Source organism: Toxotes jaculatrix, chromosome 20 (assembly GCF_017976425.1).
Source record: "Toxotes jaculatrix isolate fToxJac2 chromosome 20, fToxJac2.pri, whole genome shotgun sequence".
Lineage (NCBI taxonomy): Eukaryota > Metazoa > Chordata > Actinopteri > Toxotidae > Toxotes > Toxotes jaculatrix.
Window position 1 is genome coordinate 5660528 of NC_054413.1, and position 116563 is coordinate 5777090.

The following is a 116563-nucleotide window of genomic DNA, read 5'->3' on the forward strand; positions in this document are numbered from 1 at the left end:
TTGCAGTCTTACATGTCCAGAAAATGGCCGTTTGCTGACACAAGCAGCTGGTTATTACGGAAGCAAGTTTGTACTTAACATGGGCATTTTTCTTTACAGATGCAGCACAAATATTCATGTTCAAATGAAATGTTCAGATCAAATGAGGTAGGATTCTTTTCTCCATATTTATTCAATTTTAAAACTACAGGAATACTGAGTTCTGTTTGCTTAGTGAAGGTTAGATGACATCCACTTCATTCACTGCTAATGGGGCAACTCAAGGCTGGACATCATCGGTGTGACTGACTGAAATACTGCGTCTTTAATTCCCATTTCTGGAGGGAGATGTTAATGCGCATGAACACTGACTGGTGGGTCCTTGGACAGCTTTTCTATTGAGGGTCGTTCCTCTTTAACATGTACAGTATGTCCTTCCACTTTTGATGTAAACTCTATGTGCCTTTAAACTCAACACTACAGCATTTATTACTATTACAGTGCTGTGAGACAGCTGGTAAACATAAGAGACACATCCTCTCACATTTAGTCCCAAAATGCCAACGTAAGTCAGCGTTCACATGTCACATTTCTGGTATTTTTGGTATGCAAGTCACAGCTCTGCAGCCAGGGTCATCAATCAAAGCTCAGGCACCAAGCCAGTCAATGTTAATGAACCAATTTACACAAGATTCCAAACAGTTTGTCCTTCAATAGCAACGTGTAAAGCTGCAAGTCATAATTATTTACATTATTAATAAACAATTTAATGCATAAAATGTCAGAAAATACAGGAAAAAATCCAATCTGAATCTTCCAGAGCATACGTTGGTATCTTCAAACTGCTTGTTTTGTCTGACAACCAATCCAAAACACAAAGATGTTCTACTTACAAAACAAAATCTCCCTTTAAAAAGAAGCAAAAATAATTTAGAAGTGTCAATCAAACTAATCAATGAATCCACCAATCACTTCAGCATCAAACATCCCAGCCATGTCCTACTGCTTAGTACAAATGAACATGCTTATACACTGTCCGAGATTCCAGAGATTCCTCGCTTTATATACTTTAAATGCATATAAATGTGTGTGTGGTTATCATGTGAGAAACTCTTCTACAGCCAAATACCAAAGTTAATTACATCAAGATTCGAATTTCTTTCGATATACATCTGTATCGTCTGTGCCTGTAAAGCCAGTACACAACTGCAACAGTCCTCTCCTCCTCCAAGACTTGGCCTCAGCAGCGTTCCCTCTTCTTGGCCTCCTGTGTGGAGGTCTATGTACATCACGCTGAGAGGAGGCTCCTTTGGGAGAATTAGTTCTAATCCAGCCAGTGCGTCCTGCTTTGATGAGGATTCGTTGTTACAATATAGCTCATAACAATGCTCTCCACTCACTCCCATGCACTAATGTCCCCTGCATGCAAAGAGAAAAAAGGCTGACCGGGCTACAGTATTTTTTACCTTTACATCAGTGCTCCATCTGAATGTGGAAGGAACAGCAGCTTGAAAAGTTGATTTGTGCACCCAAAAAAAAAAAAGGCTCATTAGAAAGACCTGTCATGAGATTACAGCGGTCAAGACTAAACTATACACCTAGATTTTAAAAGCATATGAGGTTAGCCAATGACATCATTCACCAGAGGGACCAATACTGTTAGATAACATCCACACATTTCTGTGAGCTCCACACTGCACTGCTCCAAATGGTCTCTGTCTGAGGCTCCATGAAGCACATAAGCCAAAAATGAACACTTATGTCAGATACCGATCTGAGGTACAGATCTGTAAGAAACAGTGAAGTTATAAGAAAGATGAGCACTAATGCACACCACCCACAAGCTACAACGGTTAGGAATTCGTAGCTTTAACAAAATGAAAATAGTACATATGTGGAATGAGATCTTTTTCATTCAGAAGATGAACTAACAGAATCAGTATTTATGTCCTTGGTGTCTGGAACTTGACAGTGCAGTCAGCCATTCCCATGGGAAACTGCCTGAAGCTACAGGCTAACGCAACTCATATTCACAATAAAAGGTTTTAACCACTTTTGAAAAATGTGCACAACAGCCCCAGCGTTTGTCATAGTGCATGTCCTTACACAGAGAGTGGAGAATTCAGGCTTCAGTTTGATGTTAAGTATTTGGTGACGTTGCGTCCGCAGCGCACACGTGTCTCATTTCTCAGCAACGTATTCCTAAACACTCTCACATGGCAAAATGTCTCACGCTGAAAACACTGTGCAGGCAAGAGGCTGGCAGCCAAACACAAACTCGTCACCGCAAATAAAAACACGCTGACAGCTCGGAGACAGAAACAGAGAATGCAAATGTACAAATGAGGCGGCGTACTCCCAAATTGGAAAGTGATGTCATGTGATAATAATGATGCTGTAAAATGAGACACAGACACAGAGAAAAGTCTTAACTGGCAAGCAGCTACAGTTTTGTCTTCAGGAGTATCAACTGCTTTAATCTATTCCAGCTTCCAACCCTGAAAAACACAGATTACATAACAGCAGACCTCCATGTATTCCTGGGCCTCTAAAGTATCTGAAAAGTATGTGTGCAGTCGCTGTGGTGAAGCAGTGGAGTTTGGCTCGGTCTAAGTTTGTCTGGAAAACACACAGATCTCTAAGATACACTCTAACATACACAACTTTTACTGCAAAAGAGCTCCAGCGAGGAGTAAAAGGTCTCACAAGACTTCAAGTATGATACAAGCTAAGAGCTGATGTAATCGCAGCAAAGCAGAAAATAAAAAATTCCTGTCCTCACTCGAGGAACTGAATCTGAACAGATCTTTGGATCTTTCCTCACTGCGACTCCACTGACGTGATTTTCATACCAAGAAGTGAACACTGTAAAAACACATGCACATCTACTTTGTCCAACAACTGCAACCTATGTCTCTCAAAAGACTGTCGACTGCTACGTCTCTTGTTGCTGTGTTTTATGTTCCTGTTTTCTCTAACATCAGATTTAGTGCTCAAACCTCCTCCTCATAATCTACAGAAGAATACTTCTGTTAGAAGAACTGGCTCTTAGCTCTGCGGCTGAAAGAACTTTGATAATCAATTAATTATTTAAGTCATTTGGTAAACAAAAATGAGGATTTGCTGCTTTTTCTCAGTTTTATACTCCACCATCTTTGCGTTTGGGACTGTGAGTCGGACAGAACATCTAAAGATGTCATCTTGAGCTCTGGAAAATAGCACTGGTCCTTCTTCACTATTTCCTAACATTTTGTCGACAAAGCAGTCGAATTCATCACCAGATTAATGGACAGGAAATCAATCATTAGATTCAGCCTGGCCTAGCAGTTGACTGCATTGTGAAACTTTTGAAACACATAATCAATGGCGAAGGGCTGTAAAACTGTGTGCACCACTTTGCAAAACACAAAGGCTCTCCAGGTGCTGCTGCTGATGACTTCATGCAGTAACCCTGGTTTTTGTGATTCGCAGGTGAAAAGATGTCAGGTTTTACACATATGGGTTAAAACCAGGGTCCTAACTACACATTGAAAAGTAGCCACAGAAGTGTGGTTTAAAATGGCAGCTATTTGTAACCATAACTGAAACTTTCACTTTTCACTCAAATCAAACCAGTGTTAACCCAAATGCCTACCTGTAAATGTCTATATTTACTAGGTATTGATCCTCTGCTGCAAAGCTCACTTTTAATGCCAAAATGACATCAGGGCACCTCCTCTGAACGTGGATTTGAAGTTTCACTGGACAAAACTCCAGCAGTGTGGATACACGTTGTCATGGAGGCTTGAACCCAGGTCAGCCAGTCACAGCTCACTTTCCCTGCTCAGTATATACACCGCCCTGCCCACCCAGAAAGTCCACACAATGAATCCACACTAATTCCATCTTTTGTGGTGGTCCTATGTCTCAGTGTGGCAATACCTCATATCTCAGACGTGCAGCTCCGCCACCTCTGCTAAAACCGCATTTTACTTTCCAGGAAAACACAAATGGAGTTTAGAGATATGTCTCCTTTTGTTGCACACAAACAAACTCACCATGTTGCACAACGCAGCCTATAAATTCAGCAGAATGTTACCTGATACTATCACAGATGCCTTTTATTATCTCTTGTCATGATGCAAACAACTGCACTATCATACTAACAGAAAAGACAGAACAATGCTTGAAGCAGCACCAGACTTTGGGGGTCCACAGAGAATAAAGGCTTGTAAAGTCCACAATATGAGCTTTAGCATTGAATATAAAGTAAGCATCTGTCAGTGTAATCAGCGGAAACAACAAAGGACTAACAGAAAATGTGCTTTAAACATCTCCAGCTCCAAACTCTGCAGTAATAGCAGGAGTTGGACAGACAATAGAAAAGCCAGACGAAAATAACACTTGTCCTGAGAACAATAGTTTGAGACAGGTTGTACCACCACATGCATTATATTCACATCAGATTAAACCTCTGCAAAGTCGTTTTGATTCCCACACTTACTATAACTTATTTAAATGAAGTTTTCATCAGACAGACAGATTGAAAGACAGAGAGATTTACTTTATAATATCATCAGGGCTCTTTATGCGTCTAATTTAACAATGAGTTCAAACAGATGATAAATGCAGTCGATAGAAAACACGTGAAGAGCTCTTACCGACTTGTTCAGGCTGGTTTTGTGGCAGCTTTATTGTTTTTATATTCCTTTTTTTCCCCCTTGATGATCAGTCGCGCGTCTCCCAGACACAAATCTCGACCTCATTCCATGTGCTCGCGACCAGGACCACGCGCTCAGGGGAGCGCTCGGGATACGGCGTGTGACGTCACGGCGAGACGGGAAAGCTGGTTGAAAAATCGGCGTCGGTAAATAAATAAGTAAATAAATAAAAATCAATAATGTTATAGGTATATATGAACATATACGATCTAATATATAATGGGGAGACTTAACCATATGTGGGACTTAGCAGGGACATTTAGTTATTGTTCTGTAGAACGTTTTTATTTGCTATTATTGATTATTTTCCAATAATATTCCCACAATGATTTAGATTTAAACGGTTTCAGTCTATAGTTGCTTGTGAAAACGGACATTTGGACTGTGTAATGTCTGCACAGGCAACTGCGCAAATTAATGTTTTTGCACCTGTTTTGTTTTCATACACCAAAAATAATAGTTGAATCTTTATCTGAGACATGAGGTGATTTGATTAGAATCAGAGACAGCTTAAATGGCGAGATATGTTTAATAGGAAGGTTACATCCCAAAAGAACATAAGCTTTACCTTTTATCTTTGTGTAATATTCTAGTGTTATCATAAATATAATACACACTTGGACTGTCAGGGGTCTGCACATGCAACTGATCACCGATGAATGCAGCTGCCAGCTGTAAACCAACCTGTTTCCCATTCATACATCCAAACATCCAAGTCTTTTTGTGAAAGTTGTTTACTTTAGTATCACTTATAGTGGATTTCCAGTAACATGCTCTCTCAACTTAGAAAGAGTTCTAGTGGCAGATTACATGCCTGGACACACAAACTGGGTATCCTTGTCTTACCTTGTCTTCTGTGTGACCACGCACTTGGACTGCATCCAAATCGCATCTTCAGGTGAAACTATTTGTTAATTTAGCCTCTAAAGCAAATCATGTTACCTTGAGTACTCAGTGTGAAACAGCCATCTTCATCTGAGCATCTGGGTCCATGTCATGTGCTGGACTTCATACAAATCATGCAATCATGATCCTGTTTTGTCTCCTTCCCCTTGTTGAACCCATACAATACCTCCCAGCGTGCACCCCCAGCGCATGTTATTGTATTGTCGTCTAATAGTGGAAGATGTGATGGGATATGTGAGTGTTTTTTGCAGTGCAAGAACAAGGACACAAATTCAAGAGGAAACATTTTTTTATATTTCAAAAAGAATCTATGAACATAATGGAAAAAACCAAACACTGGGTCTGAACATCCAGACAATTGAGATCCAAAAATACATTTTCTTAGGAAATATTTATATACAAAACATAAAAATTTATATTTTGGTTTGGGACCCCAAACGGGACAGTCCCATTTTTAATATTTTATTAATAAAAATAAACTTTTAAATATTTAATCCACCCATAACTTCTATTGAGGCAGTTTTAACATTGAAATCAAACAAGATTCCAAACAACTTAATCCATTTTGCATTTGCATGCAACAACAACTGTACACCCTAAGTCTTAAACTTGCATAAAAAACAAAAGGCCAAAAAGTCTGATTCAAACTTTAAGCGCGAGAGCCTTGCAGCTGTACCAGTCTCTGCTTTAAAAGTTCACTTTTCCTCCTCAGCTGCTCTTTGAGTGAGAGGAGTCTCTGTTCGTCTGACTGCATGCTGTAAATGCACTCTGTAGCCTTCTTCAGGATGACCACTTTGGCTGCCTTCTCGTTGTTGGCCACTTCGGGGATCTCGTCCCGCAGGGCAAAGAAGCTCAACTTGAGCTCGTTCCTCCTCTGGCGCTCCAGTACGTTATGAGTCCTTCTCTTGTCATAGTCCTCCGTGTCAGACGTCCGGGGGCTCAAACACTTGCGGTTGCTGCTGATCTGTTTGAGGACCCTGCTGTGGCCACCGCCCCCACCTCCGCTGCTGCTCTCCAGCTTCAGCCTCTTGACAGCCGGCTGCTCGTGCCTCATGGATGGATGGGCGGCGTAATTATGCTGGTGGGTGGAGACGTGGCACCTCTTCAGCACGAGCGGGCTGGGATGCCTGGTCTCCAGTGGGCTGGGGTCACACCGTTTAACCGCCTGTCTCTTCTCCACTGTGACCACATCGATCTCCTCCTCTTCCTCCTGGTCCTCCTCCTCATCATCGTCGTCTCCATCCTCATCTTCTGCAACACAGCACAAAAAGCAAAACAATCACACTCGTGCTTCAGCATCCAGGCTGCAGTCCCACTTTAAATGCATGCCACAGTAGGAAGAGGAGTGGGTAGAATCTCTGCAGTCCATTTCCCACTCCCCTTCCACATCAGTTGACTGCTTGACATGCACTCATGCCCTGTAGCTAATCTTACAGCAGCCCACAACATGACAGGGCAGCATGTCTCAGCCTCTTGCCTGGAAACCCAACTGCAAATCACATTAAATAAAACAAAGCTTCGCCTCTGTTAATCGTAACAGCGGCTGTCATGAAGCTCTACCTCATGAAAAGCCATTGCAAACTCAGCGGAGGAAAATTTCTAATTTCACAGAGGGGTGTGTGACTGCATGATGAGAACATGTTCACAACTCACCTGAGTCACTACAACTGCTGCTGCTGCTGCCGCTGTTTGGTGGCGTGTCCAGTCCCAAATCCTTAGTAGGCGGCGTCCCTGCGCTCTGCTTGGGCGTCTCTGCTATCGGATATGGGAAAACCACAGATGGATCAATGCACTCCGAGGCGGATGTGTTCAGGTCTTGCAGGTAGCTGCTGTTCAGCCTCCATGCCGCAGCACCGGCGGGCACCGAGCTGTCACCGGCCGCCGACTCCTTCCTCGCAGCGTGTAAGGAGGCGAGCCGCTCGGAGACCACCTTCTCCAGCTTGGCCGCGGCGGAGAAGCCGCTCCACATGCAGTCCTGGATGATGATGGACTTGAGGAAGGTCTGGGAGTAGTCGGCGTCGCAGATGATGCTCTGGTTGACCACGTCGTCGCCAAGGAACTCGGTCACCATCTCCAGCTGATCCGCCGTGGAGGGGAAGAGGCTTGACAGGGACGGCCGGCGGCTCGGGGAGAGGGGAGGGGTCGGCAGCAGTTCAAATTTCTTCCAGATGTCTTCGCTCGGTGCCGGAGGCTGAAGCTGCTGTGGGTAGAAATCCTCCTCCTCGTTGTCATAGTAGAAATACGGTTGAAGAGAGTCGTAATCATAGTCATAGTTTTTACTCGTTAAACTTGAATTCAGCGGCATGATGTGTCTGGTGTTTCTGTCCTTATTGTGAAGCTGGTTGGGGGGGAAAAAAATTAGTAATTAGTAGTTGTTCGTAAACGCTTGCAAGACAGAGAGCGACTGCTTGGCACTGATCCTGCCTGCAGAATTAAGAGTAAGCAACATGACATGGTCACTCCAAAACATCGACCCTCTTTGCACGCCTTGCATGCATGCACCAGTGCTGCAGCAGCAGCAGGTGCTCCACTGGGAAACCGATGGTAAATTATGAGTAAGAGGCGAAACCTCAAATTCACTGAACAGCTACTGTTGATAAACTAACACCTCTTCCACCAAACTGCGGTGGGAAAGTAACGCGAAAGCTCTGCGAACCCACTCCCTCCCTTACCTTTTAGATTTAAAATTGCTGGCCAAAGAAGACGGGGGAGGGAAATCGATCCAAAAAGCGCAAAAAAGAGCAGGAAAGTTATTCCAGTACGAAAGAACCATTAAATCCTTCGGCAGAGGCGTTGCGGTCGTTCTCAGTGAAGCTGTGTGAAGCATGCATGAGGAGCTGCAAAGGCTGCACCGGCGACCCTACGAGGACGACGCGCACTCTGTCAACAGCAGCGTGAGAATCACAGCTGAGACGGCAGCCGACTGCAATAAAAACCCCCTTCGCTGTATCCCTCCGCCGATTTTCCCGCGAAACGCTCGCCGGCCTTGAAAATGCAACACACCCTAATTTTATTCTCCGCTTTCTAAAGAAAAATAATTCTCACACCCCATAATGATTAACCCGCACTTGAACACGTGCATTTATCTGGGTATTAACTCACCGAGTGGTATATTTGTCTCTTTTAAATTTCACTTGGGGTCTATTTCTTTTAAAGCGAAGTGGGAGGGGTTATAGTAGAGTAGAGCTGCCATTGACTGGGGACAGGCGAAAAACACCAACACAAGTAGTAGTGACAGATAATTAGGTTGAATTATTTTACTACTTTCCCGCCAGAAATGTTGCTGAACAAACCTTGAAAAAAATTGGTAAGTGTAATGGTCTCAACGAAATTAGTCCACAAGTGAGATTTAGGATCTGAAAGTATATTGATTGTTCACCAAAAAAATAAAAATAAAAATAAAAAAAATTCTGCTTTTTTGTGATTGAATCTGCAGAAACACTATAAATAACACAAGTTGCCAGGCTTGTATAGTTTGTGCAGCAATTTCAGGATAACCCAATTGCAAAGCTCACACTCACAGGTGCAGCAGCAGCTCATCTCGCTCTGTCTGCAGGCTCTGACAGCGCCGACTTGGCTGAAACAGGTGATTTCAACAAGCAGACACACCAAACATCTGCAGTTTGAGAGCCATGGAGCTGTATGTTGACATGCACACACTAAGAAATAGTTGAACCACTCGTCCTGACCATGTAATGTGGCTCGGTTTTGAGGTTGGACACATTGGCACCAATTAACTACAGGAAGGAAGCAATTAAAGACATCAGATGGGTACCGCAGTTGGATGGAGATGCCCTCCTCTGCTGTAGTGGTGAAGTGGGTGGGGTGGCATTAAACGGGCTTGGAGCGCCCTCTGCTGTTCGAAGTGATCCGGGAGTGGACATCAGCCAGGGGGATGCAGGGGGTCGCATCATGAAGGTGAACACAATAACATAAACCACCGTGAACTGAGAGATTATTAGCTGAGATTACATTACAGAATCCGAAAGAGCGAGGCTGTAACACTATAAACGGCTCAGTAACAACAGAGTGCTGTGCAGTCGGTTAGTGGAGCTGTTTATTGGGGTTACTGGGTCACTTCATTAAAAAATGGAGTTCTGGAGAAGCATTAAATGACAAATATAGCAGCCACCAGTCTTCAGCCAGTGGGTTGTACTATTTATAATCAGCTAGAAAAAAAGGATTAATTCATTAGCGACGTATGATCCAGTGCAATTCTAAGTTAAAAGTTAATTTATTTAAAATGATCAGTTTCTATTTTGTTTTTGTTTTTTTTACTTTGTCAGAAATCTCACTACCTGAACAGATAAAACAATAACAGTGAGTTAAAGGAAATGTGCACATTTCTTTCCAAGTGTGTCTTAGATACAGTAAGTGTCCACAGCTTAAGGCTTCAGAGCAAAAGATAAACCAATACTTGGGTGAACAAATAGAGGAGAGCAAAGAGGAGACACAACAGGAGAGAAAAAGGAGATATAAATTTCACGAGTTTCTCTTGTTATCACTTTAACTCCGGAGGAAGTGAAGAAAATCCCCAAACTGAAATTCCACCCTCTCTCCTTTCCTCTGTGCTCATTCCTTCATCCCTTCTCCCCCTTCTCTCCTTTCCTCACTCTGGGATGCTGCATGGAGGATAGCGATCATAACCACAAGGGTCATGTGTTGTGGTCATTGTGTTTATCGGCTCTGGATGTTTCTTGTGTTACGGTGTTTCAGAGTGCCTGGAGACACAGAGGGAAGCTTTTAGACCGGATCTGGCATCATTTCCTCTGATAAGTGGAGACTGAAGGTGCTCAGGAGAGGTTTGATTGTGCTGGGTTTTTTTTTTTCTTCCTCAGTCAAACTGGTTCTCCCACCTCCAATTGACACAGTTTGTACAATAAAGTGCAGAGGTTCTATTTACAAAAACAGAAATTATTTTCCATTGAGGGCAGAGTTTTCCATTTAGTTTGGCTTTAGGAAATCAATATTAATAGCAAAAACATCTATTTACATAACACATCACATTAATACAAATTGCTGTATGCATTTATTTTCCAAGTATTTAAGCCAGCTATTTACAAAGATTTACTTTAGCCCGTTTGTTCTGTTATACTACTCTTTATCACAGCATTGCACCCAGTAACTGTACAGCAATTCGGCGTTTAAAGGACTGCTGGTTTCTTGAGATAACCTACAACCGCACTGTATCAAGCAAGGGTAACTCATAGAGCTTTACCTCAAGGCACAAAAGGTGTGTGTGTAAATAGAAATACAGCACAGAGCATTTAAAACAAAATGAAAGCAAAGATGTAGAAAGAAAATTAAACAGAGAAATGAAATAAAGAATAAGGAGTGGTGGATGAAAGTGAGAAGCTAAAGGGATTTGTGATGTGTGACTGTTTCCCTGAGTCTGGGGTGACGTCTTAACTACTGAACGCCCGCCGACTGGTGACTGGTGATGGTACATGTGATGGTGAATCATAGGTGTCCACCGTCTCTTGCCATAGAGTTATCTAAAGGAGCAAATGATACCAAAATCTCATTCAAACAGAAAGAAACACTCATCGCAATCACACAGGAAGCAACGAGTCACAGCCATGTTCAAACAAGAGCAAGAAACAAGAATCTATCAATAGTATTCTTACAGAAAGGAAAATATTGCTCCAATGAAAAATAAAAATCCCGACTTCCTCATTCACCCAGACAGGCATCCACAGCCGCTCACTACTAAAATCTGATCATTTTGTCCTTGTTAAAGAAGAAATACCAGAGGATTTTGTCTACTCTTTTCCACTGACCATACGGTTAGATGTATGACTGTTGAATTAGTCAGGAGGTAGACTATCACACTTTGGTTTCCTTCCTTTTGACTCAGTGGCTGCTTTTCTGTACTTCCCTAATTTCTGACCACAGATCCAACGTCCTGAGTCCTGTGGCCTTAAATGTGCAGCATATTCAGCACACACTGGCTGTACAAGCCCTGCTAGGGTCAGTATATTCCTTTCCTATGCCTCATCTAGTGCCTGTTACCATGATCCACAGGAGCCGATGCTGACATGAGCTTATAGTTTGCAGTTGTGGTAGAATGTAACTAAGTACATTTACTCAAGTACTGTACTTAAGTACAAATCGGAGGGACTTGTACTTTAATATTTTGTTTTCACGCCACTTTATGCTCCCACTCCACTTCTCACTCCGCTACATTAATGTTTCCTGCAAAAAAACCCACAAACATTTCATGGTTCATGTTTCTAAAACATGAGACTTTTGCTGTCTCCATCAGTCGTATGGCAGTGTCTGACAAACACGGACACACAACTGCGCTTAAATTCATTCATATAGAGAAAGACTAACACATCAGCAGACACATACAGAAAAAAATCGAGGGTGTGCTTCTACTCACACGGCCAGGAGACGATTCAGCATGATGCCTTGGAACGAGGCAGAAAATCAATAGTTGTTCAGCTTAGTTGGTGGGAGGAGGTTGCCAACTAAGCATTCAACAATGAGAGCATGGCAGATCTGTCAAACTGCTCAAGAGCTAATTGTGTCATTAATTATTGACAGTGACAACGTACAGTTATTGACACAGCCTGTAACAGCTGCATGCAGCCTAACCTGCAGCGTGTTTATAGTTACAGAGTGACAGCTTAGCATTTTGCACTTAAGATTTGTTTTGTGTCTTCGTGTGTGCCGAGAGGATTTCCTGCCAAAGACAAATCTAGTAAAATTAAAAAGGAAAGCCACTAGAGTTAAGTGCCGAATTCTTCCTCCACCCTCCATGTGCAGGAATCTAGCCAAATGTTTTATTGCTTTTATTAAATCCTTTAAAAATACACACGGTGCAGGTGCAGCAAGAAAATATGGCGTGGCCATATATCAACATATAAATTATATGTCCCTACATTGTGCAGCATGCCCCCATATTTCCAACCCCATTCCTGCTTGGCAGCACTTCATAACCACCTCACTCCACCCACACCGCCACCTCATACCCTATAACAACAAAATAAAATAAAGAATATCAAGATGATTACAAAGGAAAAGAGGAATTACATCATAAATAAATAAAAACCGATAGAAAAGCATTGTTACATATTCAAACAAGTAACGTAAGATAGCTCAGAAAACAATTCCTCCAACTGCCTGGTAAAGATACATAAATTATCTTATGCTATCCTGTAACAGTGTCATAGAAACACAATGCTCACTTGGCGTGGGACTCTTCAGAGCCCTGGTAAATTACAAAACCATCATATTCCCAATGTAACGAGAGGTGTCGTGTTCTTTTAATCTTTTAGTGTATGAAATACAGATATACATAATGATATGTGACTCATGCTCCTTTCCTTGATTTAATATCAATACTCTTGTGCAACCAGCAGCACTTGTAGCCACATCAGTAACGCATCAACAACAAAGTCCAAAAAAAAAAATTCACACTTTCGAAGTTTCTCAGTTCTCACACTTGACTGGCTGCAACTGTGGTGTGCAATGAAATGATCTGAGCACCTGGTGCACATTCAGTCGTCTTAACACTGTGGGAACAAGCACATAACACACCCTGTGGTTTCTCTGTTGAACAGTTCAAGTCTTGTCACTGTTACACGCTTGACATACGTGAGGTGGGATCATTTCTGCAGTTCCATGAATTTCTTCTTTTCAGAGAAAACTGGGCTAGCCAGTATTCCAAGTCAATTTCACCCAAAACAGACCACACCCGCAGCATGAGGATGTAAGTTACTGGTTGTTTATGGGGGCAACGGTTTTACTTGGGATTCAGGTGTTATCTGAGGAGAGGGACAGGTCATGGTTATGGTGAGGCAGGGCATTGCTTGTGTTGTAAATTGGTAGGAGGAGGATATCAGCTGTCGGATTTTTTGATCTTGCGTGTTTTTTTGTTTAGGGTCCACGATAGGAGCGAGAAGTCACAAGATAATGACCTTAAATCAAAAACCTGAAGGGGAGATGACGGTTAGAGGCAAATGATCATGAGGCAAAAAAAGGAAATGGGGAAGGAAGAGAGGGAATGTTCAGAGCGTCCATCATATCCAGAAGCTCTATCCTCCTGAATGTGGATTGTTTGAGTTGTTTTATTATGGCAATGTGTTCTGTATTAGTGAATCGGATGGTCCATATTCTGAAGAGAACATAAATCCGCTTTGTGGAACATGAGGAAGAACACCTGGAATGTGAGTAGGTGGTGATAACTTCTTATGACCTTGATTTCCAGTTGGGTCACCTGTAGCATCCAGTTTCTACAGATGGAGAAGTGCGTGATGAGTTTGAATGAATGGCTGTGCACAGGTTATTTACCCATATTAAAGCATTCTTTGTCAAACATCTGCTAGTTCCTCTCTCTGCAGTTCAGTACGTGACTAACATGCAATGACGTTTTCCTTCAGTGACAGCTCAGCTTCAGCTTCTTCATTTGATGCTAAATTTGTTCTTAATTTGAATATTTTGACAAAGTTGGAAAATTCTGTCTGTGGAGGGAGCAGCAGTGGAGTATTTAATTCCTGAAATGCAGCTCACCAGTGTATTTAACAGCCGGGTTTTTCACACTGTAAACCCCCACGCAAGTCTAAGTACAGATAGATGCAGTTTTTAGTCATGCCGGTAGAATGGCTCTACGAATGGCAATTTCAATTTACTGGTCGGTCTACCACTGCAGTGCAGACCAAAATGTTTCAACAACCATTGGATGAACTCAGAGGAAATTTTGTACAGATATTCACAGTGACCAAACAATGATTTCTCATGATTTGGGGTGATCCAATTTTCCTCTAATGTCACCAGCAGTTCAAATTTATGTTTTTGAGTAAAGTGTCTCAACAATTATTGGGTGAATTGCTGTGAAATTTGGTGAAGTCCCTTTCAGGATGAAATATAGCACCAGTGCGTCAAATTTTTATTTATCCAATACTCAGCTGCCATTTGTGCTTAGCACTAATAAGGGAAATCAAGTCTAACAAGCTACATTAAGATGAAAATGCATCAACATGTTAGTGCTGTCATTGTGAGTATGAGAGCATACTGCTTTTAGTGTTTATCTTAAAGCACCAGTGTACCTAAGTGCAGTCTCACAGAGCCACTAGCATGGCTGTAGACTCTTAGTATTGTTTGGGGACAGTTGCACTCTCGCTTGTGTTAGAAGACATCCAAGTTAACAATTTAACTTAACCCGTTTTAGCTGCCCTCCAGTGGTTCAACTTCTCATCCTGCTGCAGTGATGTACAGGTGTAGTTTGGGATCTGATGGTGTTAGTGCTGGGTGTGTTTACAGGTGCAACAAAGCACTTCTGACTACACAGTTGAAACTTTCAACCAGAGGGGGCAGTGCTCATGAATTAACTGCTTAAATCAGATAGAAATCTCTAACCACGACTTTAATGAGACTCTGAAAGGTCAGGGGTTAAGTTTTCAGACCCATTGGGACCCAGTGCATGGGTCATGTTTTCAGCTGTTCTAGTTATTCTTTTCTGTTGGATGTTTACTTAAGGTAGGAGAGTTACGGCCCTTTGCATAATTTGTGTGTGAAACTGGTTATTATTTTGACCAAGTTTATTTATCTATAGAGCTGAACCATAGATGGAGGTATCAAATGGACGTACCTGGCACAGGCCCAGGGGACCCTGACACAGAGACTTTATATAACGTTAACATTTCTTGCTTGTAAGTCAGAGAACTTGGTCAAAAATATCTCAGTTATGTTTTGATCCCAATCTGAGTCCTTTAATCCTTTTAAAATTTCAAACTCAAACTTATTTTTTAAGATATGTTTTTGTTAATTTTATTTCTAAAGGGCATAAAGAATGAAATCAATTTTATTTATTGGTATATTTAACAGAGATGGCACACATTAATAATAATTTCTGTAAATGTACCAGATCAGACATCCCATACATTTATTGAAATAATTTATAAAAATAAAGCATGCTTGGTTGTATCAGTAGTTGACAGCTGCTGGTCAGTGTCCATTACTTGTTAAACTGAATATGGTGGATGTATCCAAGAGAATGAAAATTGCCTCAGTTTGGGGAGTAGGTCTGAATCTGCTGCTGGCTCCCTGATTGACCACTAGAGGGCGCATCACATCTGAAAACCTGCATTGGATATAAAACTTAAATTTGACAATCACTTACAGAAACAATCATTTTTAATTTAATTTTTTGATAACTTTTTTTCACAGATTTGAAGTTTTTGAATATATCTGCAGTAAACATCACCTTTGGGAACTCCCATATAATCAGATTTGTTTTCCTGCAACCCATTTGTGCAAAGAAAGTCAAAGTTTATGAAATAACTTCCTTGCTCCTAGATTCCTAATCTCCTGCCGCTAAATGATATTCCCTCTAAATGTTTGGTGGACAAATGTGCACGGAGCACAGACTTCCTGGAGTCAGAGCACTGCAGAATTCCCAAAAATGTAATTATAATAAATGTTAAAAGCAAATAGGTGTTTAGATTAGTGGCATGAGAGCCTTTTGGTACCCTGAAAAGCCTTTTAGTCCTCTGCTAATGTGAACTCATAAAAAGATGGTTTCCTACACAAGGAAACGCCAATTAATCCAAACCACACAATAAAATAAATGTTGCAGGAAGGTTTAATAATCTGGGAAACTTGTAAACACTGTTTTCCAAGTCATGGAACATTGATAACAAAAGGAACACATTTGTGCCATTATTAGAGATCGTATCCAAAGTTGCCACCTCCTGCACATAGACACTTAAGCTCATTCATACAGGAGTACCTGAGCGCCACTCACTGATTTATAGTACACACAGTTGCATAAATACTCCACTAAACACACTTGTGGACTGTTTACTCAAAAAACTTGCTTGTAAAAGTTAATAATTTACTTTCAAGAAAAAACCACAAAGTCCTCTATTATTGGGAACCCTGGAAAACAGTTACCAGTAGAATTAATGAAATAATCCTGACATTATAGCGGAATTATATTGTAGCTTTAGGATTTAACCCACGAAGTGTACTCACAGGTACGGACTCCTCATTAAAAATCTGAGTTTAGTTACAGCTGCCAAGCAGTGGCATGTCTGGTAGTAAAATGCTGTGTTGACTGTTAAAATCACTACAGAACCTCCCTCAGGCAGCAGGCAGAAGCACAAACAACTTTGTGTTTTGACTGAACACTGCAGGTTTTACTCACAGTTCTTACACTGTGACAGTAGCACACTCCTGCAGCTCACATTAACTGTACAGAGTTGTACATTAAAATACTTAAACAAAGAAAACATGTGGAAGGGACCAAGACATCATAGAATAACACTGTTCTTTTCAATTCTGACATTAATAGCAACATAAAATAAGAAAAGCAGTTTGACCAAAAAGAATCTTAACTTGGCTGATACTTGAGCTAATATTAGTTTCATTTTTGCTAAACAACTGTTTCCGATTTTTTTAAAATCAACTTTTACTCCAACAAAAGTCACACAGTGTATGCGCAATTTGCAATGTATATGTACACCTTTAGCCTAGATCTTGTAATGCAGATGGACAAAATTACTTCATGCAACTATATTCGTCTGAGCTGACATTTTATCGCAGAATTTGGCCATATACACATGTGACATAAAGGTGATCAGTGCAGGTTAGGTAAAACTGTGTTTCTGTGTATCTCAGTTTTTGTTGTAATTTTCACAAATTTGATATCTGCACTGAAAAGATGTCTTGGACCTATTTTTTGTAATCCCCCTCTTGTCCACTAGGGGTCTGTATTTCACTAGCTAATGCCATATCGGGGCTCATCTGTTTACCCTTCATATAATTACTTTCCTTAAGGGAGGGGTACAGTGTAAACATAAAAACTTCCATGGGACCAAACTATTGTGTGTTTTGCTGTGTGAAGATATATTAGACTCAGTGAGGTGAATGTGGCTTTCTACCATCTAAATCCATGCTACTAGGGTTGTCATTCATTTAGACTAACCACCGCTGCACCACTGTCCATTCAGATTTTTCTAATATTTAGTCGGTTGTAGATACAGGACTAACTGTGCAAAAAAAGGTGTGTTTATTCAACATGACAAGCCAAACGAACAGATAAGCGATCAGAGGAAAGGTGTTTATATGTGCTGTTGCCCCTGCTTTAATGTAAACACATATTATGCAGCCGTGTGTTGTGTGTTTTGTGTGTGTACGCAGTCATAATAAAAGCCAGGTTTAGACTTGGTGGTGATGTCACGGCCGGGATGCCAGGCCCACGTGCGTGCAGCAGTGGGTTCCAGCCTCGGGGAGGGTCGACAACAGCCAGACTGCCTAGCACAGGCGCAGTCAAATGCGGAGCTAGAAAACTAATCTTACCCGTCCCGGATTACCGTTTTTCCCTAAACCTCTACCGACGACAACGCGGGACGCTTGCTCGCTCAAATTCGGCGCTGTTTGTATGTCACCTTGCGTCTCCCCCCACCCCTCGACGATGATTTGCGAGAAAGATGCGCCTGCCTGAAATTTCCGTTGACCTTCGCCTCCGCTCAGCAGCATCGAAGCATTGTGAAGCGCTGCCGCTACAGGAGCGCCCCGGCTCCTGCCGCTGCCCCACTTAGCCTCCCATTCTCGCTAGAAATACAGGTGCCCTGACCGCCTTCTAGCCGCTAATCTTTGATTTTCTTTTTAATAAATCAAGACCGAGGCAGATGCCCCTCGCTCTGTCAACCCGGCTTGTACTATGGTGGAGTTTCCATCTCTCAGTCCTTACTGGCCTCTCATCCGCTTTCTGGTGCCTTTGGCTATCACCAATGTTGCCATCGACCTCGGGGAACAGGTAACGTTTCTGTTTTGCTTGCCCGGTGCGCTGTTTTCGCTGTGGGTCAATAACAAAAAGCCGAAGACTGCAGCTCTCGCTTCGCTAGCAGCGGCTAGCCGCTTTAACGGTTTTATTCCACCTCTTGGGGGAATAATTTTCAGCGTGTCAGCCGCTGCTGCTGCCGAGCATCAATTTTTAAGCCCCGTGAAAACACCGACACCGTTTCTCTGGACTGACACTGGACATTTAGACCCTGTTTTGCCAGTTGCAGGCGGTTGGCTTGTGTTGCAGCTACAGCTAGCTTAGCTGGCACACTGAGATGTTCTGTGAAGATATCCATTAGAGGTTTACATGCATTATTTAGGAAGAGAGGCGTGTGGACCCTTCACTCAGAGGAAGGCCCGTGTTTATTCTGAGATATGTATATATATATATATATATGTGTGTGTGTGTGTATAGATATATTTTTTCTTTACAAAAAAAAAATCGTCGTCACTTCTGTCACCAAAGCTCCTGCGGATTTCACCGTTATTATTATCCAGCACCGCACTACCTTCTGTGATTTGTTTGTCATTTGATTAATCAGTATTTGAATAATCAGAGCCTACTGTTCGGATACGATGGTGGCGGATCGTGTGCAAAGATTAAACGCATTTTTGTCTGAGCGTTTGATTTTCTTTAATTGTCATATCTTCCTGACTGGACATTTCCTGCCCTCTCTCAGCCATAGGACTGATCTGGTGGCTGCCCTATCCCAAGGGACACTGGGCAGATAGTGTGAGAATAAAAAAAAAAAAAACACGCACATTGAGGCTTGGACATGTCAGGATTAAGCTTATGTAATGGTTCTGTTAGCTGGTATAAATAGCACACGATCCTGCAAAGGAAAAGGGCAGCTGTAGTAGCTGTTCTGAAGGTAATACTGAATGGAAATATTTCTGGCGTTAAGCGCTGTGGGTGTTTCCTGCCCAGACATTGTGATGGCACTCACTGTTTTGCAGTAGCCAAAGGTCTATTTTTATTGTCTCTATAAAGCCCATGAAGGTGTTTTTTTTTTCAATGCAGAATAGTTAAGGGCCAAGGTGGAGAGTCACTTGCCATCTGGTCAGAGATAAAGTTAGGCTAAGTCATGGTCATGTGGGCTGGTCATACTTCCTAACTGAACTCTTCTTTCCCCTCATGTGCTGTCTCATTCCCCTGACACCTCTCCCTCTCCACACCCACCCTGTAATATCTTTTCCAGGCCCTCAACAGGGGCATAGCCACAGTCAAAGAGGATGCAGTTGAAATGCTGGCCAGCTATGGCCTGGCCTACTCCTTGATGAAGTTCTTCACTGGACCCATGAGCGACTTCAAGAATGTGGGTTTGGTGTTTGTCAACAGCAAGAGGGACCGAAGGAAGGCTGTATTCTGCATGGTGGCGGCCGGAGTCATCGCATTCGTCCTACATATCTTGATAGGTGTGTGTTTAAGGGTTGTTTGTGCACACATGATGACACATTGTGCTTAAACCGCGTCCTGTAAAAGTGAAGTTTCGGCATTTGTGGCATACCTAAAGTTTCATTATTGTTACACCCTCTGAAAGTGTTCTTTCTGGAGGAGATCGCAATCACTGCTCTCCAAAACAGTGAAAATAGCCTCTGCTTACCTATGGTTTCCTCTGTTTTTTTTTCCTATAGCTTACACAGATTTAGGATACTACATCATTAATAAGCTCCACCATGTGGATGACTCTGTGGGGAACAAGACGAGAAAGGCCTTCTTATACCTGGCTGCATTCCCTTTGCTGGATGCAATGGTGAGTGTATGGTACGGCAGGATTATTCTACATGACATTTTATCATGCAAGAGATGGATTTAAACACAGCTGACCTAGCAATAGGTAGCTTTTAATCCTCTGTTCATGCTGGTTTCTAATGATAGTGTATTCGTTGCTTTAAAGTCTAGCTCAGATGTGGTTGAAAAAATGGCCAAAACAGAGCTTTTGTCTTTAGTTTAAAGCCTGGTGTCTTGGGGTAACACATCTGTCCATTGTTCTGTCTGAAGGCATGGATTCATGCAGGCATACTTCTCAAGCACAAGTACAGCGTCATAGTAGGCTCAGCCTCGATCTCTGATGTTGTGGCCCAGGTAAGAAGATCCTGTGCTTGATTTTGATTTAATGCAGAAGGCTACATTTTAAGAGCTTCATTCAATTAAACTTTTAAAACCATGCGTTGCAGTGTATGATTTCTGGTGTTTATCAACTCTGCTCTTTCCTGTAGATTGTGTTCGTGGCCATTCTCCTCCACAGTAACCTGGAATGTGTGGAGCCTTTACTCATCCCAATCCTTTCCCTGTATATGGGTGCCTTGGTCCGTTTTAGCATTGTCGGTCTAGGTTACTACTGTAACATTCACGACAACATCCCAGACTCCAGTGGACTTGATGTGGGGGTAAGAGCTGCTAATTTTTTTTCTTACTGTACTGTTTACTGTAAGGACAAAAGGAAAATATGACAGAAATAAATGGGGGTTTTGTGTAAATAAGAATTAAGCATCTCTTTTCTAGTGCAAGAGTGATTTTTTTGGGTATGTCTTGGTCCCTGCAGGGCGATGCCACCATCAAAAAGATGCTGAGTTTCTGGTGGCCCCTGGCCCTCATCCTGGCCACTCAGCGCATCAGTCGACCCATCGTCAACCTCTTTGTGTCTCGTGACCTCAAGGGGACCAGTGACGCTACAGAGGTGATTTAATTCACCAAACATTTATCAAATGCTGTTCCTCATCATTTATTACAGCGGCTACGTTTCATGTTTGATTGAGAAGATTTTAATTCCACACTTAATCTGGCTTTTGTTAATAAAGCTGCCACGAATTTCTTTATGGTACTGCTAGTGGTATTATAGGTTATTGTTTGATATAGGGAATCATAAAGAGCGACTTCACAACTACGTGAAGTCAGTGGACTCATTTTTCCCTCAAGGTATTGCAGGTGAAATGCCAGATGCTAGCAAACTCCCTCTGGAGCTTTCTGGCTTACAGAGACCCTAACTACTAGAGACAATGCATAGCTGTTTACCAGAACGAACTGGAAATCATTGACAACACTGGCTGCCAGTGGTTTGGGTGATTCACCATGTTCATGTGAAACTCAGGGCATGATTACACTGAGTGAAAACATTCCTACATGGCCCTACTGTTCCTGCGTAAAGCCTGCCACTGCCTGTTGTTGTTTGGGACACAATAACAAGCTCAAGGCTGTTGTCAAATCATAAACTTGTGAAAAAGCACACTCTGCTGGGAAAGTGAGAGACACACTTGTGGCTTTCATGTAGGTTATTGTTAGACAACTGTCATTAATTTAGCCGTGTGTGGTACGCGGAGTATTTTCAGCATTAAAGTGGTGGCGTGCCGATGACTTATAGCTGCCGGGTCTTTGTCATTCCAGGCCGTGGCTGTGCTCACAGCCACATACCCTGTGGGTCACATGCCCTACGGTTGGTTAACTGAACTGAGAGCAGTGTACCCTGCCTTTGACAAGGTAAACCACACTCCCCCTTCGTATGTTTGTTGCAGCGGTAACAATTTACTTTGGACAGGTTTGTATATGCCACTAATATTCTTCTTTTACCAACAGAACAATCCCAGCAACAAGCTGAACGCAGGCAGCCCCGTCACCAAGTTGCATATTAAAAAGTTTACATTCTGCTGTCTGGCTCTATCACTCACGGTAAGATGAGGGTGAATCTTTTTTTTTTTTTTTTTTCAGCCACATAATTGTGCTGGCTGTGCTCTCACAATATGGGATGAATTAGCTCAGAAAGAAGGTGTGGTTGACTTTGTTTTTGTGGTCTGAGTGGAGACAATGCCGAACTTCTGGCCTGAATTTGTGATGTAAAATCGACGAGAGTTAGAGCTGAAATAACTCACTTAACAGAAAATTAATATGCAACAAATTTGATAATTGCCAAATCCTTTTTGGTTCATTTGCTTCTCAAATGTGAGGATTTGCAGCTGTTCTCCTTGTTGTAAATTCAGCTGAAATTGGAATATTTCTAGATTTCTGGGTTTTTGACCAATAGTCAGACAAAACAAGTAATTTGAGTAATTACATCTTACATCTTTGGCTCTACCACACTGTGACAAGCATTTTTTGAATATATTTTTGATGTTTTATTGTACAAGAAATAAATAATCATCCGGTTTATTTTCAGGCATCTCTGTCATTTAGACAGAATGTGATGCAGACTTGTAGACCCACTTTGGTAGCTGATACAGCTAGCATAAAGTTTCAGGATTCATTCCATAATAGGCAGTCCTTCTCTAGCATTGTATTTGTTTACAGCCTAAGGTGTCCTTCATAGAGACTTGACCTTTCCCACCGTGGGTGTCAATTGTCCTACCATGGCGTCCTGCAAAACCTGATATCCTAAGCAAGTGTTTTTTTCTTTTAAAAATGAAAATGCCTGATTATCGTTCACATGCCCGTGTTTCTTGACAGCAGATGCATTACGGTTTGATTTGGAGGTTGTAAACTGTGGTTTATTGCTTATGTTTACATTTTTCTGATCGCACTGTACAACAGATTAGAGAGTGCTATGTGTCCGTCAGAGTTCAGTTCCAAGACTGACATAACCGGTCCAGTGTTACGCAGAAACATGTTTAACTTAGTTTTTGCAAAGCCTGTTAGAGGCAATGGTGTCAAAGGCTAAATTCCACTAAATTGTCTTTCAACCTGAGTGTTTCCTCAGAAACGAAGGCAAAATTTAGAAATTCAAAAAAAAAAAAAAGGTCTTGTGTTTGAGATACTTTATAATGCTGGCACAGCTTTACATTAATGTTTAAAGTGATGGGGGTTCACAGCTTTGCTGCAGCCGTACTGAATGTACTTTTCCTTTGCTGTCCTGTCGTGGTTTCAGGTTGCACAGAGAGGGAAACACATTAGGGTGGAATTTGTGAAGAGGCTAAGGGGCTTTTGTCCCCCAACCCTCCCACCCAAACTTTAACAGCTTAATAAAATAGGCATTCACATAAAACATATCGGTTAACACATTCCTAAAGCCCCCTCGCAGGTGTACTCTTCTGTTAAGTAATGAGTGGTCACATTACGTCCACTGTTCCTGTTTTTGTTTTCCAACAAAATAGTTTGGATAATTTAGCCAGTGGATCTGCAGGAAAACGCTATGATCCAGTCTCTCTGATCATGTTAAATGATTCAAAGCAAATTTCTGTGAAGTAAAAGTGAGCCTTTGCCCCAGTTAGTCGTCTTAACAGCTCAAATAAGAAAAACAGGAAGTGTGTGGCCAAGGTTGGGCCTTTTAGGAGGAGGAGGAGGAGGAGGAGGAGAATGGCACACCAGATGTGGAATCCCAGAGCTGTAAACATGTGTGTGAGGGTGTGTGCACAGCACAGAACAACAGACAGATAGGTATGGCCTGTAGCGGTGTTGAAAACACAGCCTGACAAGCTCTCATGCCAGGGCTTGTTCTGATTATAGATGGAGGACAGACAACAGAACAAAAAACAGCAGAGGAGGAAGACAAAGTGTACTTGAGAAGGGAAATGAGTAATGTTCTGTAACAAATAATTTCGTTTTATGAAAACAGACTTAGCCGAGGATGTCGAGGCAGTGAGTGTGGATGTCTCACCTTGTTTAGAGAAACCACAGCTGAGTCAGGGGAGACGGCGGTTTCACTTGAGCCACACAGATTGGTTATTATGTACCTCCGTCCTGCTAAAATAATGATAGATGGTAAGGTGATAACAAATGAAATCATCAGTTACAAGTAATCTGTTCGCATATTTTGGTTCATGGGATCAAAAACCACATGAAAGGTTTTTCTGAAATTAATCGTTTTCTGCTATCAAATTTATTTTAAGAAGAGTGAGGTGGTGACATGTTTATGGATTCACTCTTGGTGGTTTTTGTTTCCATGTACTCAAAATATTGGGTATTATCTTTTCTCCGTCTTGGCTCTTACAGTACAGTCTGACATTTACTAATTTTGCAGACACTCTTGCCACAAGGTTGCAGGTGCATAAAGAAACAAGAAAAATGTTCTTGGAGAGAGATACATAAAGCATATCAGTCGAGTAGATACTCTCGAAGATGTAGGTCTTCAGGCGAGTTTTGAAGGCAGAGAGCAGGAGGATTAAGAGGAAGAAAAGGTTAATCTGACTTAATCAAGTTAGGTAATTCATGGCACCGTCAAGACAACAAACATGAGGAGAGTTTGGCCTAAGATTTCCTGCCTTGAGGTGACTGTAGGACTAGAGAGACCAACAAGGTCTTTGGATGCACAAGTGAGCGAGGACGGCTGGAAAGTCTGGAGGCTTTTAAGATTGCTTAGCTTTTTTTTTGCAGATATCACATTGCTGAAACATTGACAAATCATCAGTGTGTTGCAAGCATCTGAGACTCCATTAGCAATACAGGGAGCGTCAGTCGGTGCCCTGAAACTTACACCTGTGGAGAAAATGTTCAGCAAAGTCAGAGACAACAGTGATCAAAACATCCAGCAGTAGCCAGGAGCAAGCAGCGCAGTCAGAGCGGTGTAGAACCAGAAAAGCCAGAAATGGATCTCGAGGGCCCCTGGATTTGGAGTGCAGGCAAATGATCTTTATACAATTTTTAAACAAATTGATGTATTCATGTTCAGATCAGTCAGGTTTATACTTCTGTTTAACACTCCAGTAATAGCCTGGAGATGCTTTGGTAATGTTGCACGTGCCTTGGCAACTGCTTCTAGAAACAATAGCATTGTCTGTCATGTGTTTGCTCGCTCGCTTATTTTATGTGAGCTTCAAAGGCCTGCATTCAATCGGAAACCCCCTTGAGTTAATGAACTAATGAAATCTAATGAGGCGTGCCGGGCGACTCCATTGTGGTGCAACGAACGCAAAAATTAATTTGCTCTTGTTCATTCTGTGTCCAGCTTTGCTTTGTGGTGTTTTGGACTCCACATGTATCAGAGAAGATCCTGGTTGATGTCATCGGAGTGGAGTATGCTTTCGCTGAGCTGTGTGTGGTCCCACTCCGAATTTTCTCCTTTTTTCCCTTGCCAGGTAAGACACTCGATTCGATGTTTTTCACCGTCGGTGTCCAGCTGCATTTTCCTTCCTGCTGTGGCTTTAACCGGGGCGTAGCTCGGACCAGTGGGGTGATGTTTCCACTTTGTGTGTGTGTTTGCAGTGACTGTTCGGGCTCATTTGACTGGATGGCTCATGACCCTGAAAAAGACCTTTGTGCTGGCCCCCAGCTCAGTTCTCCGCATCATTGTCCTCATCACCAGTCTAGTTGTGCTGCCTTATATGGGGTAAGTCAACACTTCAGAGAACACTGCCGGGGTCACAGAGGTCAGCACCGTGACTCAGGCGTACTGTTATTTATAACAGTATTGTGCCGTATTCTGGTAAAATGTATGTTTAACAGGAGGAAGATTAGAAAGTGAATCCACTTCCACTCTGCTAAAAGTGCAAAATAATTTGTATAAGAGGCAGCGGCAACTGAAAACTTGATGGCATTGTTCGTGCTTCAGGGTTCACGGGGCCACGCTCGGGGTTGGATCCCTCCTGGCCGGCTTCATAGGGGAGTCGACAATGGTTGCCATAGCGGCGTGCTATGTTTATCGACAACAGGTGAGAACACCTCGGTTGAAGTCACGGCAAACGTGAAAGTACACACCTTATTCTGTGCTTTTTGCAAATCACATGTGCAGCCATTTTGAGCCAGGTGTGCCTCTCACTCATGATCATCCTGTTCCCAAACATGAATACATGCAAGAACAAAAAAAAAAAAAAAAAAAAAAAAAACAAAACCTCTGAAAGCTTTCATTTAGAGCAGCTGGATGTCTACAGAGCTAGTAAACAGCGACACCCCTCCCAGTCTTTTCTGTGAATACATGCTAGGAATTTTCCAGTTTTAAATTTACCCTAAGTCGCAGCCAAGTCTTCTAAATATTCCAGTTCACGTGTCCAGTTTGTATTGAGGTAGCAAGAATAACCTAAAGCATGACCTAATGAGGTTATGTGGTTCAGGAGGCTCTGCATGCTCCAAAGTCCTTCCATCTTCACGTGAGGACTGGACCACTCACCCAGTTATATTCTGTTCGTACATTTTGCAGCTTATCAAGTTTTAGATTAGCACAACAATGGTCTTAGCTGCACTACACAGTACTATTGTTTAATTTTTGGCAGTTCCAGCTCCCCTTTACCTCAAAGAAAGAAAGAAAGTCTTAAAAAATGTGGTTTTCATTCCTTTCTTATCCACAGAAAAACAACGAGATGTCCAATGAGCTGGTGGTGGAAGGCGAGGACTCCGCCCCGATGAGCGAGGTGTGCTCCAGGACTCAGATGGATGCCATCGAGGAGCTCCAAGAAGAGGAGGAGGAGGAGGAGGAACAGGAGTGAACTCTGACAGCAGGGGAAGGTAAAGCCGACCTCCACGTGGAACTTTGCTGAAGAGGAGACCGCTGAGTGTGACAGTGGTGGAGAGCAGAGAGGACCCGAGCACGGTTTGGTTTCAGAGGTTCCCCCAACCGAACTGAACTTTCTGTAAGAGCGACGGGGTCTTCGTCACGTCGACCTACACACCATTAAAACGCACACTGTAAAGAAAGCCATGCACCTCCAATTGTTCATCCATCGGCGTAAATACCTTTGTCTTCCGACGTTTTCAACAGTTTTCTCATAGTTTTGCATCATCACATTAGCGGGTGTATTAACCACTTTCATGTGTTTACTGGTAAACAAGGGAAATCGACACGGGAGAACTTTTCCTCCTCAGCAGCGAGAATGAAACGTCTGTCGAGTGGTAGTGGAGTTGCCAAAATACAGAGTTCATTATTTTATGTTATTTTATCAAGATTAAGCGGCAAGGCCTTGCTTGAATTCAAATATAGACATGTTGTGGGACTTGTTGGGTTGTGCAATCGTATTTTACATACAATGGTGTACAGATTATTGTTGTTTTATATAGGTAATGCAATGTGTATATTTAATTGCCCAGAGGGGTCAGGAATCCCTCGTTATATCATTGCGTGTGTTACAGAATACAGTTATGATTGTTCACTTTCCATGCAGTCTGAGAGTCAATCTACTTTTGTTTTGCCAAGCATTTTCCTGGTAGTATTCAGACTGTCGTATGTACTGTATATACTGTATAGGCATTCTTATTTGGCAAATAAATTGCTTTATTATTATCTCTTTTGTTTTGCTATGTTAGATTTTCTTTTCTTATGACCTTACTAAAAGCCAAAATGTAGAAAAGTACTATCCCTGGCCTTTGCCGCAATCTGAGCTTGCACATTTCATGAAGTTGGCACAACAGGGAAATTACCACAGAGCGTTGGTATTACAGGAAATAAGGAAATGTTTCATGTTTTCAATGTAATGTTGGCAAAGTGTGAACACATACACTCAGTCGCCAGAATGTTAGGTACGCGTAGCTTAAACTAATGCAGTCCTGTTTCTACCTTTTTTTTTTTTTTCTACCATTTACCACAAATTTCATTCTTCATAAAGGCCACAAAGTTGAATCAACACCTTTAAGACAGATTTAACAAAAACTTAACATTATACTCCTCATGAAGGAAGCATTTACTGTGAGACTGTTGTATTAGACTGCATTCGTTTTAGCTACATGTACGTGATACACTGGCAACTGGGTATATATTATCCTTTACTTTCCCAAAAAGTTACTGACAGACAAAGGAATCTACAGTTCGTTATCCTACAGAGACACGTTACTTATGCTTGGGGTCATCTATACCACAGAGAGGTCTTACTCCCTGTGAGCCACCAACGAGCAAATTGGTTTAAATTCAACAACACTGTCAGCGTCAATTACAGATACAAAGCAAATGAAAATTATATATTGGACCAGTTTTTACAGGTGGAGTCGGCAAAACCCCAAACAGAAGTAAGGTGTCACTTTTGTAGGGGACTGATAAAACAGCACTGATCAAGTTTTTGGACTGGGTTCCCATGACCTTAAACAGAACATCAGGTATACCCTGCCGCAAGACCTAAATCATAAAGGAAAAAAAAAAAAAAACTTGTACAAAAATTGTACTTCCATTTTATTTAAATGCCATCCAAAAATCTTAACAGTGCAAGAACATTCCTGCAAATGGCATAATCAATGTTTTGACTTTTCACTTTCACCTGCTCTGATTAGGGCACAGAAATGGCCTCTTATCACTAACAACCAACATTCATTCTTATTGTGCATTATTTCTAAGGCAACATGGAGGACCAAGCGAGCCTTCTACTGAATCCAGTGGCTGGTGGTTGGGACTATTGCCAGTATTTGCAGCAACATTGGCACATTTCTTTTTTTTTGTTCCTTCAGAACAGCTTGGTTAAAGGCAACATGTTACACATTGAGTTTGACACACACACACTTGCAGACGTGAACACAGACCATCACATATCACACCTCTGACACAGAGGTCGCTCTTCACCTTCCGGGTCCACCTATCATCATGTGGTGTAAACCTGATAAATCATCAAATCCTTTGTGGACTAATACATCTGTTTCACTTATGACGGTCACACTTCTTCATTTAAAATGCATTTTTTGACTCAATGAAAAAGAATAAATTAACATACAAATAAAAGTGCCCAAATCCCAGTGTAAACACCAAGCAATGATTTTGGCGCATGAAACATAAAAGGTTGCTCAGAAAATTTGGGCTTCCTTCTCCCCATCTGAAACTCAAAATGACACCCTGGAAACTAATTTGTACGTAACAGACATGACCCCGCAATATTAGATGCACACATATGTACATGTAAATAGAAAACTCTGTATACAGTACAGTGTGTACAAAAGTGTGTAAACCACAACTTGTACAGGGTCTCAAAATCAGCATATTTTTAAAGAAACAATCCAACATTTTGGAAAAAACGTCTTATCGGCTTTCTTACAGAGCGTTAGATGAGAAGATTGATACCACTCTCATGTCTGTCCCGTAAATATGAAGGTAGAGTCGGCAGCTGGTTAGCTTAGCTTAGCATAAAGACTGGAAACAGAGGGAAACAGCTAGCGTGGCTTTGTCCAAAGGTAAGAAAATCTGCCAAACACCTCTAAAGCTCAGTTATTAACACATCACGTCATCTGTTTAACCTCACAGCAACGACAAGTCGCCAAGAAAGGATGTAAAGAGACTCCTCCTGTGCTCACAATCCATGTCATCACACTTCATAGCTGTATGACATCTCTCAACCGCTCACAACTGGATTCAGAAACATTTTCTTTAACAAACATCACTGCCTACGACAGGCAAGAGAAAACCTTTAGTAAATTTAATACCCCCCAAGTCCTTTCTGGAGGAAACTGAATTCAGTGCTTTTTAAGACTCTTCAAGACCTGCAGATACCCAGCATGAGTCTGGTATCTTCTCATCTGACTCTTAGCAGGAAAACTAACAAGCATCTTTCCCCAAATGTCAAACTATTCCTTCAATTGGTGTAAATCTATTCATCTTGATCAACCTGAGGTGTGTTTTGTTTGTATGGCAGGAGATTTCTCTGCAGAGGCAATCAGCTCGAGTCGAGCTCCTCGTGTGGCTCTGCAGCTTCTACCACTGGGACATTGTAGTGGCGATCATCCTCTGTGACGAGGCACACCGATGGCCAGTCGTCCTTATGGTCGTCTGGGTAGTAGGTGACAAACTCCTCTGTGTCAGCCTTGTACAGTCTGTAAACTTGAATGGTGCACTGCAAGGCGTGGCCCAGCAGGAACATCTCCACCTGCACAAAGCAGGGAGATAATTGCATGGTTACAGAGGAAGCCAGGTGAGAACGCACACTTCCCCAAAGTGCACACTGTTTGATCAGATGCCCAAGCAAATGATATTTATGGGAGGGGTTTCTTTATGGAAACTGTGCCTGTGAATGCTTGAATGAGAAGAGTTAAAATAATAATTAGTCACTGAGTAGCTTTGTGAAACCTCCTCACCCCTGGGGGCTCGTGATGCGGAGACATTACGGCTCAAAACAGCACAAGCGGCGGCACGTTTTACTGCTCAGGTAATGAGAACGTTACACACCCTCATGACATATCATGACAGCAAACATTAATTGTTGTTTTGCTCGTTACCAAGCGTGACAACGGTTTACTCAGCAAAAATGTATTGCCCAATTCAAAAGGTCAAGAAAATTCCAGCAGTTAGTCTCTAGCGAGTGTTGTTGACTATAAACGGTTCATGTAAACGCGTCCTGCCTGCTAGGAACTGACTGTATGTACCTTGTACAACATTCTGTACAAATGTTAAATGCCTTTTCAAGCGAGTCTGCAGTTGAGCGGCAAAGAAATAAAAAGAATGCCTGGGTTTCACTTACCTGCTCCATCCCGGCACTGAGGCCCACGTGGCGAAGGTGGTTGACGAGGAAGGAGCGCGGGCAGTCGGATGAGTCCCGCGCAAACAGCAGCCAGCAGAAGAGCGGGACGTCTCCGCCGCCCTGCATGCAGCCGTGCAGCTCCACCGCTCTGCCCAGCATCAGCAGCTTGAGCGCCTCCAGCAGACCCAGCTCCTCTTCTCCACCCTGAAACACTCGCTCGCACAGCTGCTGCCGCTCCACGGCGGAGGAGCAGTCCACCGCTGCCTGCCACTGGAGGAAATCAATAAACTAAAGTCAAGATCTTTTGGTTTCGTATGTTGGTCAGACATGTATTAACTGAAGAGCTGTTGTATTGTGACATGTTTTTTTTTCCATTCCTTATAGACTGTTTACTTTAATGCATATAAGGAGTATTATTTGTGGAACCAGCACAGACCAGAATAACACTATGGAGAGTCTATTCCAAGTAGGACTATATGTGATCCATACTGTTCGGCACAGAACCAGCACATAAGAACCTCTCATAAAGCAACAGAGGTCTTACTTAGAAAAAAAAAAAAGTGTGTGCAGTAAACACCGGAGTACCTCACAGGCTACCAGTCGCAGGGGCTGACTATAAATTCAGCGCAGGGCCTCATACTGTTGTAGTAAAGAGGCACTGTGGTTTTAAAAGTTGAAGCCGTTTCTTTGAGGTTGAGGGTCAGAGTATCCCTCCAAATCCTTTACAGTATAACAAGGCTGCGTTAATGACACACAGAAAAAACAGCCACGAGGGATGGAGCGGCGCAGCATTCAGAAAACTGCCTCCCTTTAACATATGGTAGCAATCACATCCAAATGCCCTGCGGATGAATATCAATACCCTCAGTGTCCACGGATGGCATAAAAATAGTGCTGTGGTTTGCTCGCTCTGTGTTTAAAATATTTTCTCATCATATGTATGAGCTGATCTGCAGCCAGTACCTTATTCTGGAGAAGCTCCATGTAGCCTTTCAGCTGCTGGGTAACGTCTCCCGACCCATCTCCCTGCAGGCACTCGCCAGGAAACACCCACTGACTTATCAGACCTTCCTGGGTCTCCAGTTGCGTCGGCAGCTGTAAACACAAAGTATTAAAACGGTAAGATGTAAAAAATCAGCTGAATTAACAGCAGCAAGGTGAAAGAAAAGCCAAGTATAATAATTAATAGATGCAGGAATTTCTAACAGCAATAAAATCTCCCACATAAGTGAAAAGAACTGCAGTTACATCAAAATAAAATCAAGTTTTAAGCACTTACTATAATTGATTTGGCACGTTTTATAGAAGCTGTATACTGGTTATATCTGTTTTCACTTGCTACAGCTATGTAACATAACAAAAGGAGCCAGTTTAGGCTGTTTATCTGGTGTGAGTATGAGGTTAGCACTGGGGCTAACCACCTTGGAATAAACCATGAACACTCCCAAGCTGGAGTGTTTTTCTTGTTTGGCTCATTCTGCCAACATTGCGTGAATGCAGCATTAACCAAGGGTCCACTGATACAATCTCTTTAAGGTGAGCATTTACCATAGTAATGTCCTCCTCCTGCAGCCACGCAGGCAGCTGGGTGCTGTGGGAGAGCACCTGGAACAGCGTGGCTCTGAGTGCACAGTAGTTGTCCCCCCTCACTCTCCTCAAGCTGCTGAACCTCTGGGACATCTCTTTATAACCCTGCAGCAGCACACAGGGACACCACAGGACGTCTTTTAGCCATTTATGTGAAAACAAAAAAGCACAACAACTGGCTTTAATCTGAAACACTTCTTCCCAAGAGCCACAGGCACCAACCTTTCTAATGAGAGCACTTTTGGCAGTATTTCCTTTCCATTCTCTCTCGCTGTAAGACAGAATGTCCACCGCCGGAGCCAAACTGTGTCTGTCCTCCACCTTCAAATCTGAGTAAGAGAAAGAAGAGAGTAAGAGGACATGATGGACCAAACAAAGGACTACTGTCTAGGTTCAACATGACAAACAAAAGCAGTGTTGTCTGTAATCCCTGGTGCAGTTTCATCATGTCGATGTGTGATTTGGATGTACTGACGTGTAGTTTCAAACACAGATGGTGGTCCTGGTTTATTGTTTTGTGACACTGGCAGCTCCTCAGCTCCTCTGTACAGGTCTTCTTCACTAAAAGGAACAAAAACACATTCAGGATTCGTTCAGGACTATAAAGCAGCCAAAAGTTATCTTTACAAACCTGTCCCCCAGGTCGTCTTCAGTAGGGTCTTCTCTAGGTACCACTTCGACTTTGACATCAGTGGCTGTGCTCCCTGCCACCTGCTCCTCTTTTCCAGTTACCTCCTGAATCTCAGCATCCTTCTCAGCCTGAGTCTTGGTCTCTGAGGGGGAATTCTCTGTCTTCTCCCTCATCACATCATCCTCTTTAGCTTTGGGAACGTCGCCATCTTTATTGTGCACTTTGTCCATCATTTCCTCCCCAACATCCTGTTTGATGCTCTCCAAGGAAGTGACCTCCTTTGAGCTCGGAGCTGAACACTCAGGATCTGGCTTTGCATTCTGATTGGACTTTGCGCTGGACAGAGACATATTTCTGTTACTTCTCCTAGCTTATATGCATTCAAAAGTGTACTATCCACATTTTAAACTTGCAGTATAACAGTATTACACAAAATGTGCCAGTTAAATTGCAATGTATGTTGTGAAAGATATGTTAAATTGTACAAATATTGTATGAAAAAGAGAATACAGTATGAGGAACAGAAGAACAGAGGTATTTGATACAAAACACAAGCAGAGATATCTGACAATGACTTTACTAACACAACAAGCTGTGGTGTTTCTGCGCCCCCTAGTGGCCAAAGTAAGACAACCAAAAACACAAGTACACACACACTGTAAACAAGTGTCTTGTTTTGATGTCACAAACTCTGAACCCACTGACCTCTCGCTGGCGTCTGCCGGGGCTGTGGTTTCTGACTCCCTGACAGAGTTGGCAGAGTCTTGTTCCTCACCACTGTGGCTGAGTCCTGTGGGCTCTGGTCCAGTAGAAGACTCTGAGACCTGGTGGCTTTTTACGTCTTCAGGGCCATCCTGCTTGCACAATGAAGAACTCGCATTGTCTGCGTCCTCTGTCACAGCACTGGACACAGGATGGTGGGAGAAATATAGACATTTTTTATGTTTGAATATATATAACCATATTGATATATGTCTTGTGATATAGTAAATTTTCAGTTAACAATTTATAGAACTAATCAGATGGGAGGTTCTGTTTTTGTTCCAATGTATTAAATATTTGGCAAATTGGGCGAGTTATACAACCATAGACATAAAAGGCATAATGATTAATCTATGGGAGTGTGATATATTGTATGTTGGACAGACATCTGGTAAAAAAAAAAAAAAAACGTTAAATGAAAAGAAAATCCCCAGAAGGCCTTATTCTACTGTACAAATAATCCATGGTATCTTCTGACCTATGAACAATCACTTCATTCTAGTTGAGTGATTCCTGATGTTTTTGGCTTGTGACCTTTTAAAATGAAGCGACGTGAACGTACCTCACCACAGTTAGCAAATGGCGATAGGTTACCACCAGTGCAAGGAAAAAACAGCTAACCCTTCTCTGACTGTTTTCTTGAATTGTTTTTGTCATGTGACTTACGAGCTCGGAGCCTCGGTGTTGATCTCCTGACTGACTGCAGAGATGGAAAACACCTGACAAGCCGCTGCATCCAGCCGAGTGTTTGGCACCGACAGCACTTCATTATTTTGAGAAAACTCCCCTGATGGCCCGGCTACAGCGCTGTCCAAAGTGCTCACTGTAATGTGCTCTGTTGTTGTGGCTGTCTCCGAATGGGAAGGCTTTTCAGGGCAGACTGACTCAGCTGTTAGTGAGATGCCATCTGGGATTTTGTCCTGCACAGAAGCTGGATTTTCTTTTTCAGGTGCCACAATCGTGTCTGTAAAAACCTCCCAATGAGCTGCAGAGAGGGATTCCGGCTGGGATTTTAAAGTGCAGTGCAGAAGTTCGGTTTGTCCACTGTCATCTGGAGGTTCCTTCACATCTTCATCTTGTGCACTGGTGGAGCTGTCCTGTTCAAACCCCTTGCAGGGAGAAGGTGTTGCCGTTTGAATGCTTTCCTTTTTCAAAGGTCCATTCTCCTGAGTGTTACTGGGCTCCAACTCTCCTCTCTCGGGACTCTGCTTCACCTGAATAGCCTCAGCCTTTTCCGCCACCTTTATACAGACCTCATCAGGTGTTTTCCTGAGTGGCATAATACAAGAAGAAGATGAGCAATGTCACAAAATACAACAGAAACTCCCTTCAAAACCAAAATTAAATGAGTAAAAGTAAAAAGCCCTTCGCATAACCAGGAACCCCAATCAGATATGTGACCACAGATTAAGATTTTTCAGCAATTGTAGGTGGGGAGGATGCAGGAGACTTATAAATAAAACTCTCATCTTTATCTCTTTGTAATCACTAGAGTGTAAAATGACAAACAAATGTTCCTCATTGTGAAACCCTTTAAGAGTTCTGGAAGTCCCCTGGTCCCATTTGTGACCTCAGTACTCTGTATGTTACTTCATGATTTGGTCACATAACACAACCTACGTGAAACTTAAGGGGGAAATCTAAACGTTATTATATTACCTGTTACAGCTTAAAATTTCACATTTGTCTACTTTCTGTCCGCAAAGATGAAACATTTGCTTGAGTCAAAACCCACATTTAAATCCATTATATATAGAGAAAGGACAAACATCTACGCTTTCTTAGTAAATGTTCCAGTGTTGATAAGTCTATACTTCCTTTACTGAGTCAGTTCTAACGTGTTATGATTTGTTGGTTAGGAAATGTCAATCTGTGAAACCTCTGACACAACGAGTTTGATTTTTTTTCCCCTTGCAATTTGCATACGATAATACTATGTAACCGCAGCACACAGTAAAGGTTATCTCACCTCATATCATCATCTTTGTCGGAACTATAAGTGCCCTCCACAACTGTGTCACCTACGGGCACAGTGGCCTTCGAATCGTCTGTCAGTAAACCACTACTCTCCTCTGCACTGCCACAGGGACTCTCAGTGTGACAGCAGCAGTTCCCCATCTGCTCTCTCTCTCTCTCTCTTCCTCGGAAGTCAGACAGGTTTTAGGCTGACCGTCGTCCAAAACAACCACAAGCGACCTGATGAGTCGCTGAAGTCTGAGGATTTCAGGAGTCCATGATGAAGAGGGTCAAGCTGCTACTAAAGCCAGGAGCAACCCATGTTTATGTGTGGCAATGTGGTTGATACCTAAAGGCAAAATGTGCAACATTAGTTAATATATGATCAAAACACTTAGTGTGATGAAACTGATGTTACAGCAAATTCTGTGATCTGGTTAGGAAGTTTTTCTCATTATTGATTAACATGCTGATTATTTTCTAGATTAACCGATTAGTGGCCTTGTCTATAAAACGTCAGACAATAAAGAAAAAATCCCCCATTGTAGTTTCCCATAACCTTATACTACATGTTCAAATGCCTTTTTTTGACCAACCAAACACTTCAAAGCCCAAAGACATTCAGAATCCACACATACGACCTGCAGATTCTGTGATACAAAACCATTACCAATATGAAAATGGCGAAATATTCTAATATTGTATGGGTGAGATATTGCTCTAAAGGCGGAAAGGTGGCCTACAATACGTGCTATCAGAGCTGTTGAACTTTCTCTGCATCTACTGTTTATCATATAATCACAATATTTGGTAAACAGCTATCCAAAGGTATCACCCTACCTAAATACTGTGTGGGAACAGATTTTGGTAACCTCTATCCAAATACAGCACGTGATTATTAAAAGATTTTGCAGTAGCAACATGGCTAAAATTCCCATTCGTGTCACACCATTTGGTGTAAGACCTGTTTCAGCGATTTTAAATCATGGCTACACCCCTTTGTTAGTGTAAATGCGAGGAAATAACAGCACATTTCACACTGCACATTCACCTGTCACTGCCGTATTAACCCGTGATAATGACAAAAACATACCTCGGTTGAGTTTTAATGGGGACAAACTCCTCAAGCTTTCACTCATGTAGCTCCAGTTCCTGTTTCACTTAAGGTTAGCTGGAAAACAAGCTGAAGTTAGCTAGCCAGCTAGCTGCGGTAAACTTAAAACACAAACATGCGCTGCTAAAGTGTGAACGCCGCTCATGAGGAACACCGCTGCCACAGTGGTTACCTTCTCTTGTGGCTACACCATTATCGTCTAATGCGGAACATTTAATAAAAAGCGGGTATTTGCTGTGTTTTCTGCGGAACATCTGTTGGTGCGAACCCTTAGCATAGCCAGAGCAGCGGGGTCACGGCTCGGTCCGAGCGCATGACGTCATACTCATGTGCGCCGAGAGTTTTGCTGCGTTTACGAGCTACTCGTAAACTAGAATACTCTCGAGCAGATCGTTTTGATATCGATGTATTTTAATTAATTAGTTAATTAATCCGTTTGTCGACCGACAAAACAGGAGTTTAAGTAATTTATTAAGAAAAAATGATAACGACCAACTGTTTCTGAGACCTCTGAAAACGACCAAAAATAAAATTTGTTTCTGAAACAAACAGCAGGATATTACTGCAGGATACAATATCTGAAACATAACCTTATCAGTGGTTGTTCCTGATAAACTCTGCCAGTCTGATAACAGGAAAATATTTTAAATTTCACCTTGCGGTTTTTTATGATAATGCTTTTGTTTATATGAATTTAAGGAAGGACACGTGCTTAGCAAAAGGTCAAAATATCTTCTAGATATAAATAAACAAATGAAGGGAAATTCTTCCCTGTTATCAAAACATCTATTACCAGTGTTATGTTTAAGGGGTAATATTTTTTTCAGTGAGTAGCAAAATAAGTGCAAGAACAGAAATGCAGTAAAAAAGCAAATCCATTTTTTATTTTCAAACATTCTTGAAATACTAAGATGAAAAAAATTTATTTTACATTATATACATCAAAAGTACTTCACTGCAGCATGTAAGAAATTTACACTTGAAACTATTTTGGTTCATAGTTCATGTGCCTGTTTAAGCATCGTCCTCCTTCTGTGGCTTTGGTCCCTGATCTTCCATCACTACATGTTCTTCAGCTCCTGTATGTGACTGATCAGTTCCTGGGGAAGACCAAGCTCTGACACTACATTCATGCAGAGCTGCAGCAGGAGGTTTAGACCTTCATCTGAGCTGGAAGAGCAGTCAGTTGACCCTAAGCAGTGTTTTTGTGGCTGGTGAGGAATGTCCAGGTCCATTTTTTCTCCTCTCCTGCAGCAGCCCGCCTCTTCACATCCCTCTCCACAACAGTCCCGATCTGCCTGCTCCACCTCCAGATCCTCCATGCTCTCTGAGACGTCGCTCACACTGGGAGGGGGATTCTCCAAAGCCTGCCTGATGCCGTCTGTGATTTTGTCCTCATGCTGTGAAACACGCTGCAGGAGCTCAGTGACAGAGGCTGGGACGGGGTTTTCCGGATGCTGAATCTGGCACCAGCACCATATAGCACTGTGATGAGGCACACAAAGAGGCAACAGTGTCAGATACAATGGCACAGAGAAGTGACTGGGACCGGCATCTGCTGGACAGAAAAGAGACTTCAATAAAGGTCAGTACAAAAGAGACTCACGATGTTTCTGTTCAAGAACTAGGCTGAAATCTTTACTGGATAATATCACACATAAAGGGTTCAAAAACATGGAAAGGCTTTGCAAAAGATAAATAAATAAGTAAAACAAAATACTGCCCAGACCTACAGCAACACATATTTTCAGTCTTTGAGTTTTGTTGATATTTTTAAAGCAGTAACAAACTAAAGTTTGTAAAAGACTGTACTGTGTGTTGGTTACAACAAGCAGTCAGAGGTCGTATCTTTGGGAATCTATGACCTGCAGCACTGGTCAAATGATAAATAATATGACTGTATACCTTGCAATTCCTTTGAGACGGCCCACGGCCACAGTCTGAGCTGCTCCTTCCCTGAACCCCAGGTTGAAACCGGCCTGAAGAGAGGCCTCCTCCCCGGCATCAACTCCGTCTACATAACCATCCTGTCCGTAACACCCACACCATGAGTTAGAGGGGAAAGACTCACATTCACACACTAAACACAAGGTAGTACTTAGAGGATTAGGAGCATGAGACGCCGGCTTCACAGTAACCGCTGCTGTTTATACGCTAGGTTTAGCATTTTGAGTAAATTAACAGCAGGTAGGAAAAGACAGTTTCAGCGAGGTCAGCTACTTTAGCTTCACCCTGACTCGTTTCTTCATGTTGGACGTCCACTCTTTACTCTGAAGACCGAGATCGTCCGCGTTCTCGTCGAAGACATCCTCAGCACTGCACGGCACGGCTCTGACCCAAGACATGACTGGTTCAAAACTAAAAGCCCCGCTTCAACCACGATTATTGATGTTTCGGTGACATTTGTGCGACAAACACCTTTTTATATGCAGCCTGTAGCCGAGCCACGCAGCAGCGTTTAGCTAACGTGCTTACGTTTAGGTACGTAACCGTGCGTCATCGGCCTTCTCCTTACAGAGAAGTCCACCTAAAAACGAAAATTATTATTTATTTATTTTTTTTAAATTTATATATAACAAAGAAGTAGCTACAACATTATTCAAGGTTCATAAAGAAACAGTAGAACTAAAATTATAAAAAGTGCCAGCTTCACTGGTTTTGATGATATCCTTCCTTTCACACACCTTTCCTTGTGTTAAAGAACTGATTATTACAGTTTGGGGTGTACTTTTTCTTTGACGCACAGCACTTCTGTGGTGTTCGTGTCTGAAATGAGAAGCTGAAGGCTGGGTGGTGCGTACTGCCATCTAGCGGCATGACACACCAGCAGCAAATTAAAAGAACACTAATAAAAGATAGTGATGTTTTTTAAATCCTGGAGGGGGCGCTAAAGCCCCACTCTAAAACTGACTGTGGCCCACAAAGGTTCACTGCAAGACTCACAACCATCAAACAGCCACAGCATCAGAGCTCAGCTGTGTTTACAGATGATCAAATCCCTAAACACACAGCCTCATCATTTTATCAGAGTTTTAGCTTTACCACTCCTCATCTGCACCACATTCTTCCTCCAGTGCCTTTCCATAGTTGGTTTGATTTAGATTTTGTTTCTGTCGCTTGTTTTGATTTTCATTAAATACAGAGGGATGAACAACAATGACAATTTGTAGATACAACAGTCACTAAAAGTTTTTATAGCATCACAAAACGGTATATTGGTGTGACGAGTGTATTCATCTGCATATTTGATCAGTGTAACTTATAAATACTGGCTAATTGATTTGCATTTGGATAGATCAAATCAAATCAGAAATTAAATTTAGTCTCAGCTGTAAGTTGATTTTTACAAAAATGATTGAGGGTCATGAGGATGTGGAACTAAACACAACAAAAATACACAACAATATTATTTCGCATGTGCATTGTGAGGGCACACTCATGTTTTAGAAAAGAAATTAAAAAAACAAACAAAATGTCAGAGGCAGGGAGAAAAATGCACAAGGCCTAAAAACTTTGGCAATTTGACATTAAAACAAATAAATGAATCCAACATGTTAGAAATCAGAAATCATGTCTTGTTTTCTTTTTTTTTTTTTTTGTGAAATATTTGAACATTCATACAAATGTTTAGTGCAGCTTGAATGCTCCAGCTGTTCAAATCACTGTCCAGTGCATCTTTACAGTTCCCTGTTTAAGTTTTAAAACTAGAAAATGTCATCCGTCATGACAAACACATTATTCACTCATCAATAATGCATCTCACTTCCCTTTTTCTCACTGTTGAGTAGAGAGAGGGGAAAAAAAACCTCCTTGTTTTATTTTCAGATTTTCTCATTCTTCATGACATGCTTTATGGAAAACACAGGAGAGACTGCACGGCGGGCAAATGCATTTCACCTTGGTGGAATGCATTTGCAGCCGCTGGACAACAATGGCCTTGAGAATACCCGGAGGCCACGGTGGAGTTGTGTCTGTTCTGGAAATGGAGTCGGCCCGGAGGCCTCATTCACGGCAGCCACACCTTCAGTCCCCCTCGCTCAAAGAGTCAAAACAACCAGCCGGGGCAATCACCTGACACATTTCCATCCAATTTCCACTGCAGAATGTGTTCATTTTCAGGCTAATGGCATGTCATTTTGCTGGAGCCTTTGGTCAAGAATTAATCCTGGAATCAAAACAGATTTTCCGGGGAGCAATCTTCCATCAAGTATTGATTTTTTTACACTCACAGAGCCTGTACTCCCTAATTTAACCTGACAGCCAGCAGCACAATGGACTGGGAGCACCTTGGCATCTCACAGAAGGAGCTCTCCTCCTCCTCCTTCTCTCCATGAAGTGAAAGAGAGATTGGGGAGGAAAAAAAAACGACTCCCAGATGTATAAAACAAAGAGCATTGCTTACAGAAAACGCAGAGATAAAGCTTCCGTCTCTATGTTTTACCTCTAATTATGTTTTCTAGTATAGTGCAACTTGGGCAGGTAAGGCTGAGAGGGAAAAGGGGAGAGTGTTCTGGGGCCATCAGCTATCATTATGGGCCTGTTGACATCTCCCTGTCTTTGAGTGATTCTCATCTGTGATTTCCCCTGGCCATTTTCCGCAGATGCACGAAGAGGGGTTTCATCATGGCCCCATAAAAAAGGCCCAAAGTGTCCGTACAGGTCCTCACTAATAAGAAAGCAAAGATGTGTCCGACCATGTCACTCCTGTGCCATCCATATCTGCTCTCTTGATGCCTTCAGATATGCAATCATTCTCCCCCCTCCCTCCCCCACCCTTTCTTTCTCTCCCTCTCTCTGTATGTGCTGTAAGTATACTATACCGTATGTAGAGGTCAGCGGGATGAGAGGATGATGGAGGGCAGGGCCAGTTATTTTCCTCTGGCTCTTAAAGCTGTGATGACCCATGAGCAGGAGAGTTGCACTTTGCCAAAGGGTTTTTCCATGCACTGCTTACAAACCACCTGACAGGAGGGAAACTATTTCAGTGTCCGTCTGCTGCTTTTAACTCATAATCATGCATTTCAGGCAGGAGGTGCTGTGATGTGACCATAGTTAAGATTAAGTTCTACATTTGTATATAAACTCTGAGTATTACTGTACATTAGTGGGGATGTAGCCACATGGATTATGTGACAATGGGTCCCCGGGCACAGACAGTTTTAATATAGTCTTACTTCTGCACTGAGCACAAATTAAATTAATGGTAAAGTCAGGAGCTACTTTAAAAAAGATTTACTTATGATAAAAGTTTCTTTTTGGGGACAAAACTAATTTATGTTTTCCAGCTTGATGCATTTCAGACAAATGGTTTATGATGCTCATGGTCAAGACAAAGAGAAGAATAATCTAAATCAATAAGAACAGAGCTGTTCACTGGCACAGACTGTACATAAGGTTTTTGATGATGATGATCGTGTTCATCGTGTCTATGTGTTTCTTAGTGTGTGTTCACTGCATTCAGAAGAAATGCATTCAGTATTTACAAGGTAACAAGCCTTTATTAAAGAACTGGCTGTGAACTTTCAAATAAAGCGTTATTGATTATTGCCTTTTATCTTTAACGCTAAAGAATTCCAAGGCATAGATTGTGTTTGTGTAAGATCTTGCAGTCTCACCTGTTTGGTCGTGATACTTTGAGGAAAGATTCCTGCACAGAAATACCGAGATAAAACTGCTGGAAAACAGAGACATCACACTCCAAAGACATGCATTCAAAAACTGGGCTGCTGGAAAGTTAAATGGACTACAGGCCGATGCAATCAGCTGCTCAAGTCGGACAGGTGTCTCTGTAAAGACCTGGGCTATTAACTCCTCTACCTGCAAATAGCTCACAGTGTGTCATTGCTAATAATGCTGGAAAAAAAAGACAGAAAAAAAAGAAAAACAGAAACAACAGTGAAAGCAAAAGGGATCATATGCATGGCCAACCTCGATTGCATGTGAGGATTGGTAATTGCACCCCCAGAGGCATCTGGGTGTGCAGAGCAGCAAAGTGGGAGACGCCTGAGCAGCTCGGGCTCCACAGCCAGTGTACCAACGTCTCAACCTTGAGGAGGAAGTGAAAACAAGAAGGCGGAGGAGCGGAGGGTGAGGGATATACAGACAGTTCATTTACCCAGAACATCAGCCCACCGCACATTGTCTGAAAGATAAGGAAAGTGAATGCTTCATGCCTGATTGAAAACAAAGGCAGCAATTTAAAACCATCTGCATCCAACACATGCACTCCGTCCCTCCACCTCTCTGTTTCTGCGTCCTGACTGATATTGAAACATAATCCATTTGGAGCGCCGACATGTCATAATATTTCTATCCGGCCTCCCTCTCCCCCATTCAGGACAATTTCAGGTGGCTGCAGGTTGAACAGGAATGTTTTCTTTCAACAAGTCTGACAGCTGGCTGAGACCAGAGCCTTCACTTTGATTCTGTTTAGAAAAAAATGTATGTGTATGTAGTGCCGTACAGCGTTACGCACTTCCTGCAGGAGATCACGCCCTGCACCCGCATCTGCTAAACCCAAGTAACACAGGACCAATCAGCGTAGCATCAACATGATTCTGAAGCTGTTATTTTAAGCTAAAGTAGCTGCATAATGTTGCTTTAAGTAGAACTTAGCTGCTTCTCTTTGCTGCTGTAGGTTCAGAAAAAGACAAGATTCAAAGATCAGAACTATACTGGGTGACGGTCTTAACCAGAAGCACAGTGCACCACAGAGGACGGGGTGTGAGTCCTCAAACAACTGTATAACACTCTCAGATCTCTGCTAAGTCCTGTAAAGCAAACAAGAATTTGAATTTGCTTCTGCATTTTAACTCAGACTTTGTGTGTGTGTTTCTCATTGTGATGCTTGTGTTGTCTCATCAGGTTGTTAATCCCCTGTAAAGCACTTTAAACTGAACACTTTGTCTGAACCACATCAAACATCAAAATCAACTCATTACTTTAGTACTACTCAACATGTGAGAACCGGTTGTATAATGGCCTCTGTGGCTTTGGAGGAGCTTTGTGAAGTCTGAAAAAACTGATCCTGATGATTTCATGGTGATGTTATAGTTTATAGTTAGTAATAATTATTTTTCTGTCGACTGACTGATTAAGTAAGAACTTGTTTCAGCTCTAAAATAAAGGGAATCTCAGCCTCTTTTTAAATCTTTCTTTTGTTCAAAGTGCACAAGTTTATCAAAGTGCATAACTAAATCCCTGGCATACTTGAGAATATAATTACATTTGTTGATATTTCAACATACAACACCTATTACATGACTAACCCTAAAAAAAAGGGTCCTTCTGCTGCATTTTCCTTTTCTAAACTGAGAGTCTGAGGATAACGTCTGGCCCTGTGGAGCACCTGTGTAGGTCACATACTGTAGATTGCAGAATGTTTTGAGTTTGAGTCGCTGGTGGAAATTTTAAGGATTGACTAAAAAACATTTCAGGTGTGTGAGATGTCTTGACACAGTTTGACGTTGTGTTATTATTCTCTGCAAAAGCCACTCAGGACTGGCACTGTGACAGATGTTGATAATATAGGTCAGATTTAATCAAAACTTTAGTTAAGTAGCTTCGTTTTTCCTCCTTGTTTTGCTAAACAACTAATGTGGGCAAATTTCCTCAAATTTATTCAGGTAAAAGTATCAAGAGGCTTTAAGAGGGAGATTTTTTTTAAGGAGTGTATTCAACTTTGGATTTAAGATGATAAACCAAGAATTTAATAAAACCAACAATTGTGCACAAACAGTAACAAAACTTTTCTGTATGACTCATTTTCATCCAATTCACATCCAAGGATGATTGATAAAAAAAAAAAAGCCCTGACGTTTACTCCATAATGTCTGTGTTAGGATTCCTTTTAATTGAGCTGTTGCTCTACATTCAAAAGCGCTGCTGTGCTGCTGCAGAGGGAGAATAGAAAGCAAACTTTTATCAGCAGCAGAATACAAACAGTTTGAGAAAACAGATATGGGTCAGGAGCTGCATCGGCACAATTACATTGTTAATGGCAAAGACAATGAACATGGCGCGGAGAGAAAACAAAAGAACGTCAAATAACTTGCTGGAGCTGCACACACCTCACCCATCACCACTCAAAAACACGTCCAGTGTTTTGAAATGAAGGGGGGAGAGAAAGCTGAAAGGAAGACGAAAAAGCATCTTGAACATCAGTTTTCAGTCTAATGTTAATAATTTATGTTGTCTGTGCTTTTTATTATTATTATTTATTTATTTACTACTTTCTTTTCAGCAGCCTGCCCGTTTTTCAAAGGCATCATGGACAGGGAAGCTGTATCAAACTTTTGAGTTTAGTTTCAAAAGGCTTTTCTCTGCGTTTATTTATATATTTCTTCTTCTTTACACTTGTCTTGTTGTTATTTGGTGAAGCAAACACATGAAGCTTTGATGAGAAGCAAACCTGACATGTATTCTTCTCTACTGACCCTCAGGAAATCTAAATAAGTTGCTAAATATTGTATGTAGGACTCCTCTCTCATTAAACAGATCAAAAAGCCAGTTAAAGTCATTCATCTATCCACCAATGATAGGTCAAATGTCAGAAAACTGCATACCACCTTAAATGTGCGGGTTTGTACAGGATGATTTAACATGCACTTGGACGTGACCTTGCAAACAGAGAAAGTCAGGACATTTTTGATTTCATTTGACGTTCTCAATAACTGTGTTTATGTGTTTAGCTCCAGAAGATGAAAAGAGAAGTCAGCAATGTTTTCAGAATATTTGTATGTTATAGAAACTTTTGAACTCTACAACGGCCTTTACCTTGTATCACACTTTTTTCTCTATCTATCCTGCTGTAGAAAGAAAGAAAGAAAGAAAAGAAAGAAAGAAAGAAAGAAAGAGTGGTGATAGAGAAAAAGTTTTCAAGCTGTCCGGAGTAACAGATTTTGTGGTGCCTTGACATAAAACCTAAAAGTGCTCTGTCTTCGCACAAGCATCTACTAACTGAATTTTTTTTTGTCCATGTGAACTTGTTTCAACTATGAAAATAAATAAAATTTTGAATAAAAATCCATGGTTATAGGGAGCAGGACATGTATATCTGTTTTGCAAATGTCTGTTCACAGTTCATACTTAAAGTGCATTGAAATCAATGATAATTGAATCTATGATTTAATCAATTTAAACGTGTGCATCAGATCGTAGTCAAGAGTCAGTTAATGCTTCTCACAGCTCCACTGAAAACACGACACAAAATTCATGTCAAACAATTGTTTATTACTAATTATGGTACAAATCAATGTGACAGACTTGAAGCTTTTTTTTTCTTTTTTTTTTTTAGAAATACACAAAGTGCTGCTTAACTGACCAAACAGATATTGCTCTATAGATTAAGTACAGTTTTCAGTCTATAAAAAAATGAAAACCAACCTCTGCAGGCTCTTCAGCTTTGGTTTCAAGTTCTTTGACTATTAACAAAACGTCAAACCAGGTTGTCTGTGTTAGTAAAATTTCACAAAAGTATTTAAAGGTGATTAACAAATCATCCTAATTGGGTTAAGAGCAACATTACTGTAATCTCCTTGTCTTCTACATGGGTCTACAGGTCTGTGAAAACCGAGGTGGATGTCACAACGAATGAGAAATAATGCAGTACAATAATAAAAACAGATGACGAGAGAGTCACGTGTGGCTCAGGAAACCACTTCACAAAAATAAAACAATCATGTGTCACATAATAATAAATAAAACACAAGCCTCCCCCTCCACGTTGAAGGTGAACACCGACGACACACAGTGCAGAGTAATCATTAGTCTTTTCTTTTCTGACCCGCTGCTGCTTGTATGGCATTTGTATGATTCTCACAAGAACAGTACTGAGGTAAACCTTGGATGAACTACTGTACATTTCTTCTCTTCAATTCTTTTATCTCAGATTTTAAAGATTGTCAACATCGTGAATCTATTTCTCTGTACAATGTGCATAACTATAGAGCTTTGGTCCAGCATTGAAAAGTTGAGCAAAGGCATAACTCCTTTCTGTGTCTTCTTTTAGTTTTTGGTTTTGGTTACAGCTTTTATTGTTAAGCCTCACAACTGATCCACTGCTGCGTTCTCATATATTCTCTGACAGGTGGTGCAGACATGTAGTAATTCTTGGCCCAAGATTTGCCTGAAGTTTTTTTTTTTTTTTCTTGGAAGGAAAATAAATATGCACAAAATCTGTATGTGTAAATGCAGTAAAAACCTAAGTGAATATTTTTCGTGTGTTTTTCTTACATTTTTAGTGTGTGAGTGTTTTCCAGGCAGTGAAGATGAACACAGCAGTGCACAGGGGACTGAAAGACTGAGATAACCAATGTGACATGGAAGGACAGATATCAAGCAGACACATGATTCTGAATAAATTGCATCAAATTTCACCTCACTTCAAATTAAGTTCACTTGCTCTGAAATGTGACACTTAGTTTCAACATTCACCTCTATTTTTTCTCCTTTAGTGACAGACTGGGAGTTTTTTTTTTTTCTTTCTTTTTGGCCTGGAATTTTGACATTTCTGAGAAGGTAACACCATCTAAAATTAAAAGTGTTGAACTAATAAATATAAATAACATATTATTAAACATATGGGCTGAAAAATAAATGTCTACCAATGCAAATTATAATAAAAAAATAACCACAAATTCATGAGAACTTCAAGAGAATCTGCTGAGATTAACCTTTTTAAATATTTTACTGCAGTAGGAATAAATTCACAGGTGAGAAAAAAAAGAAATTCCATTAAAAACGCTGATTGTAACACCTGTAAACCTTCACTTAGCTGAGAGGAATGCAGAATATAAAGAAAACAACCATAGCTACCTTTGCAGAAAAGCATATTTGAGTTGAAATATTCAGGTTATAAAAACAGCAAAACTGGAATGAGCTCAGTAGTTTGGTCAGTGGCAACAGACAGGTTTCAACCACACGTTTACTTAATTTTAGGGCACAATTAAAGGGTTTATGGTGCAAAAATATGTGTTATTTCCAGTGATATTAGCAAAATTCAGGTATTCTTTTTTATTTTTTTTGGGCTGTCTGAAATTTATCGTAGCCACGTCTGTAAATTATCCTTCTTCGTGTGGTTTGAGTTGAGACATGCAGAAGCGAATTCGCCTAAAAGAAAATTCCATATTGCCATGATGAGAAATTACAGCGAACACTGCTGCAGCTGTTTGACATGACAGTGTTTTTTTTTGTTTTGGTTTTTTTTTTGTTTGGTTTCTTTTTTTTTTTAAACTTGAATCACAGAATAAAACACTTTAGAAAAAGGGGGGAGAAAGCCATGTGAACAAATAAATAAAAAGGTAAACTCTTCCCCAGTCCTTGAGCTGAATGTTTATGTGTTCTTTGGCTATCAGGCTTTGGCAACAGAATGACACAGTAGCTCAAAACAAAGCTGCAGTTGACTTGACAGACACTGAAACCCCTCCTCCTCCTCCTCCCATCCTCATCTTCATCATCTTGTGACAGTCCAGAAATTTAATCTCCCTCCGTCCGTCCTCTGAAACAATCTCATGAGATTATTAATAAATACCTGTAAAAGTTGTACAAAGTTACACCGTGACTGAAAATATTTGCAGATGAAACACAAATCGGAGGCAAACAACATTATTATGCAATTGTTTAACAGCAAAGGTAATTTTTTTTTTGTCCAAAAAAGAACTTTATCATTGTGATTTCAATTTGAAGACAGCATTTTTCTTTTTTTTTGTTTTAGATATTTACATAAAAACAATGAAGAAAAAAGTAAGCGAGACAAAGATAAAATGTATACTCAACCTCACACATATAGCTTAGATTTGCCAGTACAAATGTAAAAATTTAGAGCACATTTACATTACAAAATTATTCTTAGTACTCAGATGCAACAGACTTTGGTAAATAGTGTTTTGATTTGGTATGATCTCTTTACTAAATCCCTCCTCGTGGGAACCAAAATTTGGGCGATAGTCTGGTCTGTAAGGCCAGAATCTAAAACTCTTTGAAACAGCACACCATATGTTTTTACATAATTCTCAGATATTAATCTCTTTTTTCTTGTTTTTGGTTTCGCCAAGGTCATTTACATAACTGTGGTAATCACACTGACAACACATAGTTTTTGTTTGCAAACTCATGACTGTCCATCCAGGTGACTGGGAACGTTTTTCAGCTCTCATTTCAAGATGAGTCCGTCCACCTTTGTTGTTTTTAACGGCTGCCACTTTTCCGCTCCATTTTTTTTTCTTTTTTTTTTTTTGTTGGAGAGCTCATTCATTTCGGGAGCTCCTCTAGAGAATCAGTGAGAGGGTCCATTGGTGCAGCCGCGCCGAGTTCGGGCTGTTTCAAACGCTTTATTGTGTTTTTCAAGGCTTGCCGCTTGTTGCAGAACCAGACACGCACCACCTCCCTGTCATAGTTCAGTTTCTCGGCTATTTCCGTCATTTCCTGTCCAGAGGGGTGTGTGTTCTTCTCAAAGTGGCTGTTGAGGATCTCGAGCGCCTGCGGGGTGAAAGAGGTCCTCCGCTTGCGTTTTTTCGAAGGCTCGCTGCCGATAAACTCAGTCAGGTTCTGCATGCCGGATCGGTGGCGGGCTTCAGCCTCGGCCATCCAGCGCTCCAGAACGGGCTTAATCTTCTGGGCGCTTTTAGGGGTGATGTCCAACTTCTCAAACCTGGCAGGATATAAAAGGCCAGGGTTCAGTTTGCCTGTCAGACTGCTACCTATAGTGTTCTCTTGGGCTTCCTGTGGTAGGAAAAAGTGGCTTCTCAGGATGGTGTGTCTGGGGAGAATTGAGAAAAAACAATCTTACTTAGGTGCCCTGCCAGAACAAGGGATAAGCTGCCTGCCTTTTAGTCTCCTCAACCAGAATGCCACAGGGACTGAGACTAGCATCCAGGTACACATGCGAGCCAAACTCGTCTGTGTTCTGGAGCTGGATCCACCTCAGCTGCAGCAGCTGGAGGTGATGTTTGCCAGTGGTGTGTTAATTTTCTGGAGGAGGCTGTGGTTCTCTGTCCCAAATTGGCAATAGTGGAGCAAGGAGATATTGCCAATGGCTAAAATCAGGTCCAGTTGAACCAAAAACATAGCAAACATCTAACTAAATGTTTAAAATACTGTACTTCAAAATTAACAAAATGAATCAACACAAAAACAAAATAGGAATAATTCGGACAAATATCCCATTTCTTTCCCTCAGGTGATAAAAAAAACAAAACAAAAAAAAAAAACAAAAAAAGAAAAACAATCCACTAATGCATGCAGTTAAATATGGCACCATCATTTATTTACAAAAAGCTTGAATTATTAATCAAATTGTACATTTAATACATTTTTCAAACTTTCTTTCATCTTCTAACAACCTCTCATTTTATATTTAATAAGAATACATTTACACACTCTAATCCTGAAAGTTCCTGGAACTTCATGGCTGCGTGACACATAATTCTGACTTCACAAATACCCTGCATTTTATCAAGTCACAGTAAGAATGGAGAATGAAGCTTGTTCTAAAAAACACTGCTAGTTGGCAGCCCAGTGACTCTGCCAGGTGCTTTCGTCTGTGATATGAACAGATACTGTATATGACATGTGAATTAGAGATGATGAAGATGACGTCAGGTGTTGAAAGGATACCTCTCACACGTGGAATGCCTGTATTTTTTTTTGGTGGGTTGTTCTTGTTCTGCGTATGGAGGAAAAGGATGGGTAATACCTGGTGATTTGACTGGACTTACCCACAATCCTTTTCCAGTTAAAATAATGAAAGCGATCTGATTTAAGTAATTTAAGTAGAAAGTCACGGAGATGAGAGGCGACAAAAGTCATCGTTTAGACTCTAACCAGTGATGAGGCAGTTACTTAAACACCTCGGTCACTTAGACATCTGGACTGTCTAGACTTCCCATTACGGTAAGTGTTTTATGAAAGGAGCAGATCAGGATTAAATCCAGTTGTGATTCGCTGAAGGGAATTTGTCTGAAACTGCCTAAATGGAATGAAACTCATTTCACACACGGCTTTTAGAGCTTTACTTGCTGATATTCTTTAATAATACTGTTATTTTTGATTGTTTTAATTGTGTGACTGACTCAACATATGTATGTATAATTTGTTCTCGTATATCTTTTGCTAACGGCTCTTGATCTCAGTCACATTACTTGTTAGTGGAATTTAACTGTAGTAATATTTATGTTTTCCTCAGCTGGTTTTACATGCCTAGCTTGTCAGATTCACTTATACTGAGTCAAATGCTTGTTTTTAATGATTTATGTAATGAGCACCACAACTTACAGAGAGCATTACAGTGCACTTTAAACAAAAATACACACTCCAGCCATGTGAAACACAAATTAGTGAATTATTAAACTAACAGCTCAGCATGTTTCTAGATACTTAATATGTTTATTCTGGAAAAATAACTAGTGGAAATCATATTTGAAGAGCCTTTAAAAACATGTGAATGCTTACAACAGCTGATCTTTAACATCTGATTTCCAGACCAATAAACTCAGAGGAGTTGACTGAACGTGTTTATGGGACAAACAGGAGTGTGACGTGTGGGGATGCTTTTAGTAACATAAGTCCTGAGCTGACAGCTCTGATGGAAAGACAGCAGAGAGCTAGAAGGAAGCTCTGCTCTCGGTGGAACAAACAATGCACACAAGACATTTTTAATGGCGAGGTGAGCTGCTGCAGACAACAACAGCGCGGGCGAGATGCCCATGCATGCATGAACTTCCTCTGTTTCTACACCTCGTTGGTGCATTCCTGCTTGTCGACAGGAGGTATTATTTATAACCCCGTCATCCTCCTAAACAGTGGAAAGGGGAGAGCTCCATACTGCGGGGAATACATTAGTAAATATGAAGAGTCACCAGAGACAGGACATTTCATGGATCAACAGGAACCGCAGATACTAAAATGAGTTGAGAGCTGCTCAGCTGGTGTATGCACTCCCTCCTCTAGTGCATCAGCACGAGGGAGAAATGGCCCTGAATGCACCTCCAGCCTCTCTGGCTCTTCTTAAAAGTACCTTAGGAGCTCTGCTTAGATGTGCTGTATGTGTAGACCCGAGTTACAGTTTGCCTGAGGGTTTACAGACATGAACCGGAGCCATTCAGAGAGAACTATCTAAGAAGTATATGCTTAAGTTCAGGGCTGGATGAAGGCAGCCTAAAATCTATATCTGGATAAATGATCAGATTCACCTTAAACTATGGTATTTTCATTTGAATATTATCGAAATTGTGTTTAGAGACATTTATTGAAACAGTATGAAACAGTATGAAAGGCTGGGTATAGTCCTTTTTTGGGGACCGACCTAATAAACAATAAATATCATGGAAACCTAAATCCAGCAGCTGAACACACTCGTGACGTTCTTTCTACAGTGTAAATCAAACATTGTTCAGACAGTTCGTCCCAGGAAAGTTCCCACAAATGTGCTGCACTTATTGTTTGCTTTGCTTTCACCTTCTGTCCAGTTCATCCCAAACCAGCTCCTTGGGGGTTAAAGTCTGGAGACTGTGCTGGTTTTCATCATGTGAGGCCACCGTCTGGTTCTTTTCTGTTAATGTTTTGGGTCATTATCTTGCTGCAGGATGAACCAACCAGTCTCTGCTTCTCTGTTACTTGCCTTTTTCCCACCATTCTGGTAAAAATACACACCACTACTTCCTGCAGTGCAGTAGTGTCCTAATAATGCATCAGAGGCTGTAGAAACACAGTTTGTTCCATGTAAAGTAATCAACAAAAGTTGTGCCACATGTAGGAAATGTTGGCATTAACTTCCAGGCTTCATGTTAGTTACTGACCTTAAACTGCTTGAATTTCAATAAAAACTGGAATCTAAATCTATCTATCTATCTATCTATCTATCTATCTATCTATCTATCTATCTATCTATCTATCTATCTATCTATCTATCTATCTATTTTTACAACAATATATACTGATAAAATGATACAGAATTAGATATGCTCATTGCTTTTGTCGGGTACCCAAAGTTGGCATCAAATGCTTTGTCGTATTCTTAGTAAAACCCTCATTTACTTTGTGTCTTAGTCATGTTTATTTATGCTGAGTCAAATGTGTCTTCTTGAAGATTAAACTAATGAGGACAGCAATCTAAATTGAATTCTGAGCAGTGCGACTCACTAATTAAGGTGAGGTATTAATGTTTTCTATCTTAAATCATGTACTTAAAATGAAAAATGGGATGACTTTTTTTTTAAATTTTAATCAAATTATTTCACTCTGAATATTATTTTGTATTCATCTCAGATAAAAGAAGCCCAAATGCAAGCCAAAAGAGGACAGACTGACACATCATTGGTTTGATGATGCCCCCATGTAATGCCTGTGCCTGTTTAGATAAACTAATAAAGTGCCTGGAAACATACTGAGCAATGAAAGGAGACAAGATGGAAGCATCTGTCAGTGTCTGTTCACTGTCTGGGTTCAGAGCCGGAGCCCCTGAGCTACTGTGACGTCCCGTCTTTCCTCAAACTTCATGTCTGTGTTGATGTTAACTAAACTAAAGCATGTGAAGTTTGCCCCTCTACTTAAAACATCAGGATGTCATGTCCAATGTCATACCAACAAAAAAAAAAATTGTCTTAACGGCATGAATAACAGCCCACAGAGTGTTTATTTTTGAAGCTAATGGCTTTTAATGTATATTATAAATATTTGAATTATGTCTGGCTGTAAATATTTCATGTGTGATTTTAAGACTTTAAACATTAGTCAGAGACGGCCGGGCCTCATAAGAACCCCGGCCCCTGTTCTGTTTCACATTTTATCGGACGTTTGATGTTGATGTGATGAAATTTTTAAAAGTGCGTGGCAGTGCCGTGTCACATAAACAGTACCGGTCATCAGCAAAGCACATGCACTGCAGAAGGACATTAAAATTAATACGGGAATTTGACAGAGGGGAATATTTGATGCAAAACAGGCTACAATGGTGTAGAAGTTCTGTGTGTTCTCAGCAAAGAAAAGTTGTCAAAATGCATCCTTTAATTTGATTTTGGAAAATAAATTTAACATTAACTTGCTTTTGCTGACTCTTTAATTAATTCTACGCTTAAAAACACATTTTCTGCATTGAGTATAAATGATTACACTATTTAGTTCTCTTAAAAAATTAATGTTTGGACATGATGTAGCCCAATTACTCCGCCTTGAAAGGGAAATGTGGCTCATTTGGCCTCTTAATGCAAAATGTTAGTCAAGTGGAACAACAGGAGGGATGAAACACTGATTGTCTGATTGTGTCATGAATATATAATGCACCATTTATGACTAAACTGTCCTCGTGGCAGCAGTAAAACATGGCAATCTTATTAACAGATCATCGCCGTCAAGCTCTCTCATGTTCAGGCGGAGTGAAAGGCAGAGGGCCTTAGTAATTATTAAATGCTTTAAGTGCTTCGTGTAATAGTTGTGTATGTATTTTGCATAAGTAACACGAGGCTGTCATGTCAGCGGGTGAGGAGGAAGGCAGAGGAAGAAGGGTACGTACAGACATGAGAGCTTTCGTTTGTCAGGGGTGGTGATAGTCAATTATGTATTTTAATATCTTAATAATGTCTGTTAAAACACCGAATGAAAAATAGATGGTAGTTATGAGCACCAGACGACTCACTGAGGCTGCACAACTTCATCTGGCCCCGTTTGACACAATCAGGACATATTAATTAGAAATAATGAGCCAGTTATTGTTAAGATCTTTTCCCTCTTTGTTTGTCCTTACCTGCAGATGGCAGACTGACTGTACGCCGGACCCTCGGCAGCGCTGAGCGCCTGGCCCACCTGGGTCTGTGTCAGGCCCAGGGACAGCCGGCGGATCTTGAATGCTTTGGCGAATTCACGAATCTCCTCCAGGTTGACCCCGTCCACCTCGCTGGGGGCGGTCTGCGGGTCTACAATATAACAAACACATCTCATTTTATTAGCCCTCTGCTCCTCTGTTGCTTACCTCATTTTCCAGAGTGAATGAAGCAAACATTCAGCCATATGCAATCGTGATCGTCTCTAAACAACTTTAAAAAATAGCCCCAGTCTGGGTCAGAACTTATTATTTGTCTTTGCCCTCGTGCTGTAAACTACATGTGTCTGAGAGATGTTTTGAAGAATAAATTCATCTGAGGCATGAATACAGGCATGTCATGGCTCACAGTTCAATAGACAGATAGATGTGTGTAATGTGTGTAATGTTATACTTGTCTGTATGAATGCACATATATTTTGATGCTAGCTCTCTCAGATAAACATTAAAGAATGTATAAAGACATTATTTCATCCGTCTGACCCTTTGTGAAGACAGTTCAGGGCTTTAAACCATCAGTGAGCCTCATACACAAATGATGCCCAGCTCCAGTCTAACAGAAACACTCTTTATACAAAGAAATGCTGTTTGTGAATCTCTGCATTTGGGTAGATGTGAAAAACTTCACTGAAGCATTCTGAAGAATTTCCCTGCTAATAAAAAGTGATTTCACATTGTACATCAATGTCAGGTGCCCTGGCATCCTGCTTACTAAAGCAAAGTTTGTGCCTCTGAATTATTCATCTTGGTCATTATCAATGAATTATTAAAGGAATCCTCCAAGCGTATTTAAGTAAAAATCTATGGGGCTGCCATCTCGTTGTGCCTCATAAGTGACGTGTAGCATATGCGGCGTGCTCCAGACGTGTGAACACTTGGAAGATGAGGGACCAGAGACTCCAAGCCGACTGAAATGGGAGGGATGAGCACTCACAGCTTCGGCTCCCATCATCTCCACATTGATGAGCATCTCCTCCTCATTCCCACTGGAGGCTATTTACTTAGTGGTTTGAAAGACTAATGGTTTTCCTGAGCAGCAGTTCCCAGCTGGTGTATACTCTGGATCCATATTTTGTTTAGATATAAAGTCACAACCCAAACACTATTTAAGATTTAATCCTCTTCTAATTTATTTTGCAAAAATGAATGGTGGACTAAAGCTTTCGCAAAACAAACAGAAAAGTGCATGAAAGGTTTTAAAAGCCAATTTTAAAAACACTGAAATAATGGAGACAATCACTTTATGGGCTTCCAGAAGCAACAACACACCAATAAACATAATAATTACAACAGGTCAATACAAGTTAAACACCTACTTCACTGAAAAGGGACAACTAAATGATGAAGAAAAAACCTGTTGAAAAACAGGAATCTAAAAGTTAAAAAGTGATCACATGTCAGTGTCGTGTTAGTAGCATGTTTCTGCAAAACAGATTGCATTTGCACATCTGTAGACCTCTGATGTTTAGCAACCAACAGAAGACGGATTATACAGAGGAAAACAGAAAGTGTGCTTAGTTGACTTAAAAGCAAAGATAAAAACAACCTTGATAAAAAAAAATATTGCTGACAGTTGTCTTTATGACTGAAATTTTACCATCTGATTGTTTTAAATAACAGTAACAGACATTCTCAGCTTTTTTTAATCTGTTTCTGGCACATTTCATCGTTTCAGCTCTGCATACGACTCTGATTCTGTCATGGGATTTTTGCTTTGCGTCTATTTGCTGTAAGTGATACTGAGACAAAGTGATATGGTTCATACTCAGCATAAAGCATTAATTCTATTTACCACAGCACTGAGCCACAGTGATTTTGTGCAGACTCAAAAATGGTTTATAAGATATTTTTCAAGCCACAAGTAAACATAAACTAAACACAATATCTACAACAAGTTGATCAATGGCGACTTGTTTTTTATTAAATTCAGCGGCACTATAGCTGCCTTTGAAATGAGTTTACATGGAGTTTAGCGGAATCGACTCTGACAAATGAAATTTATCTGAATAAAACGGAGTTTTTAAAGGCAATAGCTGCATGTTGACAGGCTGCGGCCCAGTGATTTATAAGGCTCTGCCAAAGGCCCACGCATTGGGAGACTGAAACTTATGTTCATTATACATAACACACGCCACTTTGGATCGTCTAATAAACCAAAGAAATGACAGTCAGGAAAAATAAAACAATTGTTGGAGGCGGGGATCAGTCAAAAGCTGTCCACGCTGAGTGTAATGTAAGCACAGAGTCCACCCTGTTGGATCTCCAGCCAGCGATGTTAAAGGAACAGTTCACCCAGATTACAAAAAGACACCGTTATTTTCTCGCCGGTGGTGTTTTCTGGGCTCCTGGATCGATTCGGTTATATCTGCCCTGACATCTTTGCCGCCATCTTAATACAGTGGAGGTGAACTGTATTTCATTTGAGGCACTTTAAACATCCCAAAAATTGCATTTAAAAAAAAAAAAAAAAAAAAGCAGCATGTCTTTCCGGAAACTGTGCCCCTGTTACTCTGGATAAAACACAGACAATGATGTCAATATGAGGAACTATTTTTTCAATAGAAAGCCGTTCCAATTAAAACTGATATTGGGAGGCAGTGATTTGCTATAAAATCATCTTATCATACAATTTTTGTTTTCTTCTGTTAACCTAAAAATATACTTTAAGTGAAAAAGGTCTGACTCCTGCTGCTGTAACAACTCTGAACCCAAATGTTTATTAATCCACTGCTGAAAATAGTTTATATATTTTTACCTGTTTTAAAAGATTTATGTCTTAAGCAGGAATGAATGGGCTTGGGTCTGAGAGCAACAGGCAGAGAACTGCAGGGAAGTCAGAAGGAACTGAGAGGTGAACTACTCCTTTGCAGGTTTTGGTCGTCTCATGGGATTTGTTGACAGCAATAAAAGTAAAGAAAACTGCCAGTTTTATCTTTTAAGCAAATAAGACTATGAGGACTCAAATGACAGACTAAAATCTTCAGGAGACTTTTGTGTGTGGGTTATTCAGAGAACTCCGGATAATGAAAAACAAAATGCTCTTTCAGCACAATGAGCATCACAAACAAAATACCACTGTATTGTATTCAGGTAGTGGCAGAAATCTCAGAGACTGCATGGCAAGATTCTACTAGTGCTATAAGAGAAAATTTGTTTTTCTGTAATTTAGGTGTCCTGACCCTTTAATGCACATTATATATCATATAAAAACAATAGCACTGACATGGCTCTTTATTCAGTGTATTCGTTTTTTTTTTTTTTTTTCTGTGAGTTGTGTCGGACACTTACTGCTGACCAGCTGCCCCACGCTGAGAGCCGAGGAAGAGGAGGAGGTGGAGGAGGACGAAGAGGCCTGGTGGAGTGGACTCTGTCTGTGGGGCATGTGGAGCAGGTTGGGCTGAGACGATGCGGGGCCCGTCTGACCCTGCTGAGCCTGAGGCAGCTGGACACACACACACAAACACACACCCGCAGAGCTGATACAACATATCGACAGTGTGTAGTACAGAGCAATTCCCCTCTGCACATCATCATAATAACCATCATTTATAGTAATCATGTCATTATGGTGATTGGGCTATAGTATTAAATGTAATCAACCAATCAGCAGCTATTAAATTAGCCACTTAGAAGCTGAATATAATGAGATTTACCTTGTACCTGATGATGAATAAATGTTAATTACTGCCTACAGTATTTAGACTGACAGAGCAGAATATAGTGTCAATAGTCTGCTCAATAGACTACAGCAAAGGTCTACCACTGCAGGAGACACTGAGAGTCTAAAAGGAAGTAGGTGCTGGTTCAGCTCGGGTACTCCACTGTCTCTATGAGCTTTGTAATAGCTCCTCTGCAAAAATAAACTTAGTTTTGAAAAAGAAGACGAACAGCTCATGACAATTAGAGTCCTCTGTCTCGTCATCAGGCTTGTGAGGATGCTAATAATGGCAGCCTGAATCTGAAATAAAAACATGTGGACACAGCAGTCCCCATATCAAACATAATTCATGATCCACAAGCTACGTGCTCTGATGGCGAGAAAACGATGTATTTTCATGTTTTATGCACATGTGAATTGCTTTTACAAGATCAAGATGGTACGTCTTCACTTTTAAAGCTGTCTCCGCCATAAGCTGGGCTGGCTTCTCCTCTCCTTCTATGCTATTAATTATTTTCTCTGTGGCATGTGTTTGTTTGGATGGTGGGGGGTGTCAACAGCGATGCACACACTGTCAGGACTGTTGACAGGCTCGGAGAATTATCTAGCTTCACTGGAAATATTCTAGACTGCAGGCTCTGACAACCGTAAATTATGCCTGTGGAACAATGTGTACATGCGAGCTTTGAAGTGGAGACAAAAGCATAAACATTATTACAAATGCATTAATTCATTCAAGAGTATGATCTGGAGTTTCGGGGAGCCACAATTAGGTGTCCATCTGCTGAGAGTTCATCCGTTCGGCACTGTATGCGCTTTCAATGTGAACTTTTACCCTGTAATTCTGCGCTGACATCGTCATTATCAAGTCAATAACATTTTCATTGTTGTGTGCATGCATCTGGCTCCACACTTCAGCACTGTATAGATCTTCAAATTGGGAGGAGAAAATGTGTGTGCTCCAGTTTCTGCACTTACAGTATGAGCTCAAATCTAGTGTGCAAAAAAAAAAGAAAACAACTTGTGTGTTTTGTGCGCCTTCCTTTAAATCAAAACAAAATACTTCTAGTTCAGGTCAGAGAGGACAAATCATAAGGCTGGAGAGTGTGGCTGAGGAAGGAGGAGGAGGAGGAGGAGGGAGGGAAAGTGAAACGGAAAGAGGTGGAGAACAGAGGCAGGAGTGTTTGAGTTTTAAGTGGAGTGATGAAAAGTGTTGTTTTGGGTTTTTTTTTGGGTGGGGGGGGGCTCTGCAGGGGTGCAGCAGTCTCCCTGAGACTGAGTCTGAAAGGTTGGCTGACAAGTGCCTTCCAAACATGAACAGACACACACGGAAACATACAAACACACACACAAAGATACACAAATGTGTTGTGTTTCCTAGGTGAAATGATGCAAATGAGCATTATGAGTATTCAAGCGGGAGAAATATGAGGTGTTTAGCGTAAACAGACCTGACTAGCTGTGCTGGGATATTGCTTTCATGAATAAACAGAGCTCTACTTTGACTCCACTAGGTGTTGCTCATTCAACAGTTTTAAAATCAACTCTTGATCATAGCTGAAGAGTCAGGTTAAGCTCATAATAAGCTGCTCTGCAAGACATCTTCCTTTATGTGTGTGCGTTTGTGCATCAGCGTATATGTTACCTGCTGTCCAGGCTTGATTGGTGACAGTGTGATTCCCTGGGTGTTGATGACAGGCAGGATCTGATTGCCGATCACTGTGGCGATGATCTGGCCTTGAGCGTTGGTCAGAAGCTGAGGTGTAATTGGCTGTACCTGCAGAGCTGGGTTGCCACCCCCTGATTGGCTGGAGGGCCCTGCAGAGTTGGGCATCAGTGGGATTGTTCCAATTATCTACAAAGGGGGTAGAGAGGAGACAAAATCAGCTGGGCGGTTTTAAAAAGAAGAAGGAACAGAGAGGGTAAACGCTACTGGAGGTATCAGTCTTAATGATCTCTGCCGCTGTGAGTCTTCTTTCTGGTTTTTTGGTTGTGATCGGAAACAAAGCGTGAGGTCGCTTTGCCGTGTTATGAGGCTAATCAGAGCACTCTGTTTTTGAGTTGGTCTGTGTGTGATTCAGACAGAGGAACATGCACAAGTGTTCACTGATCATCTGTCACTGAGGTGGTTTTACAGGCTAGAGCAAGTGAAGCCAAAGCAGACTGCTGGGAGCACACTGCAAAGGTCAGTGCTGAATACCTGTGTGTGTGATGGTGCACACCACTGACTGTATTATCCATCACCGGGCCAAGACCGGGATGAGTGTGTGCGTGTGTGTGTGTATGTGTGACCGTGTGTCTAAGTGTGTTTGTGCTTAAGTGTCTTTGTCTGTCTCTGGCGAGGAGGAGTGTGGCTGCTGAGAGACAGAGTCCCCCATTTCACCCTCTGTCTCTCTCACACACACACACACAGGCAGGAAGAAGAAGTGGAAAGAAAGAGCGAGAAAAGAAACAAAAAGAGGGACGAGGTGCATCAGAGAGTGAGACAGGACCCTGTGTTTCTAATTCAACTCTCAGGGTCCCAGGGGTACTTCACCCCTCCTCCATCCCCTGCTCTCCTCTCCTCTGCCGCTGTAATCAGGAAGGGCAGATCAAAGGGGGCGGCAGAGTGTCACTGCAGCGTTTTAGCTCTCAGAGCTGCCGGAGTGTGGCCAAGAGTGGCGCTTTAGGGGGGACTTAGTGCCTCTTCACCATGATGAAGGTTAATGTCATCTGGGGACTGGTTCTGGGCAGCTCCTGAGCAGGCGTTGCTCCGGCCCCCCCCCCCACCCCACCCCCGCTGACAGGGCTCCTCTACCAAGCCTCATTACAGCAGAGAGCAGCTCAACACAGATGAGACGCCCATCATTCTAAATTCTGTTATTTGGCGACTGGGCAAAAAGCTACTTTTGCTAAAATTGCACTGTCTTTGAGTCTTCTTCATGTTTACATTTTATTCCAAGCTTCCACACGTCAACCCAAAGCAACACAAAACTACAAACAAGCTTTCACGCAGCAGTAACCGAGCCTCTTCTGGCTCCGCAGTCTCTATCGCTACCACTGATGTGCTGATGTGTTTCAGTGCGTGGTCTGCCTCACCCTCCCCTCTCCCCCCCGTCTCTTTGACATAATAGGGAGGGATCAGTGAGAGAAAGGTGGGCCGACAATCTGTAATTCATCCCTGCCACGGCTCATTTGCTTACGTTGCTTCGCATTAGGGGAGAGATAATTTATCTCTCTCTCTGCACCGGCTTTACAAATTCCCTGTAATGCTCTCCTGCCACTTAGCATATTTTATTGCCCTGCCTGACGCTCGTGTCTCCCGAGTCCCACTGATCCCGCTTTGCATGGCACAGTGGAAGGGAACTTGTTCCGCTCAATTATTCATCGTCATTGGACTAAGTGGTTGTTCTATAAGCATAATAAAAGAGCAGGCAGCTGACAGCTTAGCTCTCGTCCCCGTCCCACCAAGCAATGCTTCTCCATCTGACTTTCTCAGGCAGATGTTTCATGGCAGTGTCACACAGCTCTTCTTCTGGGAGGGTAGAGTTCTTAGAGTACTCAACTGCCTAAGTGTTAACTTACAGACACATGGGGAGACTTTGCTACATAAAAAACTAATGGGAAATACTGAATTCAGTAATGCTGAGGTCTCATTCATTAACAAAAAGTCTTACATTTTATTTTACACTGATGCACAGAGCAGTTTTTTTGCTAAGCAAAATAAAATGGTTTAAATATACTTACATTCCCCAAATTGAGTAATCTATATAGTAATATATTTAGTATAGTAATAGTAGTTATTGTACAGAAATCTGCATTTGATGGAGACATTAAATCACTTTCCACCTCAAACTACTTGACTATGTGTTTCTTAAGGTGCGATTTCTTGGTGCAACCTTTTCATAAATAGGCAGCCTTCAGGACCTTCTCTCTTCTCAGTTATCTTTCAGTGTCTTCTCCTTTATTTGGCTTTCCGTGTTTGCTTCCCGCTTCAGTTTGTATGGCATGTGAGTAACGTGCCTCTCTCCACCCAGCAGAACTCATTAAGATTATGCTGCTCTTGTTTCCACAGAAATGTCATCTCATCTCTCCAGCCAGGGCAATCTGTGTCTTTAGCCATGGTCGCCAGGCAATATCTCTGCCCATTTTCTCTCCTCCACTGTTCATCCGGTGAATTGAGACCCGAGAGGAAAAATGTTTGGGAAGTTTGGACTCGTGTCAACACACAAGTCCAAAAAAAGCTAACATTCAGAGCAAATCAGAGCCTAAAACAGCAGACTCATAATGGTGCACTGCACACAAGACATTTCCTGGGTATCCCTTTTTAGAACTTATACAGAACACCACACACTTTTCTATTATTTTAACTGCTTTTGTTTTATGTTCTCAAATGAAAGAGATACAGTAGATTAAAGCACCAGTGAAGTTGTTGTTTAACAGAAATTAGCTAATTGACAGAACTCCATCTACAATTGTCCTGGTTAAGGATTAATCATTTAAATTATTTATCCATTGAAAATATCAAGCATAGGCTGGTGTCAGTGCCCTAAAGGTGAGAATTCGCTGCTCTTCTGTTTTTTTCCCCTTTTTATATCATTATAAATGTAACATCTTTGGTTTTTGGAGTGTTAGTGAGACAAAACAAGCGACCTGGGAACTTGTACGGCATTGACAGATGAATTGATAATGGAAATAATCAATGGTTGCAGCCCTACAGCAGATTTACAACTACAAGGTCAATAGCAGTTTACACCGTGGTTGCACTTGATCTAAGGGCTGGAAGCTCCCATCAATAGAGCGTGCTTGTGTTGTGGTTCAGCTTCAGCTGCTTTACAGGCTAACTTGCTTTGCAGGTTAACAGTGCATGTGTTTCTTACCTGTTGTTCTCTGCATTAGTGCCAGCACTGTCTACCCAGGAGGCTCAAGGCCTTCCCAAAGGCTGGGAATGCTGGGAGTAGAAAAGGATGGATAGCACAGTGGGAGGAGGGGGTTTTCATACATAACACCTTTCAGCATGTATCATATGTTACATGAAAGAACCCTTAAAATCCACATTTTCCACCTCAGTTTTTACTCACATATTAAGTTGCAGGAAAATTGAGAATTTATGCTCAACAGAAGATGTTCATAAAAATGCCACAGATTCATACTGGGCGGGGGGGGGGGGGGGGGGGGGGGGGGGGTATATCAGGAGTGAGAGTGACTTAACAATGTTCTGGATTTTATCCACAGACTTAATCACTGTTGTAGAGGCGGTGAGGATAAAAGAACCTCATTGATTCTCCTTGGAGAATAAAATGTCTGGGGCCAAGATAATTAAGGTTTAAAAACATATTGAACTCCAAACGTCCATCAAAGCTGGCACTTTTCAAGGTCCCCAGAGCTCAGCTAATGAAAAGGTCTTCTGACAGAGTTGTGGAAGAAATCAGGAGGTCGAAAACAGAACGCCACGTTTTAAATTCAAGGAAAGGTAAATTTTTGCACGTGGAGGACAGTGATGATTGTTCCTTAAATTCCATGAATACTAACCTGAATGAATAAAAGCAGCTCTCAGGTGATACAAACCAAAATCTGTCAAAAGCTGCCTCGTGTTTTGTTTGCATTTCCATGCTGACATAAGTTCTCAGAGCATGTTTGTTGGACCTCCAGCCTTGTTTGAGGTATGTATTAGCCTGTATAATCTCCTCTGTGTTTGGGGGGGGGGGGGTCGGGGTGGGGGTGCAGGACCTTCTGATAGGGGAGTGCATGTTTCAGAGCCCTCCGTCTGAATAATGCTGTGGAATAATGAGGTGGGGAGCAAAGGCTGTAGCCCAGGGCTTTGACCGTGTCTGTGACCTGATTATGTCAGGGAGTGTCAGCCGCCAAGACACTACAAAAGCACAGAGCATCCCATCAAGTCCATATCCACAGTGATCTGTCCCCAGTGCTCCAGGCACCTTGTGAGCCAGGGAAGTCCATACTGTCTCATTAGCGACGTTTAGCATCAAGCGAGCTCACACACGGACTACACATAACTATAAACAGTGAAGCATGGTCACACTGGTGGTACCGAGACACAGCTCCGGTAGGTTAAATGTCAAGTGCAGAATTCAAAATCAACTGTTTTTCAGTGCTAAGAATTAACACCCACCGCCTCGGTTTCACCTTATTTTTGTTAACCTCACTCTATGGAGACTCTGCAAGAGTTAAAAGATGAACACAGGTTAAGGTAAATAACACAGAGTGGCATGAAAGGGCACATTGTCCATACAATTTTCCTTTAATGTGTGCTGTGTGCACCTGCGATAAGATGATTCATTAGATAGAGCCCCACAATGACAAGCATCATCGTTCAAGCCTCCAGCTACTGATGGAACAATTCTGCAGCCACCCTGTAAATATGACAAGGTCAGCGTTTTACCACGACAGGCGCATGCGGATAAGAGAAAGAGGGACTTTGTTTATTCCCAAAAAGCTTAATATATGGCAGAGCGGCTACTAGACTGTAGACAAACGGCTTCAAGACAACACAGAGAGCCAACACTAGAAATCTATGAGCAAAGATCAGAAATACTATACAAAGGTTTTATTTGGAGCTGCACATTCATCCATGATAGATGGCCCAGAAAAATATTTTAAAGAACATTTACCAATGCAACTGTTTTCTCTCTGTAGTATTCAATTAGCTGTATGCATAAAGGATCATTCAGCAAATTTGGCTTTTTCTTTTGCGTCTTAGCATCTAGCGGACAGGACTCACCTGTCCTTGTGCGTTGGTGACCAGCTGCCCGGTGGCTCCTTGCAGGTTTGACAGGGTGTTGCCAAACACCTGAGAACCAGCGATTGATCCCATGGCTGCTGCTGCTGCTACCGCCGCCTGGCTGGCCAGAGGATTCAGCTGGAGAGGGAAAAGAAATCATTCATCAAAACTGCATCTGCTAATGTCACCAGTGCAGATGTTTACCAGTACAGCGCTAATTCCCAAAAAAGCAGGTTAAGTCAAGCTCAGCGTGGGGGCCTTCACACTTTGTTCTTTGTTGCCAAGGCCAGAGTAGGCTGACTGCAGTGAGGTCTGTATAGTCCAGCAGTGAGGGCTATGCAGTCCATCATACAGTTCCCGGAGGTCTGTGCTCCTGAACCCAGTGGGAGACTCGAGGGTAGGGAGGAGCGGTGAGAACGGGAGGGTGGCTGTGAATAAGTGGCCATTTTACCACTCTAAGTGCTTCCTCTGGCCCTCGGGGCTCCCCATGGGCCGAGCCGAGTCTCTCCACCCGCAGCAATGGCCCAACAGCATCCCGCTCTCACAATAGAGCCAGGCAGTGTGGCCATGCATCACTGTATCGTCAACCGCTTCGATACGCTTCGACTAAGAATTCCTCCTGCGTCATAATGCACTAGCACACTGTTACTTTTGAAGGAGAGGAGGGTTAAATGACCATCTTTACCTCTGCTGTAATGGACTCATCTGGTCTGGCCTGTGGTTGTGAAAAGAGGCTCCTTGTGTCGGGGAGAGGCTGTAGAGCCCCGCCACATCGCCAAGATTACCCATATAAATCAAGCTAACCACTTATTAGGGGGCTGAAAATGCACTGCTGATTTGGTTGTAGTGCAGCAGAGCAAAGTCTTATTAGGTTGAGTAAGTAGATCAAAGACCAAGAAGAGATAGGAGACCTCCCAATTACTCAACAGAATAGAGAAATAATAGAAACACTGCTTAGAAGCAGTCTGCCTGCTCCCTCCTGCTAATACTGCTTGGCTACATATTCAAACAAGACTGCTGAAATTAGAAGTAAAGCTTATATAACAGACTTAAACTAACAAAAGTACTGCATGTGTTTTATATACATTTATAAAGGCTGATTTAAAACACAATGTGCAGCATCAGAAATTGTTCTACTGAAATGTAAACTTTTCTCCACGTTCCGTTCCCTGCAGGGAATTCAGCTTTGTTCGTCTGAGATCGTTCGGTTGCCATTCATCTTTTATCTTACCCCACCACCATATATTATTACACTTTCTGAAATCAAATGATGAAAAAATGCCACCGAGCAATCAATACTTTTTCATTGACAGTAAAGGTTAAGCACATTAAGAATGACACTGCATTTGTCTTATGAAATCATATTTCATGTTGGTGGCCTCAAATTGGCCGTGATTGATATTGCCTCCCCTCGTCTGAAAGTCATCCAGTTTTTCCTCGATAATCGCAGGATTGTCTTTTATGTGTCCAGTGGTTGTCCTTCGGAAATCTTAACATCTCAAATGTTGAAAAAGTAGAGGCCTGAATCTGACTTTACGTGCAAAGGCAATAGGGTAGCAGAATCTCTGTCGAGCTGGAATTAATACTCTGAGACACATCAACAGTCAACATTAGATAAGAAGATTTCCAGTTGAAAGTTCTGGAAAAATACTAAATTGAGCTGATCTGGGTTTTCATGCTCTTACAATTAAATATTACAAATTCGTTAAACTCAGAGGGACTGACAATGGAAAATGAACATAGTGTGATATGACGCAAAATGTATCCTGAAACATTTTTAATTTATAGTGATATTCGTTTAATCATCCAATATTTTTTGCATTGTTGATTACACTGGACTAGGTGCAAACTAAGGGATCAGTTAGAATCCAGGATTAAAAAAAATCAGATGCAGATATGTCTTCTCACATTTACCGTACCACACTGTGAAAAACAGTTTATTTCTTTGAAAATCATTATATTACATATGATTTTGCAAACCGTTGCCATATTGTAACATAAACTGATTTTGGAAAACATCCTTAATAATGCTTTGATAATATTTTCAACTATATTACTCAACCTTCGTTGATTTATTTCAAATAGCTTGATAAAAGTACTAATGACAATTTATAGAATTATTTATTATTTATTATTTTAATTACCATCACTATCCCAACAGCCAGGGACATACTGCTGGTGCACATTAAAACCAGTATTTTCAAAATCCTGAAATAAGATGTGGGTGAAGAGACAGTTAAAGCTAAATGTTGATACCAGCAGTAGTAGTAAACCTGGACCGGCTGCTGTGTTAGTATATGTGAAAGAGGTTGTGAATATAAAATACGGACATAAGAGGTCTAAGCCGTGTTGGTGAAAACACAGTATTATGGGTGTGTGATGGTGAAAGGGAACACGGAGAAAAGCCAACACGGCCAGCTGAACAGAGTTAAACAGAGGCTACAGATCAACACTCAGATAATGTGATCTGTTCAGAGGAGCACACCCGGAGTCTCCCTGAAAATCTGCTGCGCTTGGTGTCATTGTGTGAGTGATAGGTTGTTGGAAAAGCTTTCAGATTGATTTGAAATATTATCATTGCGTTTCATTTGATGATAGCCCTTTCAGATGCTATGTTATTCTGGTAAATCTAGATGAAAAGAGAGCAGGCTTTATTGCTGCATCTCCTGGCACTGGGTAATATGGATAGCAGTTGGAAGGAGAGCCAGGCATAAGGAGAGGTGAGGCTGTGTTCAACACCTAAACAGGTGATTTTCCGCCACGGTGACTCCTCTCAACACCTCGGCGGGAGGCACAAAATGACAGACCTGGCCTAGCATTTGTACTGATTGCATGTGTTGGAGGAGATAAACAGTGATCTTCCAGTTTGCAGAGCCTGCATGTTAACCATTGTGTTTCGTTCTTTTCATTCACCATGAAAAGGGCGTCAAGAGGATTTTCAGCAGCACAGACCACTTTGGATTTCCACACAGTGCAGAAATAAACAGAAGTCAGTGTATGTGTTAAAGAAATGTTTGAGGTTTTAAGTTAAATTTAATCATTTAGATTTTGTTTTTACATTCCCAGTCAGTTATCACAGTCAAAGCCTCCATTATATCATGTGACACTACCTTGTCACCTTTTAGTCACCACAACTGCTATCACTCTCTGCACTATCACAGTTTAATATAACCAAATATACAAGGCTACACAGAGATCAACAAACAAAATAAACGTCTCGGGCAGGGAAAAAAAAAAACCCTGCAAATTGTTAAAAAATGCATCTTCTCTCCGTACGGCATGAAGGGGAGGGAATCTAAACTCCAGCAGGCTCTCCGTCGCCTGTTTGACCATAAGGGTCACCTGGTGCAGCAACCCGTGTAATCTCAGGAATAGAGGGAAAAATAGCGTCCCCGCAAACCGTGGAGAGACCCCTGGAAACTAAAATTGTCTGACACAAACTAACTGGAGTTTATTCTTGGTTTTGCTCTTTTCATGTGGCCATTTTAAACTTAATTGCTTTTTTTTTTTTTCTGGGCCTGCACATGACATAAAAGAGCAAAGATAAATGGACAAAGTGGTGCAGACACCAGAGGTGGGCAGATTTGTCTGCGCTCAGGCTTCAGTGGTGTGTAAAACTTATTTTCTACTCATCTATGATTCAACAACAGAATCAAACATTTCACTTATATATGAGAAAAAAATGGAAGAGAATTGAAGACCACAGAAAATGATTCAGCAAATTAGTGGTCTGTTTTTAATTGACAATGAAAGCAGCTGTATGTAAACTTTTGTCAATAAAGTGACTAAAACCAGAATATTTTCCTTTTCAAAAAGTCTCTCACATTGATTTCATGTCGGAGAAAGTCTGATAGAAGCTGATGTTTTTGCGAAAATGTGAGACATTTACCAAAGTCTTTGTGCTTTACTCGCCATCAGTCAGACAAAAGTGCATCAAAGTGGACCAAACAGGGTAAATTAACAGTCAACCGCACTATTGTTTCTGGACTGGAAGAATGTCCTTTATCTCTGGACCAACGTGGAAGTTTCTCTCCTTCATCCTGGCTCCACATCTCCTCCCTGCTCTTTTCCCATTCCGGAGTGAATGTAATCAGCTGTGACATGAAAAAACACGTTCTCTGTCTGTCAGGACTCTGCTAGTCTTCCGCTGACAGTCCTCTGCTGACTCTCCTCCTCCTCCTCCCCCAAAATGGCCTCTCCCCCACCTCCCTGTCTCCCCTCCCTCACATCCGCTGTGCTTATGAACATCAAAATGCCATTAGGCCCTCAAAAACACCTCTGTTCCCTTGGTTGGCGGGGTCTCGCACCGTGGCCGTGCACTCTGAGCCCTCCGAGCGCCGACTATTGCTCACCACTGGGCCTCTGCTCCAGCCGTTGTGAAAAATAAACCCCAAAAAGAGCCATTCTTGAGGAAAAATATTGGGAAGTGAAAGACAGATAGAACAACTGGGGCAGATAACACCCGGCAAAATACAATAACGTTGCATCCGGTGACAGTTGGACATTGTAATTGCTTAAGGCAGTGGAGGGATGGTGGTGGCAGCGGGTGTGGACGTGGAGGTGGCTGAGATGGCATGGCGGGTGCTAATGGAGTGATGTCACATGAAACGCCAGAATGACAGCTAGTTAACTGGGGAGGTTTGGCTGATCAAATAAAAAGCATTAACTGTAGGAAATGGATATTGCGGGCGGCCTCAGAAATGGCCGTATCTAATGAGGCAAAATGCAAATGAAGGAGGAAAAGAGTCGTGAAAACGTTTAAACTAACTATAAAGGGATGATGGAGTGTCGGACAGTGGCCGTCAATCTCCCCACTCATTACCTTCATGTGAAATTAACAGCAGCTTTAATCATTACATAAAATCTGCTCCAGCCCATTTGTTGATAATTGTGAAGCGCAGAGGTTCAGAGTGGGTTCTTTGTCATCAATCACAGCAGCAGTACATTTCCTCTGGTTAGGGGACACTGCGAGTAAAAATATAAGTTTTACTACATTCCTCGCACACGATTCCTCTTCCTGAGGAATGATCTATAATATTTAGCTGTTTCCAGATGTATTAAATTTGAAACTACTTGGTGATTAAGTATCCAGAGGAAAGTGCTGACCATTTCAGCTCATGATGTGACATATTTGGTGCAGTTATTTCTGTACCATACTCGTGTTGGGTTGGAAATCACAGCAGCGTTAAACCGCTGTTGCAGTAAATCTACTGCGGCTATGACTTTAAAGTGGATCCATGGCTACGTTGTTAGCTGCTGTAAGAAAAATAAAACCATTAGAGTCTGGTCAGAGCGAGGAGATCGGGCTATGGAGAAATTATGAAGACTGCTATCTTGGTGTATTATCAGAGACTCTCCACAGCCTTTTGATGACAATTACCTGAAATATTCAATACGTAATAAAACACATTTCTTGATTTTAAGAGTTTTATTTCAACTGCACCGACTGCAATCCATTCGTTTTCGTTTATGTGGAAATGGCATCTCTTTTCACTCTGCTGTTGTTTGACATATAAATATAGCATTTGAATGACTTTAATATCCTTCTAATCAATGTCCAGTGATCTTTTGATGTCCTCAATTCAATATAGGAAGGGTCATCCATGCCGCAGCTTTATAAACACAATAAAGGTAAATGATTACTCTCCACTGTGGTGACCAAAAATACGGCCAGTAATGAAGAGAAATGGAGGAGTTTGAGGGGGAGGCCTGTCATGTGTCATTGGCCAACTCTAAGCCCAAAGATTAATCACAAGAGAGGGGCTCTGTGGCTAAGATGTGGTCACCCTTGATCAATAAATCCGCCTCCCTCCCTCCCTCAATGTCGCTGTGCTTCACTGTCTCTCTCTTTCTCCAAAATATACATAGTTGTTGGCACAAGCTAAATCAGCATAAGTGGAAAGATGAATTGATGACATTTACATCCGTATTTGTATTGATTACTCGCGTTTTGACTTCCCAGGCTCCCCTCTTGAGGAGTTGACTTAAGAAAATGCACTGTTCTAGTTGAGTCTATTAACGAAGCCATCAACTGCACATTCACACTCCCAATGAAAAAGAGCACAAAATAACCCAGGAAAAACATAAAAATGCAAAATCCTGCTCATAAGAGCACAGGGCAACAGAGTTTAGAGGAATTTCACTTCATGCAGCCACTATTCATTGCAAAAAATATACCAAATCTACCTTCAGCTAACCACAACCGAACACACAGAGGAGAAGAATTTCTGATAATATTCTGCAGGGACCACAAATGGGACTTTTGACTCGGTCTATGAGGAGGGCATAATGCAATAACATTGCATTAAAAGGTTTTTTTTTTACAGCGCGGCAGCGCTGTGCGGCTGTATTCCTTGTGTGAGCCCGGTGCTCTGTTTGCGGTCACTAATGGGCATCAGAAATTACAGGCAGTGGAATCGCGCCCCGCGGGGGGACTGGCCTCCTCAGCGGAGCGGAGCACTTAGACAGTGTCTGGGAGGCTGCTGGAGGAGGAAGGGGGGAACTCAATGTCACAGCCCTGCCTCATAATTAAAGAAACCCTATTCCTTATCCACTGTTAGGTGAGCCCTAGCTTGGTGCTCCATCTGAGGGCTCCCCTGTGGGCGTCTAATGCGTGTTGCCCCCAGTGTGCATGTGGGCTGATCAGGGATCTGTGCCTTTCTGCTGGGTGTCTGAGCTGGAAGCCCTCTGCCCACCATGAGGGTAACGGGGGCCAGGTTTATAAGAATCGCAGACCTCAAAAAGCGAAGGAAAAATCAACTCGGCGAGGCCTGAAAACCGAACAAAACCAGAAAAGCCAAAAAGTAAGTGCAAAGCGCAATGTAGGTGTATTTTTAAAAGTGAAAGTACCGGCACAGTTTTCCAAATGATCCGCCTGAAATATGATAAATTTAACTTTCTCCTTATTTAGAAATTCAGGACTCATCGTTGGTCCTTAAGTCTGTAGATTTTCTTCTTGCCTAATCCCTCATTTGAAGTAAATAAAAGTAGTAGAGCTGTCATGGTCAGGTTGTTTTCCTCATCTAGCTCCCATGCTTTATAATTATTCATATGAAATGTGGTGCTGTTGATGGGCAACAGTCTTATTTTCTGCTTCAGTCAACAGTGCACATTTGTATTTCTAAATTGTGAAGCGCTTGTTATGTAAGGCAATTTTCTGCCTTCTTAAGAGCCGGATCTCCTGTGCATTAATAAGAGCCTTGGCTGAGCTGCTGGAGAGCTGAGGGCCTGTTCATGCTCTAAACCACGCAACCACTACCAGCAGCAGCAGCAGCAGCAAGCATGGCCATTTAAACACAGTCTGTCACCACAGACCATTTATACACATTTAAAAGTTTTATAAGAAAATTGTGATTTAGAAACAGGTGTTGGCCTGAACAAATGGTCAGTTGTGAGAATGCTCAAAGTTAAATGATAAAAGATAAATGTAAAATTTAAAAAAAGAAACACCTTAAATATTTTGCCAATCAGAACCAGACCTCAGCGTCATCAGTGGTAACTAAATTTGATTTTAAAGATTTCTTTCTGAACAGCCTCCAATAAACAAACATCATTTTGGAACATTTTCAAAATAATAAAATCCTGATTAACATTAATTTGTGTGACCAGGGCACTCAACATGTGCTTTGAAGTTGAAAAAGGGTACCATCCATTTAAAGAGGTTAGAAAAAAAAAGTGCATTTTTACATTTACTGTTAGAAGTCAATTGAAAAAGATCTGTAAAATTATATCATTACGAATAACCTCCACCGCTGTTGAGATATGAGACATGCGACAGATAATGGACTCTTCCCTCAGTCTAAGTGTTGCCAGTTTCACTGATAAGCCACAGTATGAACCATTGGGTCCACATTTGAGCATGTCATTTTAATTTTGATTTAATGCCCCGCAGAATGAAGACAGCCCGTTTCGCTAAATTGAACAGACGTGAAGCTGATCTGGAAAATCAATTAATCGATGTGCAAGGCTCATTTAATACACGTGTTAATATAATGGGAGAAACACCCACTACCCATAAAAAAAAGAGAAATTTGGAGCAAATTGGATAGTGGTGATTTTAACAGCGGTTGACATAAGTAAAAGTGCACTGCAGTGGAAAACAGTGACATGAGTGTCTGAAGGGGCCTCAGCTGGAGACAAAAGCAGCAGAGATGGGCCCGAGACTTGAGGAGGACGGTGGAGCGAACGAGAGGGGGGGGGGGGGGGGGGGGAAGAGGGGAGGGAGGGGAAGATGGCAAGGAGGTGAGAAGAGATGGAGAGTGCAGACAGGCAGGCCTCTGAAAGGCCGTTGTGGTTGGCAGCCGCTGACCTTGGTGACGATGGGTTTTCACCAGAGGCTTCTAATGAAGGCTGATTGCCAGGGAATAGTGAGGGAGCCAACGGGTAGAGAGGGGGGAAGAGGAGAGAGAGAGCAAGAGAGAGTGAGAAGAGAGAAGGGGGAGAGAGAGAGAGAAAAGGATAGAGGAGAGGCTCAGGTAATTGCAGCACTTGTGGGTCTGAGGCCCTGCGGTCCTGTGATGTCGGGGTGCAGTGGGGAAGAAGAGAGATGTCTGTGGACGCTTTGGTGGTAAATTGTGGAGCACAGGGATAGGAGGCAGGCCCCTAGGCTGTAATTACCCCTATGAGTGTGCGGATGGAGAGTGGACAGGCCCAGTGTGGGGCACTGACAGCGATCAAGGAGACGACTGCGAAGGGGAGTAGAGACAGACATGCAGACAGACGGCGGGAGTCTGACGGAGGAGGAAGACAGGACGCCTCCATCTCCGCCAGGCCGCCCGAAAACCAACCAGCCAGACACTGGACCAAGGTCAGAAGCTATTAGTGAACACACAACATGCTGGTGACAAGACAGCCATGACGAGAACAGCAGAGAGACAGAGCAGAGCTGTAGAAGATGCAGATCCTGGATGTAGAATGAAGGCAATAAAAAAAAAATGCAATAAAAAGCAACTAATTAGATCAAGAGGCACAGAGAGAGCAGGATGTTGGGGCTCCACTGGATGGCGCAGCAGGGTCAGGAGGGTCTGGGCATACGAACTGGAATAAGAGAATTGATAGGCTGGCCTAAGCTTCCCGCTGCCACGGATCAGTATGTACTGCCTCTCCTCTCCCTGCCTGGGCTGATGTAACTCACTGGAGTGGCAAATTACACCAGACCTACAGCTGTAGCCCGACATTATGATTAATTTGATCAGTAATTTCTCCTGTTTTTCATTTTAATCGCCGCGACCATTCTGCTGTGGCAGGTCTTTCAGATCTAATTAAGATCAATTCCGGTGTAACAGACTTGGCGAGCGCCTTTACCCCGTCAAATCCCTGAGCTCTCCGGGCGTGGAGAAAACCTGCAGCTCTAATCAATCAACTTCCAGCAAAATCCAGCGGGCTGCCGCAATCAGCCCATTAACACACTTAAGCAAATTTCATAATCTTCCCCCGTCTATTTGTCATCACTGTGGTGGCTATTTCAGGCAGCTACAGGCTGCATCTCACTGTACTCTGCATACTGGGGAGTGTTAGCGGGTGTGGGCGGGGTAGAAAGGTAAATTCTTACTCCATTTAACCAAATTAGCTGCACTAATCTGAGTTTAGACCATTGACTCAAGGGGACACAGTCTGCTGTGGTGTGATTTGTATTCTAATAGGGATATTAATGAGCCAATTAATGAATTTTGTCTCACAAATTAAAAACACCAAACACTAAAAACACTGGGGATGTAATGAATGCTCAGGATTTCCTCACTATGAGTTTACAAAGAATATCACACACCTCCCATGAGAAGAGAATTACAATGGGACATTAATTGGAACATAATGAGTATTTGTCTCTCTGCAGCTCTGCGCTGTATTTTTCGGCAAATAGTTGAACGGCTGGGTGATTCTGCGTGTCTGAATAATGACAGTAGGAAATAGGGGTGTTATCTGTGTAATGCTGATTGTATTATGGTAATTATGACTCGACTTTACTGCACAGACCAGCTCCTCTGGGTAAGGAAAGGAAACACCAGAAATGCCCTTCTGTGTCTTCAATTAAAACATACAAAAGGCAGATAACGGGGACAATTCACATGTGTTTGTGACAAACTCTTTGAACTCTTTGCTCAATTCCTGAATTCAAAACTTGTGTGAATTAACCAATGAGGTGCTCAGTGATTCTGGGACTGAAAATCCAATCACGGGTCCAGGCAGTGGAGGGAGGTGGAGCTGCTGTTTAAATCCTATTGCAGCCTTGAGTGGGAGCTGAGGCCGTGGCCTGTCCTTGGGCGAGCCCCTCGCTGGGTGACACACTCTTTGACAACCCCAGCACTGACCCAGAGAAACTAAACCTTTTACGGCCATTCTGATCCTCTCTCACCCACCCACCCACACACACACACACACACACGTGTTCCATAATCCTATTTGATGAGGCAATATCTTAATGATACCCGATGTGGCCTCTTCGGCCCCCCTCAAGGGAGGTCTGTCCTCAGTCATCATAATCAGCCGAGCGGCTTCTTTTAGGAGAAGACAGTCTATATAAAGCTAAGGGTCTCAGTCTCAGAATGACCCTGCTTCTGCTGTCTTTGTGTGTCACGGAGAGATATTCACAGATTCTTGGAAATTTAAGAAAGCTGCGGCTTCCTGGCAAATCAAAGACTTGTGTCTACTTGAGTCTGATTGTAGTTTAGTTGTTACCTAAGGTCTTTGTGCGCTGCTTAATGCAAGCTTAATGCATGAATCTGTATGTTGGTCAGTAGCCGTTGTATCCACAGCCAGACTGGACAGTGTGTTCGGCACGATGTAGCGGCTAGCCTTTGGAGCCCATTAAATCCAGAGGCTGTTTTTTCCTGCTGAGTCTCACTAGGCCGTGACAGGGCCGGAGAGGGCTGCAACGGGGGAAACAAATAGCCCAACTCATCCTGGCCATAAAGAAGGTTGCACCACAACCCAATAAGGGTCTGACGCTGATGAATGTGACCAGGGACAGAAAGGCGACCCTGGCCAGTCTCCACCAGAAATGAAACCACAGGGATATAAAATAGGTTATTATCGTCACACAGTGACAGCAGGACAGACAGAAGGTTGGAGATGGATGGACAGACAAAGTGACTAAAAAGGAGGTTGAGTAGGAAGAGCAGCAAAGATTAAGGGACTGATTACGGCTGGAAAGCCCAAGGATAGATAACCGCAGAATCCCTACCGAATCGGCAGGAGGAGGATGTGAATCATGCTTCTTGCCTGGTCGTGAGGTTTGATGTGCTTAAGTGCGTCAAGGCTTCAACAACAAGATACATATTCTAATAGCTCCACATAGACAGAAGAGCTGCCAGCCTCCATTCAAATACGGCCACTTGATAAAGATCAAGTGCTGGCAGAAAATCAAGCACGTATGCCGCTTAAGCACAGTGTTTTCTCAGGGCTGACCTGCCCAAAATCACACCATCATCAATGGCACCATTCAGATGAACACTTGAATTCTTTAAGTGGAACATCATATTTTTTAAATATGGATTACATATCTAATTGAACATGTAATGAATATACAAAAAGCGATGCATTGGCTGTACTGTGCTGGATCATTACGGTTGTAAATACTGGTGGACAGGTCGGATTAAATTAATCAGGTTGCAGTCAAAAGTAACCAGTCCTCATTTTATACTGTTTCTCAGTATTTTGTTATTATAAACATTTGTACAAGCCTGAAAAGAAAGTCGGTGTATAAACATTTCCATTGTATCCCAAAGTTTGAAGATAATCTGAGATTCAAAAAACACAAACCGAAATTCATTGAGTTTAGGTATCAAAATCTGAGAGACAGAAATTTGGACTGGTGTGTCACTGTGCACAACATGTCTTAGTTTGTTGACTTACCGGCAAAGGCATGGGCGGGGTCACGGGAGAAGGGAGGCTGCGGGCCGGTGACTGGTTGGGTCGGTGTGGTGGAGACTGCTGCGGCTGTCCAGAGGTGGAGGAGCAGGCAGACCCTGGAGATGGGACAGAGGTCTGCTGCTGGTTGGGCGGGGTCATGTGATGGTGGGATGACAGCTGGTTCTGGGTGTGGGAGTGGGTCTGTTGGTGATGGTGTTGCTGCTGTTGCTGCTGATGTTGCTGTTGCTGCTGGTGGTGCTGCTGCAGGTGCTGGAGCTGCTGCAGGTGCTGGAGCTGGGAGTTGAGTGATGAGGTAGCTGTTGATGAAATGACAGCAAGTTCTTTGATTCCTCTTTCTGCATGAGACCTGAGCTCTCCGTACAGAGTCCAACAAACACAAATGAACTTGGACTGACAACATGACAACAAGTGTTTTAGCACATGAACAGAAAGCCCTCATTATCTGAAGAATATGCTCACACCTCAGACAGAAACACACGCACACATGGAGGTGTGGGATGCATAGGGTGAATAGTGAGAGACAGATGTAAATTGCGTGGAGCCACAACAAGGTCCTCCAGGGTTTTTAGCCTGCATGATAGAGTCAGTGAATTTAATTTCACTAGTTGGAGGACAAAGCTATCAAGCCTGACTGATATAATTGCTCTCTCCGGAGCCAAAAGTCTTCATTGTAACTTGGAGAATGTCAGAATCTTTGGTTTAATGGCTTAAAATCTCATAGGAAAGAGACATCCATCTTCACTGCAAGAGTTCAGAAATAAACCCATTAACTAATTGGATCCAATAATGGCACGCCATTAGAACCTCATTTCTACATTTAAATGCTTATAAATTTTTATGCTGTTTAATAAAAAAAAAAAAAAAAAAAATGGTTAACACTCAGGTTGAGACAGAACAGCCTGCAGCTACACAGCATGCAAATACTCCCATGGACCCGGACTGTCCATCTAAACTATGATATGAAACAAACATGTTAAAATATGCTTCTGTGAACACTGTGCAAGTGAATCTCAGCTTCGTGGTAATTTTCTGTTCTCTCAGTCCTTAAAAAATATCTGAATACAGAACATGGTGAATGTTTTAACAGTTCACATACACACAATGTGTTTGAATGTCAGAAATCCATAACACAACACAGACAACAAATACTGTCTACAAGGGGAATCGAGAGTAATACTACACGTGGAGAATTGGACTTAAACATCTACAATGACCTTCACAGCTTAAACAGAAGCAAAGATGAACTGAGTTTCCATATAGATATAGTGAATATAATTTTTTTTTAACCTGCGCACATTTACAGAAAGCTCTTGTCAGTCTTGTCAATCAAAATAATAGAAACTATTCTATTTTGCAAAACAGCAAACATTACAGCAAAGGCTTTAAATAAAGTAATTTCATGTATTTGCAGAACATTATGAAGTTGTGGTGAAGTTGTCCGTTGACCTTTTGGGATATAAAATGTCATAATGTCATTGTTTTATTCTATTAAACATTTCTATGAAATTTTGTCACAATGAGTGAGGGAATTCTTGAGTTATGGCCAAGAACGTTTAAGACGTATAAACTCTGCCTTTGACTCCGTGATGTTAAACATCTTTGCATAGAAGTACGAGTACAACAGATGACCATGAGGATAATTTAAAAGTATTCTATTTCTTTGACACTGAGCAAGAAATATATGCAGAGGATTCACACATTAAGATGTGCAGAAACGAAATTGATCAATCCTGCTGAGGAAATAAGTTTACAGTGGCTCTATCCATTTGATGGTCATTGTTGTAAAACACAACCATTCAGTAATGAGGAAATCAAGCTAGATATTTGAAAATTATACAGGAGAAACAAATCATTTTCGTCACTTGTTGAAATAAAAAGGAAAATGTCTCTTTCTGCATCTAAAATCCATGACAACAAATTGGACATTTGTTTGTTTAAATATACAAACTACACTATAGTCCAATATGATGATTAAAATCTTGAATATTTAAATTAATTGCTGTAGATATGTATAATCTACAGTATTATCAGGAAGAATTTAAACTGAGCGTTTAGTATGGAAATGACTTAAAACACAAAGAACTGAATAAAAAACAAGGGTTCAAAAGCCTGTTTGTGAACATCCATTGATAATGCAGCAGAGCGATTGTGAACACAGGCATAGACAAGCTTGTATATATACAGAATCAATGCACTTAAATAATTTAAGCATGGTTGTCTTATAAAATATGAATAAAACATCGGGGCAGACGAGTCTTTGATTAGTGTGGTCACTACAACTTCAGGACAGGCACAGATGAACATTTGATGAAGATCAGATCATCGTCCTCTTTCCTCGCTCTGCAGAAGCTCAGCAAAAGAAAGCCAGTGTCTCTTGGCCAGTAAACAGCACACTTTTACATTTCTTCTACCTCCTGACACATTGACACCTCTCTCACACCCCCACCATGAATTATATATCATCTGTGCAAACGGCGAGAGTCCAATTCTCCCTTAAAATGTTGGGGCAAGTTGTCTAGCAAGCGCTGAGCCCCTGACAGGACTGGCTCTTTTCCTTTGCAACTTCACGACAAAATGTTGAGCCCTATTTAAAGATGGAATAAAAGGGAAGAAAGACGGAGAAAACAAAAGGGGGGTAAAATGAGATTTCTGTCAAAAAATTATCGAAACCAGGCGAAGATCAAAGACAATTGGAGAATTTCCTCCAGCGCCAACCATTACGCTGAGGAACAAGAGGCACAACAAAAGAATATGAGGAAAAAAGAAAACAAATACAGAGGGAATATGGAAGAAGCCCCATGTGGCCTTATTATAAGGGCTACACCGCAGGTAACTATATTCTTTAACAGTAGTGCTTTATAAATTCTGTCATCTTGTTAAGACTGTCAGGACCACTGACCCTCCCTTCCCCTCTAACTGGGCAACTGGCATTTTGAAGCTCATTCTTTTAACCACAGCTGTCTGATTGCTTTGGTTGAGCACATAATCCAAACGGCTTGTCTCAGCTAATTGTTTGTGCTCCTTCCTCCAGCAGACACAGGGCTGAGGATGAGAGCGGGAGCTTCACTTATGATGGAGAGAGGGCAAAAGGGTGCCGGGATCCTATAGTGCTCATTATATCTCCCACTGTCTCTTTGTTGTGTTTCATATTCACTAGTCCTCCGACTGCGATGCAAGCAGCGCTCCCACTTAGTCATCGTGCCCGAGGGGTGTAAGAGCAAGGGTCCCACTTTCACTGTTGTCACAACTTGCCTATGTTAATGTTTATAATGAGGAATGAGCCAGATCATAGTGAAAAGTCATGCAGCTAAATGATCACATGCGGCCTGAACTGTGGCATTTTGTGCTCCATTTAAACATTTAACAACAATCATTTGGGAGTATGAAACACCAGCACTGAGAAGTCTAAGGCCTTCCAACCTCAACGCTTTGAGAAACTGTTCTGCCATCTCTCTTTCAGAGCTTCTTTTCTTCAGTGCCACAGAAGAAATCAACTGTTATCTTTGACTGTCCCGGCCCCAGCTTCTGAAGTACTGGAGGACGAAGCAAGACTGATTGTCAGAGGTCGAAAGGCTAGGTCAAAGCTAGCTCATTCGTCAGACAAAATGCTATTTTTGCTTCCTGTGCGGTTGAGGAGTAGGGGGGTGGGCTTAGGCTGCTCTCTCATTACCAGCACTATCTCAGTAGCCTCTGCCAACCCCCCTATTACAGCACTTTTCTCTCTGGGGCTGATTCGAGCTTGACTCCTTGTTTTCCTCTCAATGCACAACACCTACGTTTACAACTGTTCCCTATGAGATATCTTATACATCATTTGTGTGTGTGCATGGTGTTTGTGTCCAGGTGTAGTCAGGGGGCAGACGTCCAACACTGATACTCAACCTAAAGGTGAATTCTGAGGAACAAGCAGGACTCTAATACATATTTACAAAAAACTGCCCAGTATGAGAAATGTACATGTATAAAAAGCCTGCTGATGAACCTAAGATACACACTACATAAAATAAGTTTCATTCAATACTAACTGGAGTTCAGAGAAATACAAAAAAATCTATTGATGCATTCAGGTGATCTAGAAAGCATATACAAAAAGGTGCTCGTGACTTCAAAGTCCTTAGAAAACGCCTGGCCAAGGCCAACATGAAGAGTGACTCCAGCATGACAGTAATCACATCTACACAAAAGGACTTTCATTCATCTTTCATTCTATTCTAACTGCGTGTGCTCCACATAGTATAAAGTAGAAGGTGGAGACGATCATCTCATGTCAAAGGAATTTAAGTCTCCTGGACGTCAAAAAGGAAAAACAGATCACAAACCTTGAAATTAATGTATCGAGTTCACAGTAATGAATAAGATCTACAGCACCTTTTGTGTCACATCAGTAAGTTATGTGTATTGGTGAACTGTTTTCTTTTCTTAAAGATGTGAAGTAGTTCCCACGGTTGATGTTGAAGCATGTGCATCACCTCTTTTATTTAGCTCAGATGCATAATTTAACTGAGAACAGAGAAATGTCTTTAACAAAACAAATCTAACTGCTGTTGAGTGACTGAACGTCTTTAGCATAATTTAGAAGTGCTGTGAATGAAGAGCTAATCAGGAACTGCACAGAAGCCCGTCAGGAGTTAATGAAATTGTCCAGTGTGACCCACCCTGTATTTTTAGGACCTGCTCTAATCTAAACACAGCTGTCATTCTTTAGCAAGGGAGGTGAGAGGGGACAAACAAGCTCCCCATTACTGCTCTGCCGCACGTTCCACTATGGGAGTCCATAAACCACTGTCTCAATTGCCTTTTCAGTGAGTCACACTGATAATTACTCCACTGGAGGTAAGGAGATTTAGACTCTATGAGATCTGGTAATTATGAAGGTGGTCAAAGGAAGGTCGTTTTTACTCTGCGGATTAGATTGGAGCACGCGCACACTGTGGATAACATCACTGTTTCTACGCTCATGTCCTTAGCTCACTGTAAACTCTTACCACCGCTGGTCACTCTGTATCACACTGATAACACATCATCTTCAATAATGATCAATCTGTTGATATTGTTTTGAGATTAACCATTTAGCCTAGAAACCGTTACAAACAAAACCGTTACCAGTTACCAGACTGAAAACTGATTTCTTAAAACAGATGTGAAAAATAGAAAGAGAAGAAAGAAATATACTGGGAAGCTCATTAGATGTTTTGTGTGCAACAATAGCTGTCAAGTAAATGCAGTGGAGCGAGAAGGACGATATTTCTCTCTGATATGTGAAAAAGAAGCATAAAGTAACATGAAAAGGAAATACTCCAGTGAAACATGGACTTGAGTAAATGAACTTCGTTACTTTCCAGCACTGCTCATTACTTCAGCATTAGTTATTCGATCTACTGTTAAACATACGCTGTGCTTTGAAATATACAGTCTATTCGTAGAAACACCAAATTAGCTGGACTTTCATCATAAATATAAAGCAGAAAACAACCACGAACACATATTTGTGTTATTTTATTTTTACCAGGGAATCCATACAATTGGTAATCATGTTAAAAGAATGGAGAATACATATACACACACATATGTGTGTGTGTGTGTGTGTGTGTGTGTGTGTGTGTGTGTGTGTGTGTGTGTGTGTATATACTGTTAAAATTTGAGCAGAGTTGCGGAGCCACAGGATTTTAGAGCCTAAACCACATCACTTGTAGGGATCCAGAGATAATGCTTTCACTTTGTGATGCAAGGCAATATCAAGCTGTGTTGTAGAATTCTCACTCTGAGGGGAAGCATTTCAAAGAATCAAATCCTCTCCATGGAGATGTTACACATACAAGAAAATCCCTGTGTACTCGATAATGTTGCCCTTTTGGTGTGTCTTATGCTAGGTTATTGATTTCCAAAGTGTGTGGTGTGTGGCCCAGGGACCTCCAAGGGCCCTTGAGAGAGGTTCCAGGGGGTCCCGACCAAAGTGAGATCTAGTTTACTTTCGCTAAATTTAATTCCTTTGACAGAATGTGTAACAAATGTTGTTTTGACTGTCCCTTTTTCTGCCCTTTTAATACTGACGTGTGGTGCCAAAACACGTGCTGGGGAGGTGAGTTCATTTTCTTTATTAGTTGATCCCTCCCTACTTAAAAGTTAAAATATTCAATATCTAAACATTTATATATATTCTATATTCAATTACATTGTTTCATACAACACTTTCTAAAACCAAGTAAATGACCAAACCAACTAGATCTCTTAGTATACACTGAGAAATTTTCCCCTGCTTTTGTACAGAGGAGTTTCATTCTTATTTCAACAGTATGTAATACTGTGGTGCCCAGGAAGGGGTCCCTCGCTTTTGTCCTTCAAAGTCCAGAAGGTGTTGGACACCCCCCCCCCCCCCCCCCCCCCCGCCTCCACAACTCCCCTTCTTTAGAAAAGCGCCTGTCTGCTTGGCAGGACAGACTGGGTTATTACAGCGTGTTCATGGTCCCATCATGTGTCGTCAGACCAAAGCGGAGGCCGCGAGTAAAAGCCTCATGCAAAATTTATGTTCATGCGGCTGTTTCAGTGGGTGGAAAAATCAATATTGCGGGCCTGATGCACGGAGATGACTGAGTGCTCTCTGACTGACAGTAAAAGCTGAGAGAGATTGAGGGGCTACATTTACTGCTCTAGAAATGGAGTGGAGTGGAGTTGCCCTAATAGTCTAGTTCACCTTAAATTTGAATTTCATTGTGGATTATTTTGGTAACAACTTGGATAGTGAGGGCTTGAAGAAATTATGCAAAATGACAAAATGAGAAAAAAGGAAGAATAAGCAAGCATGTTTTCAAACCATCGAAGACGCATCTCGCATTGTGGTTTCTGAGCCGCTACGATATTGTATATTATGAGGTTATTAAGCCTTCCCTTCCTTTCCAACTTACACAGATATAAAATGATTGTAGAATAATCAAAAGACAATGTGGGTATGAGGAGGACATCATAGGGCTTTTGTTCTGCGCTGCTTCGCTTACATATGCTTTTGATAGCATGCCACATACCCACAGTGCATTTGGGGAGGAATGTAAGAAGAGAGCGAAAGAAAGTGAGAAAAAGAAATTCAGTGGGATGAAATAACCCCAAACAATGGGATTTGCTTTCCATTCTTCTGCCTCCATCTTCTGTCTTTAATTATTCCCTTTGGTTGTCTGAGGGAGCGTGTAAGCACTTTCACACAGCACAACATGCCCAGCAGCACAACACTGTCTGCCTTAGTGATGTGGAGACTTCTGAGTGACACTGAGCCTCTTGTGATTATTAATGCTGTTTAATACAACACAGAGCAGCCACTATGATTGAGGGAAAAAACAGATTTCAAAATGCATGCATTCAAAATGCAATGTGAACAGAATTATGTACAACATGAGAACTGCACTTGAGATATATTTCCCCCTTGCAACATAAACAATGTGTACACCATGAAATGAAGGCTAATGTTTTGTAGATGCAACACTGAAAATGTGTATTTGATAACAAGCACCAAGTGCGCTCTATTTTGTACACAGCGTTTAATAGAACCTCAGCTGATCCTGGCGGGTTCCTTTGTGCCGGTTTAGTAGTTTCTTCCTGAATCGCATATGAGATATTTGAGAGCCCAGAACGATGTATGATGAATGAAGTAGCATGCTACTTATACGCTTATCGTGCTCACTGACTAGCAACAGGTTCAGCAAAGGGCAGCGGCAGTAAATGAAATTCCGCACTGGGACAATATATCATCAAAAGAAATGTATGCACCCGAAACTTACAAGCCTTCTTCAGATGCGGACAAGGTGCCTGACGGGGCTGGGGGAGGGGGTGAGGATGGGATAGTGGAGGAAAAAAAGAGGAGGGGAAGTGGGAGAATAGTGGGGGAGGGTTTTTTTTTTTTTTTGCTGGATGGGTGAGGAGCAAGCAAGGGGAAGCAGCAGATTTTGTTGAATCAGTTCTATTTTCATACCGGCTGATCTGTGTCTTTTAACCATTTCACTGCAGCTGGAAAATGAAAGTACCAGGGCTAATTTCACAGTGAGAGCTCACTGAACAAAACCCCCCACGGTCTGTGGAAAAAGGTGCTAAGTCTACTTTGTCATTGTGAATTACGGCAATGTAATTCAGGAAACGGGCTCATGTGTATGAGACAGAAAAGTAGAAAATATGTGCAAAAAAAAAGAAAGGCAAGAAAAGCCCCTTTTTCTGCTCCAGCCTGAGATACTGAGAGGTTTTCTTATGATCGGTGAGTAACCGATAGCTCTCTCCAAACACGCCGTCCTGTACTGATGCCACAGGATCCATCTGTGATGTGTCTGCAGTTAGTCCAGAAATAGCACCCACGGGACCTACACACTCCTCAGGCCTCCTGCGGGACCTTTTAAGCTGCACTGATACTGATAAAAGCCCCCACAAATCTGGCCCCCAGATACCTCAGCCATTAATTAAGGTAATTAGGCCCTGGTCAGCAATTAGTAACCACAGATAGCTTTTAGCAGTGGCTAAGACGTCTCCACTGGCGAGGGGTTTGGTTCCATACCATCTGCTGACAAATGTCACCACGGACTCTTTGGTTTCACACACAGGGAACTGGAGAGCTGTGTTTAAAAATGACCTCTGTGTGATCCAGGCTGGCTCCCAGTCTCCCACAGCCTCTCTCTGCTGGTGCTGCTGCTGCTGCAGGATCACTTTTGTTTGTTCTTCTCACTTCTTTGGTTCTTTTCTTTTCCAAACATGGAAGAGCGAGCTCTATGAAAATCCATACATGTTGCACACAGCCAGAGTGGGAATAGGAAACGTTCACTGCGCACGGTATTGATCAAAATTAGAACATCTGGGCTGAGTGTAAGTAGTATTGATTAGAGTGTAATGCTACATTGATTTGCTTGTATTATAAAGTCCATGATAGATCCATATTGATAATGTGTTGGTTTACATTATGATGTTATATAAACTTCTATTGAAATTAAATCAAAATGATGCTGCATATACAGCAGTTTTAAGCAAGTTTTCACAGATACAATCTATTTTAACTGCACTTCAGGTTGATTATTTATACCAGGACATTCCCTAAGAAATAAAAATTACTCTGTTTTTCTCATTAAGATCCAATTAAAGTCCCTGTGATTTATGAATTTGTGGGAAAACACAAACAAAAGCAAATACCTGCCTGAGACACATTCACAAACAAATGAGACATTTTTTACTGATATCAAAATGCAGCAGTCTGTGTATTTCATCCTGTGGTAAAGGTGTGTGATATAAGGCGCTCTGACTAGAACACACTGATAAAAACAGGCTGAATACACACATTCAACCTTAGAGGACAGATCATGCAATAACTCACATTACTGGGGAATAGGAAATAAAGGATGCAGCTGTGCTACTTTACACAATTCCACATTTGAAGCAATCGGTGATAACACCATTTTCATTCCAGTTCAGTCCCATAAAATTACCATTAACATTACAACTCATGCAGAACACAGATAAATGTAAAATGTCACCCAGTTCTGCCAGGCGGGAATTCCAGTTCCACAAGATTACCATCTCTGTCTGCTCTCTCCCACTGCACCTTGTCTAATATTTCATTTACAACATTTCATAAGTTCATTTTCCCCTCACTGACCATGTAAATCACAAATCAATTTTCATTTAAAATGCTTGACTACAGATTGTTGCTGAAAGCTTCTGAATTGCACCTCAGCAATATGGCAGACCTTTGGCAAATCTTTCGGAAACAGTCTGGCCGGAAAGGAGGAGGAAAAAAGTGAGATGTAATTTCTACAAAACATCTCCGGGGCCAAGTGGTCAAGGCATTTACTGGAAGCATTTTACAAGTGTTGAAATATCACAAAAACAATACACCATTATGTATTGTAATTTATATCAACCTTAGTGCTCCCTCATTTATTGAAACCTCCGACTTGTGATCGACTTGTCTGTTCAAAAGGAACAATAGGCTGATTATGTGATGATGAAAAGATGAACTCTATTGATTGTTCATAATTTAAGGGGATAGTTAATCAATATGTGCAGCAATCTTAAATGTTGAATATTTACAAAGAATATCAGTGGGCAGAAGATTTTAGAAAAGCTTCAGATATTTGAGGCTTAATTAAAAAAAACAGCCACATAATTTGTAATATTATTTCAATGAAAAACTGTTAATTTGGTTAAATGGTCAACATAATATGCATGTCACACATTTAAAAACCTAATTACAACAGGCAGAGGGCAATTTGCTGCAGCTCAGGAGCTGCGGGAATCAAAAATAGCTGGATTAAAATGGAATAATTTAGTGCGTTTGTAATTATTCATTTAACTGGAAGCTAATTTTAAAAACTAACATATTGGAATTCAAACTCCTAATTCAGTAAACTATGCTCTCCTAATACACATCTACTATAAAAATCATTTAAATAAATGTATTACACTCTGCAAACACAGTGCAGACAGACACAGTGTGTTGTGGTGGACTGTCTTGTAGACTGTGTGTTTATGGCAGCAGGTTTGCAAAAAGCCTCCCTCAGTGTTTACCAGTGAGGGCAGATGTCAGGGTTTTCTGTGGAGGAGCAGACACAGCCACATCTGATTAACAATATTATTGTCCTCCTCCGCACCGCCATAAAGACTCCCCCCCCCTTCTCCTCCTCCTTTTTTCTTTTCTTTTCTTTATTTCTATTTCAGGCTCTGGCAGCATGCTGTCCTGTGGCATGGCTGAGCCAGAGTGACACTGCCACCATCCACAGAAACAAAACATGAGTCAAGAGCCAGCAGGTTAAGACAAACAGCCACTACTGTTTCTTACCAGGCAGAAAATATAAAAATATATTGGGATAATACACTTAAAAAAAATCTTACTTAATCATACTTTATATTCAGATGCACTGTGCATCATTTGTACTGTTATTTTTGTGCAATTATGAAATATGTGTGACTTGAATTCAAAACAAATCATTAGCATGTCTGCAACAAGTCAAACACCAGGGGGTAAAATTTACTCACATCTCAGCTTCAAAAAAAGACATCAGAGTATAAATCATGAGTCTCGTGGGAGTGTGTCTGTGTGTTCATATGTGCATGTACAGTAAACCTGCGCATCAGCCTGACTGTAAATTTGCGAGTTTGATTCTAACCCTCTCATCGCTCCTCTGTACGTTCTGATTGGTGATTTTTTTTTTTCTTCTTCTTCTTTCCGTCGCCAAACTGTCACAAAGGCACTAACCCCACACGTTTCCAAGCTGCTTATTGAAGACAAACAATAAACCACTGGCAGATATCAATGGCAGAGATGAGAACCCGGGTGCCATATCTGCTGGGACTGCCTGGCGAACCTGCCTCTGCCTGTGCTTCATCTCCAGCAGCACCTCTCACTCTCAATTATTTGGCTGCTGTCACAACAAATCAATCAAATTACCGCTCCAGGACTGTGTGCAGCTGCTCCTATTGCACCGCTAGTTGCATTAGCTTTGAAATGTATGAGGTCTACATTTTATCACTGTTATTTATTTAATGCAGCTCTCTCCCCTGCGAGTCATCTTACAACCACAGCAAAGTTAAATCATTAAAGGACGACGTGGAATACATACTGCTTGAGAACACTTCAAATTAAACAGCGATAAGGGAAAAGGGATGGATTTGGCCTCTATTGTGTTAAGATGGCAGACGCTGATGTGAGGAAGTGTGGACTTCTTGCACTGGGTCCTCTTAATGTACTCCTCCGCTGGTTGAATGTGCACAAAAACAATAGCCGATTTCTTTTCTTATCCCAAAATGATTCGACAAATATACACATGAGGAAAAGAATCCCACAATGAGCAACTAGTGTGGCTATAACAAGCCCATAAAAGGATGTTTGAAGTTCTCTAGCTCCGATAATGTAATGGGTAAAAGGACACAGAGGCATTCCCACAGCAGGCAGAGGTTAAGTCAGTGGCCCGGCCCGGTGAGCTAACCTCTTAAAGGAGCAGCAGTCAGCTGAGGCAGAAGAGATGCAGTCTGACGTGTCTAACTAGTGTGGAAACATTTGGCTCTTCCCCCAGGAGCCCACCCTTTGGTGGTGTAATGAGCAGAGTGATTTCCCTAATTTGTATCATGCCAACACCCGCAACCTGCGAACGACACTGCTGAGCATTTTCATCAAAACGGCAGACATGCCTTTGATTGGCACTGACACCGGGTCTCATTACTGCAGGTGAGTGGGATGCCGACCTTTATCAGGAAGCCTGAGTGCTGTTTTGTGTTTCCTGCCGACGAGTGCAGAGGAACAATGCTCTCACCTCACCATTAGAACACAGCTCTCTGATGTGATGCGCTGCCTGGCTTTCTGCTGAGAGCAAATAAGATGGGATATGCTTATGAATATGAAAGAGCTCCAGTAAACTAGCTTCTTGCATTATCTTTGAGTGAGTCATGAAGAAGAGGAGTAGACAGATGAGACTTTGTTCTGCTTCCTCCCATTGAGCATTACATGTACAGTGCTTTGATACAACTACTTTTACAAGTATGGTAATCATGCTCGGCTTGTTATAAAATCATACGAAATGAAAACCCATTAAAAATGCAGCCGCAAGTTAGCACCATATCTAACAACAACAATGTGCAGATGTTTTGTCTGCATCAGTCATGCATACTTGCGTTAAAAATTGTGAAAATCATGTATGATTTTTTTATTTATATGAGCTGTCATATTTACAGACCTCTAGCATGACCCAACCTAGTTTTTGCCTCTGTGAAGTCAGCTAGAATTGTGTGCACTCTGTCACAAAAGATAACTTTCTCCCTTGTTTAGTTTCATTGGGAATTTGTTTTTACTGCATGTTTGCAGGCATAAATCATTCTGACAAATAACCAGTTACACTGGTGCCTGTGTTTACTGAGTCTGCCACAAGATGCTGCTCAGTTTTATTTAAGCAACTGCTCCAACTTCATAGCACAACCCCATTACAGTGATAGTTATTCATCACAGTCTGAGAGAGCTGCCCTCTTAAAGCTCACAGCAGTCCAGCCAGTTCCCTTCTGTCAACATTCATTTTTACAGAGCCAGCTTTGATTAGCTCCATCAAAATGTGTGATCAGAGATGCTGTTGTCACTGCTTGTTCGGATTTTGTCTTTTCATTTAATTTCTCCTCATGAGGACTAAATATAAAAATGTAAATGTGCAAAAAAAATTTTACAGACACCTAAATCTGACCTATTATAACTGATAAACATTGTATTCTTCCAAAGGGTAAAAGTCTGAAGACTGTGAGACTACTAGCATGCCGACTCTCATGTTAAGTACACAATTCCTCCACCCTCAACCACCCATTCCCCAAGACAAACAGCCTTATTAGTTGGTCATTAGCCGCCTCATTACATTTAAATACAGCCATTGGCTGGGCTCCTCCTGGAGTCTCATTACTGCGCCTCACAGTTGTCTTGTGTCTGATCTGACGCTAATTAGCTAGCAGCGTGAGTGCTGTAAAGCACACTTACTCCTGAGGTCGTGAAATGAGCTGACTGCTCCCTGGCGACAGCGTGGAGCTGTATTATATGTGTGATTAATCAGGCCTGGAGACCCAGAGGGGCTGGGAGGGGAAGCGGGGGCAGAGGCCAGAGTTGCAGTTGTCTGACAGAGGTGCTGTGCCAGCAGGCCTCATTCAGAGGAGCTGTGATGAACTCAGACAGGGGAGAGTGGAGGAGCGCCGTGTGGCCAGAGGGGCCCGGACACAGTCAAGACATTTAGCTTCACTCGTGACTTGTGTCACTTTCTCTCCATGGAGGTCTCTTCAATGCATCCCCTTCAGATAAGAGGACGTGCGAACAGGCAGTCTGTCAGTCCACACGCTTAAAAAAAGATCTGCCACAGAGGCATTTCTCCACAACAGTTTTTTTTTTCACTATCTCTCATGGATGGGGAATTTTATCAGGACAGTGAATTCCAGACTGTCTGTTGGTTTGTTTGGCAGTGGACAATAAGAATGACTGAGAGGTGTTTGTTTTGGCATTCTGACACCCTGACAATGTGTTTGTCGATCAGTTCATCAGATCACTGAAGCCCCTGGGTTGTCCCTCACGCACCAGGAGGAAGATCTGTTGAAGTGTGAGTCAGACGGGCCTGCTGGGCCCATTATCGTCCACCACTGACGGATACATTGAAGGGCTCGCTGGATAGATGCGGGTTTATTAAAAGCTCTGCCCACAGCGATGGCTGCTGTTATTTATGCATGTTTGTGTCCATTAGGCTTCTACCTCCACATTTCCTCACTCAGGGCATCTGTCCATCCATTTCCCCACATGAAGGGAGCCTTCCCTGCACTTTGTGCTGCACTGGCATTATTGTAATCTCCATCCTAAAAACACACTGCTTTACATGTAGCCTGGCATCTTTTTACATTAGTGCAGCTCTCTCATCCAAGATTTATGACTGACTGTTTCCCCATCCATCCCTCAATCTAATGGTATAAAAGAGACAATGTTTTAAACATTAAAATGAAAACCATTTACAACTATGATCAAAAGAGAACACTTGGGCATTAAAGTTTAAAAGGCAGGGATAAGTACAGCCATGTGGATGGACAGATGAGGTGGAAAAGGGATAAAAAAAAAAGTGAAGTACAGTGCACTCTTATGCACAGAAAAGAGGCATAAAGTGCTTTTGCGTTGTTGACCTGTAATTAATATGGTTGTTCCTCCGGGCAAGTTGAGGATAGCAGCTTTCTGGGATACAAAACCCTGAAGGATTCTTACCTGCTCAGAAGCTTTGTAAAGCATTTGTATTAAAGAGAAAACAAAAAACTGTTCCATGTCATACAGTGGACATATAACAAGCGCTTACTGGGAGCAATATTTGTTGTATTTATTACTAATAGTTCCTGGTAAATATGGAATCTCATGTTCTATGAATCATCATGTAGACTTGAACTTTGTCTTGAACTTAAATTTGTTTTGTCGTACAAATGATTCGTTTTCGATTCTGTAGCTGCATGTTTGCTCGGCCCTTTTTCTTACCTTGCAGGTTCTGGAGGGGGAGCGTCATGATGCCCCCTGCAGCAGCAGCAGCCACCAGGCTCTGGATGTTGGCTGTGGGCAGGGAGAGGACCAGGCCCTGCTGCCCGCCCAGGTGTCCGCCTGCGTTGAACGGGATGAGGATGGGCTGGTTCATACCTGGCGCTGCCCCAGACATCACGCCACCTACTGCATTGGCCAGCTGCTGCGCCACCAGGAGAGACTATGGGACACAAAACACACATGCACAGACATATCCATAGTATCAATGGACACTGGAGTTTTTCTATTTAAATGTGTTCATCAGTTATACATATATTGTATACACTTGTATTTTAATTGAGACAGAACATGTGTTTTACCCAAGTAAAATACAGAATGAGAACATCATATTTAACTGATGAATACACACACTGTTTTATATCCTCAGATGTTTAATTGAGACAGGTAAAGCAGTAAAGCAAATGTCACCAACCTGCCTGTATTACTAATCAATGTGTTTTGATGAATGCAGTTGTTTTGCGAAGTGAATTCTGTGCTTTGCTGTGTCACAGACTGACAGTCAAAGCACACTGGTACTGTCAAAGATCAAATCTAATCTCTGTGAAAGAGATGAGAACTTTCCTTTCACACAGATGCAGAGTGATTTATGTTTTATCCCACTGAACAACTCCCTGGTAGCACAGAAATGTTCTTGAAATACACAGTAGTATTCAAAAAAAAAAAAAAAAAGTGGCAGTACTTTACTCTTTTGATGAGGGATATAACACATCACTCTTCATCTCTTCATTCATTCATATTAGTTAAAGTGGAATCGGTGCAGTCATACCCATAGAGGAAAAGATATGTTATCAGAAGTATCGCTCTGAGATATTTTGCACAGTAGAAGATCTCTTCAAATGCATTTTCCGAGGAAGTGGGTTTAGAAACACACCAACACATTTTTCATCAAGAGCTTTGAGCCAGAAGTGGGAAGGTTTGTACCATGGCTGAAATCTCCATGAATACACTGGGAATTACATTTTAAATTTTATTCATTCTCATAAAACCTTTTTCAAATTATGTCAGCGCTGAAGCATGTCAAACTGAATTTGCACAGGAGGTACGAGACAGGAGATGCCGCAGATGCTTTAAAATCCGACAAAATTACTCTTTAAACATTGAATTGAATTGTTTGGAATAAAACTAATAGAAGGACATTGTCAGCTTGCGTTGTGTCCACAGTAAAGCAGCCTTTACACGTTGCTAGGTGAGCCTGGCTGCACTGTGTTGACTCCTCCACTGTGACTTAGGTTCACAAGCCTTTAACTCCAATTGTCAGCTATCTGCTTCTGTTTTGCATGGTGTGTCTGCAGCTTGCACAGGATACAGAGCGGGCTGACTGGTGCGAGGAGCCCACCATACTCCCAAGCCTGGTGCTCCTAGGTGACAGGCGTGTCACTGTGATAACCCTGCATGGTGCAGAACGCCTGCACCCACTCCGACACACATGCGATCACAGTTTAAGAGGTACGAGGTCACGTGGGTTTAAAGCCACGAAGCACAGAGACATCTCAGGGCAAAATATCTGCACCGAAAGGCAAATGAATACCTGTTTGTGTTTCTAAGCTGTTAAAGGAACAAAAAAAAAAAAAAAAAAAAAAAAGGACAGAGAGGTTGATTGTTGCTGGCAGGAGTAATCACACACACTGTATAGAATTCCTCTTTCTCAACATTTGCTTTGATACACAACAACAGTGCATAACCAATGACAAAATCTGACGCTTCTGAGAGCATTCAAAATGAAATTTGCCATTAACTTTAAAAAAAAATGAATTAATAATTCGGGAGCTCAAAGAATCCTCAAAGGACAATAACAAAGGCGACGCGTTTGTTAGCTGCAAGTGACATATGTTTAATCTCGCGTTTTAAACTAAATTTAATCTTGAATCGAAGAAGCATATAATCAAAGACAGTCTTTGAACATTTCATCTCTGAGCCAAACAAAATGAGATTGCCAAGCTTGACAGCAAAGACAGCCTCACATAGAAGGGAATAACATTAAAAGACAATTCTACAATTATCAGATGTAGCCCTGATTTATTTATCATTACAGGCAGCTTTGGAGAAGCAGGCAGCTGTTAGGCACATAGGCAGCTGCCGAGAGAAAGCACTTTGGAAATTTTTTTTTTTTTTAAAGCATGCAAGAGCTCTTGGTCTTTAGGCTGTTTGTTGTGCCAGTTTAAGGCTGATGATTATAATCTCTATCTGAGTTGAGGACACTGTACATGCACATATCAAAATCAGAGATAAGAACAAATTCAGCGTGAACATAATTAGCTCAACTCTACAGCTACACAACAAGCTTTTACTACAAGAATTCCCAGCATCACTCATCTAGATTTACACGCAGTTCCCCTTCTGCCTTTTCGCCTGATACTCTCACTCTTCCTCTCCATAGGTGCTGTTGGTAAGCTGCTGTACAGTGCTTGGCAGGCCTGACAGCTGAGTGTTGAGAAGTGGTCTCCTAGGGGCCACACAGACGCTCAGAACTGGGTGTGTGTTGGGCTCTGGATGGGGAAGCAGCCCCATTCAGGACTGGATGCGGTACCCAGCCTCTCTGCCCATCAGGGGAGAATAGGCCCTTCTATCTGCTTGGCAGCTCTGGCACTGAGAAATTGCCCATAATCACCCAGATAGCAGACTTTTGTCATCCTAACTGCGAGTGGGAAACAGAAGGAAGGTGGATTCATGTTGGGTAAACTACCATCGGATAATGGTTGTTCGAACAATATCCGGCTCTGGAGCGAGAATCTATCAAAACATATTGATCCTGGAACAAGAGAATTGGGTATGGCATGCGGAGCGCCTTTGTTTCTGAAAAGTGTTAGCTTCACAGAGACTGTACTGACAGCATTAATATATTAGATGGTGACTGTTGAGAGCCGCCTGCTGAGGCTCAGACTCTAACTGTTGCCTGCTCGAGATGCTTTCCCTTTTGTGTTTATATCTTATCTATTACCAAAACAGTGGCTTTGACCAGCGAGGGTTTGTGTAATCAGAAAAGTGCTTTTAATTAAGCTCATTCTTTATCTCCACTGGCGGCAGACTGACTCTTTCACCAGGGATTTCTGACCCAACCAAACTGAACAGCTTTCCTCTTCTCATGTTTCCTCTTTTGTTTATCCTGATGAGGATTGACTGTCATTGAGCAACACCGTGCAGGGAGAACGGCCTTATTAAAGAGGGTGAAGGAAACCTGACACTGTGTGTGTGCGTGCATGCGTGTGAGAGTGTGTTGAGTGGTGACATTGAGCAACACTAATGAGATAGATGTTCATTAAACATTGGCGAGCCACCAGGCCAATAAATCCAATCAGATAGGACAATGCCTGATTGAGCTATTAAGAGGGCTGCAGGCTCTGGCTCTTTGCTCCCCTGCTTGTTTTGACAAGGCCTGTATTGTCAGCTCATTAGTGCCACAACTCAATTACAGTTGAAGATGATGTGTGATGACAAATGACGTTACAATTTCACATTTTAGCTGAAAATGATTCTCGGTGTAGGATTCAGTGAAGGCGTTTTATGTTATGTTTCACTCAGCGTGTTTAAGTGCACTGAAAGAATTTAATTAGAAGGAGAGTAACATTGCAGGTTGGTTATTGAAACTGTCGTGCAAACACCTTAATCCTTCTCTCATTACAGCTTTGATCAGAGTACACATAACACGATTAACAGAGCTCAGTTAGTCGTCAATCTTTGGAATTACTCTTAGTGTACATAACTTAGTTTGGCTAATCTGGGTATTTTTATTCCACACACGTGCAACAATGACCATCAAGTGAAAAAAGAGCAGCATGACCAGAGAAGGCAGAAAAATAACCATTTTCAGAGGTCTGAAGTCAGTGGAGACACAGGGGGCTGTTAAAATAGTTCAAGCCAACAAAAAAATACACTCGGAAGAACTCGCGGTAACCGGTGAAAACCCAACAAGACAGAGATCCTGTTTCCAGAGGCAGGAGTGTCCTTCGAGTGACCCTTTTAGAGGGAAAAGAGAGGATCCTCAGACACAAAAAGAATCAATTTATTACACGTGTAAAATGTGAGAAAATGTGACAAAAAAAAGTGAACGTGTTGGTCACAGGACTATTGTCAGGAAAACTAACAGACCACGTAATTCTAGAGACTTTTAGAACACACCATTTTCTGCCCCAGTTAGAACAGTTCTGGTTATTGCACACTGGTTTACATGCGCCAATCAGGATTTTGCAATATTTGAATCTGATCGTTACTTATTTGGTCACGAATATTTAATGTTATAGAGAAACACTCCTGACAATAGTTTGTCAGGAGATAACAAACTGATTCTTTTTGCTTCTGAAGAGCCTTTTGTTTTTTTGTGCACATATTAATGGCTTCACTTCTTCTTCTTGAAAACCCTTTTACATTCGTTTGTCATCTTACTATGCCACTTGTCCTTTAAGTTTATCACAGATCCTCACACTCACCTGTGGACCCATTGGGTATCCTGGGTGAGACTGGCCCAGTTGACTCTGCTCTGAAGGACTGCTGCTGGCGTCAGACTGGACCGAACCGTCACGAGCTCCTGAGACAGCAACGGAGATCCAAGTGGAAAAGCAGAAAGAAAAAGAGAAAACAAAGATTCCACCTTAGATCAACACAGTCAATATAAGTAGATAAACACACAACACGGACCACGATGTGATATTACAATACAGAGAGCTGCATGCAGCTGAGGAGGGCAGTTGGGAAAGGAGAGGAATTTGTATTTAAGTGTTTTATCAATAACTGCTGTAGAACTGAATAAATTACCAACCAGTAGAGTGGCTCATTGATGGGAGATGATGCATACTGGCGGGTCCCCGATGGCCTAGATTACCGCTGAGAGACAGAGCTCTACCACAAACGCTGGGGCCATATTATTCAGCCATTTACATCACTGAGTATCACTCATCTAAACCCACCCTCACCCCCCTCTGTTCTGAGCCTGCAGCTACGAGACACAATTAGACCTGTTTGCTATGAGGGCAGAGTGGAGCGGAGCAGACAGGGACATGATAATAAGCTTGCTGATGGCTGCAGGGAAAATAAAGGACACCGACGATTGGATATCATAGCAATCCCCTATCTCACAGAATCTCTCAGCAGAGCACCGAGTGTGTGCGCCTCTAAATGGTCTGAAAGACTGCTTTGACCCTCACCCTTTGACCCTGATGATATGGAGATCGCACGATGCGTCACTGTTGACACAAAGGCTTGTGTAGTACAAAGACAAGTCAATCTCACAGAGAGAACTGTCAGAAAACTCAAATGGCTCTTGGACGTCCAACTAAAATGACTGTCCAGAGGAAAAATACCACCTGACTGAAAAATACTTTATTCATTATCTGGGTATCTCAGGTTTTCCAGCAAGAAGAGGGAATTTTGTGATTTTATAATTCTAAAACAAATTAACCAACACGAGCTACAACACACAAAGCAACCCTGCATTGATTTTCATTGAAACTTCAAAAAAAGAGAGTTGAAAAGATGTTGTAGTGGCCGCATGGTTCAGAGAATGAATGTCTTTTGAATAAGCTGGTGAATGTGAGAGTGTAGTGCTGCAGAAACCAAGTCTTGCAAAACTATGTGCCACTATCAACAAAGACCCCCATTCTCTTAGTGACAGTGCAGTCAGTGCAGTGGACAACATCTGCTCATTGGTTCATCCGATGTGCCAATGACAACCTCAGGCCTTTTATTGTCCTGTTTTACAGTAACCCAAGGTCGCTTATCTAGTCATAAACGATGCGGAGAAATACCTAAGATCTGATGTTTCAGGGGCTGTAGAAGTCCAACTATTTCATTAATATTTGCATGATTCTTGCTTTGCCACAGGAGCGTAAAACACAGATCCCATGTCTTCATTACTGAAACAATTGCGGAATTGCACAAAATGTGGCGAACAAAGCTATTTTTTGTTCTATTCCCTCAAGAAGTGTGAGTAAACTTATATTTTTGGGATTTGCAAGCTTGGTTCGTGTAGAGATGAGTACCTGAAACTCCAATTATTCATAGCTGTTCAGTCAATTTACAGGCAGAATACTGTTAAAATGATTTTTATTGACATTTATTTTGGAAACAGCAATATGGTCATTTTACAAAAAGGTTATGTGCCATCTGTAATTTAATAAGCAAAAGTCTGCTTAGAATGTATGATACAAACCTCTGACAAAAACTTAAAACATCTTTTTAAACGTACTGCCTTCTTCATAAAGCAGCTTTTCCCTTGAATAAAGTGGATTTTGTGGATGAAGTCAAGCCAACCATGTGGAAATGCATTTGAAGGCTACACAACCACATTAACTACACAATGTTGGCAATGAATTTAAAAAATGTAATCACATTTCCACTATGAGATTGATTTTCTTAAATGGAATATCGCAGCTTTTAAATAAAGAATAAAGCCCTGATGTATTGTGTCTTTTTATTCATGGATGAATAGGTTTTTTTTGTAATACATACATGGCATGCAGTGTTTTTTTTTTTTTAGTTCTCTTATAAAAGCTTCATACAAAACGCGCTATTGAATAGCCTCGCCAGCAAGATCTCATTGCCTGTCAAGTATATTTATGCATTACATTTTAAACTTCCCTCCGCCAACTAAAATCATTTCATCTTTACATAAAATCCAAATAATTGGTGAATGGCATGACCTAACAAATGAACCTCAAGCATTTGATGGTTGATGTGAAAGCCCAAGGGGAAGCCTGCTTTTCTAGCTGGTTTCTACCTCTGACTGGCTGGCCCTGCTTCTCGATGAAGGTCCACATCCTCTCGCTTATCAGCCTCGAAACGCAGTGGATATTTTGACAAGCCAGTCTCTTTTCACCAATTATTTCACCCATTATGGTTCACATTGTGCACAGCCCCACCCTGTGCACTCAGCTTCTGGAATTAAGATCAATCTGAACATGCAGGAAAGACTTTGTGACTGTATTAGAGTCAATAAAAAGCCAAAGATAAAGCACAATATCATCATAATCTGCTCTATAATTTCACATTTATTTGGAAAACTGGAGAGTGCATATTATGAGGCCACAAATTCTTCAGCTGGATTTCATTAGAGGTATTGTCTCTGAGCAGTTAATTCTCACTTTGGACATTATGAAATTAAAGCAATTTCTTTCCTCCAGACTTGAAACACTTTGATTTTCCTTTATACCAACTCAAACTTTTCAACCATCTCAAAGGCAATTCTCTGCATGCAGCTGCCACACTGTGATAACAATAAAAACCCAGCAGTGCTACTGAGCAACTTTTATGCCAGTGAATTATCCAGTTATCATCATAACAAAGCCAATTAGCTAAATTAAGATTCTCAACCACAATGAAGGAATGAGATTTTATAATATCATCAATAAGCTCCAAACAGTATGGCTCATGACTGTGGTTAAGATATTGGTTGTGAATAATGTATTTTATCTGATAAACAGTGTGGGAGACTTACAGAATAACGATTCCTTGATGCCTTTCATTGCAGCATTTCACAATAACTTAGAAAGCCTCATCCCTTTGCAAATATCTGTAACGTTAACACGTTTATCGCAGGGCAAAAAATCAATAATAAATAAATACACATGCACATCTTCCCCCAAAGGATTTGTGTAATTTCTTTAACTAAATTAAATAGCTGACAGGAGAAATACCCAGGGAGTCAATCTTCAATTCTTTTTTATTACTAGAAAACATGTTTTGCTTTTCTTTTCTTGAAAAAAAATCTACTTATCTAATGTGAATGATTCTTAAATAGATTTCCAGATGGAGATTAGTACTGTACACAGGAAAAAAAAAGAGAAAATATCCTGATCAAACCATTACTAAAAAGAAAGTCCTTTGATGCCGTGATTTTACGCAGGTCACCCGATGGATAAAATGGAATAAATGGACGTATTGATGTGAGGAGAGATGAAAGCAGAGGCCAAATGGATGAAAGACCAAGCGACTCACATTCAACATAGCTTTACATTTATCTAGGACACTCAGGGCTCATCTCTTTTATGAACTTCCTGAGCAATTTAATTGCTGTTGTAACAACACGAGTGTCCTAAAGTCACATCTTCATTCTGAATAACAAAAACACTCTTTAGCCCTCAAATGCACATACATATGTTTTCATGGCCTTGACTTAAATTGAGAGAATGAATTTAATTACACGAAACAAGCCTTAATTAAATCCAAACTCACACTGGCAGTGACATGATTAGTGACAGTGAAAATCTTTTTTTTTTCGTGTAAGTGAAATATTATTATTTATCACAGGGCACAGGGTGCAATTTGATGTGACTTATGTGATGGAAATATTGCCAATATCCACCACTATATAAATTCTCTTTCATTGATCACCAAAGTGGCCACTGGAGAGTGACTTTCAATGCCACACAAGGCAAAAGGCCCCTCTGTGCTATGTGTGTGTGTGTGTGTGTGTGTGTGTAGGTGGGTGTGGGTGGGGGGTGGTGGGGGGTTGGAGGCAAAGAGCTATATTTATTTGACTTCATTCGGCCTGTCTTAATGCAGGGTGCCCCAAGGACTACACCACAAAACAATTAGCCTGGATTTCATAAAGCAATCAGCATGCCACCTTGTCTAATGCAACCGCTTCATACATTGACAGTCTGAATAAAATGGGTGTTATTGAAAGCTTTGTGTTCATGTTAGCTTTCGCCTCAGTGCATTTATGAATCAATTTTGGCCCATAAAAGAAGCTTTAACACTTAAGCTATTTTAGTGGAAATGCATTATGTAAGTTGTCAAATGTACGAAAGAGGCCTGGTAACGATTCAAGCTATTCAGAATGAACAGCCAAGCCCCCATTTTTATAATGGTCCTTTTGAAAACGTCTGGCTGAGTGCATGTGTTTGCTATTAAGATGTTGTCAATCATTTTGCCACTGAAATCTAATCCGCGGAAAATAATTTCACATGTAAAAAGAGTGAAGCTTATAAGTTAATTACATTCTTATTTGTTATTCCGAGTGGAATTATCGCATTTGTGGCAAAAACATGCCAAAGGATAATATGACTTTCATCACCAAATGTTGTGTTGTGTTGTCGACTCACAGCGTTTATGTTGGAAAGTGATCTGTGAGCTGCTGGAGCAAAAAGGATGGTCCCAGATAAACATCAAGCCACATCATACACAAGGTTTAATTCCATCAATACGCAACCAATTGTCCCAGATTGTTTGACCATTGATTTTGTTAATACCACTTGGAAAGTTGATGTGGCATCGCAGTGAGAGCTGAGAGAGAAAGACATGTAGTGCGACAGATCATTTCACTTTCATTTTTATAGCTAAAACCGCCCAGAATAAAGTCCAAAAAGTAATGTTACAGACAAGGCACTGTGCTGTATAGCAGCGTGGGCTTTATAGTGATTTACTTAACTCCTTGTAGAATGCAAGAGAGCCAAAATCACCAGTGATTTTGCTCAGTGTTTCATTACTCCCACCAAAGCCCTCAACAATAACACAGGGCATAATCTGCTGCCAATAACTCCAGGTGCTCTTAGTCAGATGGCTCCCTCTGGACCGACAGGGAAGTAATACTCTGTTTAGAGGCTGGGGTGGAGAAGCTGCTATGGATAGGTCAATAGTGTTTCTGGGGATAGAAAATCACCAGAGACTGACTTTTGAGTGGCTGCCTGTAACACTATTAGCTACATTATGGCTACCGCTGCTGCTAGGAGAGCTGTCATTTCCTTAATTAAGAGCCCAGCGCAGGGGCAAGAGGGAGAAGAGGCCACGGCAATCTCTCCGGGCCTCCAACATTAAAGCCTGATTCCTCATTGCTCAAGGGTGTAGACCTTACAGAGGAGGAAAAAAAAATCTCTGTCATTCATTATTCTGACACAAAGTGAAATTATGGAGTTAAGGAATTACATAGGAGGTGGTGCCGTGGAGTGTGCCGAACAGAAAGGATTTTACACCTCAGCAGTTCTGTGACTGTTTCTGAGGTGACTGTTAAGCCACAAGCTGGAGGTTAGGATAGGGTGGTGGTGGTGGTGGTGGGGCACACAGAGGACAGAAGAACAGGAAGGACAGGCAGAGAGGAAATGGATGAGATGGAGTAATAGATGTCTCCACTGGCTTTAAATGTAAACAACAGAAAATAGTACACTTCAGAAGTAAGTCCCCCCAGATTCTGATGAATGGATGGGGAATCTGCATGCAAACGATGCTTAAAGCAGTAAGGGCCCTGTGCTCTAACACTTATGCTCTCACTCTTGGCCACAGGTCTTCACCAAAAGGCTCTCTGACACGAGAGTGCTCTGCTCCAGCTCTTACCTGTCTCTCCCTTGATGCTGGAGTGGAGATGGAAGCAGCACAGGCACAAGAGGGACCAGAGGGAGGTAAATTGGTGAGAAGAGGCAATGCCCATTTCAAAGGTCAAGAAGGAGAGATGGTGTGATGGAGAGAGGACGATGGAGAAGGGAAGAGGAACGGAGGAGAAGGGGGAGGACGAGGGAGGAGAGAAGAGGGCTTTTGTGTTGCATCCTCACAAGGGACTTGGGACACTTTGCACATGAGCACATCTGTTAGCGTTCTCCTCATTCCCAAAGCAATGTCAACCTGATTAGCTCAGGGCTGAAAGAGGCAAATAACAATCCAAATTATTCTTCATCCTTTTACGGCCATCAGCGAAAGGCGGGACGCTGAGAAGACGACTAGCTTTAGAGAGCTGTAAGCCTTTTAGGAGATGCTTGCTTCACTATTGCTCCTCCTCCTAAATTACTTAAATGATATTTGCTGTAAATAGGATTCTGCTGCCTGCAGCCTACAACCCTGCGCTGAAAAAAGGCCTTCCTCTAACTCTGTGTCTCACCTCTCCACTTTGTCTGTCGATAAGCCCAAAGCTGTTATGATTAGAGCTGAAAACAATCGTAAACACAAAATTAATTAATACTGATAACTGATTAAGTTTATTTTAGCATTTTGCATTTAGCAAAAATGCCACAAATACAGCCCAGAGACTTTGGACAGTTACTGTCCAAAGTCATTTGAACCTGTGGCTCTGGGAAACATTGATGGATTTTCACTTTTTTCCTGACATTTTATAAAATAAACAATGAATCAAATAATTGAGAAAATCGCTGGCATGTTAATAGATGATATGAAAAGGATATGATTGGTTGCCGACCATTTACTTATGACTTCAAGAAAAGAAAGAAGGACAAATTCAAATTGCACAAAATGTATTATTCCAACAGTCAATAGACACTAAATTAACTGACAACAATTCTGACAATCACTTAACTATTTAAGTTACTTTTCAAGCAAAAAATCTAAACCTTCTCAGGTTCCAGCCACTCAAATGTAAGTATCTGCTGCTTTTCTCCTTTGTAAAACACTGAATATTTTTATTTCTAGTTTAGGACCATTGTTGGTTCGGCAAAACCAGCAATTTAAAAATACCATCTTAGGTTCCTGGGAAGTTGTGATGGGTGATTTTCATCATTTCCTGTCATTTTATAGAATAAACAACATCTGTATCTTCAAACTGTAATCACGATAAAAACAGCGTCCTTTCAGATTTTTGTCCATCCTGCGTTGCATCTGGTCAACTGCAGGACATTTAGAAGTAGCCACTGGGGTGTGAGGGCAGTCCAGCACAGTGTGTGTGTTTGTGTGTGTGTATGTGTGTGTACATGTGCATGGGGGGGCTAGACACCCACATGTCATGCCTGACACATCAGCCTGGGCCCCCCAGGCTATCCGGCACTAATGCTGCCTATGTCCCACTTTCTACCCCTTGCCCCTCAAAGCCTCCTCTCCTCCCCCCTCCTCACCCGTTCCTTCTGTCATGGAGGTATAATAACAATGGATCACAGCAGCGCTGCAGCACAGGCTCAATCACTACAGGATAACATCAGGTGATACAGGCTGCACAAGAGTATGTCTTACCTCCACTGAACCTGAGCTAAACGGACTTTATCTAGAAATGAGTTTATCTGGAAAAAGTCCTCCATTAGTTACTGTATACCCCTGTTGTGGTGATATTTACAGAACTGAGTGGGTACAGGTGGAAACAAGGAAATAATCATGTACCTAAAAGACACCACACCCCACGCCAGCCCACCCCTCCCAGCACATTATTCTGGTGGAGCAGACAAATAGTGGAAGGAGGGACGTCAGGAAATAGTATTGCTTTGAAGCCCATAACTCTATTCTGGAGAAAAGAAGCATCACAGTGTTATTCCACATCCTCAGATATAAAGGGAAAAAACATAATAACTTCTCGATAGCCTGGATCTCCACTGCCCTATACTAGCTCCCCCCCTCCGCCTGCCCACACCCCTGCCTCATCCACCATACACCCACTTCTCCTGCCTCAATCTTTGGTTTCAAAGGAAGCGAATCAGCCAGAAGGACAGAAGGTTATGCATTAGTACTGGTCATTGCTCAAAGAGCGAGCGTTATAAATAATAAAGGCTTGTGAAGGACACAAGGGCTGTGGGATGCATCTCTGGTTCACGCCACACAAGTCAAAGACAAGACTGTAATTTCTATTCCGAAAATGTGACCCTTGCAGCTTCAATTACATCTCAACAACACCAACCGTGTCCGTGCCAGGAGATGTGATGCCTCTTTGTTAGCTCCACATGAAAGGCTTATTGATATTGGTTATGGAGCGCATACTACACAACATGTACGTTCTTTTTTTTTTTTCTGAAAATGATTTCCCAACTTAAACAAAGTGTATAACTAAAATAAATGCATATTGAAATTCAATTTATTTTCTCCACAGCTGTCCACCTACGGAACTTGTAATGAGCTTTTCTTTGGAATACTTTCTAGTCAAGGCAAAACTAATCTTTTAAACTTTAAATATAAAAACAATGGGGAGAATTATATTGTCTGTTATTTTGAAGTTCTGTGTGATGCTCAAAGTCCAAGCATCTGTGAAACCTGATGACCTTTGCTGCTGTTTGCATTGAAAACAAGAAGTCTGCCTTGTGCTCATCCTCCCTCCCTGTCCTTCATGCCAGGCGGTGATTGTGTTGCTGTAGCCATGGCCACTGTGGGCACATTAGCAAATGTATTACACCTGCTTTACAGGCATGCATTAAGCTTGTTTTCAAGTTTTCGCAGACAGCAGAAATCCCCATAATGAGATCCACCTCCTGCGGAGAGACCTGTTCCCCCTCAGTCTCCTTTATCCACTCTTATTTACTCAGTGTGGCCCATTCAGCACTGGGTTTGCGCCACTTTATTACTTAACCTCACCACACAACATTACAGGGCTCTTTGCATCAGCAAGCAGCCTATCCCACCATGCATCCTGCTCACTAAGCTGATTACACAAAAATAATAAGAACTTGTGCCTCCAGCAGTTTGTGTGCGTGTCTCTTTGTGCCTCTACATGTGTGTATGAATTTGCAGTGGAAAGAAGATTTCTGCACAAAAGACAGTAGTTTTGTCCCATATCTACACTATAGTAATAATATTAAATATGCACTAAGTTAGTAAGTTAGTCTACAAGAAATAATAACCAAGTCAATGAAAGTCAAACTTTAACTTTGGTAGGTTAATGTCAATGTAACATGTAAAACTTTTAACTTTGAAACTTAACAAAGAGGAAGAAAATAAGTTATTTCAAATATTTAATGCTCTGGATTAACATTTTTTTAGTTTTCCAGGTCTTCCTGAAGCTATCAAACCACTAATATATATATATTTTTTTTCAACACTCAAAAACCAATATAGTATGTACTGTAACTGACGTCTTTGAGTTTCAGTAAACTACTTTTGGCCACTTAAAAGCCAACAACTAGATATAAACTCAAGCAGAATCACAATTTTAGGACACAACATGTTGAAACTCAAAATCCATGACACACCATGACAATCCACTGACCTGCGTGGGTGACATACTGAATTGTCCACATAAAATTAATTTCATTAATCCAGTTTGCAATCGAATAGTAAGTGCAAAAACAAAAACAAAAACAAGGTAAAGCAACACAGCAGATGTGGCATTCGGGCTGGACTTTTTGTTGTGAATGACCGCCAATACTAGAAATCAATGAAAGATTCATTTTGCTCTTTTGGGGAGGGGGGGGGGGGTCTCTAGGTGACCTTTGTGAAAATGTTCCACCATTTTGGCAGGATCCGTATAAGTGCAGACCATTTCATGTAGACAGTAAGTGTATGAAATGAGTGCTCCTGTCGTTCCAGCCTGGCTCTCTTTGACAGCATGATGATAGAAGCGTCACATCCTTGGAAGAGTAAATGCAAACTGACAAGAGATGAGCCTTTGGTTGCTGAATATAATACGGAATTGTGCTCTGAGTGTCTTATTATCTTGTCTGTTGATGTCTGAAAGGGGGAGATTTGCTTGAGAAGAGAAGACAGACACTGTACGCTTCCAACACCATCTCGTCCGAAAAAAAAAAAAAATTGCTTGCCCTACTAACCACAGCTTTCCTACCTAATGTCCACTTCTACTTGGAATAAATACAAGGTGGCAGGATGTTTGTGGTGCCTCGTAGCCCCTGTTAGCTGAAGTGGAAGACTATTTGCACAGGCAAGCTTTTAGGAGGAGAACAACCCTTTCACCACTGCAGTAAGCATGTGGTGGGTGTAGAAGGTGGACAATTTGCTGTAGACAAACATGACCGCTACTGTCATTGTCTCCCACCGACTTCTCCATCTCATACTTTCACAAACACATACACGAAGAATTGAAAAACACACAAAGTATTGAAGCACGAAAACTCAAATCATACACCAAATCTGTGGGGATGAAAAATTGCTGTGGGCTCATTAAATATGGAAACACATATGTAGCACACGTGATAGCAGCTCAAAGTAGACAAACAACGATACCAAAAGCGGGTGAGAGGAAATCTGCTGCAATGATCATTTAAAACTATCAATATGTCTAATATGTGTATATAGAAGTAAACTGCCAGAAATTACTCTCAGGCACATTTATCACACCTGTTGTCCAAAAAATCCTCAGTGACAAGAGATCGTGTACAACTATGTACCTTCTGTTCAGACGGTGCAGAATTCAGACTCTTCAGCTGTAAGTTGCCATCAGGAGAAGACTAACAAACTATGCTCACAAGTGTTTTCATCGATCAATCGAAACTTTAAAAAAGCTGTGTTATGAATACACCGTGTATCCATGTGCCTGTGTGTCCTATAAAACTATTCGAACCGCATTTAAGAGTAGTTTTTCGTGTCTACACGATTGATATAGTAATAGTTGAATTCTGGGGGAGCAAATTAAGTCTGAACATGATTTGCATTTCCTTGAAACCATTAGTGTGTGCTGCTTTCTGTGCGTGTGATAAGTGTGTCTGTCAATCATGAAATTGGAGCATTCTATCAGAGAGATTTTGCAAAATAACAGACATAAAACAGAACAAAGTTCTCGTATTTTTGCTCTTCTGAAACTGAGGAATCCAAAGTAGACCTTCATCTCTGGCTTCTTCACCACAGTGCAGGCAAAGGGGACGAATCTTAAAAATTGTGGCTTCTGCACTGTGCAGAACCACGTAAAGAAAACCACTGAATAATGCAAGGCCTAGTTTAAAGGCTCAATTCAGGGTTGTTCTCACATCAGTATCATGTTGATAAAAGAATGGCGAGAACTGCAAATTTAATACAATCTTCTTGCAACCATGAGAGTTCACTGCAAACAAATAAACAAGCAAATGTGTCTCAGATAACCATGATACTGAATCAGATGCATTTGTTCTCACTGTGTGGAAATGCACATCTTCAAACTGTCAGCTTTTCAGGAATTAAATTAAATGGCCTAACTTTTACCTTTAGTTAGTTTAGCAGTTAAAAGCATAAACATTTCCAAAATGTTCACAACAAAATTCAACTAAATATCAGACAAAACTGAACCGTCACTACCATCCTAATTCTTGACTGAGTAAGAAAAAATTAAGTGTCACTGTCACCATACCTTTCTCTTTATTCCGGCAAAATTTCAGGCCAGTGTACCAAAAGATGCTGAGTCCTCTTCTTCAACCACCTTCTCCCTCTTACTCTTCCTTTCTACCACTCTCAGCAGAAGACAGGACTGTGCCATGTCTCCTCACCGGTCCCTACCTTTCTCTGTGACAGGTCATGTGGGCAATGGTTCCCAAACCAAACCTGCTGCTGTGGGCTGTGCCACCGGGTAGTGGGCTGTGCCCCCCCCCCAACCACAAAAAAAAAAAAAGAATTCACAAGTTACGCTGGAGCAGCTCTGACTAGTGATGAAGTGTGACTGCAGGCCAGCAAACGCACATCAGCAAACACTAAGCACAAAATGCATATTAAAAAAAAGAAGTTATATGTTACTTGCATATTTATCACTGACAAAGGCGCGATAGTTATGTAAAATTACAACAGCTTCAAATATAAATAAATAGTAAAGCATTTACCAACATCTAAATGAACATGCATGAGAGGAAATGGAGAAGCAAAAAGTCGCAAGTGAGGAGCAGGAGAGAAGTCAGATAGAGACTGATCAGAAAGGAAGAAAGAGGGAGAGACTTGATGCTTATTAAACCAAATTGCAACGCTTTTGAGACAAATCCTGCTCTACCCAGTCGTTGTTTAGAAGCCTCTAGCCTCAGGTTATTCTTGAAATAAGGATTTAAAAGACAGCTGAACTCTCACTGATTAGGTTTGAGAGTAATATTTGGCTATCCCTCCTCTAAATTCTTATTTTATTTCGTTCACAAATGTTTGGCAAGCTTAGTCCATAGGCACTTTACTATACTCCCTGCCAATTCCCAGGAAACACACTCACACACACTCGTACACACACACGTATGCACAGCTATCCCTGTTAGGACACTGCACTGACTTCCATTCACTGTGGACAGCGTAACACACGCCCTAACCCTAACCTTAACCTGACCTCAATTCACACTTTACCCCCAACCTTAACCAGAACCTCAGACATGACATTTTGCATCATTAGGACCAGGCTTTGGTCCCCATGAGGTCTACTGGTCCCGACAAGATCAGAGTTTATCCAGGAAAAGGTAAAAACTTGCGCACACGCGCACACAAACACACACACACACACACACAGGCACACACGTACTGTGAGGGTCAGACAGAGATTCATACGTACCAATATTCCACATCTCTCATTAAAATCATTAAAAACAATAATAATAACAATACAAATTCATAACCAGCAAGAATTCAATTTTCAAAATCTCTCACACACAAGCACACTACATGGGATGCAAGTGCACATATATATGCACAGTCTAACTTCCAAAAATGGAAAAACAGACAAACAGATGTTCACAAGAGGAGGAGACAATAATGTTTTATAAATATTCAAAACCGGCATCTAAAGAGACGGATTCTTGTCACTTGTCAACTTGCATCCACAGAAAAAATGATAAATATTATATTAATAAAACTTTACAAAAATGCTAAATTATCAAAAAAATGTGTTAAGTGAATCAGTTCTTCAAATATGTTTTGCACAAAACTTACACAGCTCTCCTCTCAGAAACCTTCTAGTGAAATTAAGCAAATAAAAACATAGTCTTGGAAATAATTTGATGAGTGGAGACGGAAAAATACTGAGGATGGGAGCACCTCATTTTAAAATCAAGTTGAAATCATTCTGCTCTCTCTAAAATAACAAATCCCTTCAATCTGCAGTTACTGGTTATTATTATTTGATATAAATACAAATATTCAGTTTGTAATTGTTTCTAATTTTAATGATATTAAAATCTCTCTAATGAAAGCAAGGGCTACGGGGGTTTTAGGGCTAAATTACCTTTCTCATTACAGTAAATAATTGGAAAATTTGCTAAATGGTAATTCATATCATTATGCTTATTGATTCATACCGAGGCACAGTGATTGAATGAGTCCATAACTGAAATAGTTCGTAAGAAAAAAAGAAAAAGAAATACACTTATTTAGACACAACCAAAATAGTGTGAACACTCAATTAATGAAATAACTGCAAAAATAATGAGGCATGCTGATATAGAAATTGGCTAATTTTGAAGATCATTTGCAGCTGAAGAAACCAAAAGATTAAAAATAAACTGAAAATTAAAAAAATATATATATAAAAACAGAACCCTCTGCAATAATCTAAAAACAATACTATTTTATCTGATGTGCTGATGATAAATATATTTGCTATAAAGCGAGTTTAGTTTTAATTTAACTCAACATTAAGTTTAATCTTTTTCTCCATTTATATTAAGAAAAAAAGTGCACAATATTACCAAACACCACCAGAGCTGTGAAGCTGGGTTTGAGGAAAAATTTCCTGACAGGCAAAATTCAATTTTTACAGGTCTACAAACTTTTTAAATGATTTTATGTAAAAGAGAACATAGTAAGAAAGCCTCAACGTGATCCACTAATACTTAAATATGTGATAAATATGTACTGCATCTCCACAAGAAACATTTCTGCAAGTCATTTACCTTCTGTAAAGTCAATACACTTTCAGCTGGCACACAGTGTCCCCTACGAACATGAACTGCTTTTTCTAAGAAAATCTGAAGTATGAAGGTGCGTGAAACAATTTCCCCACTAACATACCTAAGCACTAAAAGAGCCAAACATTCACTTGCTGATTGCACTTAAACTTTGTTTGTTGTCTAACACTCCTGACACCTGTCCCAGCACTGGAAGCCTTCAGGTTTCACCTCACCGCTGCTTAAACTAGACCTCATCCAGCATCTTTATGACGAGGAAGGGACAGACGGAAGGCGTGAGCCGACTTACCGTACAGCTTGTTGGGAGTGCCCTCTCTGTCCGTGGCCTCGGAGGGCAGGAGCAGGGGCTCGTCGTTCAGCTCGCTGTCTGGGGTGGCCGCTTTGTCATCCGCCCGGAGTTCTGCCGCGCTCATGTTGCTGCGCAGGGAGAGCAGCGGCTTGCTCAGCTGCCCTGTAATCATCGGATCCTGGAGGGAGCTGGGAGCCCAGGTGGGAAACAGGGAGGTGAAAAAAAAAAGGAGAAAACACCCCTGGTTAGATCTGCTTCGGCGTCTCACCCACACCGGCTCCTTCTCTATGTCTCTACACACTCTCTCTCTCTACCAAGCTTTCTATCGCTCACTCATCACTCTCTCTCTCTCTCTCTCTCTCTCTCTCCTGCTCCCTCCCTCTCCAGCTCTCTCTTTTATCTGAGGCTGGTGCTACCCCGCTGATACTGCCGGCTGCTGCCTGGTGAAGAACTGTTACGGATCGCGTGGCTTTACCATTATACCCTGCAGTCCTAAAACGGTGATACATCCATCTCCAAGGGCTCATTACTACCTGACATGTGCCTCATCTTCAGCAAACACTAAGCTGACAGCAGTCTACAAAGAAGTCCTGGGCTGTGCGACAGTAAATAAATGAAGTAAATCTAATTCTACATCTACATCTAAAAAGGAACATATGAGCAAAAATACACACCAGTGATTACATCAATTTTTTTTTGTCAGCACTTGGAAACAAGAATGAAACGGCATCTACATGACATGATCAGAGTATTATCTGTTTGAACGTTTTGAAATAGAATCAGTTCAGCAAAGGAAAATTAAGAACTTCACAGCACTTGGAAAGAGTATTTTATAAATGGTGTTATAGGTTTAGATGTTTCCGACACATGAACAACAATTAACAGAATACTGTCTATGGGTATTTTTTTTTTAACTTTTCCAAATACTAAACTGAAAGTTTCTTAAAAGCCATTAGAAAAACCGCTTACCTAAACAAAGCTCCAGAAGAAAAGAGTATAAAAAAAAAACAAAAAAAAAAACCTGTTTTCAGACAGTCCAAATGTTGAAGTCAGTCAAACGGCAGCTAAAACATGCCACCAGAGCGCAGAGACCAGCTAGTACATGCTTTCTACTGAACCAGAAGCAGCCTCCTCAACCTTCGTGTATCTGAATGGCCACCACAGGTTCAAGCCTGAGGTTGCTTCCTAAGACAAGCACCGGAGATGTCACCTCCTCCCTCCCCCTCTCACTCTCTCTCTCTCTCTCTCCCTCTCACACACACACACACACACAGACACTCTCTCTCTCTCCCTCCCTCCTTCTGTCTTTTCCCCCTTGTGTCTTCTGACTGTAGAGCTCCTCAGACAGTGTTCATCCCACCTCAGGCTCTGAGACGCAGACACACAGCAGCAGGACCACAGTCCTCTTCCTTATTTATGAATCAAGTCCAACCTAAATATGTCTCAGCAAAGGACAGGTGACCGGCACATATAGGCACAGAAAGGAAAAAAGGAGGGTGAGCCTTATCTTGCCCCTGCACCCATCAATACCCCCTCCTCACTTCTATCAGGGTGGTCGATGAGTTCCTACCCAGAGGGGCCTTTTTAATGTGCTCATCACAGGAATCAGCCCTCTTTGATATGACACATGATAATCTATGAAAATGTTAATCAATAGAAATAGTTTAAGCTGTCGTTAAAAACGTGAGCCGGCTGGTCAATACTCATATCCCTGGTAACAATGTCACTAGTCATCAGGGCTTCATTTGTGGAGCACTTAAATGTGGGACACTGCGCATCAATGCACCTCTCTGCCCGCCGAGGTAAACACATTTTCCCCTCTGTCTGAGCCTGGCCACACTCTGCATGCATGTGGGTCCACCCCCACCTCCTACCTCCTCTCCTTTGAGTTGCTTGATAGGTCCACTGGAGGGCAAAATTAATACCTAATTGAATCTTGCAGTCATCAAAATAATCAATAGTTTTTTATTATTTATTCTTCACAGTCTGTTGACTGTTTGAAAGCTCAGAGGGACAGCAGGGAGCACAGGCAGCCCTGAAATTTCTACCGTTTCACAATGCAATTTTCACTGGGGCATGAGAGTTTGCAAGACCTATAAAAAATGAGAGCAGTGGTTTTTGTTAGGAGGTGGGAGGAAAAAAAATAAAGGAAAAATGGGAATCTTTGCCCCAGCAGCTACGATGAAAAATAGAATAAACAAGCTACTGACACTTCAGAGAAGGGCAGGGTCCTTTCTGTCCATCCCTCCATCTTTTTCCCTTTCCCCTTTTCTCCTTATTTCATCATATCAGGAGTGTGGCGGTACCTCTCTAATGCTGGCATTTCTCTTCCTGACAGACTCCAAACAAGTGCTGGGAATGAGATCAGAGCTCTAATCTTCGCCTGGCCTTTGAGGCTCGAGGATAAGGGGGCAACACATCTCTCACCATCTTACGCAGCTGTTAATTACTCCATTTCAAAACCACTAGCTTTGCCTATTTGCAAACATGCCACCAAATTGGGTATGTTTATTAATTTAAACTCGCGGGGTAATGTGATTACACATAATGGGATAACTGTAATCTTATTGTAAAACTCTGCAATAAAAAGGGATATTTTAAAAATTACCATAAGAAATTAGATTACTGATTCCAAGCACTGGCTGTGTAACGGATTAGCTTCATTTTTTAAAGTAGACCTCAGACCTCTGATTAAAGCAATAATGTGAGTTTGTGAGTGTGTGTGTGTGTGTGTGTGTGTGTGAGAGAGAGAGAGAGAGAGAGAGAGAGAGAGAGAGGGCTGGTGGGAGCACACATGAGGGAGAAGGTTTGTCTCGTTTCTTCTCTGTTCACTCAGTCTGGCCACAGCTCTCAGGAACAGGTTGCAGAAACAAGGAAAAGCACTTGACCCCCCTCCTTCTGCCTCCAAGTTCACCAAACACCCCCAGTGGCCGGAGAATCAGTGGTTAGCAGAGAGTCCCGAGCGTCATCAGATATCCATGCTAATAGCTAGTGGTCTTACCAGTGCTGTCCCAGTGTGAGGGTGAGGGGTTTCAGCCTGTGACAGACACGCTCCACTTCAGCACTCAAGACTCCTGTGGTTAATGAACAGAGAAAAAGATCATCAATGCTCATCATATTTGTCATAATGTTATTTTATCTTATTTTCAGTGGCCTCTTGTAGTTATAGCAGAATTCAACATGGATTGCCAAAAAAAAAAAGACTGATACAACAGAGAATTTTGTACAGCTGTGTCCCAAATCCATACATCCAAACATACTAAACATGCACTGAATGTACTATGTACTTATTCTCATGATATACTGTTTATGCAGTTAGTATCCAAAAAATTACTCCGTACTTTTCTGTTTTGATGTAAATGCACCAACATAAGTCAGAGAAACACGTGACTTTGGAATGCCAAAAAAATTTCAGAAAGATAAAGGAAAATGTTTTTTTCCAAAGATATAAATATATTTGTTTTCCTGTTTGCATTGCTCAGCAGGAGAATATTACACAGCAGTCCTATTCAAAATCAAGCTGTTTTGAAGTTTGTGTACTTTTTAAGAATATTTATTTACTCACTAAATGTCTCATTTCCACAGAGAAAACAGACTATATATTCAAAACCTTAGAATTAGAATTTAGATTGGAATTTGGAAACGGTTCCTCTATACTGTACAAGTAACTTGTCCTGGGTGTTTCCCTGCCTTGTGCCCATTGCATGCTGGGACAGGCCTCAGCACACCTGCAACCCTAAACTGGTATAAGCCAGTCAGAAAAAAAATATAACAGAGTGAGATTTACAATCTACACAAAAGACACCTGACTATGTTATGACTATGTGTCAGACTGCTCTCTCATCTTCTGAGCATTACTGTAATGTGTCTGCAAAATGTGTTTGCTTTTGGTTACGTGACTTTGTGAGATAACAAATGTTTTCCAAGCACTACATAGATCATCTCTTGTCTGCAATCAACCTATGACTGCTTCATTTTAAACCCATTACTGCTTGTCTAAATGACCTCATGCCTAAAACATAAGTAAATTCATACTGTTATTAGTAAATACGTTTTTCTGCTGGTACCTAATGAATGCAGTGAAATGTAAGAATACCAGTGCTGATAAATATATCTGTATACATCTATCAATATCCATTCATACAGTAAAAGGAATAAAACAAGACTTTTCTTATGTTACTCTCTTTCTTACTTGTTCAGTTTTCAAGGAATATTTAAAGATAAACAGAGCATATGTATGTTAAAACAAGACAAACAGTTTTATGGAAAAAAAACCTTTGATGAACAGACTCAAAACTTTATTTAAAAAAAAAAACAAAAACTAAACACTACATTTCTGTGTTACTAAACAACAACAAATAATTCTGAAGCACTAATTCCTCATATGTGTATCTGCTGTGTTACTCTACTGTATTGGGTAAATACCCCAAGACCTTAAAGTCTAATGTGGTATGGTAGATAATGATTTGTCTCCCCCTTAGGGTTATTAGGCAAACTGTTCCTCTATCACGTACTAAACAGATCCTTGTGTCAGCTTCACCAAAGCAACATTATGCATGCAAATGTCTGGAGCTATTAATATTTTCTGTGATTTACTCATGAAAAATGCAGCAGGTTTGTATTATTTTATCTGTAAAATTACTCGCTACTCTACTCCCTCTGTACACTCTCTCTTAGAAAGACAGGCCAGTGGTATAAGTAGTGAATATTTGAGGTAATTTTTTTTTCTTTCCACACTCATTAATATGATCAACAGTTATCCCTCTCTACTCCACTAAAGCTAAAATGCTCCCCGGTGGATGGTCGGCGGGTCAGTGAAGGCTGAGGGCTATCAAAGCAGTGTATTAAAAGGAGCTCTTTGAAGCTTGTAAACCACGGTGCCCAGCAGGTCCACAACAGATAGATGCCTCTGATTGGTCAGGTGTGTGTGTGTTTTTTGCTAGATCGATCCACGGAGCTGACATTCTGGAGCATCAAAGCTTTCAGCACACTAATCTGACTCCTCCTATGAGGGCAAAGGGTTGTTTTTATTATTTTCCCTTTTTTTTCTATGAAATCCTTATACCTCAGAGGGGCTCCTGCATACTTATGATATGAGAGTGAGCAAACCATGTGTTTCAAAGGTTTGAAAGGGAATGAAAACATATTAAAATCAAGCTGGACACTGTATTTATCAACAAATAAATAATGTAAAACTATAGAGAGAGATGGGGAGAGAATCACAGGGCCATTCACTGGGCATACCATTGGCAGCAGAGGAGTGACACCGCAGAGATTCACACACCACTGCTCCTCAAAGTCAGTTTCCCCTCACACTGTCTCTGGAGACCTGCGCCACATACACACTCATGAAAGGTGTGAAAATCTGATTTCCCAAAAAGGATCGGTAATTCTCTGTGAGGGTGGAAGCCACAATCAATAAATCATTGCTAAGTAGATTGTAAAGAAAAAAAAATTATTCCCCCTTGGTATCAGTGCATTAGGATTCTCCTGAGGATGGATGAGGCAAGATGGGGGTGTGAGACAATCTCAATAAAGAAGAGGCAAATCATACCTTTGGCATTCATCTGGACTCTGGCAAGCAGCTGTCAGCAGGGTGAGGAAGGACAGGGAGAGTTGACTAATATCTGAGGCATTTGGCCACCATGTTCAGGAATGTCTGGAAATAAAAAGAAAACTATATATATATATATATGATTTTAGAGTTAAGGTTCTGATCTCTCACCTTGATATAAGAATCAATTTAAAAGTCTTTATTTTATCAGTGAATGCAGAGGTATTCAGGTTATTAAGGAATGCTCAAGTGGAAAGCTTAGAAAAATCAAGTACATTTGTGAAAATGGCAAGGCCTTTTATGCTACTTTGTATTTCTACTCCTTCACATTTTAGAGGTAAATATTTTCCTTTTTACTCCACTACATTTATCTGACAGCTATACTAGTTACTTTGATGCAGATTTGACATACAACAGCTGATCAGCTTAAAAACACTTTTGCACTGTCAAAATGAGCTCTATGTTGACCTGCTGAAACCTTAAAGTACAGCATGCA

General features: G+C 41.5%; 5 protein-coding genes across 7 annotated transcripts; 1 reads left to right on the forward strand and 4 right to left on the reverse strand.

The window, feature by feature from the left end:
• Positions 1-5856: 5856 nt before the first annotated feature.
• myca (MYC proto-oncogene, bHLH transcription factor a) lies at positions 5857-8638 on the reverse strand. 2 transcript variants are annotated; one of them, XM_041066071.1, is made up of 3 exons: positions 8258-8638; positions 7239-7923; positions 5857-6833 (listed from the first exon to the last, which is right to left on the reverse strand). In XM_041066071.1, the coding sequence occupies exons 2-3, from the start codon at positions 7888-7890 to the stop codon at positions 6235-6237; spliced, it is 1251 nt and encodes a 416-aa protein (XP_040922005.1). In that variant the 5' UTR covers positions 7891-7923; positions 8258-8638; the 3' UTR covers positions 5857-6234. The 2 variants fall into 2 exon arrangements, with proteins under 2 accessions (XP_040922005.1, XP_040922004.1); XM_041066070.1 differs by having other exon boundaries at positions 5857-6836; positions 8258-8633.
• A 4837-nt stretch (positions 8639-13475) lies between these two features.
• On the forward strand, positions 13476-27514 carry ankha (ANKH inorganic pyrophosphate transport regulator a). Of its 2 annotated transcripts, none has more exons than XM_041065358.1 (12): positions 13476-13759; positions 19577-19793; positions 20013-20131; positions 20380-20463; positions 20598-20768; positions 20924-21058; positions 21763-21855; positions 21952-22044; positions 25250-25379; positions 25507-25630; positions 25853-25952; positions 26586-27514. In XM_041065358.1, the coding sequence occupies exons 1-12, from the start codon at positions 13739-13741 to the stop codon at positions 26721-26723; spliced, it is 1425 nt and encodes a 474-aa protein (XP_040921292.1). In that variant the 5' UTR covers positions 13476-13738; the 3' UTR covers positions 26724-27514. The 2 variants fall into 2 exon arrangements, with proteins under 2 accessions (XP_040921292.1, XP_040921291.1); XM_041065357.1 differs by lacking the exon at positions 13476-13759 and adding an exon at positions 17796-18351.
• A 1089-nt stretch (positions 27515-28603) lies between these two features.
• LOC121200215 lies at positions 28604-36995 on the reverse strand. The gene is made up of 12 exons (XM_041065356.1): positions 36882-36995; positions 36689-36766; positions 35609-35944; positions 34306-34908; positions 33583-33780; positions 32878-33213; positions 32722-32807; positions 32469-32575; positions 32208-32351; positions 31623-31754; positions 30660-30929; positions 28604-30068 (listed from the first exon to the last, which is right to left on the reverse strand). The coding sequence occupies exons 3-12, from the start codon at positions 35755-35757 to the stop codon at positions 29859-29861; spliced, it is 2235 nt and encodes a 744-aa protein (XP_040921290.1). The 5' UTR covers positions 35758-35944; positions 36689-36766; positions 36882-36995; the 3' UTR covers positions 28604-29858.
• A 571-nt stretch (positions 36996-37566) lies between these two features.
• otulina (OTU deubiquitinase with linear linkage specificity a) lies at positions 37567-39171 on the reverse strand. The gene is made up of 3 exons (XM_041065920.1): positions 38941-39171; positions 38615-38736; positions 37567-38194 (listed from the first exon to the last, which is right to left on the reverse strand). The coding sequence occupies exons 1-3, from the start codon at positions 39052-39054 to the stop codon at positions 37771-37773; spliced, it is 660 nt and encodes a 219-aa protein (XP_040921854.1). The 5' UTR covers positions 39055-39171; the 3' UTR covers positions 37567-37770.
• A 9787-nt stretch (positions 39172-48958) lies between these two features.
• Positions 48959-110700, reverse strand: pou6f2 (POU class 6 homeobox 2). Its single transcript, XM_041066063.1, has 9 exons — positions 110514-110700; positions 96236-96333; positions 91752-91971; positions 76751-77064; positions 64901-65038; positions 59825-60034; positions 57810-57963; positions 54447-54615; positions 48959-49466 (listed from the first exon to the last, which is right to left on the reverse strand). The coding sequence occupies exons 1-9, from the start codon at positions 110683-110685 to the stop codon at positions 48959-48961; spliced, it is 1983 nt and encodes a 660-aa protein (XP_040921997.1). The 5' UTR covers positions 110686-110700.
• Positions 110701-116563: the final 5863 nt, after the last annotated feature.

Coding starts and splice junctions, on each gene's coding strand:
- ankha (XM_041065357.1), top strand. CDS start 18,256: ATGGTGGAGTTTCCATCTCTCAGTCCTTACTGGCCTCTCATCCGCTTT. Junction 20,132..20,379: donor TCCCTTTGCTGGATGCAATG/GTGAGTGTATGG, acceptor TTCTGTCTGAAG/GCATGGATTCATGCAGGCAT. Junction 21,059..21,762: donor GGACCAGTGACGCTACAGAG/GTGATTTAATTC, acceptor TTGTCATTCCAG/GCCGTGGCTGTGCTCACAGC.
- otulina (XM_041065920.1), bottom strand. CDS start 39,054: ATGTCTTGGGTCAGAGCCGTGCCGTGCAGTGCTGAGGATGTCTTCGAC. Junction 38,737..38,940: donor ACATGAAGAAACGAGTCAGG/GTGAAGCTAAAG, acceptor TGTTACGGACAG/GATGGTTATGTAGACGGAGT. Junction 38,195..38,614: donor CGTCTCAAAGGAATTGCAAG/GTATACAGTCAT, acceptor GCCTCATCACAG/TGCTATATGGTGCTGGTGCC.
- pou6f2 (XM_041066063.1), bottom strand. CDS start 110,685: ATGATTACAGGGCAGCTGAGCAAGCCGCTGCTCTCCCTGCGCAGCAAC. Junction 57,964..59,824: donor CAATCAAGCCTGGACAGCAG/GTAACATATACG, acceptor GTGTGTGTCCAG/CTGCCTCAGGCTCAGCAGGG. Junction 49,467..54,446: donor AGTCAGTCTGCCATCTGCAG/GTAAGGACAAAC, acceptor AATTCTCCCCAG/ACACACCATCCTGAGAAGCC.
- myca (XM_041066070.1), bottom strand. CDS start 7,890: ATGCCGCTGAATTCAAGTTTAACGAGTAAAAACTATGACTATGATTAC. Junction 6,837..7,238: donor CAGCAGTTGTAGTGACTCAG/GTGAGTTGTGAA, acceptor GCTGTGTTGCAG/AAGATGAGGATGGAGACGAC.
- LOC121200215 (XM_041065356.1), bottom strand. CDS start 35,757: ATGGGGAACTGCTGCTGTCACACTGAGAGTCCCTGTGGCAGTGCAGAG. Junction 33,781..34,305: donor AACACCGAGGCTCCGAGCTC/GTAAGTCACATG, acceptor TCCTGTGTCCAG/TGCTGTGACAGAGGACGCAG. Junction 32,352..32,468: donor AAAGTGCTCTCATTAGAAAG/GTTGGTGCCTGT, acceptor GTGCTGCTGCAG/GGTTATAAAGAGATGTCCCA.